Below are 113,365 nucleotides of genomic sequence, written 5' to 3'. Positions count from 1 at the left end.
AAAACTAAAAAACTAAATAAAAAAAATAAAAACAAACCAAAAAGGTAAAAAACGAAAATATAACTAAATCAAAAACAATAGAATAAAGAATTAGAATTACAGAAAACTAAAAACATAAAACAAAAATTTTTGTTCTATAAGGTATACATATCATAACTATTACTGTTATTTCTAACATATAAGGCAATAACTTGTTCTCCTTCTATAATCCTAGGTATATTATTCAGAAGACTAGGAAAATAAAATTCATAATAATTATTATTAGTTTCTAAAATATATGCAGGATTATTGGTCATATCATAAAATAATTCGATCTGTATAAAGTATATATTATTATTTATTATACTAAAATAGTATCTAATTTCCCTTTGAGTATCTATATTTACAAAATATCCTGATTACAGGTACGTGGCTTGTTATCCCAAAGTGCAGAGGATACTAATGCCCAATAGGGATCGTCTATCCAATTTACGTCATGGGTTGCTTGCCGATATACCTTACAATCAGTTTATTTTGGTTTATTTGTTTTACTTTACTAGATTCCTATATTTCAAGTTCTTCGCTATCCGAATTTTCAACGTAATTTATATATGATGGTCCAATTTCTCGACTTTCATGTTCTATATATGCTAAAGCTATGTCAATTCCTTGCTCTATTGTTAACATAATTATATTATGTTTTAAATTATCTGTTTCGATATGGTTTATAATTTTTCTTTTTATTTCTTTTGGTAAATTAAGAGTATATACTGCTTGTAGATCTTCTGTTCTAACTAGCTCTTCTTTACTTAAAAGATATGAACTTTGTTTAAAAGATCCTAAGTTAAAGTCTATTATCATCATATAATCATTATATGTTATTCTAGTGGTATTGTTTATCATATATTCTTTAGAATTCCCAAGTAAAATATCGTTATTCATGTTTTAAATTAGCTCTTCCTCCATAAATCTCCTCATCTTCAATCATCAACAAACTTCCACCAAAAGATAAGGTTTGAGAATTATTACTTGAGTTGTTCTTATTTCTTTGCCTTTCGATCCTCTTCCAGTGACCTGCAGCCTGGTTGTCCTTATTCCCTCAACGGCCTCCTTGCCTTAACGGGATCAGCGGACTCGAGCGGCCTTACTGTATGGATTTTGATCGTTGTGCTTGGAAACTTTGAACAAATTTAGGTTTCTCTTTCCTCTCTTAGGTGTTGTTTTGTTTATGATTTCTGATGGTTTGATTCTGGATTCTGAGCTGAAGAGTTGTTTAGTTATTCATTTCTTTGAAAGAGTTTTTTGGAAGAGATGTCGTGAATGAATTAAGCTCTGAGAGCCTTTCTTCTTTTTTTTCCTTTTATTTATATCGAAAAAGATTACATTCTTGCCCTCTTATGTGTGGGCCTTTTACATTATTGCCTTCGTTCTATTACATTATTGCCCTTCTATGATTGGGCTTCTTACATCACTGCTGACGTTACATATCACTTACTTTAGCATTTGAAATTTTCCTTATTTTGTCGGGCATCTTCTTTATGCTGTCTGCCACTTCTTGTCGGGCATCTTCTTTATGTTGTCTGCCACTTCTTGTCGGGCATCTTCTTTATGCTGTCTGCCACTTCTTGTCGGGCATCTTCTTTATGCTGTCTGCCACTTCCATGAGTTGAAAAGCTTGCTCCATAGTTCTACTGCTACTGGGGAAACGCATAGTGCTTATTTCATTGATGAAGTCTAATAACAGATTTGATGGTGTATGGCTGTCTTCAGATGTTATGAGAATGTAGTTCTGGAATTTGATGATGGTTCTGAAATTTCTTTTGTATAGATCCTTGGCTATGCTCCATATGGCCTTTATTCCTCTGGCTCTTCGTGTTCTGATCCAAGGTTCATTTATATGTGGAACATTTGTATAATCTGTCCCAACTTCGACCTTGAAATTCTTAGTGAGATGACCTATAGAGATCATATAAAAGGCTTGATATTCTACGTTCTAATAGTATTCTGGGCTTATGGTGTAGAATTTTAGGTATATGGGTCTTTTTTGGGCGAACTTTGATACTTCTTTTATTAACAAGTCATCAAGGCTAGATATTTCCTGAAGATTTATATCTGAATAGACTAGATCTAAGTACCCGTATTTTGCTATCTTTCCAACAAGGAGTGGGTCTGCTCCTTTTGTAGCAATCATTCTTGGATACATATTTTTTCCTGGTGCTTTGAAAATTGTATTCTTGTGGGAACAAGTGGAGTACACCCATGTGGAGAATTGTTTATATTCTTCTTCTTTTGGATTCAGGGGTTTCTCCTCTTCTTCTGTATAAGGATTGTTTATTTCTATGAACTTTTTTGGAAGTTCTGTTTTTGGAGACTCGACTTCTATAGATATGACTTTATTAGGAACTGAGTCAGAGATTGGTTTATCTTCTCTGAAGGGTCCACTACTGCTTCCGATATTTATTGGGTTAATGTTTATTGGGCTCGTGTTTATGGAGAGAGCTTTTGTTAGGTCGTCTATGTATGATTCTAACAAATTTACTCCTTTTTCATGAGCCTCAGAAGCTTTTTTCAAATAGTTTATTGCATCAATTATATCAGATGCTTCTGTTTTGAGCCTTTGTACCTCAGCTTCTATTTTCCCGATGATTCTATTAACTTCGGGATTCATTCTCCAAATTCTATGTTCCTGCTTAGGAAATCTGCAAGAAAATTGTTAATTCCTTTTATATGGACAATTTTGAAATTATAATATGACAGATAAACTTGCCATCTATGCAATCTTCTATACTGGGGTTCATTTGGTAAAATTCTATTAATAAGGGAGTTTACCTGAGAATTATCAGTTTCTACAGTAAATTGTTTTTGGAGCAAAAATAATGAGAATTTTTTAATCCCTTTGTATATTGCAAGGAGTTCTTTTTCATGTACAGGATAATTAACCTGAGCTTGGTTAAACGTTCCACTAGTGTATCGACAAATTTCATTTATATCTGTTTTAAGTATTGCTCCCCAATATAAGTCAGATGCATCTGTTTGTATTACTAATCTATCTTTTTCATCTGGTAGTCTTAAAGTCGGAAGGTTTTTACATTCTTCTTTTAAATTTTTTACAGTTTCTGTATGTTCCTCATTCCATCCCCTAGTATTATTTTTTCTTAATAATTTTTGGAGTATATTTCTCTTTTTTGATAGGTCTTTTATAAATCCTTCTGTATAATTCAAACATCCCAAGAATTTTTGTATTTGTTGTTTATTTTCTAATTTATCTGGAAACTCAATTATTTTTCTTCCTATATGGCTCTGGAGTTTGATTCCTTGTTTATCAAGTATCATTCCTAAAAATTCTATTTTCTTATGCTCTATTACTGCTTTTTTACTAGACAGTATTATCCCTTCTCTAATACATGTATTAGCAAATTCTTTCAAATGGTGTCTATGTTCTTCTATTATCTCTGAAGCTATCAATATATCATCAACATAGACTATAATGTAATTGTAGTCTTTAAATATTTTATCCATCCTACTTTGGAAAATTTGTGGAGCATTTTTTAAACCAAAGGGCATTACTAACCATTCATAATGACCTTGTGGAGTACTAAAAGCTGTGTAAGGGATACTATCATTTTCCATTTTTATTTGCCAAAATCCTGACTTACAGTCAAATTTTGAATAATATGTTTTATTTTTTACAAGATTTATCAGTACTTCCTTATTTGGGAGAAAATATCCATCAAATTTTGTATATTTATTTAGTTCTTTGTAATTTATTACCATTCTTGCTTTTCCCCTAACCTGTTCTGCTCTTTTCCTAACCATAAAAGCTGGGCTATTATGCGGGCTATTACTGTTTCTAATAAGTTTTAAATTTAATAATTCTTTTATTTGAATTTTAAATTCTTCTCTATCTTCTTCTGTATACATTATAGGTTTAAGTCTTATAATCCTATTTTCAATTAATTCTATTTTTGCTCTAGGATGATCTGGTTTCCATAATGCTAAAGGGTTTTCTTTATAAACTTGCTCAAGCTGTGATTTTATTGTTTCTAGTTGTATATTATAACTTTGTCCTTTTTGTATTAAATAATATTTTTCATAAATATACTTAAATATACTTATCACCACGCTGAGCTGGCTGAACTCTGTAGGGTTTAAATTCGCGAGGGATGCGGAGAATATGATTACAAGGGGTTTTTAGAGTTATCATATAAGGTGTTTGTTGATAATATTGGAACTGTTGGATGAAATCATTTCCTAAAAGGATATCACAATCCATATTATTGTATTGGAATATTTGGTTAATACGTACTACTTTACTTCCTAGTAAGATTTCAAAATTTAAAATAGATTGATTGACATGTTGTTTATCTCCTGTAATACCAATAATTTTTAATTTTCCATTAGATTCCCATTTATTAGATAAAAAGGATTTCATAATAGTTATCTCACTACCAGTGTCTAACAAAGCACAAGTATCTATATCTTTTTCGGTTATGTTTATTTGTATATATACAGACATAGGGTATTTTACATAAGCTTGTTTTAACATGTGTAACAAATTATTGTCTGGCCTTGGATTAAGAAAGTTATCTTATTAGGTTCAATTTTGTAATATTCTAAATCATTTAAAAAACTATTACCTAGTACTATATGTTTTTCAGGGTCTGTAGTCATGAATGAATCTATATAGCAGGCTACTATTATTCTAAGTCCTTCTATTATTATAGGGACTTTAACTTCTTGTTTACAAATGTGTTTATTCCCATTGAAGTCAGTATATTCATACGGAACTTCTTTTTCTTTTACTAAGAGTCCTTTATTTTTTGTGTGATTCATATAATTATGACTTGTTCCAGTGTCTAATAGTATAGGTACTTTTGTTGTATAATCTATTCCATTAAAGTATTGTCCAAGTATTTTTACCACATTATTTGTTGGTACTGATTTAATTATTTGCTTATCAGTGTTTAATCTTCTAGAAGAACTTCCTCTTATTAAGGTTCTTCCAGCAAAGCTTATAGGGATAATGGAGTTTTCATTACTATTATCTAAAAATTGTTTTCTATCATCTATATTTAATTCATAATTTATAGGGATTTTGTAATCTTGGATTACTGGTTCTATAAATGTTACGATATCTTCACAATCTTTATTTATCTCGATGTAAGGTTTATTACCATATATTTCTCCGTAATTTGAATTACAGAAACTATATAAGGCTGAGTAATGTATTGTCATAATTCTGTTACCTTCTTTCATTAAATTTTTCTTTAATAACTTAAAATGTAAGCTTAATGTTTCATCTATGTTCTTATCTTTAATGTGTACACAATATCTAGGGTGACAAGTAAATAATAATTTAGTATAACATAAATTTCCTTCTATTGTTCCAAGATGTCCTATCTTAGGATCTGTAAATCTTTGATCATGCAATGATAAAACTATTGGGCTATCTATTCCTTCTTTAAAAAGAGATTTTATTAAGATTTGTATCTCAGCGAGATATACATATTGGATTTTTTCTTTGGTTGACTCATTTTTTATTTTTCTCAGTGCTAGTTCTATGGATCTTTTATTTATTAAACTAAATCTAATATTTCCTTTAGCTTGTGTAATTGTCACAGCTTTTTCTTGTTCATAATATTCATGTAATATTATTCGTTTTCTTTTAAACATATCTCTAAATCTATGGATTATTCCATATTCTGGCTTTTCCATATTTAATTTTAAAAGTTTATTATATTTTTCTTTGTTAAAGGTAGCAACAAGGCTGTATCCACTTTTGTTTTCTTCTTTTTCTATTTCTTCTATCTCTTCTATTTTTTCATTATCTAATAACTCTTCTTTATTCTGATTCATTTTCAGATTCTTCAGCCATATAGACTTCCTCTCCTATATAGTCAGATAAGTTATTTATTTCTTCTAAGTCACTTTCTATATCTTCAAAATCTTCTTTTAAGAGTTTAACTTTTTTCTTTCTTGTACAATCTGTACTTATATGCCCTATTTCTCCACAATTCCAACATTTACATTTGGACTTATTTAATATTTTTCTCTGGTTTTTATATTTTCTTTTATAATATTTTCTTCCTGATTTTTTATATTTTTTCTTAAAATTATTATATTTTTTATATCTCTTTTCTTTATTATAATTTTTCCTGCGTCTTTTATGGGGTACATAACATCCCCATTGGGTAGGCATTTCTGTCTTTTCACAACATATTTTTGTTATATTTTTACTCTTTTTTATTAAACTTCTTTGGATACAAATTTCACTTAATCTTGTATTTAAAAATCTGATCTTAGATCCTAATGTATCTGGGATTCTACTATCACTTTTATTATTATATTTCTCATATTCATTTATGAAATATCCATTCCATGGATAAGGTAATTTAGAATAATACAAATTTTTATAAATGTTCTGGTCTTCATGACTCATGAATTGTGTATAATAATATTTACTAAATTCACATGTATATTCTTTTACAAAACACATATTACAGATTGTCAGGTTTATTAATTTCATTCTAGCGTTTAATTTATCATATTTTGCTTCATTTTCTGTATTTTGTAACCAATCTTCTCCTAAGAATTCACTAGCAATATATTCGATTATTCTTTCTATTCCTAATCCTTTATCTTTCCCTAATGCTATTTTGGTTGAGTCTTTTATTAATTTTTGTGTATCGTCACTTAATCCTTTCCACCAATTAAATACATTTCCTGTAAAACTTGCAATTAGAATATCTGTTAATATATTTATTTTTTCTTCTTCAGTATCTACATTCCAATCATCTTTGGATCCATTGAATATAAAAAATAATTTCATTTGCATTCCCCATTCTACTAAAGCTTTTCGGGGGTCTATTTTACAATCTAAGTCTAAAAATGTACCTGCATTGCTTATTGGCATCAAATGATCATTATTAGGTTGGTAATCTTTTTTCCAAGGGGTATTTTTAACGGGCGGATAGTATTCATAAAAAGGTCTATTTTTCTTTTTATTTGTTTCATATCTATGGCTAGGTTCTCCAATATCAGGTTTTAATTCTGGACCTCCAGCGACATTCATTCTTAATTGATATTCTTTTTCAAATTCTTCTAAATCACTTAGGTTAATATCACTAAATTTTTCTGTTAATTCTTCTAATGTATTTTCCATTATTCTGTGTCACTAGGTGTATTTTCTTTTATCTCTAATTTTTCCTTTCCCTTTTCTTCCCTTTTTAATTCTGCTTTTAATTTTTCTGATTCCTCTAATATTTTTGGATACTGGGTTTTTATAAACTAGTCATCATAACTTCCTGGTTGAGGTTTTGTCATATGTTTTTCAATGCTTGTCCCTATTATTCCTGATTTTATTATTTCAAGTTTCTCAACTTTTTTATTTTTCTTTTGGCTTATCTGAATTGTTGATAATTCTATTTTTATCTTTCCTATTTCCTGTTTAATTTCTCTCATTTCCTCTTTAAAATTTAAAAGTATTTCTTTTAATTCGATTAATGTAATTTCTATTAAATGTAGGGGTATTAACAGATATTTTTATTTTTGAGTGTATGTTACGTACAACGTAACATAGGGTTAGCCTTTACAAAATATGTTTTCGAAAAAAGCGGCAACCGTTTTTCTTTTTTTGCCAAAAGAAAGAAATTTTAGCGCTTTCCACGCAAACTGCGAGAAACAGCCTCGTAAAATTATTCTGATTCTCGTGCTTTTGCTTTTATTGTTTCAGATCGGGTATATTGCGAGAATGTCGAAGGCTGGAGCTTTGGATTTGGCTTCTGGGGTGGGCGGAAAGATTGATAAAACCGAAGTGCTCTCCGCCGTCGAAAAGTATCATTACTTTCTCTTTAAGCTCACCGTTTCTTTTTCTTTTTTAAATTGTTTTTAATAAATTATACTTTCAAATTTGAAATTTCTCAGATATTTATCATTTCCTACATCCACGTTCTATCGTTAAATCCAGTGCTGAGTGTGATTTGGTTAGTTTGAGGTTTTGTTTTAATAAGTAAATAATATCAGTGATTTTCTTATTGTTTATTGTTTATTATTTATTTATTTTTTATTATTATCATTATTATTATTTTGCTCAAAGAATTATTGCAATTGGGGATCTGAGTAATGGATGGATCTATGAAGAATGACGCTTGTGAATTAATTGAATTTAGACTGTGGTCCCAGCATGTTCACTGATTGAGTACTATGTCAATTCTTCTGCCTACCGTCTATTACTTGAATGCCATATTGTCTCGAATAAAAACATTTAATGTAACAAACACAAAACGGTGTGTTTGGAGCGTTTGAGAATTCTGATGAATGGTACCTGTAAATTTGTGATATTTTCTGGCTTAACTTTTATGTTTTAATGAGTGAACTGTCAGTTCATTTGTGTTGGCCACAGTATTAAACCCTCTGCTTGTTTTGAAGCTGGTTTTGAACATGATATGAAAATGTGGGAATTTTGAAAGCACTAATTTCCTGATGGAGGTTTGAAGCTTGTTTTCAAGCTTGGTTTTGCTTGCCCATTTCAATATAAATTAACTCTTATTTTTTCCAGTTATTTTATACCTCAAGTGGTATAAATTATTTTGGACTAAACGAGAGAGAGCCAATTTTGATGGAATGTTTTGTTCCTTGTGGAAACGAAAATTCCTAAGAGAAAAATAAAAGGAAGTGGTTAAGGATCTATTTATTTCCATTTTTAGGCATTGAAGCAATATACTGTGATGCCACAAAAAACACATAATTATGCTTATGACCAATCAGCAAGATGCATGACTGGTGTTTCTGTACTTCCTGGGCATTCCTGAATGTCTAAAGCTCTTTTTAGTTTCAGCCATTGAAAGTCTGAGCTCAATTTTGCAGGTATGAGAAGTATCATGTCTGTTATGGAGGTGAAGAGGAAGAGAGAAAAGCTAACTACGCTGACATGGTAAGAAAAGTTCAATATATCTCCCTAAATTACATTTAATATAACTTACAGCCAAGCAAAATTCGTCCACTTGCCCACCTGGCCTCACCACTCTGTTTCTTGTTTTTGCACTAACAAAGCCTGGTTGTAAGTTACAATAATTATAACTTAGGAAAATCCTTAAAATTATCCAACTTAAAAGAATAAGATACCTGCCATTCAGCTTAATGTTTCTGTGCTCTTCCACAGTATCTTTATTTCTTTATATGGTGTGTCTCTGATTTTGTCTAAATATTTTTCAATTGGCATCACGTGGTTTGAGATTTTGGTTTAAAACATTTTACTTTATCAACATGTTCAGGGTTTATCTAGCTGTAAATGTGTTCCTAGAATTTACTTTCCTTTGAAATGCCTGTCCATGCAGCAACATCTAATTGTCTGATTTTGGATTTCAGGTTAATAAATATTATGATCTTGTTACCAGCTTTTATGAGTTTGGCTGGGGGGAGTCATTCCATTTTGCACCAAGGTAACCATTTATTCTTGTCTGGGGTTCATCCTCAAGTGACATATGACTTTGGTCATGCTGTTGATATCATGAGTGTAAATACTTTGATTGCTTCAGATGGAAAGGAGAGTCTCTTCGGGAGAGTATCAAGCGACATGAGCACTTCCTTGCTTTGCAACTTGGCCTTAAATCTGGGCAGAAGGTTATTGCACTTCTGAAGAGCACAGAAATATTGTATATCAAAATTCAAAATTTTTGCATTCACTTTGATTGTGACGTCGGCTTACTGGTGTTGAAATAGGTTTTGGATGTTGGATGTGGAATTGGTGGACCCTTGAGAGAAATTGCTCAATTCAGGTAGGGACATCCATGCTTGACCTTTCTTTTGTCGTGAAACATTATGGGGTAAACTGGCGTGCAACGAACGTACGCTGATTATGTTGTCATTTGCTGCAGCTCAACATCAGTTACTGGGTTGAACAACAATGAGTATCAGATAACAAGAGGAAAGGTACATATGTTCTCCGTGTGATTATCATACGTTTGTTTTTTAGCATCTATTTGTATCATGTAACAAATCCCTATTGCTTATAGCCTTTTTTTCTCTCTTTCATAATTTTTTAAACTGTTGAAATATCTTGTGATGTAAGAAGATGATGTTGCACTACAGGAATTAAACCGCTTTGCACGAGTGGACAAGACCTGCAACTTTGTAAAGGTTCGTAGTATTCTTCGGCGACCCTCCTACTTTTATTGTTACTATTTTAGTGCATCTGCCTTTTTGTTTCTTTATTCTATTACACCAAAATTTCAATACTTGTACAAAAAGTATTTCATATGATAGAATGGTTTATCCTTCACCATGGTGGACTTCATGATTGTTTCTTTTTCTTAACAAGGCAGGCTGACTTCATGAAAATGCCATTTCCTGACAATAGTTTTGATGCTGTGTATGCAATTGAAGCAACCTGTCATGCTCCAGATGCAGTATGTCAATTTAAAATCCTCTATCCAACTTTATTTCCTTTTGCATAGGTGGAAAACATGAGATTCATCAGTATGTGCGCGCGCACGCATTTCCCTCTGATTGGTCTTATCTTTGTTTATGTTCTGGACAGTATGGATGCTACAAAGAGATTTACAGAGTATTAAAGCCTGGCCAATATTTTGCTGCATATGAATGGTGCATGACTGATGCGTTTGATCCAAACAATCAAGAACATCAAAAAATTAAGGTTATTTATCTCAGAAGGATAAAGAAAAATGTGCTGGTTACTCTGTACGTGTGGCTTGATTAATATGATTGTAATGTATAAAATTCCATTGGCGCAGGCGGAAATCGAGATTGGTGATGGGCTTCCAGACATCAGGTCGACTAGAAAATGCTTGGAAGCTCTGAAACAAGCTGGTTTTGAGGCAAGTTGCAAATTATTCCCTTAAAAGAAAAAATGATTCATTTTTAACATCTTTCTGTTAAAAGAATGTCTGGTTGATGCTCGGGGGAATGCAAATGTGGGCTGCATAATGAAAATTTATTTATTTATTTATTTATTTTGTGAAGGTGATATGGGAGAAAGATCTTGCTGTAGACTCACCTCTCCCATGGTACTTGCCTTTGGATACATCTCACTTTTCACTGAGTAGCTTCCGCCTAACATCAGTTGGACGTTTTGTGACTAGAAATATGGTAATGATTGTTAAACTATTAACTTATTCTTGTGTTGTTATTTCTTAAGAAACCAATTTCTCCAAAAAAATCGGTTGAAATTAAGAAACATTTTCATTGTTTATTCTGCTAGTTGCAAACGATTGTTCACATTTCACTAAATGATTTTTCCTCCTGTAGGTGAAAGCCCTAGAATTTGTGGGACTAGCCCCAAAGGGAAGTCAAAGGGTTCAAGATTTTCTGGAGAAGGCAGCAGAAGGATTGGCTGCAGGCGGGAGGTCAGTTTCCATTTTGATATATACCATTAATCCATTATTCTTCTTACATCTCATAGTAACCTCTCATCAGATGAAAGTCATGTGCTGGTTATCCCAAAAGGATAGCCTAGTTGGTTGACCTCTTGTTCAAGTACAAGGGGTTCATTTAAATTGATGGTGGGGAGGGGTGGGGTAGGGTGAAACCAGAATAATGTTCTCTCCTTACATTAGCAGCTCAGGGCCACATGTAAATGAGACAAAGGTACCATTAGGTGGGATATGTCAACCTTAAATTCATCTAGTCTAAGCCATAATTGTAACAGCCGGTGATAGACTACCTGTCTGCAGGCATAGATTACTATGATTAGGATACATGGATCGTCTTGTAGGAACTGAATCATGGCCTTAATTATTCATTTCATGGCCCGAAACTGAACATGTGTTGGATGCTGACACTATGATATAACTTTCTGCTTTCAGGAAAGAGATTTTCACGCCAATGTACTTCTTTTTGGCCAGCAAGCCACAACATGGCTGATCTGTAAAATGAGTAGCTTCAGTTGCGAATCTTGGGCGGAGGACTTAGTTTCGAGCAATTTCTATTATCTATTTTCTTAATTTAATATGTTTATGTTTTATCACCCCTGGAGTCATTTTGTGCCATTTGATTTGTTTTTTGTTATTTCCTTTTTGTTTAGTTCTAGGTCTTGACCAGTTCTGTCTTTTTCCTTCTATACCTTCTCAAACATGGAGACATTTGTACTTTTAACAAAATATGTTGCGAACTTCTTCCGACAAACGTAATATTTCTATTCCCCTTTTCTAGCAAACATTCAACGATAATAACGTTAGGAAGTCGATGAATAGGTGATTGTGAACGGTTTGGGTGACTGTTAAAACTTTACATTTCCGAATGTTGATTTCATGATTTTCGTGGGACTTACGCAATGCGCCAACGACTAGATAGGTTCGCCTCATTGAATTTTTTGCCTAAGAGCACCGGCTTTCAGAGAAATTACATAAGATGCCATAAAAAAACAGTAATATCCGATCTGGTCTAAGCATTTTAATTTTTAACACATTAATGATCTTTTAATACGGTATGATTTTTTTTTCCCCTACTCTATTGATTGTCTTTAGGGAAAATTGAAATCACAAAAACTCAGAAATTTATTTAAACTAAATAATGAAAATATAATTATGTTAATGATCTGCGCCTCTAACTCATAATTCATGTAGAAATTTGGTGAACCTTTTAAGCAGCCAAGATCCAGCTTTGATTGGTTATTCCAACTAATTAATTCTGTCTTTTCTCCCATTTACTCTGATTAAGACATTTCTTAATCTTATTTCCTCCGAAAAAAATGACCCAGAAAAAAAAAAAAAAAAAAAAGAACCGTGAAGAAATATAGGAGAATTCATTAACTTTTTTAATTCATAAGAATCACTAGTGCGAAGACAGAACAATGACAACATGAATAAAAGCAAAAGAACCGACAACGCCCTTCGGAGAAAAAAAATGAAAAACTTTCTGCTCAATATTAATTTCAATTTCGTATATCAAACAGAAAAAAGAATAAAATCTTTAGTATCGATCCCCATTTTCATATTGGATTCCGAACCACCAAACACCACCACCCGGCTGCTCACATCCCCGGTAGCGAAGCCGGCGACGTCTTGGTGGTCGTAGTGTTGGTCGTCATGATTCGCCGGAGGATGGTAGTACAGGCGAGCCGTGTGTGGACAGTGAGAGTGAAATCTTGCAGCAATTCTGACACCCGCATCCAGTATCTCAGCGTACTTCCCCATCATAAGTCTCTAAGCTCGCTCAGCAACCCTCTTTGAACTTTCTTGAGACAGAAAGTGAAAGAAAATAGCTGAGGAAAAAGTGGGGAAATAATGAAGAAGGAAAATCAGAGCAAAACAACACGTCCCAAACGTCAGCGCCCATTAAATGTGAAAATAAAAAGTCTGATTTTGGGAGTATTTATATCGTGTTTTCTTCCCGCGTTTGTTAGGTCTTTTTTCTTTCACATTTTTCATATTATCACTTGCTAGCCTTAGTGCCTCACTTTTCGCATATTTCTACATAAGACTTCTTTCATTTTATACCCACCATTTGATATTTCTTATTACTTGGAAAATTTGCCTAACTTGTTTAAGTAACATACATTTAATTATTCCCCAACTTCAGTTCTATTCATATAAATTACAGAATTATACTATGCAATAATGCACGTTATATAGCGGGAGAAGTTGTTCATTGAATTGTTATGTTTAGTTTATTTATGTTTTTTTATTATTATATACTTTATAGATATATTTTATAAACTTTCAAAAAAAGACAATTTTAACATTTTAAGATTATAAGTTTTTTTTTCAATTTATGAAAATTTAACAAACTAATTCTTCGTATCTAGTCATAAATGCACTTACCAAACACCCGAGTTCGATTAATAATAATAGGTGATATTTCTCAACTCATCCAAATCCCAATCCCTTAAATAAATGAATGAATAAAACTAACCTGGGAACTTTCCAAACATAAAACCCAACTTCGGCAAATTTGAAAATTCAAGGACTCTTTTATAAATATACAAGGTATAGGGACTTCGTTGCAAGGTACTTTTATTGTTCTCGTAATAATATTAGGTAGACAACCGCGTGTCAAGTCCAAACATGCGTGTGAGGCCCGCCGCGTAGTTACCGGCAAACTGCCGGTCATTATGATCTGTTTTTGTTGATTATTCGGCGCACTCTACCAATAGTGCCTTGATTTTGTGGCAAATTATACCCTTTTCTTCAAGACTGGTTCCACTTCTGCCTTTCTGAAAAATCAAAATTGACCAACCCACATAATCACTGTCCAGATGTAAGCGGCCAACAACCCTACAGGTTGGCGACTTGTTTATGAAATGGAGCATTTAATAGCGTTCTAATTAAATCTACAGCATTAACATTGTCCAATATCCCCGTAGGATTATCATATTGATCACACAACTATTAATCATAACTCCAATTTACACTACTATGATCCTATGCAAAAATAAGAGTAAAATATTTAAAATGAATAATTTCAAGCTTATTGTCAAAATATATTTCAAATGGATGCACAATTGCATGCGTGACGATTTATTATTAGTGGAGTTTTGTTATGAAACCCATAGGGCCGTCAATGAACACCCACCACATGTACAATCATGCACTAGATTTGGGAGTCTTACCAATACATCATTGATCTATTTTAAATTTAGGCACTTAATAATCTAAAATTGGAGGAATTGTAGAATACGATTAATTAATATATGTGATTTGATATAACCACCACTTATATGTAGTTTTTTTTTAAATAAATACACATGTCATCACATAATTTATTTATTGTACGACTAATGTAGTATCTGATGTCCTAAAATTGATATGTGCATGTGGTGGTCATTAACGGCCCTGTGGGCTCCATAACACAACTCCACTAATAATAAATCGTCCGGCATGCAATCGTGCATCCATTTGTAATATATGTTGACAATAAGGTTGAAATTATTCATTTTAAATACTTTACTCTTATTTTTGCTTAGGATCATAGTAGTGTAAATTGGAGTCGTGTGATCAATATGATAATCCTACGGGGATATTGGACAATGTTAATGCTGTAGATTTAATTAGAACGGCATTATATCAATCATAATGTAAGTAACGTAGCCTATTAAATCATTACTCTTTTAACTTACATCTGTGAATGAGTTCAATTTTAATGTCACAATTGGTTTTGTTATGGGGCATGTCTTGTTTAGTTTTATACGATTGATACTTAGCCGCTTACTTTGGTCCTCATTCAATTATCAAGCTCTTTTGGAAATAAGAACCTATTTCCCCATTATAGATTTTAAGACTTGTTCGTCAGAAGCAATGGTTTCAAGCAAGATGCCAAACATATACGAAACTGCTAGTAATGAAAGTGTGATTCATTCATTAGAGAGCTCCTGCAAGTTGTATGTTGTCTGATGGTGATGGGCTGAACCGACGACTGTTGATGGTTTATCATAGAGCTCTTGCAAGTTGCAAGTGTCTTGTGGCCAAAGTGGCCTTCTTGATGAGGCGTTATCAACCTTTGATGAGTTGAAATCACTCTCTGGACTGCAATAATACTATTCTTGTCAGATGTATTTGATCAAAAGAATTCTTGCTGAGATATCATTTCTGGGAATTGAATATAGCGTCCTGTTACACATAGGCAATACAATTAATATCGATGGGTGCGGCAAAGCTAAAATGTTCAAAGAGATGGAGAGCTCATATTTTCTGCTACTGTCCGTTGAACCTGATAGCTGCTTTCCTCCTGTCTTCACATTAAAAATTTGTGTTCTATGCTCTCAGCTTATGGGAATAGTTGTCAACTTTGGTACGACAAAAGCTTATTGCTCTGAATTCTGACCCGGACGAGTGATTATGAATTACATTACGAAAGGGTGTGCCAACTTTGATCTGGGTCAGAAAATCAACCAGACCCATCCTTATGGGCCAAACATTACTCTGATTTTCCCGCGCTGGGCTTGGGTTGAGTGACCTCGTGGCCGACGGTCATTGCTGTTAGGTGTTTGCAAAATTTTAGCTGAACGAAATGCGAATATGTGATGAACGAGGAAGTATATAGCAACAAACATTTTTGTGCAAACAACATATATTTATATGTGTGTGTGTGTGTGTGTGTGTGTGTTTCAAGGGTTTTCAAGAAAATAATAAATCTGACACACTAAACATAAATCATTACTCGTTAATTTTTTTTTTAAACTTAGATAACAATGGGTTCAAAGTGAATTCACGACCAACTGAGCTATACTCTAAAATTTTTGTTGTACAAATTTAAGTGAAATATTATAATTAATTGAATTTAAAAATATGATATGGTCTACAAAATTATTTGCACGAGTGTTTATGGATCTACAATTATTATTAAGTAATATCGTATACACTTAATATACTAATTGAACTATAGAAGGTATAGTTTAGTGATGAAAGTGTGATTCATTGATTCAATTAATGGTTAAGGGATTCTTAAGTTCAATTCATATTTCAATGTGGGTAAAAAAAAAAAAAAAAAACTTTATTTCTTAAAAGGAACCTTAATGGATCCTTTCCCTCTTAATGAAAGCTTCAAGGAAAAAATATTTGTCCTCTTGAATCTGTATCCAAGGACAGTTCGAAACTAAAATTATGACCATTGAATCTCATAATATCGCGTGCAATTGTTATTGAATTTAAAATCATCTCAAGTGTGTTAACGCTGTATATCTGTCACAATATGTGATATTATGTGATTAGATGGCTGTCCAATGAGATGATGGGGACGGTCTCGTTTAAGATTTTCTTAATATGAACAAAGGAGAGTTGCAGGAGCACAACACAGTAATCAAACCGGCGAAAATTCAAAGCCAAATCTTGAGTTGATAGGAGTAGATGATATTTTTGTCAAGTTTCAAAATTCTTTTTAAGAGATGTATAGAAGAAACAAATGGAGTTGACCGCCGCTGCTAAAGCAAGAAGCTTCTAATGGAGCAGCCATCAACAAACTGACCTTAACTCCGACTAAAAACTAGTTGACAAGGAAATCAAAGAGATCCCATTGAAGGATATCATTACTCATATGAAAAATTGACCGATATTCTTGAAATTTAAGTGACTTTTCCAATGCCCAATAATTTAGGACAAGTTAGAAGCCAAAAGAAGTGGAGGGTCAGGTACGCGCATGAAAAATTGACCGCTTTGGTAAGTCTTAGCGGCTATAATCAAATCAACTCGTATTTTAAGAGTTATTCAGCACTCTTTGCCTTTCTTTTCTTCTTTGGGGTGTATGCATACTTCTTAAATTTATAATTAACATTTTATCGGCGTGATTGTTAATGAAGCTGAAGATTTTAGACACAAAAATCCATGATTTTGAAAAGAGAAAAATGTATCAGTTGGCATAGAATCTCACAGCAAATTGAGTACTAGTATTCTTCTCTTTCCCGCTATGGCCAGGTATATCACTGCAATTGTATTAACACTTTGAACAATTTGATTTTTTTTTTCTATCCATTATGAATTATCTATGCCTATCTATATATCTCTAAATATTCCACTTTCTGGTCAACTTGGAGAATTGTTCTCTCTCCATATTTTTCTCTTTTCATTTTCGAGGCACCTCAATAATGCCTCGTTGAACCAAGCATGTGGATTTTACAAAAGAAGAAAAGAGAATTCGTTTGAGAAATAGTTTAAACCCAATATGCTTTTACTAGGAACAAAAGCCAACATTCTGTGATGGGACGGTTAGTAGAGCAATTTGACATGTTATGAGTTGAGGCGATACTACTTTTTAGTTTCTTGCCTTCAATTCTAAGGTTACTCAATGTCGTATCCAAACAAATTTCACAAAAAAAAAAAAACCTTTGTGTTTTAATCACTCTAAACATGAACAAAATTCGCACAGGTGAATTGGGCTGTCTATATTAAATCATATGACAAATTTAATTAAATGAGCCTTACACATAGATTAACCCCAACATAGAGGAATAAGAAAACAAAAAAATTATTTTTTTTAAATTTTTTGATGTAGGACAATCCTAGTTATAGTAAGAGTATAAATTTAATTTTCTTTTTCTAGTTTAATTAGGATTTATTTTATATTTTTCTTGTTTGAATCATATTCCTTTACTTATAAGTAATCATAATTTTATTAGGGATATGATAATCCTAATTAGTATAAATAGGCTTGTTAACTAAAGTTACTGAACAATGCCGCATTCCTTTTTCCATCGGAAGATACAAAGATGAAGTAACCTGCGATATTATCGACATAAATGCTTGTCATATGCTATTCGAGAGACCTTAGCAGTTTGGCCTTACTACAATACATCGTGGGAAAGATAATGCATACAAGTTTTATAAAGATAACATGAAGATTATCCTTGCTCCAATGAAGTAAAAAGTTAAGGGAACCTATCTTTTGGTACCAAAAGAGGTGGTCGGTGCCCAAACAAGTCCAACCGCTACTTCTAAAAATTTCAAGATAACGTGCCTAAAGAACTTCCTAACAAGTTACCTCCTATGAGGAATATTCAACTTAAAAATTGATCTTATCCCTTGAGCTAGCCTACCCAACTTACATGTGACTCAAATTAAAACAAAAGTAATGGTTTGTTCCTACAAATCTACAAATTTTAGAAGAGCAACATTCAAAAGCAAGAAGAAATTGAAGTTTTGGTATTTTTAGGTTTCAAGAAAAGTTGATGCAAAGTGCTACATATTTGCTTTGCAAGATCAATTACTCCTTCGTTACAAGTTTTATCCTCCAAATTGTCTTTTATTTTCAGCAAAATTGAGGACGAGTTTTTTTTTAAGGGGAGGAGACTGGATGTTGGACAACCCTAGTCATAGTAGGAGTATAAGTTTAATTTTCTTTTTCTAGTTTAATTAGGATTTATTTTATATTTTCCTTGTTTAAGTCATATTCATTTACTTACAGGGAATCATAATTTTTTTAGGAATAAGATAATACTAACTAGTATAAATAAACTTGTTATACTTATTTCTTTACACAAGCTTCTCATCAATCATATTCAGTATTTCTCAATTGAGATATTTTCTCCTTTGTGAGAGTTCCCTTTTTAAATTTTCAAGAACGTACACTAAAATGAAATCTAATATTGCTTCTGCCCTGCATCATTTTTCCATTGAACATACTGCAATAGACCAACCGTGCAGAATCTTTCGGTGTGGTTGGAAACTACTTTTTTTGCAATTATGTGGATAAATTTGGAGATTGGAATAGGTTCATGATTTAGTCAATTTTCAATCATCATCACTTGGAGAAGAAGGGACCTTTTTCTTAATTCTTGTAATAATTTTAAGATATTTAAAAAGCATAATCATGGAGATGGACTGATTCTTAAATTCCACTACAAGTGTGAACATTGGAACAATTTGAGAGAGCACAGCATCTTGTAGGTGTGACAAATGGGGCATGCACCACACCAATAGGAAAAACTAGAGTTTTTAAGGATAAAAATTTGGAGTACATCATTGTGTTGTTTTTAAAAAATGCTTTTATTGATTAGAAAAACACCGATAATTATTGAATAAAAAGATCCCATCGATAAATTTTTCATTTGGAAGATTTTTTTTTTAATAAATAAACATATATAACTTTCATTAATACTGTTGTAGTACATTAAATTCAACACAATATGCACAAAACATATCAAAATACATTTTGTTAAGTTACATTTCTTGTAACTTACGGGGGATTCACTTAAATTTTACAAGGGCCTTTCAAAATTCATCGTCGTATACACATGGACGGTACGTATAATTACAAAGCTAAAAAGCGGGAAAAAAAAATGATTTTTTTAATATATTTGGGCGGACAACAACCACTGTTAAACTGACACGTAATGCCGTACCTTAGAATTGACAACTTGGGTCAATTTTCCTTTTTTTTATTTTACAAACATCATTCATTGCACTTAAAGTCGCAACTTAATAACTCTCGGGGGGTAAAAGGAAAAACCAAAAAAAGAAAAACTTTTTTAACTCCACGTCACGTCGGCCGAGCTCATATCATACATGATGCGGTTGACACGTAGGTGCACGTTTTTCCTATAAATCACGTTTTAGGCGGCTAAAACTAAAAGCAAAGTGACATGAACGTTGTAATAGGAGCCGAGAGAGTTAGTAAAATACAAATATTTGAAATATCGTTTCATCCATCTGCATGTTTCATCCATTGATAGGCGTGAAACTGTGCTAAGTAATCTTCATAAAATAAAAGATTATAAAAATTTAAATCTCTGTTGTAAAAATAAAATAATCAAGGTCACTTTGAATTTAAAAATTACAATTCAATGGGAACATAAATTTTCCTTTAAATTGTCACAAGATGTTGACGTTAATTCAATTAAGACTCAAGTCTTAACAATAGCTAGAGTTTTCAACTATAGTACATGAATGGAAAGAGCAAAAGTGCAAAAACTTAAAAAAAACAAAAACAAAAAAGGAAAAAAGGAAAAAAGAAAAAAGAAAAAAGAAAAAAGAAAAAGAGAAACTATGAGTATTAATTTATTTGTAAAAATATTCAAATTACTTTTTACATTGCAATAACTCAACTCCACCACTCAAGGATGTATGGAATTCTTCTGTTAATTGAAAAAAAAAATTGTTATAAGCTGGATGATTTTTTGAGGGTTTGAAGGCATGTAACAGATGATGAACTCATATTCAACTGTAATTTGAATTATAATTAAAGTTCAAAGCCCAACATATAAAGCTTAATAGAAGTTCAAAATAGAGAAATATAAAATGGTAAACTCCTCCAACCGTTTTAAGATTAAGGAGAAATAATGCAGGCCAACTCAACCACTAGATTGTTAATTCATCGTGTCTTTGATTTCATTTCACATTAATAAAGTCTTGATATTCGTATCATCATTTAACGGCTATGCATGTCTTATTAGAATTATCAACACTAATAATGAAGAAAAACGATGATAATAAAAGTAAGAGAATTGATATTTTTGGATAAAGCACATTTCAAATCATACTATCAATTGTGATTTAATTTCTTCTTGTCAGAAAGACACATCAAATAAAACTTACTATATGTACACTTATCCTCACAAAACAGATCCGATCCCATGTTACTGACCACAACTAAAATGAGAAACTTGTGACGTCGACATGCATGTTCTCAATGGTGTTATCGAAGTAGCGATGATTTGATATAAAGAAATGAAAAACTTGGGTGCTGTTCAGCCATCGTCAAATGGTGCATTTAAAATTGAGGTTGGACAGTTGTAATTTAAAAATTATAGCATTAAAGTATTTGATAAGCATTAGCTGCTGTAACTTGAAAGTTATGTTGATGTGATTTTTTACTTGTATCATAAAAAATTTATTATATCTTTAATAATTTTATTAAAATTATTATTTTAAATTCATATTTATTATATATTACTAACTTTTATTTCATAGTTACAAATTTTTTTTTCCACAGCAACTATATCTTTTAAAGCACAACACTTCAATTTCAAACGCACCCAAAATTTCATTTTAATTCTATTAAAATGAAATTTCAATACGAGCGAGATGGTAATCCATGTCATACATAAATTTAATTAATTTCCAAATCAATAATGTATCAATACAACTTGATACAGTACTGCAACACGTTGCCATTCTTATTTTTATTTTTCCAAGAGCTGTTGCCTCTCTGGAATCTTAGCCGTACATCAAAATTTCTTGGCAACTTCAGTTCATATTCCATCTTTGACCGTTGACGCAAAAAAAAAAAAAAAACAAAAAAAAGACTCCCCCACACAATCAAGGTTGACCGTGTATTGACCACCTCGATTTAGCTGTTACGGCTGTAGAGGCACAACTCACACGTGTGCAATCAAAAGTGTCACGTGTGGCCATCGGTCTTATATCCCGTAGCCCTTCAAATGTTCAGTACTTATCCAAATTGCCAAATTGCCATTTCCCGTTTGCAAATTTGGACTTCGGCCCCTGCATGCTTGAAATTACTAAGAAGATCTCGCTAAATGACTAATTTGCCCTTTCGGCTTTCAACCCAAGATCTTAAATTAATTACTTCGAGCTAAAGCTATAAGATTTATTGTACATGCTTGTGTGAGTGTCGATGAACGTAAATACAATGCAACTTGAAGAATCTCTTTATAAACTAAATACATATATTTAATAAAATAATCACTAATTTTTATTAATTATTCATATAATATTAGATTTTGAAGGTCTCAATACAAGAGTAGCTTAACTATAAAACAATGTTTAAGTTATTTCATTTTACTTGAAATTAATTTAGAGACATACCTGAGAGAAAACTAAAACCCCTTTTTTTTTTTTAATGTAAAAATTAATATCATTAAAATGTAAGGAAATTAATGATTTTTTTAGTGGCTAAGCCGGGCTGTCAAAAAGTCAATGTGATGTAATCACAAACCCGCAAAACATTTGCATCCTTTTAAGTTTGGATAAAAATCTAATGGCTCTCACGTTTTGATAAGAAGACTGATATATATATATATATATATATATATATGGATTAGATTTATAAAGAAGTGATAAAGATGATTAATATCAACATTGCCGACATCCGTCAAGAATTTCAATTGCATTCCTCACGTTGCTACGTACATACTATGGCAGTTGTTAAGTAGCCTCATAATTCCTTAATTGTTTAACAACCAACAATTAAATGATTAAAAAATTAATTTTTAGTTAATGTGAGTTACACATGACTAACTTATGTAAAAAAAAAACACACATATTTTAATATGTTAGAGATTGTATTTTTTCTTATCTATTAATACATAAAAATATGTGTTTTTTTCTCTATTATTATTATCCTCACTTTATCATAATAATAATAATAATACATGTTTTCATTACGTACATGCACATATATAATCCAAAAGAACATAGATTTCAATATATTGAAAATTGCTTCTTCTTTTTTCTGTTAGTGTGAGTATTGCAATTTAGTGATATAACATATCCATACAATATAGGGAAAGGTTAATAATTGACCATGTGACTCTGATAGCTCGTAATACAATAGAAAAACATTGAACCGTAGGCGTAAGAAAAATAATTAGAATCAAATATATTTTATTAGTCTATTTGTTGATTTATAGTTAAAATAAACAGTGAAAGTTCAGTTTTAAGTTACTAAATTTTACAAACGTGATTATCTCTGCCTCAAATTTTAAGGTGGGGCCATTTAAACCTATTAATTTTCTTTCAACGCCCACTTTCTTTTAATTAAAATAATCGTCATATGATAACATATTATTTTTATTCATTAATTCTCAAAAATCATAAAATTACCCTTGATTAACTACTATCTCTCTATGCTATAATAATGGTTAAAAACTAAACTAGTTTCTCTCTCTTTCAATTTTTTTTAAGTATTTATTGCCCAATCAACACGTTGTCATTCTCTTAGTTTTCATTATAACATCTTAGGTTTATCTATTATTATTATTATTATTTAGAGTTTGTGCATCTGAGATTTGAAAAAAAAAATTATAATAAATTTAAAGTGGTACAAGAACTTCTTTTTTATAAATAATTTTACATGATGGGCATTGATCTTTTCACTTTGTTTAGATTGCAATAGGCTTGAATTTTGTTAATTTTTGAACAATTTCGTTTGTTAAATATAATATTTACTTCGTGTATCATAATAAATTTTGATATAAAAGAAGGAGATGAGGGAGGAAAAGTGAAGTCAAATAAGTAATTGATCAAATTATATTTTTACAATAAAATTTTTAATTCAAAAAAGGCATAATGAGAAATTTATTGGCCCCACTCAAATCTTAATAGCAATTCCAAAAGTACCCTCTTTAAATGACTAATATGCCCTTATCGACCTAAACTCCTAATCACGCGTCAGTTAATAATATATGTATATATATATATATATGAAAACCGACTACTCCCGCTATTTAAATCACTCACGACAATAGAAATAGCAAAACGCAAATTAAGCAAGCCTATACATCTCGCAATCGCATGGACTCAACTTCTCGCTCATCCGTCATCATCATCGGCGCCGGTGTCTCCGGTATACATTCGCAAACAAACATTTTTCCACACTTTATTATTTTTTTATTTTTGCCGTGGTTTTTACGGTGCCGTTTTTTTGGTGGTGGTTGTTTGAAATTAATACTAGGAATTTCGGCTGGGAAGATTTTGGCGGAGAATGGAATAGAAGACATACTGATATTGGAAGCGTCGGATAGAATAGGCGGGAGAGTCCGTAACGAGAAATTCGGAGGCGTGTCGGTGGAGCTCGGTGCCGGTTGGATCGCCGGCGTTGGTGGCAAAGAGTCCAATCCGGTCTGGGAACTCGCCTCCAAATCCGGCCTCCGAACCTGCTTCTCCGACTATACCAATGCTCGTTATAATATCTATGATCGCAGGTTCTTTTTTCTTTATTTATTTTAATTTCAATTTTAACTTCTTCAGTTAGTTAATTACCGCCATGTGCAGAGAGTCAGTTGAAGATTTTTGCAACTGAACGACGCCGTTTTCTTTGTTTCGGTTTCCGTACAGTGACATTTGCCAGTCTTTTCTGTTCCAAAATTTAGCAACATTTTGTCACATCAATTTTATATGTTTCTTCACAATAATTAAAAAAAATGTTTACGATTATACTTTAGTGGGAAGATTATTCCGAGCGGAGTAGCGGCGGATTCGTACAAGAAGGCGGTGGAATCGGCGATTGCCAATCTTAAGAATTTAGAAGCTACTAACAGTAATATCGGTGAAGTTATTAAAGCTGCCACGGAACTGCCATCGTGAGTTTCTTTTGTTTAACTTTTTATGTCACCATTAATCACAGAGTTCAGACCAACAACGTACTCTATGCGATATGAATATGCTATTTTTTTTTTCAATAACTCCAATGATTTGATACACAAATCAAAAAGAAAAAGAAAAAGAAGATTAATTATATTTTTTGGTTGTTTAGTTCGCCAAAGACACCCTTAGAGCTCGCTATTGACTTCATACTTCATGATTTTGAGATGGCAGGTTAGTCTGTACAATTTTTTTTTTCAATTTTTTTTAAATTTCTCTGTTTGGTTGCTCAGAAAATGTTGTTGTTATTTTTATGAGTGATCATTAATGGTGTTTTCTCGAGTACAGAAGTTGAGCCAATATCGACGTATGTAGATTTTGGGGAGAGGGAGTTTTTGGTAGCCGATGAGAGAGGGTATGCTCATTTACTTTACAAAATGGCTGAAGAGTTTCTTTCTACTTCTGATGGCAAAATCTTGGATAATCGTCTCAAGCTCAACAAGGTAAATCTTTATTCTTTGTTTGTTGTTATTTTATTTGTTTTCTCTTCTAGTTTGTCTGTTTTGTTAAATTATTAGCCAATCATGGGACTAAGATGAACACACATGAACAGAAACCAAGTTAATTAAAGAAAGTTTGAGAAAAAAGAGGATGGAAAAAAAAAAAAATACTAATCGCAAACTTCTTGTTTGGATCGATTGACCTACTTTTGGGAGTTTGCAGATAATGACATTTTTCAAAAATCACTTTTTACCTTTATTGTGTTTTCTCAGAAGATTTATCGGGTCAAATCCTGTTCGATGAGGAGTTTTAGTTCCATTTCATTATCTGTCAAGATTGTAATGATTTTTGAATGTTTGGAACCAAGAAATGAAAGTTGTATTGATGAGTGAGGAACGATGACCCCAGTAGGGAGGGTGACAATTTGACTCTACAAACATATTTGATTTTTCAATCATGAATCTCCTTAACAGAAAAGCACTTTTGACTAGTAGTTTTTTTTTTTAAAAAAAAAAACACATGGCCCCATGTTCTTTGTTTTGCTTACTGCCCATGGTGACCAAAGAACAGAACAAAACTCACGAGGTGAGACGTCATATCATCATATTTCATACACTTACATATGTATATATGATGAACATGCAAATCCACTGTCTTGTCATTTTCTCCCATTTATTATTATATGGTTGCTTGTAATTAAGGTTGTTTACCTCATTTGCCCAAAATTTCAAAACTCAATTGAATCAGTTGAGATATTTACTTTGCTTAAATTATTAGTAGAAGCCTACCAATACCATTTAATGTGGCCATGGGCTCTATATGCTATGCACCTCTGGCTCTGCACAGATTCTCCTTCAATTAATATTTTCCCATTTCTGCGTCTGATTTCTGAATTATGCACACTTTCCCTTGCTTTGACCGCTCAGATACTTAAGAAATGCTATCAAAATGAAAAATTGAAAGTCTCATCTGAAACTGTTTTATAATTGCAATAAATTTAAATTCTTTGATAAAAATGGTTTTATGTGATATGACGATGATTTTATGCATGGATTTGTGGCAGGTTGTGAGGGAATTACAGCACTCGAGAAACGGCGTAACAGTGAAAACAGAGGATGGTTGCGTTTACGAAGCTAATTACGTGATTTTGTCAGCTAGCATTGGCGTTCTTCAAAGTGACCTCATTTCCTTCAAGCCCCCCTTGCCCGTACGTCTCCTCTCCACCTAGTTTCCCCTTTCTCTCAATTTATGAATGCATTAAATTAATCGAAGAATCTTGACCCTCTCCTCCAGGCTTTAGGATTCATTTACTTGTTGTGCACAGTCACAGTGTGACCCACAAATATTAAATACCATCAAATTAAATGAAGTCAGATTTACTTTATCTTTATAAGGCAGTTAAGGACTTATTAGAGGCCCTACTACTTGCCAGTCCACCAATTGCCAATTGCTGACTCAAAGCAATATATATATTATAAATTGTCGAGGCTGTCTATTTATGATTCGTTCGATCCCACAGGATTTTGTAATCCAGTCCACTGATTGACGGATTGGATGTGATTTCTTTTATTTTGGTACCGTATAGAGTTGGCGTTTTGCATTTATAAGTACTATGACAGCTGTTTATTTTATAGTAGACTTTCTTGGAAATTAATGACTGAAGTTATCTGTACACTTCAAATTAACCCTTGCCTGTGGTTTTACGTTTATACATAGGTTGATATTTTTTTTTTTTTTTATTACATGAGACTATTATTCAGATTATAACTCATATTACATGAGAATATAACTGATATATATAAATCAGACAATAACTGAGATCAACATACATCAAAGCTAATGGAGCGCTGCCCAGATTTTAACCCTCTCAAATATTCGAGGGATGTCTACTCCTCGCACTGGGACAAGAAAGCAGACTGCCTTCACTCAATTTTATTTGAGGAAGGAAACACCCCACATGCATTGTGGGGGTTCGAACTTGGAGAGCAGCAGCTCTCACCACTCGGCCAAAGGCCGAGTGGCTCATAGGTTGATACTTGATAGATAGAATATGACCAAAATAATAATAATAATAATAATAATAATAATAAAAAAGAAAGAAAGAGAGAAGAAGGAAAAAATAAAAAAACAAACAAGCAAACGCACTTTACTTTTTGATGAAAATTCAATAAATTATTTGACATGGATTTTTGTTTTTTTTTTTTTTTAAAGCAGAAATGGAAAACGGAAGCCATAGAGAAGTGTGATGTTATGGTGTACACAAAGATTTTTCTCAAGTTCCCGTGTAAGTTCTGGCCTTGTAGCCCTGAAAAAGAATTTTTCATCTATGCCCACGAGCGAAGAGGCTACTACACGTTTTGGCAGGTTAGTTTTATTTCTAAACTTGTAATTATTGCCCATAAATGTCAATCACACTCGTCAATTATTATAGTATCTTCAGGAAATAGGTTTTTGATAATTGCCAATGTGTCTATTTGCCCTGAGTCTCAGGCGTAATATGATTTTAACCTTTTCGATAAATTAGTTTTTGTTGCTTATACAATGTGATGTCACATGCGTCGTATCCATGTGTTACAGAAGCGCTGGCAAAATTGTTTATTGGACAAATAGTTTTGGTACACCGAATTGGGATATTATTTGAATTCATGATCTGATAATCTGATCTCTATTCTCAGACTTGTCAAAATCATTCTTAACAAAATTATTCGTACTTAGTGTTCAATCATTAAACGGTTAATTGATGAAAATTATTTGATCTTTTGTTTCATACGGCGAAGTTTCCCAAAGATTTTGTTTCTTTGATTGATCATAACTGACTCTTTTTATTTTTTATTTTTTCTGTGGGTATGATTTTGATGAAAATACTAGTAATATATTAGTTGCTTTACTTCTTATGGAGAATATTCTCAAAAGCTGGCAATATTTGTTGCACTAACTAAGCTACAAAATGATATTCTCACAACCCATTATTCTTATTTAAAATCTACATTTGGAATCAATTTTCAAACCTGTCAAATATTAAACAATTTCTCTACTTATTTGTGGTAGATGATAATGTATAGATGAATATTATGTTATCAACGCAGATTCTTTCCTTACATTACGTCAAATAAAATATATTGGACTGGTGACTATGACATTTTAATCGAACTCTATGTTATCAATGTCATCAGCACATGGAGAATGCGTACCCCGGTTCAAATATCCTAGTTGTGACGTTGACTAACGGCGAATCAAAACGTGTCGAGGCACAACCTGATGAAGAGACATTAAAAGAAGCTATGGAGGTTCTTCAGGACATGTTTGGGCCCGATATACCTAATGCCACTGATATTCTTGTGCCCCGTTGGTGGAACAATAGGTTCCAACGCGGCAGCTACAGCAATTACCCCATCATCTCTGATAATCAACTTGTTAATAGTATTAGGGTAATCATTTCTTACTCATCTCATTGAATTTATACTGTTTTAACAATTTTTTTTTTTTTGGTTCAGTTTTAACATTGTTATACTGTTTCAGGCTCCCGTGGGAGGAATTTTCTTTACTGGTGAACATACAAGTGAAAGATTCAATGGTTACGTTCACGGTGGATATCTTGCAGGTATGTGTAGACTGTTTTTGTGACTCGAAACTTTTCTTGTTTACATTAGACTTGGAACCTATATCAATGGGATCCTATGTATACTGAGTGCACGTTTGTTTATCGATTTTACAGGTATAGACACGGGAAAAGCTGTAGTTGAAAAAATAAGGAAGGACAATGAAAGAAATAATAGCGAGACTCAGAACTTTTTGTTGGAGCCATTGTTAGCATTGACTTTGACACAGACAGAAGCGATGTCAAGTCTTCATAAATGTGATATTCCTAAACAGTTATATCTTAGTGGCAAGCTTGGAATTCCAGAAGCAATATTATGACTATATGGACCAAAATTGGTTGTTGATAATGATGACGATGAAATTATGACCAACAAGACACAGGGCCAGATGGGTTTGACTCCAGAGATTGAGCTTTCGAAGCCATCTGTAAAGCAGAATGCTGGGGACGGGGATGGGGCAGGGGCAACGGTGTCAAGAATGTGAGTGATCAGAAAGAACATGCGGAAAAGCTGCATGTATCTCTCTTCGAAAGTGCAGCTGCTACAGCATTGGATAAGGGGAAACATGATTTCTTTTAAGGCACACGTAAAAATGGTTTGGTTGTCGGCATAAGAATGAGATACGGGAAATCGAGTTACTTCATATTTGTATTGTAGATTTCTAGTACTTAGGATACATGAAATAACTATTTGCAACTTATCTGGTTTCTGAAATCTGCAATACTCCAGATGTTGATGTTTTCGCAAGTACTTGTTGGATACTCTTACATGACTAGATTAGTTATTTAATTATTTCTATATCAGATTAATAATTGAGAATGATTTTATTACAAACAACTCTATAACGAATTGTTCAGTCATTCTCTACCCATTGTGGTGAGCTCACTTGATTAATTGCTGACCAAAATATTTATCATACAATACTTTAGCAATAGCAATAGAATCTCCTTTGGCTCTTATTGGGTAATTTTTCGTACCTGTTTTCCAATTTGATTGCCAACTGATTGAAATAAAGACCCATTGTTGCCTCCATCTGTCCACCTGGAATTCAGACTTCTCTCTCAAGCTTTTAGACATATAATCGAAATACGTAGAAGCTCGGGGAAGATAGTAGTCTACTAATAATCCACTCCAGAATTTGTTTGCTGAAAAGGGTGAAGATATATTTCATGTTATAAAAACAATGAAGCACTGGGGTAACCATAACACAAACATTATCTCAGCAGTAAAGTTACCGTAATCATGAAGCTTGCTCTGTGTAGTAATGTTGGTGTCATACCACATTGTCACTTGTGTCCTTGCGTTGTACTCGTACTGAAGGAATTTTTTTTTTAAATAAAAAAAAAAAATCAACAAGGATGATACAAAAGTTAGATGAAAATAACGTGCTTACTAAAAGATAAATCAGATGGTTAAAGGGGAAAAATGTGCTGCAGACCACAATATTCGGAATTAAGGATTCATTCATTTGAGTAATATAGCAGAAAAATAGAAGCTGTTCTGACCTGAATCATTTCACTAGGATTTGTCGCCAATTTTTTTGCACTTTCAAGCCATGTTCCAAGAAGAAAATTGTCATTGGAAGCAAGTAGCTCATCAATATCCTTTATGAGCTGAAGAAACTTTTGGCTATGAATATTAAAAGCACTGGCATCCTTATGCTGAAAAGCAATCACTGCATCCATGTATACTTGGTTTGCTAGCTTTGACAGTGCCTGCCTTGTTATGTCAACCAAGTCATATCTGTCATGAAACATTAATCTTGTGTCATTAAGACTGCTCGCCAAATTGTTGAGAATTTCATTTCATTAAAATGTATCTCATCTTCAGGGTAAATTTGCAATAGAATTGTAATTGCAGGTTGAAGCAGTACCCATTGTATTATAACTTTCTTACTTGACTCGTTAGGTTTTGAATCTAACATATTAAGAAACATACTAGAAAACAAAAATTTTAATTGCACAACAGTAGGAGAAGAACTAATTTCAGAAACATTGTGTCACACTCATTGGTATCATTTGTTTACTGCAGGAACTCAGATGCCGTTTAATGCATCAAATTAGAATAGAAGAAAATGGCATAATTATGCAGATTAAGTCTGACATTTTACCTATATGTGGCGCTTCCAGCTAGAGCATTACCAGCATTCAAGAATAGTTTTAAACCCTTGATTAACTCCTGATTAGAATACCATAAATGTGCCTGAGGCATGTCAGAGTTTTCTTCAGATAAGAATCTTCTGGGTCCTGGTAAGACGTGGAGTGCATGCATCTGGTCTCGTTTTGATATGGCAGATCCAGAATGTAGTGATGGATCCCAATCTGGAAATTTAACAATGAAATCTGTGTTGTGGTCCTGCAAAATAAAAAAATTCATTATACTTGGAATTCAGATGGAAGGCCATATCCATCAACACTAGGTTCTATTTTCAAAACATCTTTTTAGCGTAAATAAAATGATAGGAGAGAAGCCCCAGCAAATCAATTAATAAATAACATACAGCAATTCCATCCGTGCAATTGTAAACCGTGTGATAAAGAATTTCCCAAGTAGCCTCAACTTCAGGAACTGCTTTACCATAGCGCCTATGGGCATATGTCTTTAGCCATTCCTACAACAGCAATGAAGTTTAAGTCAATTATACAGCCAGTTAACGTACTTCAAGTATTCAATATTGGAAATCTATTATTACCAAGACTTGAACTTTTTCATTGCGGAATGCCATTTCAGACATTAACTCATAAACAACTGGATTCTGCTCTATTCCCTCCATGCACATGCCAACACCAACCTGCATGAAGCCATTATTATAAGTTAAAAGAAGAAATCTGCCCCCAGAGAAAGGGTGTGAATGTACCAGAAAGGACAACCATACTTCTAGCCAAACAACCCCAGTGAGGGGTGGGGAGGGGGGTGGAATTGGGTTTTTAAAAAATTTCTCCAATAATATCACAATCCTACAACTCTAGCCACCAAAATCCAAAAATAATAACTACAACAATCCATATAAAGAGATGAGAGTATAAAAAACGAACACAGCGAGTTTTATGTGGTTCGGTAAACCCGTCTATGTCTACACTTCCAAGCAATTCAAGCTTGAGGATTTCACTAACCAAGCCTTATATCCTAAGGCTTCAAAATGAGTAAAACTGACTTCAAAGGTGCCCATAAACTTTAAAATCTTGAGATGATCCCACACCTCTTTACCCGAATATTTCCCACACAATCTCTAAATTTTAAAGACAGAAATGATCCTCACAAGAATATAAAAGCAAGTTATAGCACAATAATGAATTAATGAAAGTAGGTAAGCAAACAAATGCTCAAGTATGCTTAGAATGATCAAGTTTTAGTTTAAAAGGTTGTGAAATCGAGTTAGAATTTGCTTTTTATAGATAGATCAAGAAACTAGCTGTTAATCTTTTAAAATAAGGCATTCTGTGTGCAAACGTATCACTAGTAATTATGAAGCAGATAACGCTTGCTGACATTGCATGTTACCATTGAAGACTAGCGGATGATCTCCAATGTTTGATGCGGACGAGTGGACAACCGCTTGGCTGATTTCTCAATTTTTAAAATTTTATATTTTGGCCCCAAATCTGTCTAAAATCACATCTCAAACTACATATTGGCCCAAAACTTTTCAAATAGGTCCTTTTCCAGAATTTCAACAATACTTGTATGATTTCAAAATATTTAAAATTTTTCAAATTAGTCCATATGCTTGAAAACAATCTTTTTGATAAAAACACTTAATTTCTATTTTTCTTTTAAGTTTAGAAACTTTAAAATATAAAAACAAAGATAATTTAAATGCCACGATCAAGATAATAACTTGAGCTTTTAAATGCTTAATCATCCACACATTTAATCATTCTAGTTTTACAAGAAATGCAGTAAGAAAGATCACTTAAGCTAGTATCATTGATGCTTGTCCCTAACTTGATGAACTTTGTCTATGAATACTTTGAACTTGATCTCACACGAATGATTTTGTCCTTCAAGAACTAGTGAAGTTGACACAACAATATTTTTTTCCCTATTTTACCCTTGACATGTAGTTTTTTATATTCAAAATCAAGGTTTGTATAACTCTTAGCGCAACAACAACTTTAATACATTACAAGCAAAGATTTTCTTGAGTAGTATAGAGTGCAGAATATATACATTTATATATAAATAACAACAAAAAGATTGCTTCTGATTTTTGGTTGTTCCTTTTATGGCATAAATGCTTTTAATGTTAAATGTTATGCTGCTTTTGAAACAAAAATACTGAATTTTCACACACAAGACTCAACATACCATTGTTGAATTTTCACTGACACGAGCATCAACAGGACCTGAAGCAATAGAATCTAATATGCCATAAATTTCAATATTTCCCCCAAAATTATGCAACATACACCTGATACATATTCAAATTTGATCAGTGATGGACAAATTTAATTACGAAATCAAACGCCAAATATTTGAAGGATGATATCAAATGAGTTATAAGAGAGCATTGAAGATTAAAAATCTCATTGATGATGAAAGAATTTGGAAGTCTAGAGGGAAAAAAAATGGTTACCATACATAGGGGGCACCATAAAACTGAGAGGAAGTTCTCCAAATTGGTTTGACTTCGGCAAATAGATCAAGAACTATCATTTTCCCAAGTGGAACAGAATGCAAGAGTGCCTAAAATATCACCAGTTTTCAGGTAAAGAAATTGAAATACGCAAATAACCGGCAGTTCTACCGAAGTGACCTAATCATAAATAATTTAAGACTTGATGAGATTAATTTGTTTACACCCTTAAAAATTATTTTATTATTTGATATACAAATTCATACTTTCATTTGTGGTGGCTTCCAAAAAGCAGAGTCTGAGTAAAAGAGCCAGCCCTGCACATCAATGAACTTGTGAGAAGCCCTTATTTATGCAGGTGAGAAGAATGACAAAGTTTTATGGAGAATACAAAAATGACGCATATGGAAGAAATGAGGTCCATACTTGCATTAACCACACAGCATCTTTATCACCCTCGGACATGGCTTTATACACTGCAGCTCCAAGTGATGAAATATAATTTGTATCATTCGTAGGTGGAGTATTTTCATTGAATGTATCACTGCATTAAAGATGAAACTAACTCATGTTAGCTATTCTGGGCTGCAATTTGCACTTCATGTCAACCTGTGAAATACCAGTGAATTGGTGCCTCCAACCAGCATTGTTCATAAGAGGATTAATGATTTAATTGTCTACTCCATAATGGCAAGATATATATTGTTTATATGAAAATGAGGAAAAATACCAGTTGTAGATGTCAGTCACGTCCCCATATTCTGAAATATATGAAAACAAAGCCGAAAAAGGGTAAATTAAAATGTGTTAAGAAAAAGATACTGCATATGCTAGTAATAAGACATACATATCCAGCATAGTGGGGTGTGTTGTGGAAAAGAAGAACAAAGAAGAGAAAGAGGATCTTTGTTGGTCTCTTGACATCATACTTCAAGGTTAACCAAGGTTATCCTGAGAGAACAACTAAGGTAGAAAGCACACCTGCAATTTGTTGCTTTATAAAAGCCTCTCCAATTTCAACAAACAATGGATCAGTAGGATCAAGAAGGTAAGTACAGCACCATCGAGGATTACGATCGACAGTGTTCCTATAGGAACAAGAAAATTGAAAAATGAAGCTACATACTTAACAATAACATATATGGAAAGGGGAAAAACGCCAACAAGGGGATGAAGAACAAACCCGCACATGATTTAGTCTGATGCATCATAAATGATGTAAATAAATCAACTTAACAGAAGTTAATGTCCATCTGAAGTAATACAACAGTATGATGAATCATACTTATAAACCAAGAGAGATGAAATACCAGTCTCCAAGTCTGGTAATATTTGCTGAAGGAAAAATCTTCTTTAATGCTGCTGGAACATTTCCAGCGAATGATGGCAGCACTAGAACATAGAAGACATTATTTTTTATCAGCTACATCATCGAATTGAGAAAGATAACTTTAATTGTTTTCTCAATCCAATGCTTATGGAGGAAATACATATCAATAGTATCAGAGGATGTCGTGGTCATAAATCACGTTGCATGCACATAACAAAAAAATGTTATTCCATTAGGAGACTCAAGCATACCTGGAGTCATCCCCAGCTCTAGCATCCGAGATACTATCTTCTTTTGCAAAACTAGTTGTTGATTTAACCAATTTTGTGCTAAAGGCCCACCCCATCTGCAAAATGATAGTAGGTTACAAGAAGGAAACCTAATAAGTTGAGTCCATTGAAATGAATTTGCTATACCTCTACAACAGGGCAGTGAAGAAAAGTCTGATTCAACATGAAGGGGAAATATGCAATATAGTCGAAATGAAGGTTTTAAATTAAAGAATAACATCATCATGCTACCATTTCCTTCACTGTTTATATAATCAGGAAAACATGTGGAACAGTAAGAGTTATGTACCCATGTAAGTTTCCCATGCGGGCCCAAGCTAGGAACGCAGGTCCACTGAAGAAATCATTCAAATCTTCCATAGTAACATTAAAGTTCTGAAACCAACAAAAATACCAATAAGACATATTCAAGGATTTATCAAGATCTATAAGTATGGCATAATTGCTCACCATAAAAACTTTTTGCCAAATGGCTTCTTGCCCATTGAATGCCAAAGGCAGGTTAATCCCTTGAAGAGCCATCCAGTCTATCTCTTTTTCCCATCTCTCCCACTCCCACCAAACGTATGAGTCTGCACAGAATAATGTTGTGATAACATACTTGCATTCTCCATCAAATCAGCTAATGTAAAAATCTGTATTTCACTTTTTATCATATTTTTTCAGGTTCATCACTGATTAAAACTTAACTTTTATTAAAGATGAGGGTACTGGAAACTCTAGATATGAAGAGAAGGCATTCTACAAGTGTATAGAGGCTAAAGTAGTCAGTATTTTTGTTGTATCAATAGGCTATCTTGTACCAAGTTTACAAAATTAGTACTTATAATAATGGTTAGCGTACCCATACATACTAAATTCATACTATGAAAGAACCACATAAGAAATACTTGTTATCTTAAGATCAACTTGATCAGTATATATCTAGACTCTGACATTTTTCACAACATATCAGATTGGACCAATAATTAGTTAGCAGAGATCACTGAAAGACATCTTACAACTGGATGTAACAACATTTTGGTAATAGTTCCATGGTACTGGCCGTTGAATCTTCACACCACCATCTGTTACATGAGGAAGTGATCCTGGCTTGGGAACAGATGCAATCTGAAAGCCACCAGTCTTCTCCCATGAAACATGAGCGCCACACCAATACTTGATATACCAATGGAGGCCAGATGTAATTTCAACTGCTGTGGTTCCTTTAATCCTAAGAGATAAAGATAACAAACAACAAGTTCACAAATACTCAACACACATCATTATTTTTCGTAACAAAAGATATTGTCATCCCTTCTCACATATAGGATGCAAGCAAAGGAAAACATGTCCATTACAGATCTAAAGATGATATAATGGTGTAGATACACTCTATTTAAGTAAACATGTCAACTGGTTCGGAGTTGAGAACTGAAAAATACCATCTGCTCTACATTTTTCAATGAGAGTGAATATCACATACGTTATTTCAGGCTCATTCTGGCTAGTTCGTTTGTAATTATCTATTAAAAAGCAGCTGGATCCTCCACAAACATCCTGATATTTGGAAGAGCAGATAGTTATCATCATTATATATAAATGATGGGAAAACACACACACAACATGGATATAAGGAACAGTGAAGCTATACTACTTCCTGTCTAACAATGAACTATTGCTAGCAATTATGGCCTAAAAATCCATTTCTGAAATTTTCAATGCTCGCTTATTTATCAGAGTAATCAAACAGATCAATCTGAGCAGGAGGGAACAAAAACAAAAGTTATAGATGCACTGTTACTGAAAGGAAATGATACAGAGATGATAATATGCAATAAATCAAAACAGATAAAGCCAAGTTTAAATTTGAAAAGACACAAAACACAAAATGAGCCTCGGAACACACACTGTCCTGTCCCACTGATCATGCTCTGTTTGGCCATAGAAAGAAAGGAGTTGTCTGAGTCTACCCTCTATCCAGAAAAGTTAACTGTTAACTACAATTAAGGTGAAGCAAGTATATAACAACAATCATTCAATCAACCCAGGTCAAATTTGAATGATCAAAACAAACGTAAACACAACATAACATATAATCAAGTGGGCACCAAGCAGAAATTATCCCATTTCTTAAAATCGAATCTCAGCCAGATGAAAAAAAAGTCGTGCATAAGCTGAAAACTGAAAAAATAACAAATTAATTTTTAAAAGAAGAAACACCGAACCATTTAAGGTAAAGGAAATACCTTTGAGACAATTTTGAAGTGAAAGCTGTTTACATGGGTAGGTAGCAATCTCTGCAATACAGCTTTAGCTGCTGACTCTTGAACTGATGAATTTACCCGTTTAGAATCCAAACGGTCAAGTAAAACATCTATTCCTTCTAGTTTTGATACAAATGGATGCGGCAATGCAGTGAAAATTAAAACGAAGAAAAGAAGATTCAAACTGGACATGGTTTATGTCTGTCCTTTGACTATTCCGGTGAAGATGACACAGTGACCAAGCGCGCATATATATATATTTGTAATGTAATTGAATTTGATAAACAAACTATAAAAGAACCAAACAAAAAGCAAGACAACTCACGTGCCGGTTTAGTGAAAAACATGAAGCAATTAACGATTTTTCTTTTGAGTTTATCTTGTTTCTTGAAAAAAATGACAAACTAACTGACAATCAAGTTACTTGTTTCTTGAAAAAAATGACAAACTAACTGACAATCAAGTCAAGTGTTTTTTCACCAATTCACCTTTCGTCCAATGAAAGAAGCTTTACACTTATAATATTGAGTGTAAGAGTTCGAGCCTCTATAAAAATATTATGAAGGTTAATTTTTATTTTTTTTTAATTATTAATTAATTGAGTGAAAATAGTCACTTCCTTAAAAAATATGAGTGGAGCAGACACCCCTCAAATATTAGAGGAGATTTAAACCTAAAATATTAGAAAATGTTTAAAATATTTAGGTATATACTTCAGTGTGTCAATGTATAATGATAGTCCTAATTATATAATATGATTATAAATATTAATTATAATATTTAATATAATATCAGTAATATCTGTGTATAACAGACTTAAAAAAAAGTTAAATGTTTTTTCATTGACTAAGAAACTGAAACTCTTGATTTATAAAATAAAATTGGTGATGACTGTGCACTGCAAGACTTTCTTGTACGACAACAAATCAACTTTTTATATTTGGACTTTACAACTTAGATGTGTTGCTATGTGCGTTTCTGGACTAAAGTTGGGACTTTACAACTTAGTAGTGGCAGTTAGGGATGGCAATGGGGAGGGGAGGAGACCAATCTCTCCGTATTCATCTTTAATATTTTATATATGTCCCCGTTTCCTCTCCATTCCCGTTAAAATTATTTAAGAGAATTTTCATCCTCTCCCCGAATAATAACGGGAGATCCTCGAGGGTCCCCGATCCCCGAATAATTAATATATTTTTTTATTTTTAATTTTGAGTTAATCATATTAAAATAAAAAAATTCAAATAAAAGTAAAGTTCGAATATATCTTATATTAATATCCATTACAAAAGTCACATACATTAAATTAGTAAGTAACGCAACATACAAGGGATACAAATTATCATGAACAAATAAATAATCTAATACAAAATTATTACAAATAAAATCAAATTTAGATTCAAAATTAACTTTTCAATGGTGGCGTGGGCACTTTATAAATGTGGACTATTCCCTTTACAGCACAATAGTTAAGTCGAAGCAAATCAAGAGCAAATATTAGATTAGATTAGATATTAAAAGTGTGATTTGTTGTGGGCAATTATAACATCGAAAAATAAATAAAAAATAGATTTAAGTTTAAAATATTTAATGAATATTAAAATTAAAACAAAAGTTTTGGGCTAATAGAATCTGTCTGGTCTTTTTAATGTCATAAATAAAAATTTAGGACTTTAATTAGTTAATTAGGCCTAAAAGTTTAATAATATAAATATTTTGATATTTTTTATTTTTACCAATACTTATAATTTTATAATTTAAATTTTATTATTTATTTACTAGTAATTTTAAAAAATAAAAATTAAATTAAAAATTAAAATGGGAAAATGGGTAGGGGATGGGGATTCCACCTCATCCCCGTCCCCTCCCCGAATAAAAAATTGGGTAAAAAAATTTTCCCGTTCCTTCCCCGAATAAGAAATTGGGTATGAAATTATCCACATATCCTCCCCGAATAGGAAAAATCCCCGAAGATACCCGTCCCCGTTGGGATTTTTGCCATCCCTAGTGGCAATGTTACTTGTGTCGGTTTTTGGAAGAATTGCATACTAAATATGAAGAAGAGATTGTGGAATCTTACACGTAAGACTTGGCTTTTATCTTTTAATGATTCTTTTCTTGTTTTGTTCCCTGAAGTTTTCCATCCAATTACTCTTGTTCAAGCGATAAAGCATTGTAAAATGGAGAAGATGGTTAAATGTTATTTTTTCAATCTCTATGGAAAGGGTATAGTTTAGTCATCCTTGTGTTTTACCAGGCCTTATCCTTTATTTAAAAATAAATTTGACTCATTTTAATCTTGGTTTTGCTTGTTATGATAACTTGACTCTCTCAACTAATATAATATTCATCTACTAGATGATAGAATTATAATTTTACAAATTATTATGTTTATTGTCTAAAACACATAATTTTGAGAGTCAAATTGAGATTCAAATATCAGGACTCCTAACATTTTCAATCTTGTTTGATTAAGTTTATTATTATTATTCTTAACAAACATTCAAGATATAATTATAAATAAAAAATTATTATATTAAATAAAACTTTATTATTATACTAGCCCGGTCAAAATAATTATGTATTGTAACTAAAATCCATCTTAGTGCACAAATAGTTAACAAGCCTCTCAGTAATATAAACACGAATAAAGGGTGTATGTAAATTAGCTATAAGCCAATACACACATGCAGCTGAAAATATATGAGGTGTTCAGAATAGGTGGTGCATGAATACATTTATTTCCAGTGGCAATTGGCAAATGCTTTGCATCATTCAGCAGCAAATTCAGGAAAGGAAGCCCTTCTCCATTAAGCTTTCAATACAGCCCCTAACTCCAACCTCCCAAGGCGTAAAATTGATGCCTAAACTTTTTGCTCTCTCTTGAGAAACCTTAATTGTTGGCTGGTACTTCTCTTCCAATCTGCCATTAGTAAACAGATATACGTTTTGTCTTATGTTTATGTTACTGGGAAAAAGGCATACTTGTAAGTTATAATAGTTATGAATATAATGCTACTGAACATACTTCCCAGAACGCAGCAGTGTAGGATAATGTTCACGCAGAAACTTGAGAATATCAGAATGCTGTGCTACACTTCCAGCTAACAAATATCTGCCACTAGCCTTGGGAACCTCAAGAGCTCGAATATGTGCATACACAACATCTCTAATTTCAACAAATATGTAAGGGAAAGCGAAGGATTGATCACCTGATCATTCAAAATTAAAACCTCAGCCTTTGTAATTGACTTGTTAAAAACCAAATGGTGTGGGAAGAGAAAATATCAACCATTATTCATAAATCATAATCCTGTCCTGTATGGCAGCTGAATATATATTACCATTTATGAGGTTCAGAATCACCTCTGCACCAAAATTAAGGATTGGCTGAAAGAAAGGACCAATCACTGTTCCTGGATGTATTGCAACCAAATCAATGCCATTCTCTTTTGCAAACTTCCAAGCAGCCTCTTCAGCTAAGGTCTTTGCAAGAGAATACCACTCCTGAAAGAAAGCTAATGGGTAAAGAGAGAAGAAAAGAAAATTTAAAGAAATCTAACAGCATGACGTAAATACTAAGAAATCGTAAAATTCAATTTACACACTTTATTCTCCTTGCAAAGAACTGGATTTGAAAACCAGGTTTCATCAATTACGACATCAGGGGTCATAGGAGTTTCATTTAGTAACATTGCACCAATAGAAGAGGTTAAGACTACTCTCTTGATTGAATGGACTTTTGCACATGATCTAAGAACATTAAGTGTTCCCATGACTGCTGGATCAACAATATCTGCCTGAAAATATTGCAAGAGAATTTGAAAGCAGCTATCATACGGACAGAGACAATTGCATTGAACTGTACCATCAATTATATTGCAGGAAAGCTAAAACAAATGTTTTAACTTAATGAGAAAAACCTGAGGGTTATCGCTCGAGAAAATCACAGGGGATGCTGTATGGAAAACACCATCACATCCATCAACTGCTGAATCAAAAGATCCTTCTTCCAACAAGTTTGCCTTGAATAAATGGAGCCTTTCCGTTGCTCCATCAAGTTCCCGCAAGTGTTCTGTCTTGGGGCTATCTATGGGGTACATATAATATCAGAACTCGTACGTCCAATGAGGTTTACCAGTATATTGAATCTATTTCTGAAAGTGGAAAATATTTTGAGTGCCAGGAGAATTAATTACAGTCATTTATAATTCAAAATTATCAACGGCCTTAATTCTGAGGGAGAACATAAATAAATATACAAACACAAGGAAAAAACGAACTAATAGAAATGATATTCTCTTCACTGTTGTCAATTATAAGTGGTTGGGTGGTCGGTAAATATTAGCCATCAAGTGGGTGTCTACCAATTATTTAGTTGCTCTGCTTCAAATTTATAAGAAGCCTAACAGTCCACTGCTAAAAATAAAATTTAGGAAGGACAAATGCTACATTTTTTAAGTAGCATCTTAATCTTTAAATGTGGTAATATTCATTAATTAGATGATAGAATATCCTGAAGAGTAATTTGAAAACTCTTCCATTCTTAAAAATGATGCCTTAAAGGCTTAAAGAGAAAAATAACAGCAAATAAATCTTCACCATCAAATATTAAGAACGCCAAATTTTATTAGATCCTCAAAAATCATGAACAGAAGAAAAAATCTTGTTGGGTCAGATGCACCACGTGACAAATCTCCGACTCCATGGATAGATAAAGAGAGTTAAAAAACAGAAAAAAGAAAAAAGGAAAAAAGAAAAGAAAACTGCTGTGAGAAAGAGATACTGACTTGGGTCACGAACAGTGGCTTTGACAGTGTAACCCCGTTGAAGTAAAAGCTTGACAAGCCATGAAGCTACGAAACCTGAAGCTCCAGTTACACAAACCACCTTCTCTTCTCCTTCTCCACTCATCATCTCTTTCTCTTACTGTGAATTTGTGCCGAAAGAAAAGTCAAGGTAAAGTTTGAGCATTTTATGGCTTATGTTCTGTTAGGAAATTGAGTATCCTCCTAAGATTTCTCCAGGAAATTTATTAAGTAATAAATTAATAAAAAAAAATTAAATAATACAAAATTTACGTTAAAAAATTTAAATTTAAAAAAAAATTACGGTCGTTGTCACAAGATAATTAAAAAAAAATATTTATTATGTAAAAAATTATTACAATCACTCTTTCAAAAATAATTTTTTCTTACCTAATTCTCAAATACACCCCCAAACAAACAATCTCTGAATGAAGAAGAGAAACCAAAGATTGGATGCAAAAACTAAAGATGGGAGCTTCCTTTATATAGCCAAAATCGGCTATTATTTTAATATTTTCTTTATTCTTCTCGTGACTTCTTCAAAACCTTTTTCTTCCTTTCATTTTGGCGTTCCAACCATTATTTGTCAAGATCAACTTTTGCAACATGTTCTTCATTCTTCCTTCTTTTTCTTCCTTGGCGCCTAACCCTTCAACATTTGCTACATCAACACACTTCTAAATGTAGCTTCTAGAAGCTGCAGCCAAATACTTTGACATGTTCATGGTCATTTCATTGTCTATTTAATTTTTTAAGCATCCCGACTAGCATCCCCTTAGTTTTCCTTCTTTTTTTTTTTTTAAATTGTCAGAGCGGCCCTGATGATTTTTTTAATGAGTAATTTCCCAATTGCTTTTTGCTCGTAAATTAACGAAGGTTTAACATTGTTTCTGTCTTATTTAGTTGCAATTTGCTCATTGCAATCTCATTCCTGCCGGCAAAACAAACATAACAAACTTCACCCAATTGCATTTCGCTTTCTCCTTAGAGACTGGCTTATTGGCTTATATTTGCATCTTAAAATCTGCCATGGCCCATGAACAAACACATGGTTTTCTTTTACTTAAAGAACAAGTTATCAAATAAATAAGCCAAGTTAAAATGAACACTGCTACTGAAACATACTATTCCTGAGGTTCAAAGAAGGGCAATATTCACGCAAAATCTTCAGAACTTAATAACGCTAAAATGCATCTGCAATTAGCTGCAGGAATCTCAGGAGCTGAGCTTGAATGTGCGCATATATGAAATCTCTAACATTAGCAATTCTATAGGGCAGGGGAATGTTTGAACTCATGCATTTTGAAAAACTCAGACACTGGGGCAAAACTAATGTAATTCAGGTACGGGATATACAGACACAGAAGCCGAAGCAAGATGTCGCAGGCCATTCAGGTGATGAGGTATTTTTTTTTAAAACCTGAATTAGGGTCTTTTAACAAAAATTTCATTAATTGCACTGTCATGCTTGTAAAATATCCATGATTTCGTTTTCGGAAGGTCTTCAAAACCACTTAAATTCTCACCTTTTAAGACAATGCTTTAGATTTGCTCTAGATGTGCTAAGGAGGAAGATTATTTATCTCGACACATTTACAAATTAGAATCTTCTTAACTATACTAGGCTCTCATAGCTTGACATTATGCAGCAGTTTATCATCATAAAACTGGCAGATATTACTATGAAAGCAAATTGTTTGCTTTCAAATGTGCCACACTATTGTATAATAATAATATTTCCTATAAATAGTCCAGGATCTTGTGGACAGCTTGATGAACACCTGGTCACGTCTTGCATGATATGATTTTGCAATGATTGCTGTATCGGGTGGATTATCAATCATTTGAACACAGCTGAAAAAGTAATAGAAGTTCAAATTTTTTAGAGGTGGCGAAAGAAACCAAATACGCAACTACTCTCAATACTTTGCATCATTCAACTACTAAGGAAACCCTTCTCCTTCAAGCTTTCAACAGTATCCCTAACACCAACCTCCCAAGGCGTAAAATTGATGCCTAAACTTTTTGCTCTTTCTTGAGAAACTTTGCATGTGGGCTCATACTTCGCATCAAATCTGCCATCAGTAAACAGATATTATTTTATGTACTTAGAAAAAGCAAACTCTTCAAAAGAAAAAACTTATATGAAAAGCCAACCAAAAAACACAGTGCTGCTGATACATACTTTCCAGCAACCAGCAGAGTAGGATAATGTTCATGCAGAAACTTTAGAATATCATAAAGCTGGACCACGCTTCCAACTAACAAATATCTTCCGTTAGCTGTAGGAACCTCAAGAGCTTGAATTTGTGCATATGCTACATCTCTAATATCAACGAATCTGTAGGGGCTCGGGAAGGATTGAGCACCTGCATTGAGAAAACCTCAACCTCTTTGTAATAAACTTATAAAATTGTGTGAAAGAGCATGATCAATGATATTCATACTTCTCTATTGTAGCTGAATATTACCATTTATGAGGTTCAGAATCACGTCTGCACCAAAGTTAAGGATTGGATGAAAGAAAGGACCAATCACTATTCCTGGATTTATTGCAACCAAATCAATGCCATTCTCTCTTGCAAATTTCCAAGCAGCCTCTTCAGCTAAGGTCTTTGCAAGAGGATACCACTTCTGAAAGAAAATTAAAGTAGATTAACAGGTAAATATCTTGCTGCGATCCTACAGGTGAGTTAAAACATTTACACACCTTATTCTCTTTGCAAAAAACTGAACTTGAAAACCAAGTTTCATCAATTACTACATCAGGGGTCGTAGGATTTCCATTTTGTGTCATTGCAGCCGTGGAAGAGGTTAAGACTACTCTCTTGATTGAATGCACTTTTGCACAAGATCTAAGAACATTAAGTGTTCCCTTTACAGCAGTTTCAACTATATCTGCCTGAATTATGGAAAGAAAGTTCCAAGCAGTTATCATACAGAGTTCTTTTGAACTGTAATATCAAAATTTAATCATATTTAATGAAAGTTAAATTAATGGAAAGTAATTGAGATTATAAACCTGTGGGTTATTGCTCGAAAGAACAACAGGGGATGCTACATGGAAAACACCAACACATCCATCAACAGCAGAATCGAAAGTTCCTTCTTCCAACAAGTTTGCCTTGAATAAATGAAGCCTTTCCTTAGTCCCTTCAAGTTCTCCAAAGTGTTTTGTTCTAGGACTATCTGCGGGTTGTGGGTTTTACACATAAACTAGTAATTTTTTTCTCTCTTTTTTTTTGGGTTGGGGGGGGGGGGGGCGGGGGGGGTTCAGCATCTACCAATATAGTGTAATCTAAGGTCTACTGGTATTGTTGATACATATAGCTCAGAAATTTACTCCTAGATGTTGGAGACATATAGGGACATAGTTAGGATTTCGATCGATTTAAGGCACATTTAAAATCAAATATGATCAGGTGTGAGACTACACATGTGCCAAGCTCCTATTTGGGAAGCTGTGTTGTGGACCCGAAAACCCCCAAGTGGGAGCTTGGCAGCTTGCCATGCACATATTTGTGCTTCATAAGGGGTGTGTAGTAGCACATACACCTGATTAGCACTTTATTTAAAATATAATGCAATTTTGAAACATCACAATTATAAGATTCATTGATAAGAAATTTATTTTATCACAATTGTCCTCATTGACGACTCCTTGATCGGATTTCATGTGTTGAAAACAAGGTAATACAATAAAAAATATCTTTTTCAATGTACACAAAAAGGTTATCACTTAATTTGTTCTTAAAATCTTTTGATAATAGCAAAAATATTCATATAATGCAACACAAAGAGCAAACATGAATACACGATAAAATTAGAGATATTCACACTAGATAAAAGATCATTAGAATAATTGAAAATTAAAATTAGCCAGACTTATAATGTTGAAAGACTAAATAGTTGAAGGAAAGTGCTTTTGATTTACGAGAATTGGGATGAAATCCGTGCGGCTCCTCTCAATTATTTGATAATTAAAGGATGACTGAAACAAACCCTCATAATACTTTTATAAACGCTCAAACCTTTACTCTCACTATTGCAATTTGCAAGTGCAAGAACTCTCCCACTGGTCAAAGTCTCATTGGTAACTGATAAGTCGTTTGAGTGTTGATTAAGGAGTTAAAGCTAAAGGACGAGTGTGAAACAGAAGACAGCCAAGTCCCAACTCGTAACTCACGAGTGAGTGTTTAACCAAATACTTACTTTTAAAGTGAAAGAGCAGAAGCAACAGTTACAAATTACAAATATAGCAAAACTCAAAACATTACATACCAATCAGATAACAACAAAGACCAGAAAAAAATTTAGGAAAGTTCCAAACTTTAACATAAAAAAAAAAAGGATAATTAAATAAAAACATAATAAGTTATTGAGAAACAGAGAGAGAAAGGGACCGACTTGGGTCACGAACGGTGGCGTTGACGGTGTAACCACGTTGAAGTAAAAGCTTGACAAGCCATGAAGCTATGAAACCTGAAGCTCCTGTTACGCACACCACCTTCCCTTCTCCTTCTCCACTCATCATCATCTCTCTTTCTCTGAACGTAAAACTCAGCACAGAGTTTAAGCTTTCATGGCGATAATTCATAGGCCACCCATTTTATTGATCATTTTGTTTCTTCGATGTCTTTATTATCCAATTGCGTCGAGTGCGGTGGTAGTGGGCTCCATGCATTTTTTTTTTTTGGTTGCATTTTCTTAAATAATAATAACCAATTATAAATTCATCTAGAGGTTTCTAATAACTCTGTTTATTTGAATTTTATGAATTAAAATGAATTTTTGTTTTTGGCATAAGAGATAGAAACAAATAAAGCAAAGTTTTTCTAATCGGTTAAAATCTAAAAAAAGTAACAAAATAACTAATTTATGGTTTAAACTTTTAATCATAATAATACATTTTAAGATGAGTAAGTTGTTTTAGTGTTTGTACATCTTCAATCAAATTCAAATAAGGATAGTTAAATTCTAATGAGTTTTTAACAAGATTTTCTTTCTAACGTTGATGATTGAAGCTTTGTGATTTAAATAGGTGAGATGGATTAAGATTCTATTATGATCTAATCTTTTCCAAAGAAAAATTCATTAAGTAATTGGTGGTTAACAAATTAAGAATAAAGATAGTTAAATTGTAATCATATATTAACACTAACGGATAAGTGGCATAAGATCTTTAAAACCTTAGGATAATTGGGATGAAGAAAGAGATAAACATTGAATCTTCATTCTTTATATTCAATAAAAATTAAAAAAAAATTATGGCTAGTGGAAAAAATTGATCATTAAATCAATTAATTGTGTCCAAAATTGGCCAAATTAGCTTACTATTTTTGAGACACCGCCACTTAACCAGTGTAGCAAAATCAACTTAAAAATAGAAGACTAACCACAGCCAACAAAAGATCAAATCTAATTGATTGATTTACTATAAACTCCTTTCATTATTATTATTATTATTATTATTATTTTGATAAAACCCTCTTATTGTCTTTGAAAATTCAAAAATATAAATTATCTTTGAAATTCTATTAAAAAAAAAGAGCGAGAGAGAAGAAGAAATATTATTAAAAAGAGAAATGTAGAGGAGAAAAAAGAAAAAAGATTAAAATTAAACCATGGACAACAAGAGAGAAAATAATAAATAATTTTTAAATTAGTGCTTATATGTTAAAATTTTTGGCCACTCTAATGATTTTATCGGTTCGAATCTAAATTAGTCTGAATCCAATATAATTTTCGGATATTAAATAATTTAATAAAAAAAATTCAACGTGATATCAGTGTCGCCGGAAAATGATTGTTGCATGATGGCCCCACTTGTTTCGTCTAACACAATTCTTCTCTTTGACCCTTTTTCATATGTATTTGCAGAGAAGTTGACAATTGCATGATATAAAATCGAAGATAAAGTCTCATTTTGATTCACGTCTATTACGTGGATTTTGTTTTTGTCATTATTTTATACAAGCCGACAATTTTGACAAACGGAGAGCAGAGATAATAATGCTTTGAGAGGATGAGCATATGACATAAGTCTGTTTCCCTCCTCCTGTTCTCTAAGTAGCATCTTAATTTTTAAATTATTTATACAAATTCGATTAATGGATGGTACATGCAGTATCCCAACTGTTGAAATACAAATTAAAAGTGATAATTTCAACTAAATATACATAAAACTACTAAGTTGAAAACAACAAAATGTGTGTGAGTGGTGGTTTTTCATTTTCCGTTTTTTGTTTCTAATTTCCAAAAATAAAAAACAGCAAAAAAACTGTGTGCGGTTACGTGTTAGAAAACCGAAAAATAAAAAAGCTTTTAAAATTATAATTAAAAGGTCAAGCCATGGAGTGAAGGTATGAAACCTGCAGCTGCAGTTGCACGCACCATCTTCTCTTCAGAATTCGTACCAAATGAAAAGTAAGCTTTTATGGCCTATTTCATTTTATTAGGAAACAAGTGTGGCCGTATTAATTTGTTTTCGTTGTATTTCAATTGAGGGAATAGCAAGTAGGCGATTGCTCAATTAAAATACATGAATAGAACTGCAGTAAATTGAACGAAGATTTGAGCCTCTGAGGCCAAAGTTTAATCAAAATAGTTCATTTGTTGATGCAACATAACTTTTAACGACTACCGACACACCAAACAAACTTGTACAAAAATATCTGATTGCTTCCCCTTTGCTGCTGTTGCTAGAAATGGAGGAAGCCCTTCTCCTTCAAGCTTTCAATAGTGTCCTTAACACTCAGCTCCCAAGGCATGAAGTTAATGCCCAAACTTTTTGCTCTCTCCTGAGAAACATGGTATGTTGGCTCATACTTGTAATCTTCAGATCTAAGGAAAGAAAACCATTCAGAAATTTCCTTATGTAATTGGAAACAGCACTTCAGAATCAATATTACTGTAACATACTTTTCAGGAAGGTGCATAGCAGGGTAATTTTGGCACAAAAAATTGACAACCTCGTTGTCATGTGTTACTCTTCCGACCATCATATATCTGCCATTAGCCATGGGTACCTCAAGAGCTTGAATATGCGCATGTGCGACATCTCTAACATCAACCAGCCGGTAAGGACTGGGGTAAATTGGAGAACCTGCATTCGGGAAACTTCAACAACTTAATAATATCGTATAAAACGTACGATTTGTGTAGAGATGCATCACAAGTTACATACTGATTTTTTGTAATTCTTAATGGTTCCTGAATAATACCTTGTATGAGTTTGAGAATCACCTCCACCGATAAATTAAGATTTGGCTGTAAGAGAGGGCCAAGTACTAGTCCTGGATGTATTGTAACCAAGTCAATCCCATTCTCTTCTGCAAATTTCCAAGCAGCCTGTTCAGCTAAAGTCTTCGAAATTGCATACCAGTGCTGGAAGAAAATCAGAACTAATTACCCAATAATGATGAATAAAAAGATAACGCGTAAACCATCTTCTACGATAATGTTGTTGATAATACAGATGCAACAAGCCAAGCCAAGGTCCAAGGAGGTGCAAAACATGTTGCAGGAAGACAACACGTCTTGCAAGAGACATAAAAATGTTTAGTAATCAGAACACTAGTTGACACACCTTCAACTCCTTGCACACATCTAAATCTGAAAACCACATCTCATCGACTATCACATCTGGGGTGAGAGGAGTTCCAGTGAATAAAGTTGAAACAATTGAAGAAGTCACAACAACTCTCTTGATAGAATCAACTCTTGCACATGATCTAAGAACATTAAGCGTTCCCTTCACTGCAGGGTCAATTATCTCTGCCTGAAATTGATTCATTCATACTTGAAACTTTGTGTTGACTGAAATCAATAAAAAGACATACTGATGAAGATAAAACAAATGAGCAACTATCCAGTTAATTAGTCACAAGATTGGTTGATTTTGGAACTGTTTATTTTGATACATCACACGAAATTGTGTGTGTGTGTGTGTTGGGGGGGGGGGCGGGATCGTGGGGGGAATAACAGAAATGAAGGTCATGGGAAAAACACCTGTGGATCATTGGCAGAAACAACTACAGGGGATGCGGTATGGAAAACGCCTTCACATCCATCAACAGCAGAGTCAAAAGATCCGTCTTCCAGCAAATTTGCCTTGAACAAATGAAGCCTTTCCTCAGCTCCATCGAGTGTAAGTAAGTGTTCTGCATTATGATTATCTGCAGAACATATGAGTAGAACTAGTAAACTTAAGTGTTGTGTCTTAGTAGCCCCCTTGGGGCTAGCTCGGCTGGCTGTGGAAGATCTTTGCACCTGCAGATACGGGAAAGGATTGGTGTTCACTGGTGAGATTTCTCATCACCATCCAAACCTTTATTTTCATTTTTCCTTTTTTTTTTAATGAAGGTGTTCGATCTTGTATTTTTCTAAAAAGGATGCTACTGTTTCTTGAAACAAGTAAAAATTTGATAAATACTACTGTTGATAGCTTTGGCGAAAAGCTTGATATTGGAATTTTTTTACTGCAAATCAAACTCATAGACCTCTCTTGATTGAGCTTGTTGTGGGGGCCGAGGCTTATAAAGTGAACCAAGAACAAGACCAACCAAATTAATTAATCATAGCAAACAAAAGAACTACTAATTAAACCCAGAACAAGAACATGAAAAGATACAACATCATCAAAATTTGGAAAAACTGAAGCTATCGAGAGAGAGAAACTGACTTGGGTCACGCACAGTAGCTTTCACAGTGTAACTTCGTTGAAGTAGAAGCTTCACCAGCCATGAAGCTATGAAACCTGAAGCTCCTGTTACACACACTACCTTTCCTTCTCCACTCATCGGCTCTCTTTTGTGAAATTGTTCTCCTATTACATTTGAAGGAGGATAAAATGACACGTATGCAACGTTCTTTAAAGGGAAATTTTTTTTGTGATGCTGTCCTGCACTCCCACTAGCTCAGCGTGATGGTGATTTGTCATGTGATTGAATGGTAAGTGTTCTTGTCGGACTCAATGATATTTTTAATATTAAATTTAATAAATCTCATATTATTAGTTTCAAGAACCAATAAAATCTCCACATGCAAAGCATTATTAAAATGTCTTACTATTTAAGCATATTGAGGTCACGAGACAATTTCACACAAGTCTCTCTTTTAAAATAGTGGCTAGAGCCAGTGAAGTGGTTTGAACACCCGCAGATGTATTGTAGGGGTTTAATTTTTTTTTTTTTTTGGAATCTCAGAGTTTGAGTGAAGTCAGTTTTTCTTCCAGGATGAGAGTTAAGCATCCTTCGAATATTTAAAAGGATTAAAAATTTGAGCAGTGCCATATCAAAATTGATGTAAACTGATAGAAGTAATTTATATGGTGTAAATATCATGAGCAATAATTCTCTTAAAAAAAATAGTGGCATCCTAAACAGTATTAGGTGGCCATATGATTAAAAAAAAGAAATAAATAAAGGTTTAAGTTGCATGCCCAATATAGAAAGGCTCTAGAAGATTTTAGAATTTTATTTCTTAAATTTGATTTGATGCTTTTCATCTTAGTTAGAGTCAATACTTGTAATGTGGTTTAATATTTTATTTTCATTTTAATTGTGATATATTTTTCCTCTTTTAAGTTAATTTAGAAAGTAAGTTTATTAATTTGAGAAATACATTTATCTTATTATAAATAGAGGAACTTGTCTTATTAAATTAATAAAAAAAAATTATCATTTGGGTTCTTTAAACCTCATGTTTGGACACAACATCATCTATTTTTATTTGTCTTTTGTCAGTTTTAAAAAGATATTTAATTTTAGTACCTTTTTGACAAGGTGTTCTTTTTTCCCAATCTATCCACTTCGAAAAAATCTATCCACTTCCGCTCCGCTTATGTACTAGATCTGTTGAGGAGGTAGATTTGGCAGATTATTAAACTTCAAACTTATTTGCAAGACATCTTTTATTTTTATTTGTTCATTGAGCTATATGCAAGCCTTTCATAGCACGAATGAATTATGAGTTTGAGTTAATGAATCAGCATTGAGCTTATCTTACAATGAGCTGTTCGGTCCATAATTCCATGATGTTGAACATAGAGATCATATTAATCATTCAATGGTTCCTGAATAGAATCAACGATAACAATTAGAGATACAATTTCATTTTTAATGCTTTGCATTTCTTGTCTGCATCATTCAAAGGTTATGGAATCCCTTCTCCTTGAAGCTTTCAACAGTCTCTTTAACACCCACCTCCCAAGGCATGAAGTTGATTCCCAAACTTCTTGCTCTCTTCTTTTAAACCTGGTATGTTGGCTCAAACTTGTCATCTTCAAATCTGAGATGAGTAAACATAGTTATAGTTTTCTGAAATCAAACTCTTAATAAATTTCTTATTTTCTCCTATACTAAAAACTGTGCATCCTCAGTTTTAACTGAAACTTACTTTCCTGGAAGGTGCAAAGAAGGTTAATCTTCGTGCAAAATCTTCAGAACCTCGTAATCATGTGCTACTCTACCAACAACAGCAAATCTGCCAGTAGCTGTGGGAACTTCTGCAGTCGGAAAACTATAAACAACAACTTAGCAAAATCTTTCAACACGGTCACAGTGTGAGTAGGGAGGTGTCAGAAGTTACAAATTTATTCTAATAATCCTCAATGGTGGTTGCATGATATTACCATTTATGAGTTTCATAATCATCTCCACCGAAAATTTAAGATTTTGCTATAAGAAAGGAACGAACCTATGGGTCATTTGTCGAAATAAATGAAGGACAAGCTGTATGGAAAACACCTTCACATCCATCAACAGCAGAATCAAAAGATCCTTCTTCCAACAAGTTTGCCTTTAACAAAAGAAGCCTTTCCTTAGCTCCATCAAGTTCACGTAAATGATCTGTCTTAGGATCTTCTGTCACATACATGAACAGAACCAGTAAACAGAGTTCATCTCAGGTAGCTTATGTGATTGGATGCTACTTCTTGGATTTCAACATGAAGATTGGACCCTTTTGTAAAAGTGAAAAGTCCTGAGTGTTGATTAATTTATAGAACTGACTCTAAAAATTATATTGTCAATTTATAGCAGCAGCCGTATTAATTAATGACCGTATTCAGTCCAAAAGAATTTAATTGAGGTGTTTTATGAACTGAATAGCAAACGCAAGAACGATCTCATGATATTCTCAGAGGGATGCTCCTTTCTATCAAAATCAAGTAAGAATTTAAAATTTTATCGACTGCCTTGGCCATTGATCTTAATCAAACTCACTTAGATAGCGAGGTAAACAATGGAAGCAGCTCGCTCGTACCCAAGAAATGCCGCAAACAAAGTGCGAAACAACAAGGATGAACAAAGGAAGGAGCGCCGCTTGCACCCAATTAGTGGTCATAGGCCAGCCAAGGTCGGGTGAGCAAGACCGATTGTATAAGCGCTAAGCTTTGCTTATCCGTTTACCGGCTAACTACATTCGTTTGCCAGCCTTTTTTTTATTTCATAATCAAACCCGCAGCCTTCACTTTTTTTCCTTTTTAACAATTATAAACCACAACGGAAAGGCAAGAGCAGCCAAAACTAAAGAATTACCAAAACCCAGAATTAGCACTTGCAAAATTGACAAAATAACAGAAGTGGGAAGGAGGGAAAGAGACCGACTTGGGTCACCAACAGCTGCATTGACTCTGTAACCACGTGGAAGTAAAGGCTTCACGGCAGATGAAGCTAGCTATAACCTGCAGCTCCTGTTACACACAGCACCTCCCCTTCTTCACTCATTCTCGTGTCAAAGGATAAGTTTGGGCTTTGAACACTTCGGAGCTCCACATTCCACTTCATTATTTGACCTTTAATTTAAAATAATAATATTAATAGGATCAATAAAACACTCGCATGTATAATGAGCGTGGCGTTAGACCTCTCTAGTTTCTTTAATATTTTTTGGAATTTCAAGAAAGGCAAAACGTGACAGTAATGCAATGTGTTTTCTTAATTATAATAAATTTCACCCAAGATTCGTTGCGCAATTTTATGCGGCCATTTTATGACAGCTATTTTTTTGTTATTCAATTGTCCCCTCACTTGAATTATTGATAAGGATCAGAAACAATTTCTACCTGTTGCAATAGGATTGGTCAGAAATGGAGGAAGCCCCGTTTCTTTCAAGCTTTCAATGGTGTCTTTAAGACTCAGCTCCCAAGCCACAAAGGTAATCCCCAAAGTTATTGCCAGACAAATCAAAAAAAAAAAAAAAAGAACTTCTAAACGGAGACTACATGCTGGCTTGGTTCTCGAACAGTAGCTTTAACAATGTAAGCACGTTGGAGTAAGAGATTGACAAGCCATGAAGCTATGAAACCTGAAGCGCCTGTTATACATACCACCTTATTCCTTTTCTCCTCCTCTACGCAAGGAAATATTATATGGCATTTTAGGTTGTTTTCATAGTTTAATTTTTGTTACACAGAATATATCATTAAGCCTTAATTAAATTTGTATCGAAAATAACATGTAAAATATTTTAGTTTCGTGCTATTTGCTATTAAGACCAAATTGACGGCCGGCGCCTGGGCCGGGCATGTAATTTTAAACCAAATTGTTCGCTTGACTTTTTAGAAACCTTTTTTTTTTCTTAGTTTATAAATCTCTTTTGTTTGTACACTGATCAAGATGTGGAATATTTCGATTAAATAAGATTAATTACCAACAATTTTCAACGGTCAACTGGACATCAACTTCTCCATTTATGTAATATATATGCACAACCTTATCAAGTCTAATCTAAAAAACATGAGCACTTCTTTTGACTTGGTTTGTTTGTAAATTATTTCTTCCTTCTTTTTCAAAAAAAAAAAAAAATCATTCCCTTTGTGTTAATTTCGCATTATCCCCTATAAAATAAAATTTTTAAAATATTCTCAAATTATTGTAAACCTCAACTTACCACAATTTTTCTTAATCAAACAACAAAATTTTTATTAACCCTTCCATCTCCATTTTTCCCTCATTTTTTGAACAAAAATAAAGATGAAATTGAAGATTTTCAATAATTTAGGAAGTATTTTGAAGATTTTCATTTTAGGAGGGCGCAATCCGAAACTTACCATTTCCTTTATAAATAAAGCAACCTTTGACTTGTATAGTTGTATGTAACATAATCAAAATTTCTTGGAAATTCAAGGATATGAAGACATAATTTACATATATAAAGATATTGAGCTGGTCCTTGGTTTGAGAAAATTGAACCTTGAGAGTGCCTAACATGGGGAGATTGTCAGTTCTTGGATTGATGTTAACAATGTTATGTGCCATAACAAGTGACTATGCTAGTTATGGTGCATCCCGCTTCTCAAATTGTTCTGAGAATGATTTAGATGCTCTCATTGACTTCAAAAACGGCCTTGAAGATCCTGAAAGCCGGCTAGCGTCATGGAAAGGAAGCAACTGCTGTCAATGGCATGGAATTGGCTGTGATGGTGATACCGGAGCTATTGTTGCCATCAACCTTGGCAACCCGTATCATGTAGTTAACTCTGATTCTTCCGGCAGGTATGGATTCTGGAACTTAAGTGGGGAGCTTAGACCTTCATTGATAAAACTCAAGTCTTTTTGGAATATTTAGACTTGAGTTTCAACACATTTAATGATATACCAATTCCTGAATTCTTGGGATCATTGGAAAATTTGCAGTATCTAAAACTGTCAGAAGCTGGTTTTACAGGTGTTGTTCCTTCAAGTTTGGGAAATTTACATAGACTGCAATATTTTGATGTTTCTGCTGAACTTTTTGCTTTAAGTGCTGACAGTCTAGACTGGTTAACTGGTCTTGTTTCTCTAAAGCATCTTGCAATGAATCGCGTTGACCTTTCATTGGTAGGATCTGAATGGCTTGGGATTCTGAAAAACCTTCCTAATTTAACCGAGTTGCATCTTTCGGTTTGTGGCCTTACCGGGTCCATCACATCTATTACTCCTGTTAATTTGACTTCCCCTGCCGTTCTAGACCTCAGTCTCAATCACTTCAATTCTTTGTTCCCCAACTGGCTTGTCAATATTAGTACACTTGTTTACGTTGACTTGAGTGATTGTGATCTATATGGAAGAATTCCAATAGGCTTCGGTGAGCTACCTAATCTGCAGTACTTGAGTCTTGCTGGGAACAATAATCTTTCGGGAAGTTGCTCTCAATTGTTCCGTGGAAGCTGGAAAAAGATACAAATCCTCAACTTCGCTTCAAACAAATTACACGGCAAACTCCCTTCTTCCGTAGCGAACATGACCTCTCTCACAAATTTTGATCTGTTTGATAAGAAAGTTGAGGGTGGCATTCCAAGCTCCATTGCTAGACTCTGCTACTTAAAAGAATTTGATTTGTCTGGCAATAACTTGACTGGTAGCTTGCCTGAAATCCTACAAGGGACCGACCTCTGTGTTTCTTCTAATAGTCCTCTGCCTAGTTTGATATCCATGAGATTAGGCAACAACCATTTGAAGGGAAAATTGCCTGAGTGGTTGAGTCGACTTGAAAATCTTGTTGAACTCACTCTGAGTTATAATTTACTTCAAGGTCCCATCCCTGCTTCTCTGGGAAATCTGAAGAACCTTACTAACTCGAATCTTCCAGGGAATCAACTAAACGGAACTCTCCCCGAAACTCTGGGAAGTCTTCCTGAGTTGTCTGTCTTGGATGTTTCTTCAAATTCTTTAACTGGTATAATCTCAGAAATCCATTTTTCAAGGTTAAGTAAACTGAAAATCTTGGGATTGTCTTCAAATTCCTTCATTTTGAATATCAGTTCCAGTTGGATCCCTCCATTCCAGGTCCAAAGTCTTAATTTGCGTTCGTGCCAATTAGGTCCCTCGTTTCCTTCTTGGATTAAAACTCAACAGGAGGTCTCTTTTCTTGATTTTTCAAATGCTAGCATCTCAGGTCCCATACCCAACTGGTTTTGGGATATTTCTAGCAATTTGTCATTGCTAAATGTTTCTTTGAATCAACTACAAGGTCAGCTACCCAATCGTTTAAATATAGCTCCATTTGCAGATGTTGATTTCAGATCCAACCTTCTTGAAGGACCCATTCCTCTTCCTATTGTCGAGATTGAGTTACTAGACCTTTCCAACAATCACTTCTCAGGTCCAATCCCACAAAACATAAGTGGATCCATGCCAAACTTGATCTTTCTCTCTGTGTCAGGTAACCGGTTGACAGGAGAAATTCCAGGCTCTATTGGAGAAATGCAATTGCATCAAGTCATTGATCTTTCCAGGAACAGTATTTCTGGAAGCATTCCTTCTAGCATAGGGAATTGTACTTTCCTGAAAGTTCTGGACCTCAGTTATAGCAGTTTGTCAGGGGTGATACCAGCATCACTGGGTCAATTAACTCAGCTTCAATCTTTGCACCTAAACAACAACAAACTCACAGGAAACCTCCCATCATCTTTTCAGAACTTAACAAGTATGGAAACCTTAGATCTTGGAAACAACAGCTTTTCGGGTAACATTCCATCATTGCTTGGAGATGGCTTTGTAGGCCTCAGGATTCTTAGCTTAAGGTCAAATGCATTTTCTGGAGAAATTCCCTCCAAGCTTTCAAATTTAAGTTCACTGCAAGTGCTAGACCTGGCAGAAAACAATTTGACAGGCAGCATTCCTGGAAGCTTGGGTGATCTTAAGGCCATGGCTCACGTTCAAAATATAGTCAAATACCTTCTCTTTGGAAGATACAGAGGGATTTACTATGAAGAAAACTTGGTTATCAACACAAAAGGGCAGCAGCAAAGATACACCAAGACTCTTTCACTTGTCACCAGCATAGACCTCTCCGGAAACAATTTACATGGAGACTTTCCCACACAGTTAACAAAACTTGTAGGCTTGGTGGTCCTGAACTTATCAAGAAACCACATCGGTGGCCAAATTCCTGAAAATATTTCAGGTTTGCATCAACTGGCATCTCTTGACCTCTCAAGCAATAATCTCTCAGGTGGAATTCCTTCAAGCCTGTCTTCACTATCATTTCTGGGTTATATAAACTTATCGAGGAATCAGCTCTCGGGCAAGATCCCTTTCGAGGGTCACATGACTACTTTTGATGCATCATCTTTTGCTGGGAATCCTGGTCTCTGTGGAGATCCACTTCCTGTGAAGTGTCAAGATGATGAATCAGATAAAGGAGGGAATGTCGTTGAAGATGATAATGAAGATGAATTCATAAACAAATGGTTTTACTTCAGTCTTGGCTTGGGATTTGCAGCTGGAATTATTGTTCCCATGTTCATTTTTTCAATCAAAAAACCTTGTAGTGATGCTTACTTTAAATTTGTGGACAAAATTGTTGATAGATTGTCATAATGTCCAGGCAATCCATCTATTCGCATGGATCGTTTTTTATAAGTCGTTTAATTTTCTTTGAAGTTTATACCATAAGAATCAATTCTTAATTACTCCATTTGTGTGTAAATCTTTGAATTTGTGAAATGATTCTGAATTTATTGTACAAACAATTTACGCATCTCATCAGAAAATCACATTTTTAATTGAAAATTAATGTTTATTTTGATTATTTAATCCAATGACCATCGGTAACACAATTTGTCATTTTCTTTTTAAACACACAGAATTCATAATTCAATTTTTGATGTCGGAAGAGTTGTTCTCCACGCGAGCCACCTTACTCGCGCGAGCGTGAACTCAACTCCCTTGGCAGATTACCGTTATTAACCGCTACCGCCAATAAACAACTACCACATCTCAACTCAATGGGGAATTAATAAAATAATATATCAATAATATCTCTTTCTCTTCCATGGCTCTCTTCGCTTCAATATTGTCAACTCCCGTCTCTGCATCGGTACCAATCGGTCGCCGTTTAATCAACGGCCGAAGTCATTCGCGTCTATTTGCTTCACTTAGCCCGTCTGAATCATCACCATCAACTCCAGCTACAGCGTCTTCGAATAATGAAACCGCTGTAAGCTCTAGAACTCCGCCATCGAAACCCTTTGCCGAGTCCTCTCGACAGCACGATCCAAGCTTCAAATATGCGCGGGCGAACCCAGCTGGCGACTCACCTCTTGGGTTCTTCAGGTCCATTGAGTCGAACATTGAAAGGGTAAACCATATTTTTTTAGTTTGCTTTGCTTGATTTACTGCTTTGTTTATGTGATATAGGTGGGTTTTCCTTGTTTTTTTCCCTTTTTTTTTCCTGTGTTTCATTTTTTATTAGTGAATTATGAGCTTTAAGTAGTTGATCGCTTCTCAACATGTAAGAATTTCGAATATATTTATATATTATGTATGTTTCGTAATTGACCCAGATAGAGTTTACCGGTGGGATTGAGAAAATTCGGGGAAATTTTGGTAATTTTGGATAGGTTGTTTGAAATTAAGAAGTACTGGGATGATCAATCTAGAAAATTTGGCATATCATACCTCTTCAGGGCGTTAATAACTTTTGCATCTGATATTTGACAGATTGCAGAGTGGTGAATAATTTCCTTTGATTCATGAAAAAATATATGCATTAGAGCTATGTTTTGCATGAGTATTCGGTCATAGAGATTAGGAGGTCATTGGGCAGACAATCTATCCATGTCTTATTCTTGAGCATGCTTGAGATTTTTTTTTTTTTTTAAGCCATTCACATTAGGCAGGAGGTGGACGTGATCATGTTTTTTGAGTCAAGTCGACTAATTGCGTGCTTCGGTTATATCTATAAGATACTTCTTTCAACTTTAATCTACTGTCATAAAATAATATTTTTGCTTTTCCATCATTGTGCAGCTAATTTTTGACTTCCGCTTCTTGGCTCTTCTGGCTGTTGGAGGTTCATTGGCTGGTTCATTGCTGTGCTTTCTAAATGTGAGTTCTTGTCTTCAATATTGAGCTTCTCATGTTCAACCAAAGGGGAGAAAAAAAAGCTATAATGCTTATCATTTGAAGAACTGAAAATAATTTATTAGAGTTTTGCAATGAAATATAGTTGCTTAGTTAAGATGACCTGATATAACTGCAAATAGAGCAAGAATTTTATATCATTCTGTCGGTCATAGACACATAGGCTGACCACTACTGATCAATGCAGGGTTGTATTTATATTGTCGATGCATACAAAGTTTACTGGACAAGCTGTGTCAAAGGGGTTCACACGGGCAAGATGGTTCTTCGATTGGTTGAAGCTATTGGTGAGAATCTCGAGTCCATTTGAAAACCCCTTTTTATCTTGTCAAAATATCTGTGAGGGTACTTCTCACGTGTTAATCATATCAAAATTCATTAGTGACAACAATTTGAAAAAAGTTGTACTACTTTACAAGTGTAGTATCTCCAAATGAATGTTTTTATTAACTGATTGAAAAATTTTATTCTCCATGCAGATGTTTATCTTGCTGGGACTGTCATGCTGATATTTGGGATGGGTTTATATGGATTATTTATCAGTAATGTCCCTCCCAATGTGGCTCCTAATGTTGATCGAGCGCTCAAAGGATCTTCCTTGTTCGGAATGTTCTCTTTGAAGGTATTTTTTATTCCCTTCGATTAAAAATCAATTAAAAATCAACTTTTAGCATCTTGTGAAAAGTTATATATCAGTTTCTGTATCTTAAATGCTTACCTGTCAATGCCGATACAGTTCTCCATAATGTACTGATCACAACTCACAAATCATTTATTTGGCCTTGAAACATATGCTTCTTGACAAACTGTTCATTCTGACACATATCACTATTTTCCAGCTGTCCCAATTACACTGCTCAAACTTACCGAATTAACGATTCTTATTGATTCACAGGAGAGGCCAAAATGGATGAAAATCAGCTCACTTGATGAACTGAAGACGAAAGTGGGGCATGTCATTGTCATGATTCTTTTAGTGAAGATGTTTGAAAGGAGCAAGATGGTGACCATAGCCACTGGCATGGATCTGCTAAGTTATTCCGTATGTATATTCTTGTCTTCTGCTTCTTTGTACATCCTTCATCAACTACACAAGCCAGAAGCAGAATAGAGATGTCAACTATTTGCATAATGTAATAAAGTTATAGCATGTGAAATTGCGAACGAACAAACAAACAAAAATAGAGCCAGAAATAGAATATTCTGAAATACAAAATTGCGTTTGCCGGGAGTCGAACCCGGGTCTATTGCTTGGAAGGCAATTATCCTAACCGTTGGACTACAAACGCTGATTGTTAATATGGCTATCTATATATATATATATATATATTAAGTTCAATGACGAAAGTGCGCGGGCCCCAAATGATCTCTCTCTCTATCTGCGTGAGTAATCCTCCATGTTTGTGTGGTCTTCCTTTCTTGCTGGTCTATATTTGCGACAAAAAGAAATGAATCTATAGAAGCTGGAATGGGAAAATATCTGATGACCAAAGCTAAGCTATCAATGGTGTTGAAACTCATGCATGGCTAGTAGCTAAGGTATATAATTTTCATTGACAGCCTTGAGGCCCCATTTAGCCCCAGTGTTGGTAAATAGTAACCAAGAGAATACTATGTATATAATTTTCAAAGGGAAACATTCTCATCTCTTGGTACAAAATATCTATATATATATATATATATTAAGTTCAATGACGAAAGTGCGCGGGCCCCAAATGATCTCTCTCTCTATCTGCGTGAGTAATCCTCCATGTTTGTGTGGTCTTCCTTTCTTGCTGGTCTATATTTGCGACAAAAAGAAATGAATCTATAGAAGCTGGAATGGGAAAATATCTGATGACCAAAGCTAAGCTATCAATGGTGTTGAAACTCATGCATGGCTAGTAGCTAAGGTATATAATTTTCATTGACAGCCTTGAGGCCCCATTTAGCCCCAGTGTTGGTAAATAGTAACCAAGAGAATACTATGTATATAATTTTCAAAGGGAAACATTCTCATCTCTTGGTACAAACTAGCTGTACAATCTGTTATTCCTAACTTCAATGTGTTCATGAATGAAAGAGGATCTATACCATGTACACTTTCAGATTGTTTCGAATATTTGTCTGTTGTAATTTTGTTAATGCAATGCCTCTAATCTGTCTAACTCTTTCCCTTGAAAGAGTTAAAAGTCTTCCTATCTCCTTGCAGGACACTGGGGTCTGTCCATCTAGGCCGAAGTGTAATCTTAATATATCTGCTTCTCTTTCACTTAGTGTCTGGAGAAGCTCCTTCAACTCTTGCTTCATTAGCTGCTTCTGCACCATCTTTTCTGGCATTGTTTCATCTGGACCTGGTATGATATCCTGCGATGGGTTGATAAGTTACTCAATGATGACCAAGTGACAAAGTTATATATCATGAACTAACAGAGCATTTACATTTCATTACTCAGATATAAGATTCAAGAGAGGCACCTGCAGTGTCATGCAACCTGTATCAGTTATAGCTCCATCCAGTGAAATTGGGTGTCTGGTTCTCTCAATAGCAAGCCTCACATTTGAAACATGGATGTTCAGCATTTCAGCAATCTCACTGTCAGTAGGCATTCGCCTTAACCTTCTGCTCAAGACATTGTTAGCTTCAGCAATTTTGGCCACCATCCCAGACATGCTCCCCTACACACAACAAGCTAACCATGCATTCACTAATTACCAGCTTACCTCCCATTACTCTAACAAGGCTACTAGATAATTAATTAAATCTTCTCAATGCGAACAAATTAAGAACAAAATGTTTTATGAAGGCACAGGGTCTCACCGGTAATCTAATAGTTCTAGATTTGTTTGCTATGGTTCTAATAATAGCTTGTTTAATCCACCAGTAAACATAAGTTGACAACTTATATCCTCTCTCTGGATTGAATCTTTTTGCCCCTCGAAGAAGCCCTATGCTCCCTTCCTGCCAATGCCAAAAGATAAATTATTTTAGCTAAGTATTGGAAAGAACACTAAAGTGAAAAATGCGTTGTAACCTGAATGAGATCTTTGAGGCTTAATCCTTTGCCTTGATAACCAGTGGCTATAGAGACAACAAGGCTGCGATAGCTTCGAATGATCCTCTCTTGCGATTCTCTTTCTTTACACAGAATCTTATCCACTTTGCTTTGTTTCATCCCTGTGGCCTTAGCCAACTGCTTTGAGATTGATTCATGTTCTTCAGCTTGTGCAACTGTTTTTCTAGCTTCTTCCAGCTTTGCTCCCTCCTGTCCGATTGCAAAGACTTTGAAATTAGACATCAAATTCAGCAGAATTTCCATCAAAATGAAGCATCAATTCAATCCTCATTTAAAAATAACATTCATTCAATATTCACATTATCTCTTTCCCTGTTGATTAAACCCATTGAATAAAAGTTCAAGCTTCCTAACAATAAAAATTAAAAAAAAAAAAGATTTATAACCAAATTTGGCAACTAAACTATAACCCAATGAATTATAGATGAATGTGAAGTTGAAAATTAAACTACATCAATTGTGAGAAAGATGAAAGATACCTTGAGAGAGTAACAAATTTCAGCCTCCTCACTAGGGGTCAAATACAAATTAGACGTCTTACACTTCACCAAATTATAATCAAGTTCCCCATTTTCTTTATCCAAAAAATCACTCTCTTTCGTCCTTTTCTTTCTCCTGCTTCTCCTCCTCATCATTTTCAACACACTCTCACATTCTCCATCATCAAAGCAAACCTCTTCAGCCCCATTAGCAAATGACACAGCATCTTTGGCAGTACGCACTGCCGCGCTTGCCAATGCCGCGGCATCAGTTGCTGATTCAATGACAGGGTGTAGTGCAAGTGCTTCATTGGTGACTAAGTTAATATTTATATTGTATTTGTTAGAGCAAGAAGATGGAGAAGAGGAGAGTGATGGAGGGGGGAGAGGGTGAAGGGTTTTGAGAGAAGGGAGTGTTGAGTGAGTTGGAGATGAAGACCATATGCTAGTTACGGCCATGCATTAAGATTAAAGAAGATTGCTCTGCCTCTGCCTCTGTGTGCATTTTAATTTGCTGGAGCGGATAAGAGGATGGCAAAGGCTTAATGAAGCTGTGGTCAAAATGCATTGGAGATATTTTTCTTGAAGATGGAGAAGATATTTTGTATTTTTTTTTTTTATTACATGATATTATTGCTCAGATTACAACTCATATTATATGAGAATATAATTGATATGTACAAATCAGACTATAATCGGGATCAATATATATCAATACTAATGGAGCGCTGCCCAAATTTTAACCCTCTTAAATATTCGAGGGATGTCTACTCCTCGCACTGGGGCAAGAAAGCAGACTGCCTTCACTCAATTTTATTTGAGAAAGAAAATACCCCACATGTATTGTGGGGGTTCGAACTGCTGCTCTCCAAGTTGGAGAAGGCCGAGTGGCTTAGATATTTTGTATTTTTGTTGCTGGATAGGTCATCAAAAACTGAAAATAAGATACATAAATACTTAATTCCGAAGGAAATGTTTTAGTTGAAATATCATATAGTAATATTATAAAGTGGCTTTTCAGTGAGCATTCCTGACTTTATTAAATTTAGAGATAAATTAAAAATTAAAAATTTAAATTATAATACTCTATAAAATAACATACAATATATTATAGTCCGTGTTCATTTATTTTTTAATTTGTCTCTAACTTAAATAATTAGAGATCTTTGATTAGATAATTTCTATAGTAATATGTATGATTTTTTTTATTACTTTGAATCACATATAAATATATGATTATGTATATATTACATATGCCTCGATATAGGGCCAATTTAGTAATATTATAATTTTTAAAATAATTGTTATTAACTATACTATAAAAATAATCAATTGTTATAAGAATCAATTAAATATTTGGTAAAAATTATTTTTAAAACTGTCATAATTTTAAAAGCATTAATATGTATTTGGTAAATCTTAATATTAAACTACTATAAAAATGTAAATGATTTAAACATAATATTGAATAAAACTTTTTTACATATTTATAGATACGTATATAAAATATATTTTTATTGTGTGTATACAATAAATATTTAATATTATTAAATTAATTTTGTTTCTTAATATAATAGGTAATAATAATAATAATCTCCTTAAAAGTTAATGATAATGATTTTATTTTCTAATTAATAAGGATAATTTTATATTTTTATAATACATATGAGGATATCTATGGAATTGTAATACGTATAAAAATTTATTATCAAAATTAGATTTTGAAAAGTATACTTTGCTTGCTTTTTAACATTTGTTGTAGCATGTAGGATCGGGAGATTTTATTCAAAATGATTTTTTTTAAAAAATTATTAAATATCAAAATTAATTTTTATCTTTTTAAAATCACTTTTGAATATTCTAAAAGTAATTTTAGAAGGGCCCCTTAGTGATTTATTAAATTTGAAGAGGAAGAAATCATTATAATTATTGTCAAAGATATTCTCATGTTATTAAAGTGAGAATGTCATTAAAATATAAAAAAAATATAAATTTTAATACAATAAAAATAAATATTTTTTGTGTTAATATATTAAAATTTATATTTTATATTTATTAATAGTATCGACACTTTAACAAAATGAAAATATCTTCCTTAAAATAAAAAAAAATACACACACAAAAAAAAATTTCAATTCAAATTGTATTAAAAAAAAAAAAAACTATGTCATTGTAATACGAAGGATATTACATCCACATGCACTTCTCTCTAGAAGTGGCTTCAAAAAAAAAAAAAAAACGGGTACGAAGGATATTGACTCGTGGTGACTGCTAAGTTATATTATTATTTTCCGTTCAATCACATCACATATTTATTAAATTTTTTAGTATGTAATAATCATAGCTTTTCTAAACATGGCAGAAACTAATAAATGCCCTCTTAATTTCCCACTTTCTAAATCTATTTTCGCGCCCTTTTCCCCGACTTCGGGCGCACACGCTCACAAACTCCCCGGGGAAACCTAGCTTCGATTCTCATTTATCACGATCTCAGCCCATTGCAAACTCGCAAATTTTTTATCCGCAATCGAGCTTCAATAATCAGTTTACAAAACATTTTTTGTTCTTAATTGTTTAAAATAAAATAAATCATTAGTTGTTCTCTTCGAACTCGATGGACCTGCCTCGGGTAAAACGACTAAAACTATCCAGGTCCGTACACATCTTCCACTCGCAATCGCTCTTTCGTTCATTTTGTAATTGCTTGATTACGGTCAAAATTTCATCTTTTGCTGCTTGTTTGCTTGCTTTAGTGTTTATAATTTCATTAGTGTCTGGTAAAATAGGGTTTCATTTTTTTGTTTTGTTTTTCATGTTTCCGTGTTTGCGTGTGCTCTGTGTGAGATAATGAGGGAGAAGAAAACGAATTTGGAAGAGATAAGCGTCTCATCTTTTCTGTTTGGCTTTCTTATATCACTTATTCAGTTATTCTTGTTTTTACTTTTATTAGGAGCTAGCGTTAGGGTTTTGGGTTCAATTTTTTTTCTTTAAATAATAAAATAGGCGTCATGTTTTTCACGGCTGTGTGAAGAAAACATGGAAGAAAGTAACAAATTTGGTTGAAATTGGAGATAAACGTAATGAGCTTAGTACCGCTATTGAGCTCGTTTTGCTAAAGAGTATTGGAAGCTAAACTGAAGTGTTACATATGGTTCAATTTTCTGTTTCTTATAATTTCGCTTCACGTTTGTTAAGCAATGCTGAGGGTTATTGGTGTTTAAATGACTTCTTTCAGAGGAGAGGATGATTACATGCCGGGAAATATTATTGAGATTGAGCTCCATAACTTTATGACCTTTGATCACTTGATTTGTAAGCCAGGATCACGCCTAAACCTAGTAATTGGACCAAATGGTTCTGGTAAGAGCTCTCTTGTATGTGCCATTGCCCTTGCTCTTGGTGGTGATACACAGGTGGGTTGATGTCCTGCAATTTGTTTGATTGCGATAATTTATGTCTTCATGGATTACATAAAGTTGGGACCTATTTTGAAGCTTCTTGGCAGGGCCACAAGTATTGGAGCATATGTGAAGCGCGGAGAGGAGTCTGGGTACATTAAAATCTCCTTGAGAGGAGACACTAAGGAGGAGCATCTTACTATCATGCGTAAAATCGATACACGAAATAAGTCAGAGTGGTTTTTCAATGGTTAGATTTCTATGTTCTGACATGGCATTGCATTTTGCCAAATGCATTATCCCTAATGATTACTCACTGGCTGTTATATTCATCAAGGTTAAATTAGATGGGATTTGTGGGTCACATCAATAGTTACAATTGTCTACCCTCAAAATGATAAGATGTTTCTAGCTGCAAAAGGACAAACTGTTTTGGCTTATAAAGTGAATTGCATTTGTGAATTGACCTTACGTTTTTCATAAAAATGAAGGATCTTGCATGCAAAGTCAAATCTTTCTGTGCTATTGGATATTGTCATTAATATATTGCAGCAGCTGATGACTCAAATGGTTTTTCTTTTATGTGTTTATTTCTTCATTTATTATGTATGATCTGGGAATCTTTCTACCTATTTCCATGATTGTCTAACGTGCTTTTATTATTATTATTGGAAAAACACTTTGCATTCATCTGGCACGATCTCTTGTATCTACATTCTTGTCAAAATTATATGCTCAATGCAAGAGTGGTGTAAGCTTTTTCCAATCTCTCATAAGCCTATTTCTTGTCCATGGTACTGGGAAATTTAGAACTTTTTCTAGTTATTTAACCAACTAATGGAGCATTTCAGCAATTGCCAGTTTGATTTATTTATTATTTACTGGTTTAAGGGAAAGTAGTGCCTAAAGGAGAAGTATTGGAAATCACTAAGAGATTCAACATCCAGGTCAACAATTTGACTCAAGTAAGTTTTAAGACTTACAATTGGGACACGGCATGCTTGTTATTTGTGCACTTCATCTTGTTTATGTATGTTATATTTATTCATTTATTTTATTTTATTTTGCGATGGGTTGTGTGTGTACTCGTTGTGGGCTTGGGTATTTAGTTCTTACCACAAGACAGGGTCTGTGAGTTTGCAAAGTTATCTCCAGTGAAACTTCTGGAAGAAACTGAAAAGGCTGTTGGTGATCCTCAACTTCCAGTCCAACACTGTGCTCTTGTTGAAAAAAGCAGTAAACTGAAGACAATTGAATGTGTAATGTTCTTAATTTACTGTTCTGAAACAATTGGATGATTTTGTGCAGCTTTATACTTTTGCTTAAGGACTTTTCTTTGATTTGTTTTAGACTGTTAAAAGAAATGGGGACACTTTGAATCAACTCAAGGCCCTTAATGTTGAACAAGAAAAAGATGTTGAGCGTGTTCGTCAGAGAGCAGAACTGCTGGAGAAGGTTTTTGAAATGCTTTAGGTTTTCGTCATCACTATTTTTGTGCTTAATAGTATTCTGGTTGATTATGCTGTCATATTTAGGTTGAGTCCATGAAAAAGAAATTACCATGGCTGAAGTATGATATGAAGAAGGCTGAATATATAGCAGCAAAAGAGCAGGAGAAAGATGCCAAGAAGAAGCTGGATGAAGCTGCAAATACATTACATGAATTTAGCAAGCCTATTGAGTATGTTGACTAGTTTAGCTGATAATAGTAATGCTTAAAATATATATTTATATATTCTCTTTTCTCAAAAATTTTGACTGCTTGAGCAATGCAGCTGACATTATTCTTGTTTAATAGCGATGTTGCACGTCAAGTTTGTTTCCCTCCCTTCTAGATCTGTTTTAAAGTTTTAACCTAAAACTATTGGATTTCATAGCTAGTATTAGTGACAATGTGTAAGCTTATTTCAGCATTCCACCTTTTGAGTTCGTCTGCATACAATGTCTCTTTGCTGTTCCAAGAACCATGTCAATCTGCATTCTAGGCGACTTTGTTACCTTGTCTCTGTGCCAGGCGAAAGATGGTCAACCATTGGCCTATTTTATGTACCATTGTGACTATTAAGATGTCCAGAATGATATGCAACTATTTTAAAAAATATCAATTGCTTTTCAGTATATTTGGGTGTTTTTCCCCTTGAAATTCAACATTGCATATGTGGACTAATGAAATTTTAGGCTATATGTTGGTCGTGATAAGCGGTAGTACCAAGCACCTTTCCATTTGCAAACTGAAATGCCATTGTAATCTTTTCTTTGCTACTCATATGATTGTGATGCTTTTGTTGAAACTTATTTAAGATGATGATATTCTTTTTAACAAATTGATTGACTGCAGGGGGAAAAAGCAGGAGAAAGCAATACTGGATGGTGACTGCAAAAAACTTAGCAGTCTCATCAACGAGAATAGCAAGAAACATATGGATTTTGTAGAGAAAGTAGACCAAGTGGTACTTTTAATGCATCTTAAATTGCAAGAAAAAATAGCATCCTGCTTGAACATTTGATTTTTTCCTTCATGTTAGGGACGTTGGAGGCTGTTTTATGCTAATGCCAGAAGCTGAATTTCTATATGAACTACTGTACAAGACATCCTTTTTCTGAATCTGATGTTTTCCATGTTCATACATTCTCATAGGGAGTGCAAGTACAAGGTAAATACAAGGAAATGCAAGAGTTAAGGAGACAAGAGCAGTCCCGTCAACAAAGAATCTTGAAAGCTAGAGAAGAACTTGCTGCTGCAGAGCTAGATCTTCAAACTGTGCCTGCATATGAACCTCCCCATGACAAAATTGTATGTGTTGTTTCTAACTTTGATTTGTTACTCTCTTCTGGCAGTGCCCGATTGGATGTGGTGTAAGTTGACATCTTGGTACTGGCTCAAAGCAGTTAAAAGTATAGCTTATAATTAACTCAAACAGTTGACATGACCAACTATTTTTTTAGTACGTTTTCTGTTTTTGTTGATTGTCAGATATTGTATTGTAAATCCTACTAACATTGATTTTTCGGGGGATTTTCTCATTAATGATATATCCAACTCTTATTTGTTAGGGTAACTATTCACTCAATAATTCATTGACTCAAGAGTACATATTATAAAATGATGATCAAGTTAGACTCAAAAGAATGAACCCCGATGATATTTCAGCACTATGAAAAGCATTATTTGGTATCTTTTGTTGCTAAATTTTGGTTGGATCTGTCCTATCTTTACTCCTGTTATTAAAATATATTCTTTTGACCAGGAAAAGTTAGGTTCACAAATATTGGAGCTCGGAGTTCAAGCAAATCAAAAGAGGCTTCAGAAATCAGAAAAGGAAAAAATATTAAATCAAAATAAATTAACCCTGAGGCAGTGCTCGGACAGGTAAGGTTCAGAGTGACGTGAAATTGCTGTCCATGTGCCTTAGGAAAGTTCAAGTTTCCTAATCCTATCTCTTTCATATACCCTTTTTAGGTTAAAGGATATGGAGGATAAAAATAACAAACTTTTGCATGCATTACAAAATTCTGGAGCTGAAAACATATTTGAGGCCTATTGTTGGCTACAACAACATCGTCATGAGTTAAATAAGGAGGCGTATGGTCCTGTGCTGCTCGAGGTACGTATGTTAAAATTTAGATTTTTTAAATTAATGACATTATATCTGCTTATTCTCATGTTTCTTGCTAGTACAAATTCAGGTTAATGTCTCAAATCGAGCCCATGCTAACTACTTGGAAGATCACGTAGGGCATTACATCTGGAAGGTATGCTGAATTGTTGTTGTTCAAATTTTTTTTTTTAATTATATTCTGCTGATAATTAAGAATAAGTGTCCTTGTCTTTCTTGCTTTTTTTATTGGTTTACCATATGCTTATTTTCTTTTGAGCCCCACTGCAACGTTTGTAGCAAAAGTGAGAAATCATATGCTAGCTGCTTGAAAAAGGTTGGAGTAGGAATTCAAAGGATGAATTTTTTTTTTCTTATAAAATGCTAATAGATGCATAAAAATGTCAAATTTCTAAAGATTCATCAATCCGACTTGATAGAAAGTCTTTGTCAATTGATATTTTCACTCAAGAATGGAGGCATGAACATTATGTTCTTTTGTTTTTCCTTAATGCTTCTCCTCATGGGCAAGTTGTTTGTATTTCTATTAGTAGAGAGCCATCGAATGGTTTATTGTTACCAGAATTTGGGTGATTAGGACATTTCAGGAAAAGAAAAAGGGAAAGAAAAGAATGCTATGGAGACCTTGTGTGAGATTTTGAACTCTATGATTTGTGCTGAAGTTCTTCAAAGGATAATTCACAGGATTCAAGATGTGGAAAAGGTGTAATGGTCCAAAAACACGAACACACTCTTGCATGACATAGGTAAATTAGGTGCAATTATACCCAGCATAAGTACTGGTTAGCAATGCAGCCCTTGAAATATTGATGTTGGGGTTATACTTAGTGTGTGCGTGCTTCTTTGTGCGTATTTGTGCACGCGCAGAAGCTGTTATGGCCCTTTTTGTGTAAATAAATAGATTGCTAATTTTTAATGTTGTTATTTCTTGGTTTATGATGATCTTATAGTTTCTCTTTCTGTCAAATGCTTATTGATTTTCCAAAGAAAAAGTCAACATTTCTTTCGAGGACACTATATATTATGGCAGTGACATAATTTTTCTTGATTTGCAGTCTTTCATCACTCAGGATGCTGGTGATAGGGACTTTCTGGCCAAAAACCTGAAACCGTTTGATGTTCCTATCTTGAATTATGTGAGCAATGAGAGTTCTCGCAAGGAGCCGTTTCAAATTTCAGAGGAGGTACCCATAACTGAAGCCCTTATCTAGTATTGCATTTGAATGAAAATGAGTAATCTGTGGTATTCTCTCTTTATCATATTTTGCAGATGCGTGCACTTGGCATCTCTGCCCGACTTGATCAAGTGTTTGATGCTCCGCATGCGGTGAAGGAGGTTTTGATAAGCCAGTTTGGTCTTGATTCTTCAGTATGCTTCTTAAACTTCCCTTGCAGATACACAGTTCACCTAAACATTCTGGAAGCCCGTATCGTTAAGCACAAGAAGTTAAATAATTAACTGTTTCGAAAATATTTGGTTTTTACATTTTATTTTCTTTTATAGCTAGTAACTACTTTATTTTGCCCCCAGTATATTGGATCAAAGGAAACTGATCAGAAGGCTGATAATGTTGCAAAGTTGGGAATTTTGGATTTTTGGACGCCAGAAAACCACTATAGGTGGTCTATTTCTAGATATGGGGGACATGTCTCAGCTAGTGTAGAACCTGTGAATCAGTCACGTCTTCTGTTGTGCAGTATGTTTCTATAAACCTTAAGCTGAAGTCTAGATCAGGAACTCTTGTGCTTTTTCCAAGCTGTCATTTTGTTTTTGGCTTAGGTGCGGATGGTAATGAAATTGAAAGACTGAGATCCAAGAAGAAGAAACTGGAAGAATCTGTTGATGAGCTAGAGGAAAGCTTGAAATCTATGCAGACTGAGCAAAGACTTATAGAGGATGAAGCAGCTAAACTTCAAAAAGAGCGGGTATGATGAGACAGTAAAATTTTCTCTTTTTCATTTATATGCTAATACCAATATACTATCTGCTTGTTGTAAACTTGTAAATGTTTATTTTTCTGTGCTACTGAATATAAAATAGTTGGGATGGTTATTGGAATTTGTTTTTGCGCCTACTTTATAGGAGGAAATTATTAATATTGTTCAAATAGAGAAGAGAAAGCGGCGTGAAATGGAAAATCACATCAGTAAGTACATAGGATTTATTTTTATTGATACGCAGAGAAGTTTTTTAATTTATCCATATTTTGAATTTATTTAGAAAATTCTTTTTTACCATCGTGATTACAGATCTGAGGAAAAGGAAATTAGAATCAATTGAGAAGGAGGATGACATAAATACTGCTCTGGCCAAGCTCGTTGACCAAGCTGCTGATCTTAATATTCAGCAGTTCAAATATGCCATTGAAATTAAGGTGAAGTTGCATTTGGAGCCATGTTTGGCTGCTCTAATTGGTCAGATAGTTATGACGTGCTAATTACAAATCTTTTGGAGATTTTGGCTCAGATCTACATGGCTATTTACCTTCGGGATAATTTAGTTGGTAAAATTATCTTATGTTTATTGTTTTCCTTTTATTTTCAATTGGACAGAATTTACTTGTCGAGATTGTTTCTTGCAAATGGAGCTATGCAGAAAAACATATGGCCTCCATTGAATTTGATGCCAAGGTACTTTCTTTATTAAATTGTTATTTCATTGTCCAAAGTATGATTATGATATTTATGGCTTATCATTTGAATATTCTTCCAGTAACGATCTAAAACCGCCTCTTGTGCTATTGATTTTTCTCCAATGTCTGCTTGTTCTTGTCAGAGAGCCTTTTCTTTTTTCTTTTTACTCTTTTCGTACTATTTCTAAACAAAAGTCAGTGCTATTTACACACTAAGTTGAAGTCATATTGTAGGATAGGAATGCAATAGAAAATTGAAACATTTATCAAAATTTTTCGGAGTTGACTTTTCTTTTAGCTATTCACACATTATAGTGAGGGTAAACTTTCAATTTATCTGCTATTTAGGATGATAATCTTCAATTTATCCCCCAAAATGTGAAAACATCAATTTACCCCCATTCTATTTAGAAGATTAAAAAAAAGAAAAAGGAAAAAAGTCACAACTCCACACCACCTCCCCCCCCCCCCCAACACCACATTTGCCATCGTTTTAAGGAAAATGGGGGATAAATTGAAGTTTTCATATTTTTTGGGAGTAAATTCAAGATTGTCAGTCTACCTGGAAGATGAATTGAAGTTTACCCTTGTAATGAAGTATGCATGAGTTTTTAAATGAATTTGAAGTGCTATGCCCATTTTTCTGTTCATAGTATTTATGCGTGCTATCTTCTTTTATTTGTTAATTAATTTGGAATAACTAGGCAATTGGTATATGGTACAGAGCTCTACATATGTTGGTAATTTCTGATTACTGACTTTTGTTTTGCTGAATACAAAATGTATTAGATAAGAGAATTGGAATTCAATCTCAAGCAGCATGAGAAGCTTGCTCTGCAGGCATCATTGCATTATGAAGATTGTAAGTGGTGGTTATTTTTATTTCAGTTGCAGTTTCAGTTTTTTCTATTGCTAGAAATTTGTCGAAATTCATCTTGTATTTTTACATTGTTTTTAATAATCTGCATTCTTTTTGTTCAATATTCTATAGAAGTACTTATATCATATTGTTAAAAATATGAATACCTTGTAAGAAACCTATCTCATACAAAGAAAGCAATACATTATGACATTCTTTTGCTTGTATGATATAAAAGGTACTATAATTTGTCAAAGGATATTTAATACTATAATGTGAATCCCTTTTAATAGCTAATCTCTTTGCTGAAGTTTGATTGTGTGACTTAATTTTTGTTCTGCACTTTTTTTGGAATAAAAGAAATATGCCGAATCAGTAGTTATTTATTTATTTTTGTAAAAACTTTTCTTGTGTGCTCTTTAGGTAAAAAAGAGGTGGAGCATTGTCGAAAACATCTCTCAGATGCCAAGAGGCAAGCAGAATCAATTGCTTTTATCACACCTGAACTTGAAAAGGAATTTCTTGAGGTTTGGTTATATGGATTGCATGTTCAAGATACTATAATGGGCTTCAATTTTGTTTTATATTCCTTCTGGTTTCCTTCAGCTTTGTAATTTCTTTGTTCATGGACTGAAATTTTTCCTCTATTATTGCCTACAGATGCCTACAACAATTGAGGAGTTGGAGGCTGCTATACAAGATAATATTTCTCAAGCCAATTCCATTTTCTTCCTAAACCAGAACATACTGCAGGAATATGAACACCGTCAGCGGCAGGTACTATTCTTCCATCTTTTATATATTTACTTTTGGTAACTTGGAATGATACTTCATTCAGAGTGCAATCACATTGGCAGATAGAAGACTTATCCACGAAACAGGAAGCAGATAAGAAGGAACTGAAGAGGTTCTTAGCTGAAATAGATGCCTTAAAGGTCTGGAATTTCATTGGTTCTCTTCTTTAACAACATGAACTATTTGTTGCCCTCCGCTATTGTATTCCTATCTACTGCTGTGAAATCTTGAAATTAGGAAGTTGAAATGAGATTGCTTGCATTCTTAGATGTTGCTAATCGTTGATTCTGTCAATGTGAGGCTTATTAAAGCAATATGTATAATTCTCCATGTCCTGCTAAGGGAGCTTGTCTACGGCTCAGACAAGCTCCCTCCTTCATTCTTACCTCCCATTTCCTTCTCACTTACCCAAATTTTGGGTTCCTTTGCAGCAATATTTTATCCAAATGCTTCCAGATTACTTTCCTCTAATGAATTCAGTTTTCAACTGTCTCTTGCCCTAAACCTCACAATTAGTTATTAAATAAATCTCTTTGTGTATCTTTATTCACCAGATTACATCAGTGTGGTTCTTTTGTGGTTGATACATGCCTTGATTTGGATTTACGTTTTAACGTGCAGGAAAAATGGCTTCCAACATTGAGGAACCTTGTTGCCCAGATAAATGAGACTTTTAGTCGTAACTTTCAAGAGATGGCTGTTGCGGGAGAAGTTTCATTGGGTATATATATATATATATATATATATATATATATATATATATTTTAATTTCTTCATAAACTCTCGGTTTGTTGACTAAATCTTCCTCTGATTCAATACTTTTCCCCTTCCAGATGAGCACGAGTCAGACTTTGACAAATTTGGAATACTTATAAAAGTTAAATTCAGGTGAATATAGCTTAGATCCTGCTAGTAATATTGGCCCTTTGATCTAATATGCCATGGTCTTGTAGTTATATGAGCAGTTTTATACGTGATGCAATTGTTTTTATACGTGATGCAATTGTTGGCAGGTATTAGTTTGTTTCACTGATAAAATCCCATCTGATTCTGCTTCTGGTTCCAATAGCCTGATCACATCTGGTTTGAAGAGGACCAGGGTCTAGCACATGTTAATCTGTTGACATTGTGCAGTTGGTTCGTAATGGAGTGGTTTTTGCCTCTGCTTATGTGGCTACATGAGGATTTCTGCCCCATTTACTGATTTTAGATCTATTATTGATGATAGAATATTTTGATTTGTGATGCCTAATTTGTATGATTTGTACTGCATTGGTTTACACTCTGACTCAGTTCCACATTGTTATCAGGCAATCAGGACAACTTGAAGTTCTCAGTGCCCACCATCAATCTGGAGGGGTATCATAGCAAATTTATTTTCCTTGTTAATAACTAAAACCAGAATGGTTTTTTTCTACGAAATCTTGAAAATTTACCATTGTTTTTGGCTTTCTTAAAGGAGCGTTCAGTTTCAACTATCCTTTACCTAGTTTCTCTTCAAGATCTTACGAACTGCCCATTTCGAGTGGTTGATGAGATTAACCAAGGTTAGTTGTATTGTTTTTGTGGTGCTACTGGCCGCATAAAACACACAGCATATAAGAAAAATCATAATGGTTGCTGACGTCTTTCTACAGGAATGGACCCCATAAATGAGAGGAAGATGTTTCAGCAATTAGTGAGAGCTGCCAGCCAACCAAATACACCGCAGTAAGTACCCACCAATTTTATTTTATTTTAATAACATCATAACTGTAGCAAGTCATTTCTCTTGTGTTTATTGAGAAATGTAAATATTGACATTAAAAGTATTTGTTTCTGTCAAATGTTTCTGCAGGTGTTTCTTACTAACACCAAAGCTTCTACCAGATTTGGAGTATAGTGAAGCTTGTAGCATTCTAAATATAATGAACGGGCCCTGGATCGAGCAACCCTCGAAAGGTTGAATGCTCTTAACCAAGAAATGGTCTGTTTATTTTGTGAATATATTTCTTTTTTCTTATTGGCAATGTTCTTTTGTGCTGGTTTAGTGTGGAGTAGCGGAGAATGTTGGGGCACAGTCACTGGCTTAGTGGGGGAAAGTCGATGCTGAACTCTTTTATAATCAGACATGTTAGCAAGCAACCCAGGACGGCCTCTATATTTCTTCGCAACGAATCCATATTTTGTCCCATAGCTTCAGTTTTGTAAAGCGATTTGTACTTGGGTTTTCTTGGCTGTATATCTTTTGCCCTTTATACAGATGAATTCATTTCTGAATATAGTATTATAAATTATGCTCAGAAGTATTTCTTTCCTTTTAAGTGTTGCCATTTTTATGCAGGGAACGATATTTTTCACTCGATATCTTTGGCTACTTGGGGAAAATTTCAATTCTCTCGTGGATTAGACCTTGCCCCTGGAATAAATCATTAGTCATCAAATCGATGATCCAACTAAATAGGAGCGAACCAATGGATTCCTATTCGTTATCAAATGTGATCAGATGCAAACCAGAACCAGAACTGGGAATCTGTGTCTGCGGGTGGGATAATAACTTCATTTCAAAAAATAAAAAATGGAGCTCAAGGGAATACAAGAATGGAAAAATATTCAGTAGGATACCAAATAATTTTACAGAACAAAAAATTGCGGTAATGAAGCTGAGAGTGGGCGTTAATAATAATATCTTTTTCAGTACGGAAAAAAGCCATGCTGTATGCATTTTTCCTTTTTTTTTATTTGCTACAATCTCATCCACATTGATAATCAAGATCTCCTCACCTCACCATAATTCGCTCTCCTACAACTTTTGCCAAGCAGTGGCAAGCCCTGGCATGGGTATCAAAGAGGCTGACTGAACAGTTAAAGATATCATTTACAAAATTTAGTTATGTCGTTTAGAAATTTGATGGAAGCTTGTAATCGAGCATTTCTTTTATGTTTAATCGAATGGAAGGTCCCATTGATGAGCAAATGTAAGCACTTTTCCAGTACACTCCTTTGGCCCCTTTTGGCTTGTTTGCTTCAATTGATTTCTGCACGATCAATACAATCCAATTTCCAAGATGAGTACAACGCAGTTTAAGCACCATTTAGCTCAACGAAGACAAGGGTTGGGGGTGGGGGTGGGGGGAGGGAGAGAGAGAGGACATACAACAGCAGCAAGGAAGTTTATGAGGAGGTCATCTTCAGAAAAATCAGCTTTCCCAAAAGGTATGTGGACAATCCCAGTTTTATCTGCTCTATATTCAACTTTTCCCTTCTTGAATTCTTCTATGGCCTGAAAGATTACACAAGGAACCCATTTCATTAAGCTACTGAAATTTTATCAGTTAGATAACAAAGTGCATTTATCATCATTTGATGTTTCTCATGTCATTGGTTTCCACAGCTGAACATCATCATTATACTAGTTGTTTCTACCTTTTCTTTAATCACTGAAGACTTGTAGCTCCAGCACCAAGAAACATACACAGTAATAATAATTTTCAAAAAGAAAAATTACGAACAGAATTATTTAAACCTTACCTGAGGTATGTTAGTTGTAACAGTACCAGCTTTAGGATTTGGCATGAGTCCCCGTGGTCCAAGAATTTTTCCTAGGCTGGCAACCTGATGCAAGTAGAAAGGGTTTTAACTGAAAATTCATAACATATATGAACACATACCCATTAGTATCAATTGACAAAAAGAATTGATCTACATTCAGTTGAAGAGTGACTGGATGCCCTTGACAATAAATCCAAACAAGAAGCTTGTGGCGGTTACATTCAAGCAATTACATTCTGTGGATTGCTGAACTATAAAAGACCCAAATGGAGAAACCAATTATTAGGCTAACTACAATTTTTATTTAACCGACAGAGCCACATCCCTCTTACACAGTTATAGTTTCTATCCTGAGGATTTCCTAGAATTTGACAAATATAGAGCTGGGAGAGGATCAAGATCAGCACCTTAACCATCATATCTGGTGAAGCAATTAGCTTGTCGAACTCCATGAATCCTCCTTTTATTTGTTCAATCAAGTCATCACCACCAACCAAATCTGCTCCTGCATTTTTTGCTTCATCGAACTTTTCACCTGAAATGATATTAAGGTATAAAATAATGGAAACCAAGGGAACAAGTGACAGTAGTTATTTTATGAACAGAGAACCATATAGAATCTAACGCTATGTCAATTTCAAATGGAAAAAACTGACTCTGCCAATGTACAACAGTCAGATAGAAAATTCATTAGGATTCCTTAATATGTATAAGAGGTTCAAGGGGAATGAAGGTACAACACCATCATATTAGAGCTAAACGAATCATGCATCAGTAAATTCCTAAAACTACCTTGAGCAAGAACAGCCACCTTAACAGATTTTCCAGTTCCCTTGGGTAAACTCACCTGCAACAAAGGGGTAGGAATCAAATGGGGGTAGTTTTAAGTATAAAATCAAACATTAGTAAGACCACACACATAAATAATCCTTTAATGTTGTTAAAAAGATTGCACAACTTACTGTTGCTCTAAGCTGTTGATCATTGTATTTGGGATCAATGTTGAGGCGAAAATGGGCTTCAGCTGTTTCCGTGAACTTTGTACTTGACATCTGCTTCAACAAAGATATTGCCGTCTTCAAATCATACTCTTTCTTGCCTTCCCTCAAATTTTGAATTTCCAGGAATCTTTTAGACCTAGTCTGACATTTTGAAGAGCAAGAAAACATTAAACAAAAAGGCAAAAAGAAAAAGAAAAAAGGTAACCCAACAAAAATACAGAAACAAAAGCAAATACCCTGTCTCTCTTGAGAGGCAACGCAGCCTTGCCTTTCTTAGGCTTAGTTGAAATAGTAGCAGTAGCAGTAGCAGTAGCAGTTGCTCCTTCAGCACCTCCCTGAGTATCGTCCTCCACATCGTCAGTGGCCAAGTCAGTATCAGCTTCGACAGCAGAAGCAGCCGCCAGCATGTGTCCAGGAAGCCCATTTTTGTTCTGTCTCAGCGGATACAAATCAAGCCACTTGCTCGCCCTCCTCTCCCCTCCTCTAACGCTGAGGTTGGTGCACAGTGAGAAAGCCGCAGTCTTCGAGGGTTTGAAAGAAAGAAGAGACAGCGAGGGTGTCAAGTCTTGCGGGTGTACTGGCGTGGCGGCGTATGTTAGCATCAGAGACGACGGAGTAGTGCCACATGTCGCCATTTTGCGGATACAGTATTGGAACCTTTTTGAGTTTTGTAATTTGTATATATGCACTGCTATTGCAAATTGCTATACCTACCCAGAAAAAAAGTCCGAGAAGAAGAAGATAAGAGCGTCTTTCTTTTTAGTATAGTAATTCCTGCCAATGTAGACCGTTCAATTTATATTGCTCTACCAAATTAATTGTACGGGTACGGGTTTTATTCTTGGCAGGCTCGGGTCGGGTCGGATTGCCCGCCTGTTTTAATTAAATATTGGGCCTAGGTCTTTAAAAGCCACTGGTTTTCATATCAACTTTTCTATCGGGTCCGAGTAATCATCAGTCAGATTCAGGTCTGACTGTCATCTACCTGCGTGCGTGTCACTCACCCCACGCGCTCTCCTTCGAACGCATCAACTACAACTTTTGATAATTTGCGCAACTGTTGTGTAGATAAATATAAAATCCGCATTAATTTTACGAATCTGCCCTAAACTTTCAATCTTACTTTGTAAAGTGGCAAAAATAAAGTTTTGTTATATATAAATAGCCAGATTTACGTAATTATTAAGTCGTTCTATAAAAAATTATCTAAATAAAATATCAACAAAATTTCTGATTAAATTAATTGTAAATTATAGCGTCATATCTTATAAATGTAAAATTTAAGTATCAGCAAAAAAATATTTAGTGTATAAACCGATTTTCTTCCCATTAAATAATAATAGTAATAATAAGAAACCAATGGAATTTTTAACTTCCGTAATTACGTCGAGACTAGAGGGTGAGGGTACGTGCGCGTGAAATGAAATCTGTCAACTCAACTGGGCTCGACTCAACTGAGTAATAGAATTAGTTCCTCAAGTCAAGACTTGTTCCGTGATAACTCTGGTGATCTGTCCAAAAATGGCAACCGCTTCTTTCTCTAACCTCCCGACACGCGCCTTTTCACCAAGCTACCATAACCGCCACCAGAGTTTTGTTATCAATAACATCACCCGCCAAATCCCCAATCCCCACCTCATTAATTTCTCTCTCACATGCACTTCCAGTACGCCTAATAAAAACAAAACCTGCCGCCCAACGGTCATTTTTGCCTCGGGCGGCGGAAAAGGCGGAGGTGGTAGCTGGGGGAGCGGAGGCGGCGGGGGTGGCGGTGATGATGATGCTGGTTTCCACAACTGCACTGAAGCCATCTTCGCTCTGGCAAAGGTATCATCTTTTCTTGTGCGTAATGTATATGTATTTCATCGTAAGTTCAATGAGTATGTATTGATTCTATGTTTATACTTGATACGTGTTTGTTGTATAGGCGGGAAGGACGTTGGGGGACTTACCGAAGGATTTGGCGGGAGCAATCGAGGCAGGGCGGGTACCCGCAGCCATTGTTAAGAGGTATCTTGAGCTGGAGAAGTCACCTGTATTTCGGTGGCTGCTTAATTTTGGTGGTTTCAGGGAACGCTTGCTCGCTGATGATTTGTTCTTGGCTAAAGTTGCCATGGAGTGTGGAGTTGGGGTCTTCACTAAGGTTTCTGAATTTTCTAACCTCTGCCTCCACCTTTTTTAATTGATATTCCATTTTATTAATTAATTATATCTGCTTTGCTGTTATGATTTTATCTGAAAATTTGATCTCGGCTTGACTTGACTTGTTGATGATTTCTGTGATGCTCTTCCTTGACTAATCCTGGAATTTCCCTCTTATTACGTGTGTTTCGGTATTAAGAATTTAATGATGAAAAGTGCTGGCCATGTGTGAACCAACTTCATTTGGGCTCCTGGTTGGTTGGTATTTCTGGGCAAATAGTCCGGATTAGCTTGTGATCTTTTTGGGGACTTTCATATCAAGTTTTGCTAAATTAATCACATTATCCTGTACTTGCTTTATAAGTAAGACGTTGTATGTTTGGGCTTGTTTTAGAAGCTTTTCTAGGGTAGAAGTCTGTCCTCTCATTTTTCTTTGACTATTGGAGGCTTATTTCTGATGTACAAAATGAAGTATTCGTATCTTGCTTCCTTTTCAGACTGCTGCAGAATTGGAGAGACGCAGAGAAAATTTTTCCAAGGAGTTAGATTTTGTTTTCGCTGATGTGGTATGTACGTCATCTTTTGTGCTGTAGCTTTACTTTCTGCATTAAACTGAATGTGCTAGTAATCTGATACCCCAACTTACGGCCAGTTGCCCTTATTGTGGGAGAAAAATTCTCCTAAAATATAGATGTAGGGCAGCTATGCTGCGGTTAAAATTGGGACTGGGAGCATGGAATTAAAAATTAGAAGCAACCTGCCCAAACTTACCTAAGATACATTTTTTCGTGGTTACTAAATAAGTCTTGTTTCAGTGGATTCAGAACCCATAAGTGCTTCAAATTGTCTCCCATATTTGCAATATGTAAAGTTTTCTTTTCATGCAGTGTGTTTACTACATAGCAAACATTTCACTCTTTTTCTCATGTTTTCTTCTTATTGTATTTATTTTGGCATTGTCATTTAACTTGACTTTTTGTAATATCATCTATTTCTCTAATCAATAGCTAATGCATCCTAGGTAATGGCCATAATAGCAGATTTTATGCTTGTCTGGCTTCCTGCTCCCACTATTTCTCTTCGACCTCCTCTTGCAATGAGTACAGGACCAATTGCTAAGTTCTTCTTCAACTGTCCTGATAATGCGTTCCAGGTTCTCACCAATTATTTGAAAAATTTTGTTTCCATAAACAGTCATGACGGCATATAGCCTGATATTGACTTCTAAGATCTTCTGTGCAGGTGGCATTTACTGGAACATCGTATTCCCTTATACAGAGAATAGGTGCAATAGTGGTATGTATCAGCTTGCCAAAGAAATTCAGGCAGTCATTTTCATGGAAAGTGGGAACTATTAGTAGTTTAATAATAGGAACTGATAATAGCTCAATCTGTTGTGCAGCGTAATGGGGCGAAATTATTTGCAGTCGGGACCAGTGCCTCTCTGGTGGGTCAACAACTGAATATTGAATGAAATACATTTATTTTGGCCTTTTGTAGTTATACTATATCTAATTGGATAATTAAACCACCTTCCTTGAACCCGGTACATTTCGACCGTCCATCAAGAATGAATGTTTCATTATAAAATATGTATGGAGATAATGTGACCCTTGTATTGCTTTTGTCATTAAAGTTATCCCTCTGAGTTAAATAATAGTTTGTGATTGCTTAATTATCATGCAGTTTTGAACTCTTGATTTGTTCCTTTCTCTGTCAACATATTCTGGAATTCTGGATGTAGCAGCGTTTGACTTATAACATCTTCTTTCAGGTTGGTGTAGGCATAACGAATGCTTTGATTAATGCAAGAAAGGCCCTCGATACATCTTTTGCTGGTGAAGCAGAGGATGTGCCTATAATTTCAACTAGTGTTGCATATGGTGTTTACATGGCAGTTTCTAGCAACCTAAGGTAAAACTATCAGCATATTGTTTAACTTTCACCATGAAGGTACTCAAAGTTTGTGTATATTATGTATAAATTTTTTAGCTAATGTCTGGATAACTATTCTGGATTATGTTTGAAAATATTATAATATAATGTTTCTAAGTACGCTGTAACGGATCATGGGCATTTATTGTTTACCAGGTACCAAGTACTTGCAGGAGTTATTGAACAACGGATTCTAGAGCCATTGCTACACGAAAACAAGATTATACTTGCTGCAATCTGCTTTGCCTTTCGAACTGGCAACACATTCTTGGGGTCATTGATGTATGATATTTCAAGCTTTCCTGTAGTCTAGCATCATATTATAACTACTTGTTGCATATTTCTTCATTTCAATGATCGAAATTTCCATTTGATCAGGTGGGTGGATTATGCACGGTGGGTTGGAATCCAGAAGATGCGAGAATAGTGCATATAGGGTGGAGACGCTTGTTTACTCTGTTGTCTGTTAACCTATTTTTAATAGGTGTTGATTTTTAAATGCAATCAGAGAATACAAAAGAACGGACAACTTTTGAGCGATGTTTTTGTTTGTTTCATTCTATAAAGCCAAGGCCACGGTTATAAACTCCCAATCATGAAGCTTACAGAGCATGATAATGAGCCCCCTCAGCTTTCTATTGACGTCATTTCCTGAAACTTTCAAGTGCAGGATTCTATTTCCAGAATCTGCAGCCTAGTTACTACAGTAGATTGGTCTGCTTACATCCACAACTTCAATATCGAGCTGGCCCAGCTTTCTACTGATTTCATTTTCATTTTCATTTCCTTAAACCTCAAATGTAGCACGCAGCTTTACCCATTAGATTAGATTGTCCTGCTTTACATCCTCAACTTCAATAAGATTTCCAATCTCCAAATGCTGAAGTGTTACAGGCTTACGGTTGATGCGATAAAGGACACATGTTCGTTAACTTAGAGCAATTGCAAATAGCAAATGAGTAATGATAAGAGTCAACTTTTAACCTCTTCTCAATTCCACATATGAAGAAATAAAAATTAAAATATTTTAATGAATGCTCTTAAAAGTTTAAATTAATAATAAAATTACTCAAAATTAGGCCTCATTAGAGTTGAGGAATCGAGGTGGGCTCCGGGGTGCATATGTCATTTTCCTTAGCAAAATACACTGGCTCTGTTAAATATCTTAACTTTCACGTCTGTAGTTCTAGTTCAGTAGGTATGTTTTTTTCCTTAGACGTTGAATGATTGTTTATTTATAATATTTAACCTAAGTGAAATAAACCTAAGTGAAATAAACCTAAACAAAAGGGTCCTGAATGAAAGTTATCGCCGCGGCAGACTGAACCTCCAAATAAATTAAGAAATCAAAATTAAAACCCTAACTTTTTTTTTTCAATGGAATTAAAACCCTAACTTAAAGCAACGGAAAAAAAAAAATTACCCGAGCAAAACTAAACAGAGCAAGATGACGCAGAAAGGGAACCTATTCAAAGGCCAACAGAAGAAGAAAACGGTACCTCCCAATCGCCATGGCAAAATCATTCAAGCTCGCAAAGGTAAGTGAATTTTTATATAATATTTCTAGTTCATGGGAGTGTTACTGTTAGTGAATTTGATGCTTGATTATGAAGGGAAGCGATATGTGAAGCCCTCAAAAATTACAAAGGACATGGACGTTGATCGTGTACGTTCCACTTCTCTTACCCTTTATTGTAGCTTTACATAATAAATCCTTAATTTTCGATAAGAAAGCTTCAATTTTTTGTTTGGATTAATTAGACTTTGGATCCTTTACGAGGTGGGAATACTTGATAACTGCACATGAATGATTTTATCTTGTAAATTTTGTTAACAATGGTTGAATTCTCAATTCTTAGTGTGACTTTTTTGTGTGAACGAAGCTGCTGCATTTGTGCGTTGTTTACTTTGCCTATTTATACTTCTCTTCATATAGTTGCAAGGAATTTCTTCTCCAAATTCATTAGCTTTATGGCCACCTGATTTTTGAAACTCAAGTGTTCTATTGGTTTCGGTTTAGGCTGTTCGTTGGGTTAGTGAGTTGAGTTTTGACTGGGTGTAGGAATGATACCCTTCTCTTTTATGAAGCTTCACTTGCTCACTCTGTATTTTGAGATTCTCTGAAGTGGCCTTTTATTTAAGAATTAATTTGAGAATGTGAGTTGATTAGGGAACGTATTAACATAAAAGAGTTAACTTCTGATTTTAGATTGTAGGTGGCTTCTCTTCCTTCTAATTGTAGCACTTGTTATCACGTTGATAACAAGATTGTTCAAGTATTAAGCTTAGCATATCCCTTCAAGATTGTTGTTTGTTTAATTTGTGGAGACCAAGATTTGGGGGATTTAGGTAGTCGTATATTATTACAGCACGTATGTAGTTAAAAAACTTTTGTTACTGCTGGGTTAAACTTGAAGGTTTTTCTTCTTATCCTGAAATTTAGTTACAAAAGAAGCATCTAAAGTTACCATGTATTGTTGTTTGTCAGTATATTCATCCAGTATAGATTTTGGATGACACACCATATAAAGACCGATGGATTACTGTTACGAGCTATGAATTTTCGGTTTCTTACTCATTGTTTGCTTGTGTGTTTCTACTGAAACATGCAATTCCCCAAATTGTTTTGTATCATCAGATTCAAGTGTAATGGCTGTTAAGGTATTAGGCCTACAGTATGTTATCATACTTTTCTGAGGGTACGACATATTTTCATAGCTGAAGGCCTTTTTTCTCTCTCATATGACGAAATCAGGAATTGACGAAATTCATAAACCACTGCAACGAGGTGAAGGCAGCCACTCTTGCTAACAAGGAAGGTGGCCAGCTAAGCATTGTCAAACCAACAGCTGAGTCTTCTGCTACCGCTGGTAACAAAAAAGATAGCCAACCAGAGACTGCAGAAGCATAGATAGAGATATTCAGCCTTCCTGGAAATACAAACTTAACTACCTTTAATGCTGAAGATCGATTGTGTTGCGATGTGTCCTTGTTCTAAATTTCCGTTACCAGATTTGGGAGCTCCACCGCATGTTGCTTCTGCTTTGCTGTGGAGTCTCAGCAGTTTTGTGATGATGCCATGCTATTACTACCAGAATGTATTTTAATTTTATATTAAAGAGGGATTCAACGGTATGGAGTTTGGAAGTAAAAGTGAGTGTGATAAATGAAGAAAGTTCATTGCACTATTTCAGTTTGGGCCTCAGAGATTCAGAAGCCCATTTTTGGTGAAGGTTGAGTTATTATTATTATTATTATTTTTTTCACACAAGGGTTTCCTCTTCGTGCCATTTCCCAGCCACTAATGAGCTAAGTAGGTTCTACTAAAAGCTCCAGACAAGCTGAAGTGGATCCATGTCATCCACTTTTGACTAAACAATAATCACGTTTCTTTGACGTCACTAAAGTCCGAAATTTGGTTTAGCACTTATTAGCTTTCCAGTCACGTGACCAATTTTTATGTCTCAGATTCCAACGGTAATAGGAATGGGGACACCTTTTCAATCTTCGACACGTCACACCAAGGCTACTTGGCTTGGCTTCGCTTGGCTTCTCTTGCCAAGTGCTGTATTTATTTTTTGGGAGCCACTATGGTACATTTTATATAACAAACACACTTCACAACAACCACACAAATTATGACCCTACGTAATTTATGTGGTTGTTATGAAATATGTATGTTACATGAAATATAACATAGTATTTGCCTTATTTTTTGGGCACGAAATGAATGTTGCACGCAACAACAACAACAAAAACAAAAATTTAATGCTTCCACCTTCGTGTGATATCATATGGGGAATCATTTAAATGACTTTAATATTCTTCTTGGAATTTCTCAGCTGTGGTCCATTCTTCAGAGTCTCGAATTCTGCAATTACTCCAGCACCACATATAAAAAAAAAAAATCAATACTGTATACTTTTCTTAAATAGGAATGGGAACTACTTGTATACTTTCTCAAATATTTACTGTCTTTAAAGATTACACAAAATATAACAGTTCAAATGATATTAAAACTTTTTTTAAAAAAAATTCTGATTTAATTGCATCAAATAATGGCAGGTTGCTGTGTCTTACACGGCTTGCAAAGTTATGTGAAAACAAACGATGCCCAGATGATAAGATCGGGTGCTTTCTCGTCCCTTTCCCCTCCTTTTTTTATTTTGTATTTTGTATTTTTTATTTTTTATTTTTTTGGGGTGGAAAGAAGGCCCCTTTTCATCATCATCCACTAAACCCAAATCTTCACCTTAATTGATAAATCCAATAAATAAAAAAAGTATGGTATAAATCTAACAATAAATTCATAAATTTCAATTTATGAATTCAACTCATATATATATATATATATCATCTCAGCAGGGGAAGACTAATTTATGGTGAGACTAATAAGTCATATTGTTTTAATAATTCATAATGTCAACTCCATTTACAAATCTGAGCTATTCTGCAATAAAATTGATTCAGCTGCATATTTTAAATTATGAATGTAAGACATTTTACAGACTTCGGTGGTATAAATATATCAATGTTTAAAAACATTTGGTCTTTTATACATGCTGTGATGTGATTTGGTTAAGAGAAAAAAAAAAAAAAAATCAGCAAAAGGAAAGAAAGTAACCATGAGTCTTAGGTCTTATTTGGCATGTTTAATATACTGTGACCTGATTTGATTAAAAGAAAAGAAAAAAACAAGAAAAGAAAAAAAGTAACCATGAGTCTAAAGTCCTATTTAACATTAAGTTGCTTAACTTTAAAGTTACACTTATAGTGATATATAAAATGAAAATTAATAATATATTATATAAATATTATTTTTAAATAATAATTTTAATAAAAATAATAAAAATATTATAAAATTTTTATTATATAAATAATAAATCGAATTAACTTTACTTTTACTTTTAAACTAGATCAGCTACTATATACCTAAGTAAGACTTGAATAGCGTAAATTTTAATTAGAAATTTATCATCAATCTTCGAGATATATCTCCCAAGGCAATTTCATTGGAGCTGAGCTGCACCTCAGGCATACAGAGTAAAAATGTCCTTTGGCTACGCGCAACACGTGCCAAATGACACATGCTGTAAAATCCTACTCTCATTGGTTCGTATGCTCCACTCGCCGTTTGAAGATCTACAAACTCTTGAGGCGTGGGTCCCCGCCTTTATGGCGTCGTAACAAAATTGTTATCTTTTTGAAATATTTTAATTTATGACAGTCAAAAAGCACCACGAAACTGAAAAACACAAGCCCAAGAAAAGCCAATAACATCTCCAAATAACACGACACACACGTACAAAAAATCCAACGAGAAGGAGGACAACAGTAACATTTCAGAATTCAGACATCATCGCCGCCGCCGCCACCGTTAGCCGTTAGCAAACTGACGTCATCCCTGCCGCCATGGGCGCCTCTGACCCTGTAAGCTACTACATGTTGTTTATCATACCGTTCATAATCTTAAATTATATATATAATATCATTAATTTGTTGCTTCCGTTACGCTAATTAAGTTTAAAAATTATGTGTTAGGTGGTAGAGAGAGAGACTCAAAAGAAAGAAGAAGAAGGAGGAGGAGGAGGAGGAGGAGGAGGAGAAGAAGAAGAAGAGGAGGAAGTGAGGGATGTGGAGAAAGGAGAAGTGGTTGTTGAGGAAAAAGTGGTGGATAGCAATTCCAATGTTAATATTAATGATGAGCAAAGAGGGTTTAATGCGTCAATGATGCAAACACTGAACCCAACAAATCCTTTGAGGATTGTTATTAATGGTGGCAGAAGAGTTACAGCTCCAAGAATTGCTACTCCTCCACCTTCTCAGCCTTCTCGCCAAGCTCCAAGAATTGCTACTCCTCCACCTTCTCAGCCTTCTCGCCCCCGTTCTATTTCTACATCTCCTCCAGCACCAACTCCAACACCTCAAGTAAGTTCCTTTTTTTTTTTTCCGCTTTTCTTTCTTTCTTTCTTTCTTTACAAAATTAATCAACTTTTGGTTCTTAATATATTGAAATTTTCAAGAATTATTTTTTCCGCTTTTGTGTCCACAGCAGGCATCACGAACAGCGCTGAATTCAAAAAAATACACCAACAAAATATCTCTGTTTCTCTTTGTTCTGCACATGATTCTGGCTATTGGGTTAGTGGGTTTTCTTGTGTTCAAGGGAATTCAAGGGCTAATTTTAGCATCTGAATCTATTAAAAGAAAAGAGAAAAGGGTATTGAAGTATTTGTTGCCACAAGTTGAAGCTGCATCTCTTCTAAGCATTTCTCTTTCATTTTCATGGCAAAAGGCAGTCAGGGTTTGGCCTAAATTTATGGTTCATTTCATATTATGGAGCTCTTTCTTCTTGTCGCTTTCCGCTGGAATTCTCCTAATTTGCTTCCAAAAGCCTGCTACCGATGGGGTTGGTGTTTGCTTCATTGCCTTTGCAATTGGCAATGGTTTGTATGCTTGTTGGGTTAGTCAGCGAATTGGGTTCTGTTGCAAGGTTCTGATCATATCGTTACAGCCCGTTTCAAAATTTTCTGACTTGAATCAACCCACTTATTGGATGCTTGGAACCGGTTTCTTGTGGATGTCCTTCTGGATCTTAGCTGTGATTGGAGCCTTGAATTTTTACTTTCCTCCTTTAATCATCATCGCATTGGTATTGAGCTTGGCTTGGACTACTGAAGTTATGAGGAATGTTGTTAATCTTACAGTCTGTAGAGTGATTTCCTTGTATTATATACTAGGAATGCAGTCTAGTACTCAATTTTGCTTCCAACGAGCCTTGACTCAGAATCTTGGAAGCGCTTGTCTTGGATCTTTGTTTGTGCCGACAATTGAAGCTCTGAGAATTGTCGCCCGGGGTTTAAATTTACTTGAGGGAGAAGATGAGTTCATGTTTTCATGTGCACACTGCTGTCTTAGAATCATGGAATCCATCTTCAGATGTGGCAATGGCTGGGCCTATGTGCAGGTAACTCACTTCTCATTTTCCTTCAGAATTTCCACCGCGTGAACCTCAAGAGTATTTAACTTGATTTCAGATTCAGTAAATGAAACGCTAAGTGTCTTTCCCCAATACATTCTATAATCTTTAAGAACCCTAGGATTAACTGTTCATGAGAATTTTGAATTGTTGGAAAAGTTTTTTGTTCAGTTGTATTATAATATACAGTCCTGTCAACTCCGTTTTCTATTGCAATTATCTAACAAAAATTTGAAAGAAATACTGTTATAATCATTGTGGTCCATCCTCAATCGTATCTGCAACTGTATTCAGGGTCAATGGCTTAAGTTTATAATTTATCTTTAGATATAATAATGCTAACTCATCTTCTAACCGCTGCCTGCAGATAGCTGCATATGGCAAAGGTTTTGTACAGGCATCACAAGACACATGGGCGCTCTTTGAGAGGCAAGAAATGGAACCCATTGTCGATTCCGACATTACCAGCTCAATCTGCTTTCTCACTGGAGTCTGCAGTGGTTGTATTTGTGTCATAGTCACGGCTGCTTGGACTGCCAAAGTTCACCAACCCTTCACTGCCACCATTTCACTCCTCACTTTCATTATCGGATATCTCATGGTTAGTTTCCCCTTTCCGATTAGTCTCATTGCATTATCGTTTCAACATGGGTATTCCTTAATCTCAATGATTGATTTGTTTATAAATGCAACGCCTCAGACCAGGATAGCAATGGCATTGCCACAGGCCTGTGTGAGTTGCTACTATGTTTGCTATGCACAAAATCCTGATAACAGATTATTTGACTCAACAATCAAGGATCGTCTCTCCTTGATGAAGGCCGGCCGTGACGTTGTCGTACCGACACCTCGAGTACCGCATCGATTTAGAGAAACTTAGCTCATAAATTAAACCATGATTTTTCCCTTTTTAAGTGTAACCAAAAATGGTTAATTGAGCATGCTTTAAGAGATCCCTCTAAATGGGGATATGATGGCTCCCTGTAACCAATGAGGCTCCAGGTAAATTTATCAAGAATAGTTGAAGTGGGGATGATACTTAATAATGGTGACAACAAATTTTGATAGCGAAATTTCAACTTTCATGGGATGTCTTTTGATTATGGGAGAAATATGGAATGCCCACTCAAACATTCCAATCAACAAGGATCCGATGACAAAAGTGTCTTTTCCTCTGTATCATATCTCTTTTGCATATACTTTTGGGATATTCGACGACAACAAGCCCCATCATTTACTTTCCATCAACTGTTTCTTCTGTAAATTTCTACTCCAATTCTATTTATTTATTAATTTATTAAATGTAATCTTGGAAGAATCTGCATCAGTTGCTGCATTTCAAAGTTGAAGCTCTCTCGTCCTTTAGAGTTAATGGCTTAATAAACAAGTTTGTATCAGTCAGAATAATACAAAGAACAAGCTGCGTGTTGGGTTTGGTTTTTAATAAAATAATATAAAACATAAAAAAGATGCAGGGGGTTAGGTTTTGTTGCAGAGACGGACAAGGCAAAGAGGAAGTGACAGCGAATTGCAACAAAGTTGATCTGGGTTTGCTAATTTTAAAATCCAGATGCTGGTATGGCTTTTTCAGATATATTATTAGTTCCTATCAGCAGGGGGAAAATATTGAATTTTAACAACCCCCCCCAAAAAAAAAAAAAACCGGTTTATGTATTAAGTAAGGCAAAATGATCTCCAACAGTTCAAGTCTTCAAGAATGTGAAAAGAGAGAATAATAGAGCACGGTTGAATATTACAGCCACCAACTTGGACACTGCAAACACAACTTTTTCCAGTAACTGATTATCCGAGCCCCGACTATAATATGCACAATAATCAATTATTATACTACGAGACTCACTTGTCTACTTGGCCATATAAATCAAGACTTTGACTTTTGTAGATAGTTGATGTGTTGACGCTTGATGCACAAACAGCAATACAGCATAATCTTCTAGTGCCATCTACCCTTCAAAAAATCAAAGGTCATTTCAGGTAGGTGGCTTTGAAGTAAAGATTAACAGAGTAGACACTCTTGCCATAAGAAAGAAATAATTTTGACTGTTTGTCATATTGCAATTTATTCATTTATCAATGTATTTTCCCCTAGACAACATATATTAGAAAATATAAAAAATAAAAACCAAAAATCAATCCATTCTTACCATCCCTAGATATAAAAGCACGAAAACTTCATTTTTCATCATTCCAAAAACCACACATAATTCTCGCTACTATTGAAAATTACCGATTAATCAGTTAAAAACTGATGTCCAACGAAGCATATTGCAATAGCACAACTCTTGCTGGAAAAAAGAGAAAGGGGGGGTGGGGGAAGAAGAAGAGAAGTGGGGGAATGGTGTTGTGGCACTGCTAAATAAAAATTTTGGCAAAAAGAAGAAACACACAGCAAACCACACAAGAAGTTCATCGTAATAATTTTAGTGTCAATTAGGGAACAAAAATAGCCATATGACTCTCATTCCGGTGCATTATTATGCAACACAACACAAATATTTAATAATCCCAATAATGCTCCAACAAATACAACAAATAACCAGCCTCCACCTCTCTGAATACTCATTTTACCTTAGTCAGCTCGCTTTCGAATCTGATTTCGTGCTGGCTTTCGAATCTGATTTTGCATCTCCTCTTGCCTCAGCACCCCTTGTCTCTGCACTTTTCACCTCACCAGAGCAGCATCCACCACCATGATGATGATGATGATGGTGGTGGTGGTGGTGGTGGTGCCCATGCTGATGACTCTGCTTTCCTTTTAGCTGCTTCCGCATATCATATGCATCCTCTCCATCAGCATAATACTTTGCCTCCACATCATGAATTTTATAACCTAAAGTTTCTGTGTACAAATTAAATGCTGCCCGGTTACTCTTCCTAACATGCAGTGAGACATACTCTGCTCCAAAAACCTGTATCAAATCACTCTGGTGAGTACTACAAAAACTTGACGCACCTACAACTTCTTGAATGTTTTAGGACTTCACTAAATCTGCCAACCAAGATTTCAACCAAAAATAAAATAAAATAAAATCTTTAAAAGCTTTAAATCTTTGCATCAGTCAAGCTTCAAATTTAGCTTTCAAAATTTCTTTTACGTTAAAAATTAGGCATATCAAAAGCAATTTTTTCTAATCCAAAATTTACTTTCACAGGCTAGAAATCCACTTAGAAACATCAACTACACAGCTCTTAAAACTCACAATCCAATTTTAACCTATCCAATAACGTGTTTCAGCTCTATGGACTGATTTGATCACCTTGAACTTCTCATAACCCTAATTTAAATATTACATAATGAATACAAAACCTCTTTACCAACCCAAAACAAATCGTTCATATATTTTCAAAACTATAAACATAAAACTACAATACCCATACGATGATAAAGTTCTAACTTCGTCCTACAGTAAGGACAAATAAAAATAATAATAATAATTTAAACTTTCCAGTTCAATTACATACAAACAACAACAAAAATAACAAAAGGCACTACATCTATTAAACGTTGACCTGTTCCATAGCTGACTGTGCAGCATTCATAAGCTTAGTGGCCAATCCTAACTTGCGATGCGTGCGAAGTACGGCGAGAGAGGTGATGTGGCCGTGACACTCGTTGCTTTCTTCTTCCATCTTAGCCAATACGTAGCCGACAATACGGCCGTTGTAATCTTCGGCCACGTAGAGCAGCTGCGGCCACGATAAAATGTGGTAAAAATAATACTTCATCTGGTAATTTTCCGGAAGACAGAACAAATTGCAGGCTTGCATCGCAAGCAAATCGTCTACTGTCGCCTTGCGTATGCACACCATGGCTTCTGTTGATTTTGATCGACTCTTTTTCCTTCTTTTTTTTTTTGGTTTAGGGGTTTAGGGTTAGGGTTTCGTCGGTTTGGTTTCCGTGGTGAGCGAGAAGAGTTAGCAAGTCAAGGCCGATGAATATTGACGATATCGTGCCCTCAATTGGGCCGCCAATTGGGCTGTTCACTCTTTTAACCGATGAATATTGATGATATCGTACCCTCAATTGGGCTGCCACTGGGCTTTTCTATCTTTTAAGTATGTGTGTAACTTGCCAGAAAGAAAACAAACCGAGAGGTCGTCCGTCATATGGTCCAGACATGATTGCTGTCTATTCATTAATTGGAAAAGCCGGATTAGTGAAGAGTATTCTGTTAATATTTTCATTTGTCTTCCTTTCAAGAACTAATTTGAACATTCTTGATAGAAAGTTCAATATCAAACCACCAATGTGGATGTGGTCATTCAGTCATAAATCTTGACCTTGTGAGCGTGAATTTCTTTTGTTTTTGAGATAAACGAGCAATATCTAAAATATTTAGGCAACGGTTGAAGAGTGTTTGCAATTGCTGTAATTCTACTCAACTTTACAAACACTGTAATTACACACCTCAATTCAATCATAGCCTTGGGCACTAAGCTATAGACTATAAAAACAGGAAAGTTCGTATTAGTGTACAAGGAAGAAATTGATGGAACAGGGCCACGGACCAAGTACATTTTAAGTTGAATTCAGGCAAAAGTCAAAGGTATTTGTCGGAGTAGTTAAATTTCCATAATCTGATGTACTTGCTATTGTGTGTAGTGACAACTTTTTTCATCCCAACAGCTAAACATGTAATGGGAGGTCGTTTGGTTTTGGGAATTCGATCAATACAGCAACCTGCCGATAGCCTTCTTCCTTCATTTCTTTCAATTACTCCAGAGACTTTGTTGGAGGAACTTGATGCTGAGCCAATGTCCATTACACATCTTGATAGAACTTCTCCAGTGTTCTGATCCAAAACACGTAGTACACCATCTATTCCACCAACCACCAACGTTGAAGTATCGTTTTGCAAGTGTTGCAAAGAATATACAACATTTGGACTTATTCGAGTCTCCCATAAAGATTTCATTGTCCTGCACGATAAACAGGAAAAAAATCACTTCATGATATTAATTTATTATTTTTTTAATAAATTAAGTGATAATCAATGATCATCTCCACCAAATTCCATGTTCCAAATCACCCATATGCCATTTGTCTATTATAAAAAGTTTGATTCATTTGCATACCTAAGATCCCAACAAGATGCATATCCTGCTGTAGTTCCAGCAAATACCAGACGAGAACATGGGTTGTAACACAATGTCTTTATGCCTGTCAGCTTAGATGAAATAAAGTTTTTAAGTAACCACTTGCAGATTTTCATCAATGATAACTGTATTGCTCAAGACAAAAGCCAATTAGGGTTAAAGAAAAAGGGAAGAAAACAAAGAAAAAATAGCATATGGAGGAATTGAGGGTACATCAGGCAAATGATATGACCTGTACAATCAGTTGATCTAAGGGTAGCTACCCGCTGATCAGAGGAGAGACCAGATATTGCGATACTGCCCAGGGAGGATCCACTAATAATTAACTGATCCTCACTCAAAGATAAAGATGTTACTGGTGCACAATGCATCCTGCAATTTTGAGGAGATTATACCATAAGAAATCCATAATCCTCAGAGTTAGTAGGTGAAAGACTGTAGATGTTCGGACAAACCAGTTCATCTAATAAATAAAAGACAAAATTTAACTATTAAGATATCATGTAAGACAGGAAAGGAAAGAACAAACGATAGATAAAAAAAAAAAAGGAGCAAATTTGTGACAGCAAATACCTAATGATTTGAGAGCATTTTCTACTATACATGTCAAACACACGGGCAGTCCCATCCTCACATCCAACTACAGCCTCTGGATCAAAGTATCTGTAAGAAAGAAAGAAGCAAATCACTTTCAGACATTGTAAAAGCATATCTTTCAACATAACAAGACATTGCAGAGTACCAGTTTATAACCTATAATAAGTACTTAGAATGACATGGAAGGGGAAAACCAAAGGACAAGAGGAACTCATAGTTCTATGAGCACTTTGAAGACAAGGCGAAACAAATACATTCCCTGAACTCCAAAGTCATACAGTTAAGGATTTCTACATTACTACATTACCAAGTTATGATGCTTAGAATGAGACAGTCCACTCAATATAAGGGAAAAACAGAATCCTGCTTGTGTCTTTCCAGTTTAATACTTCAATTCTCTACCTTATAGATACTGACAACATAAAAATATTTGACTAGCTTATTTATTACTTCGCAATACTAAACTAATTCAATACATACCATTAACATTTTCAATAATTGTAATTAGAGCATCCATCTACATACCGCATACATAAACCCTTCATGAATGTGCCTTCACGTGAGGGAAATACACTCCTTAAACCGTTGCGCCTCCATATGCATATACGTGTGCCAATCAAACCAACAATCTAGAAATGATACGTGACAAAAAATAAGAGATTCTCTCCGAAGCTTAAAAAGTTAATCCAAACAGTAGTTCTTAATATAAACATATAAGATGCCATGTAGATTTATGATTAAAACCTTTGTCTATTCAAAGAACAGTACTGTATTCTTGCATGTGAAGCAATGGAAAGGAGAAATGAAGCTACAGGGTCACATCTTACATAAACAAAAACAAAACATAAGGATTTGTTTTGAGTTACCTTGCTCTCATCAAAATCAAAATCAACCAGTGAAGCTGCATTTGGAAGTGAATACTCTTCCACACATTTGTATCCTTCTAGTGACCAGAGCCGCATAACCTGGGATGATTTCCAACCAAATCATTAGTAGAATGACGATGCAGAGCAAATTTCAGCACGAGGAATGCATAAAAGGTATTGGAATCTAACAGAAGTTTCTAGAGGAATACAGCTGCTGCGAAATGGTAGAACATGACTTTTTAATTCACATGGAACCTAACACGTGAAACCCTGGGAATGCTTGAAAATTTTCTGTTAAAAGAAACAGTTACTGTCTATGTAGAAAAGATTCATATATGATGGACTCATATCCACATTTGACATCCAGCTTATCGGTATTGGAAACCCACTTGATACATATCGGATATACCGAGCCAAAGCAACATCGAGGTTATCCCGATCCTCTTTATCATCAATTTTATTTTAATTATTTTCTGATAGGAAACTGATTTTTTTTTTTTTCTTTTACCATCATTGATCATCTAAAGAGTTGATCATAGATTCTAAGGAAGCAAAACTAAGAACTCTATTGAATAGTCTTTCGCATAAAAGTTACATAAGTCATGGATAAACAAAAAAATTGACTCTTAATGAAATACAACAATCATGATGGTTAGGTACTTAGTTTACAGCTATCATACCTTATCACCTACACCAGTTAGAATCAAACCCCTCTTCATTTGGCACTGATCAACCCTAAAAAACAGCAAGATTAGAAAATAATACAATACAAAAGCTCCAACACATAACTAAAACTAAGGATTAAAAACTCAAAAATTAGTTCAAAGCCCTAGTATGTATTTTGTAAATGCTGAATTAAAATTTGAGACACAACAAAACAAGCCACAGCAGTTATTACCCAACTGAATGAGCTTTCCATTGATCAATATCAATTCGACCTTCTTCTAAAGCAAATCGATGGTGCTTCATAGCTAGCTCCTCCAAATGCAACCTCATCGAAGAACCCGACGTATTCGAGAAGCCATGTAGCTTGCAATAGAGTAGTTGTAGTAACTTACATCTGTTTATAATGGCGTTCCTTTACGCAAGCAGTAACAAGAAGTATTAATTTATTTTCCTATTATTCGCGTAATTTAATTTAATTTTTAGTTAATAAGCAATTAAGAAAGAGTAAGGGATTAGTCCAGTACCAGGACTTGCAAACGGCAGAACATCTAACGAGATCGAAGAACCCGAGGGATGAGAAGATCATACAGATTATGTCGCCGTTGAGGGATTCAATTGTCGCCCGAGGTTTCGAGCTTCTCTTCTTCGGCGGCGGTGACCGCCTACTGGACCTTGTGCGCTCCATCGTCTCTCTGCCGTTGGCGGTTGTCCAACTTAGTGTGGCACGAGAGACGAAGGTGGTCGGAAGGTGCTTGTAATTTGTTTCGATAATTTATTTATTTTCAAAACCATCCTTTTTATTTTTTGAATTTATCATCTTAGGTGGATATATTTTTTTTTATCAATTTAGTATTATTTTACTTTTTAAAAAAATATAAAATTAAAAAAATTAAAAAAAAAATTAAAGATTATTCGAAAAAAAAACTATTATTTTTTAAGAATTTTAAAATGTTGTTCGAAACAAACATCATCGAATTAATCGGATAAAAAAAGGAGTAAGAAAGAAAGGGATTATAATTTATGAAGTAACTTAAAACCAATTAATTTTAAAATCCATGTACGAAAGGGCCCGCGATCCTTCAGTACATGGGGATAACCCAGACCCATCAACTGCTTTACGAGCGCGAGGACAATTGGAAAAGCAAATAAGGTCCCTAAGACAAATGCTTTTGTAATAAATTTGATTAAAGATGGTAAATTAAACAAAATTTTTGATTCAATGATTTTAGCGTCAAAAGATTGTGGTGAGATGATTTTATTAAAAAAAAAAAAGAGAGAAACCTTGGTTGGATTGAATTTGAGGGATTGAGATCTTCTTCTTCTGATCTAAATATTTTTTAATTTTTTACATATTTTATGTTATCTGTATTTTAATATTAATAAATAATTAAAATTTAATTATTATTATTTTATTTATTAATTACTAATTATATTAATAACATTTACTCAGATAAAGATAGATTAGGAGAGATCCTAATCCGAACTTGAGTTGAGAGTTGCGCGTAGTTTGACTAGTTGTTTATTCTCCTCGTTGACGCTTATTATCATTTGTTGCAATGTGTCGACTCTGACTGGCTTGTTTCATATTTTCTGTAAGTTTGAAAGTTTTGTTGGTCTCGTAATTTAATGGAAACAATTGATGCACCGAGCGAAACAGAAACGGATGATCTCAATTCCACAGAAATCTCTGACGAGGATGATTGTGGTATTTCTCAATTCAATCTTGATTGTTTTAATCATATTCATCCAATGGTGGTATTTCTCAAGTTTGAAAGTTTTGTTGGTCTCGTAATTTAATGGAAACAATTGATGCAGAGGGCGAAATAGAAACGGATGATCTCATTTTCACAGAAATCTCTGACAAGGATGATGGTGCTATTTCTCAATTCATTCTTGATTGTTTTAATCATATTCATTCATGTTCTAATCTTAAATATCATCATATGCTAATGTTGTGCTATGTACGTGCTTGTCCTTCTTCAGACTATAATTTGTTGCTCTGGCAAGCTTTTGCTGGCCCTCCACCCTCACTGCCAAAGAAAGGAGACCTGGTTGTGTATTTCCCGCAAGGTCATTTGGAATACTCTGCCCCTGCCTCTGTCTCAAAAGCCCCACCCACATTTGATCTCAAACCTGAAATTATATGCAGGGTTGCAGATGTTCGGTATCTGGTAAGTTCTCCTTTTCTCCTTTTTTCACCTTTTAGTTCTTCCGCAATTCCCATTTCCTCCCTTCTTGTTTGTTCATTTTGTTGAATTCAATCACCCGAAACAGGTTTCTAAGAAGACTGACAAGGTCTATACCAAGATGACTTTACTTCCTTTACCTGAGGTAATCAGTTGCTTTAACTCATAGTAATGTACTGCTAATTGGTTTTGAAAAGTTACAGCTTTTAATTATTACTTCTCCCTGGAGCTGGGGGTCAAATTTAATCTCCATAATTATATACGATGATGATCGTAATGTTTTCATTTTGCATAGATGGTAGGTGAAAATTTTAAGGGCAAAGAGCTTCAAGACTTGGTTGTGGACAACAAGAGGGATGGTGAGGGATCAACAGCTAATTCCACCCCTCCCTTGTTTTACAAAAAGCTCAGAGCTTCCGATCAATCCAAAAAAAAAATCGTGATTCGTGCCAAAGATGCTGAGAATGTTTTCCCTTTTCTGGCTCATCTGGTGTGATTTTAAGCGCCTTTTTTCATTTTTTGCTAGTTGCATTCTGATGGATCAGTTACTTAAATCTTGTTCTAAATTTCACATTTGCAGCACTATAAACAGATATCCCATTCCCACACCCAAGAGGCTACTGCAAAGAAATTCTATGGACTATACACTGGAATTATTGACTGTATTCAGTTTTCCTGTTTCAGGATTATAAGAAGCAAATCAACTATTCAGTTATTGCCAAGGATGTCCATGGAGTAGCGTGGAAATTTAATTTTGTTGATGGTACTTATGGTAGAATTCTGATTTAAGATTTAATAATTAAATGAATTATTAATAGGATTCAGTGTTTAATATCCTTTTAGGGAAGTCAAGACGGCATTACCTTACTGTGGGGTGGAAGTATTTTGTGAGACAGAAGAATCTGGTTCCAGGGGATACAGTGATATTTATTAGGTATGCATATTGAGTCAGAATTATACTCTTGATTGGAAATCAGATGATAACTATTTTGTTTGGATCCAATTTAGTTGAGGGACAGCTCTTTTTTTAGACCTAACAAGCCAATCTGCAAAAACACAATTAAAATCAATACAAGGACATAAGGTAATCCATCAAAATGATGTAAGTAGAAAAACTTCACAGGTCCTAAAACCCATTAAAATGTTATAAGTGGTTACAATTTAACTGCTGTTGCTGTGCTGCCTGGGAAAAAAAATGCAATAAAATTGGAGATATTTCACCTTCATCTTTTGTCCTTATTGCTTTGATCCACCATTGAATAATCGGAAGTTCCTGAATCTTCTAAAAATTGTGTTTGTAGGGACGAAAATAATAAGCTGAGGTTGGGAATTAAGAGATCTATTCAAGCTGTAAATGATGTTCCTGGTTCCATTATTCAAAAGCACAATACATATCTTGATGTCCTCTCTCCAGTGGCTGATGCAATATCCAACAAGAGCACGTTTGATGTCTTTTACAGTCCAAGGTACCATGAATACCCATATTCGATTGCTTTGTAAAATAAAAAAATAAACAATAGCTGTTTCTTCTCCTATTACCATTATTTCTATTAACTTCGTGTCTATATTTAGGCTTGGTACTTGAGTGGTTATGGTAAATCCTACCATTGCAAAATGTAATTTTTTTTTTGTTTTTTTTTTATAAGTGGGTTTGTCTAAAACTTAGATGAGATCAGTCTTAGCACAACCATGTTTTTATTTAGCAGTACCAAACTCCATATAATTTGGATGATAAATATTGAAGCCTGCCTATGCCATCTAGTAGTTACCCAAAATTCTGAAAGAAAACCTTTGGAGTACTTCGATGTCCTGGTGGATGAATGTGCGCCTCACATGTGAATAGATAAGATTTTTGAAAAAGAAAAATGAAACTTTTGGATAACCAATCATAAAACTACTTTGCTGAACTGATGCTGTTCTGTGGAAATGAACTACTCACTTCTGTAGGTGATTGCTATAGTGTTATATATATATATATATATATATATATATATATATATATATATATATTTATATATGTTCCTAGATGTTTGGATAAACATGAATACTTTCAGTCTAAAAGACAAGAAATTATTTGAACTCAATAGTCTTTGTAGATGTTGAAAGACTATTTATACATTACAACAGAAATGTTACATTTAGAATTATCACATTTCGCTTTTCTTGACCACAAACAATTAATGTTAAGGTGTTTATTGGATTTTATCTAACATATCAATTCATAACATGCTTTTTTAAGGGAGTGCAGAAAGTTTACATAAAACTTAGTTGTGATGTGAGTCACAATTGTTATAGCCTTATAGCAATCAATATCAGATGGGAAAAATAATTTTGTATCACTGATGTTTCAAATTTGATTGAAGCTAGTTCTTCAAAGTACATGATCACAATATAAATTTCAGTTGTTCAAAAATGTTGAATGCAGGGCCAGGCATTCAGAGTTTGTCATATGTTACCAAAAGTACATGAAAAGCATCAGAAAGCCAGTTTGCATTGGGGAAAAAATCCAAATGCAGTATGAAATGGATGATTCTTCAGGAAAAAGGTCTTGGAGATTCGATTACATATCATGTTCAAACTCCTATTTTTATCTAATAATTGAGATTTTCATATCATTTATGCTTTCTTGCAGGTGTAGTGGTGTGGTGATTGGAGCATGTGACTTGGATCCCAATAGATGGCCTAACTCAAAATGGAGATGCTTGCTGGTGAGATTCATTTTTTGCGCTAAATATCGGTATGAAATGTTCTTGGAAGTGCACTGCATACCTCTATTTGTGTAATTATGCATTCAATTTCTGATCATTTACACATGCTGTTTATTTTTCCTCAACAATGAGTAGATGACATTTCATTCCTTTGGTATGACGGTCAATTATTACCAACTCTTTAATGGATAAATGATACCACTTATACTGCTACACATACGTGATCTGTGCGAGCTAAAGGAGGAACAGGTGGAGATCTCCAAATTTTTGTACATTATCATATCCTATTATGATCCAACTTTCACAAACATTCATTTTTCTTCCTATATTTAATGATGTCAAGGCATTCGTGGCATTTTAGTATGTTTGTTTTGCAAATCAAAATGGTATCATTGCTGGTATAAGATGTCAGAATATACCATCATGATAGACATTTTCAGCTTTGTCATTCAGATTACAATGCAAGCACATTGTCTCCTTTTCCATTAGATAATATTTTGGAGAGTTGAAATCTTTTTGTTGCATTATGACCCTAATCAATTATCATAATATTTAACAGGTGAGATGGGAGGAATATATAGGCAGTAACTGTGAAGAAATGGTTTCCCCATGGGAAATTGATTGCTCTCTTTCCCTCCCATCAATGCTTCATTCTTCACCCAGGTTGAAGAGACCACGAACAAGCCTGCAGGATAACTTACCTGCTTATTCTACCACAGGTTAAGAACTTCTCATTGGGGTTAAATAAAGTACGGCATTCACTATCACTTCCATCATCATCATCATCATCATCATCATCATCATTTTTATCATCATTATTATTATTATTATTATTTTTTTTTTTTTTTTTTTGTTTTTTTATCAGCAGGACTGGAGTTTCCAGAATCCTCCATAACTTCAGAAGGTGAAGGAACAGCAAGTCTAATAAATGCAATTGATTTAAATAGGCCTTTTGATCTTGAACCGCAAGCCCCAGTGCCTAAAAATTTTCTTGCACTTGCACTCTTTCCTGATGAGGACAAGATTTTAGGAATTAGAACTGGGGAAACTCTTGAATCCTTAGAAATTGATAACTTGTCTTCTTTGGCTTCCTTTCTGAGAAGCGAGTTAGCAGCCACTACTGTTAAACAGCTGAAGATCAACAAATGTCCAGATCTGGAGGTACTGCTTCATCGGATGGCATACACTTCTCTTGAATATTTGGAATTCAGTAGTTGTTTGTTTTTCTCTAACTCGAAGCAAGATTATTTTCCTACCACTCTTAAAAGATTGAAGATCTGTGATTGCACAAACGCAGAATTGATACTTAAAGTATTGATGGACCAAAAAGGCTTGGCCCTGGAGTCCTTGGAAGTTGATGGCTGTTCTTCACTCTTCTCCCTTCCAATAAACCAGCTACCTGCCACCCTGAGACATCTTAGGATAGTAAACTGTATGAATTTGAAGTCACTTGGTGAATCTTCAAAGATCAGAAATTGTGATTCTGTAGTTGGTCCAGAAGGCGAATCAAGCTTAGAAAACATGACATCAAGTCACACTCTAGAGCTTAGAGAGCTTGAGATTTGGGATTGTTTGGAGCTTGAGTTCTTGCCTGAGGACATGCACAACTTCACTGATCTTAATCTTTTGTCAATAAGTAACTGCCCCAGCCTTGAGTCTTTTCCAGAAGGAGGGTTGCCAAATACCAGCCTTACATCACTTTTAATTTCTGAATGTGAAAATCTCATGTCCCTACCCCATCAAATACATAAGGCCACGTCTCTTCAGGATTTAAGCGTTTCTGGTTGCCCTTCTCTCATGTCCTTTCCCCATGGGGGTTTGCCTCCTAATCTGATATCACTAGGCATTATTGATTGTGAGAACCTTATTCCCCTGTCTCAGTGGGAGCTACATAAACTCAAGCATCTCAACAAATACACCATTCTTGGCGGACTCCCAGTGCTCGAAGAGTAAATAAGATCCAGCATTGCTATTGGAAACTCATGTACGTCTATCAGTGGAATTCTTCCTCGTCAAACTGTGCTGCAGGGAGATGCAAAGTAAAAGCAGAGCTCAGCTCGTCCTTTTGTTAAACATGTTACTCAAGATGCACATTCATTAATTGCTCGAAGTATATGGTTTGGTGATGAAGTGTATCTTTTTGTGCATTGGGAAAATGATGTTTGCCCCGGATCAAATCCCGAAGCGATTGAAACGGCGTCGTTCAGCGCTTATTTCTTTCATTCTGATTTGCTACGAAACGATGTCATTTTGGCTTGTATAAAGTGAAAAAACAGAACCAGTTGCTTTTACTTTCCTCTTCGTTCTCTTAAGTCTTAACCCACTGCTTTTCCCTCTTCATTGCTGCAGAACCCTTAATAACCCAAGCATCATTTTCCTTTGCCAGCGTATAAAGTGAAAAAAACAGATCCAGCTGCTTCTTCCTTCCTCTTCGTTTTCTTAACGCAAACATCATTTTCCTTTGTCTTGAGTTAGCTCTAGATGGAATAGTTAGATCTGAATTAAAACTATGTTTTTTTTTTTTCCCGTGGCCGGCTAAAGAAGTCAAAAGCTCATATCAAAATGCCAGTTGTGAGAAATTTTAAGGTAGCGCAGTACCAAGATTTAGTAAGATATGATTGGATGCGGGTAGAAATAACATAGCACAAATGTCACACGTAAGACTGCAAAATCCAAGTCTTTCAAAAGCAAATTTGGTTGTGGACGTTTGTGATTTGATTCTTCAGTGGCTTACAATTATCATTCAAGCTCTTTATACTTCTCATTCCATTCTTTTTATGCCAATAATTTAAAAAATGCATGCAAAGATTTATTTTCACTATTGTACAGTAGCCACTAGCCACACATAATAAAGAACAATTGAAAAAAGAATATGGAATTTTCTTTCTACTTTAATTTGGCCGCTTTTTATGCTTGAGCTACTTCGCTTTAATTTGTTTTGTTTGCTTTTAATCTGAAATGAGGAGAACGAAGATGAAGAAGCAACTTGGTTCTGTAACTTCTGTTGATGCTTTTGCGATTTATCCAAAGCCAAACGTCGTCGTTTCATAGCAAATAAAAAAAAAATTAATGACAAAACGGTGTCGTTTTAGCCAGCTTCGGGGTTTAATCTGGGATTTGACCCAAGACAAACATCAACGCTGTGTACATTGTGGGTGACTGGTTGATTGACTGATTCTAATTTTTTGTGTTCGTACAAAAAGAAAAATTCCCAAAAAATAAGTCAACAAAAACTTTTCCTTTAAATTAACTTTTCTGCAGTTCTGATTCAAACTTTTCTATCATAAAATGTAATGACTCTGTTTGTTAGGAGCAAGAGGTTCAGACTCCAGAGAGTAGAGAGGTCGAAAGAAATAACCTTTTTTTCAATTATTTTTTTGAACAGTAGAATTCTTGTTTCTATTTAACTCACCTATGATGATAAATAAGTTTAAAATGAGAAGTACACATCGTGCTCATAACAAATTTCTCTCATGAAAGATGATTAAGGTTGGCCTTTCAGTAAGGGAATTTGATGGTTTCAGGCAGCGTGGGTAGGATTAATTTAGTAAATTATGTAAAACAATTGGTTTTATTAAATAAAATATATAAAAATGGGAATTTAGCTGATAAAATATCATTAAATCCCTCTATAACCCAAAAAGAGGCTCTCGAAAAACCCAGCTAGAATATGGCAGCAAAACCATGACTGGTGAGAAACCCATTTGCTGTAATCAACTGAACAGTTCCTGAAGTAATTTTCATCCAATTTGCTCCAAGTTTTGTGATTTCCCATCACATGCATAATACATTAAGCTCCTGGCTCACAGGTAACAGCCCCGTTGAACCTTGTACTTCTTTATTCGAAAAAAAAAAAAAAAACAAGAATCTGATTTGAGGCAGCATCGTGTATCTTGGTTTCACTCCAAGCATTTCATTGACTTTCATCTGCATGTGGAACATGAACTACTGTTAGCAATAGAATAAAACTAATTAACAGATAAGTCTTCAGAAGTCGGGAAATATCGAACCTGAAATTTAGTTAGTAATAGATTCTGCTTCTCTTCTGGCTCGGGCTTGTAAGTTGAATGGTTATGGTTGGTGATGACTTGAAGAAGCATTAGAGATCAAGAAATTTTCAATTGACCTTAGTTTGTGCAGATCCCACTTGGATGGGGCTTCGAGGTTAATGCATTCTATGATACAAAGAGATTTCAGGTTGGGGGGCAAACCTCCTTCTGGAAAGGACTCAAGATGAATACAGTTGCTTATGGTCAAGTCTTGAAGTGATGTCATGCTTTGCATTTGGTTGGGCAGGGTTACGAGATTCTCACAGTCGGATATTGAAAGTGACTTCAGGTTGGGTGGCAGTCCTCCCGCAGGGAAGGACACAAGTTTTGGACAATTGCTTATCAACAGTTTATCAAGGCAGATGAAGTTGTAGAGGTCATCAGGTAAGGAGATAAGGTCCATGCAATTACAAATTTCAAGCATTTTAAGCCGTGAAGAGGATTTTGGACTGGAGGCTGAGAGGGATGATAAATTGCTTGAACAAATTACTGGGAATGAATTAAGTGAACATCCAGAGATCTGCAAACATTCCAGACAAGTGTTTTTATGCAATAATCCTGCTGGTAGGAAATTCAGATTTGGACAGTTTGAGATCTTGAGATGCTGAAGAGTTAGAGGTAGCTCACCATCAGGGAAGGAAATGAGAGAAGAACAGCCATCAAGCTCAAAGAATTCAAGAGACAGGTTCTTATTGCATGTTAAACCTGCAGGTAAGGACCGCAAAGCCTCACATTGTTGGATTTGAAGATACCTGAGACTGGATGAGGCATCAATCTCAGGAAGGGCAGCAAGACTTGGACAATTGATTATTTTCAATGTGTTGAGAGATTTGAGGCTGTGCAGTCCATCTGGAAGCTTATGAAGGTTATCACAGTGACCTATTTCTAAACATTCAAGTAGGTCCGGCAAAGCATGCCCTTCTTCGGGCCATAAAAGACTGATGGAGCACTTCCAAATTGCCAATCGTCGAAGAGAACTGTTGCGTAATAATCCAAATTGGTTGGACAAAACTAAAAGCTCATCACAGTTAACAAGCTGCAAATCATGAAGTACAGTTAATCTGTGGAAAAACTCACTGGCCAGACACCTGAGGCTTAGAATTTTGTAAAGACGGAGTTTCACTAGTGAGGTGAGGTCAACTATGCTTTCCAGAATCACTTGACCACATTCTTCTAAGATCAAGTTTTGGATCTGAGGAAGGCACGGAATCCAAGACAGTTCCCTGCAGTTAAGTATTTCAAGGGTTTTCAAGGAGACAAGAGATCTGGGTATCTCCTTTGAAAATTTTGGACAATTCTCTATACAAAGCTCATGAAGGTGAGGGAATTCTCCAACATCAGGTGAAATCCATTCCTCCCAGACAGGCAAATCCTTGAACTTGAGAGCTTCCAAGGACTGAAAAGATTTAATCGAAAGCCAGCTATCAGCATAAAACTCAGGTCCTACTCTGCTTATAGCATCCATCCCTTCGATAATGAGGTTTTTGAGAGAAGGCAGTTGTCCAAGTGGTGGCAAGTATGTGCAGTTTCTACAATTGATAAGACTGAGAAAGACTAAATTTGAATATGATGGATCTCCTGTCCACCTTGGAAATTTTGCACCACTGTATTGCTTAATGGAGAGCTCTTTAAGGTTCCAATGAGGTTGTAGCGCTTCAAGCACATCTTCATCTATCATACCATCATGACCACTACTCCATTGCAATTCCAATTTATTGAGGTACTTTTTATCCTTCAAATTTGCATCCTCGGCATCTGTGTCCTTGTCCACATTTTCCAGCCCAATGATGGACAGATCCCCTTTTAGCTTTGACAGATCCTTCAACTCCCTGATCCCACATCCACCATCTTTGCTAACAAGGAAAGAAGGCAATGTCCGCAGATTCTTCAACCCACCCATATGTGGTGGCAATTGCTGTAAGTTACATCCTCTGATATCAAGGAATCGTAGGTTAAACAGGTCCCCCATATGCTTAGGTAGTTGAATAAGGTAACGACAACTGTATAAAATCAATGTTTGCAGGTTGTACAAGGCAGCAATTGATTCAGGCAAGCTTTTGATCGAGGTGTTAGACAGATCAAGATAACGAAGGTGCTTCAAGTCACCAATCAGGTCTGGTAGCTCAACTATCTCATAGTGACTCAAAGATAGAACACGTAATCGACTAAAATTTTTGAGTAGATCATGTGTCACCTTCTTTGTTATGCGACAAATTCCAAACCCACCATCCAGTGGTAAGAAAGTCCGTAAATATTTATGGGATCTGAAGGCCTCAAATCTCATGAAGGCATCACGTCTCTGGCGAATGTACGACAAATGACGAGCCTTTGCATGATTTTTGTGTTGACTGTTGTCCTCCAACCTAAGACATCTTTCCCCAGCAGCAAACTGAGCCAAATCATTAATGAGGTCGTGCATTATGAATCGAGAAATATTCCTACTAGAACGTTGGAAGAGTGACCTTGAAAGTAAATCATGGAAATAATGGCTACCAACATCTTCGTTCTGCATGTTTCTTCTTGGTTCGTACATGAGACCTTCTGCCATCCATAAACGGACTAGATCATTCGCCTCAAATTCATAGCCCTTGGGGAAAATTGCACAATAGGCAAAGCAGGGCTTCAAATGAGAAGGGAGATGATGATAGCTCAAAGCTAGTCCTGGAAGAATCCCAGTTTTCTCATCTGGTAATTCCCATACTTCACTGTTCAGAATATGTTGCCACTCATCAACGTTGGATTTAGAGCGTAATAAACCCCCCAGTGCCTTTGCTGCCAAGGGTAAACCTTTACATTTCTTTGCTATTTCCTTGCCTATACTCTCCAAGCTTGGACGCGCTTCAGGATTCAGTTTAGAAAATGCATGTTGCGCAAACAACGACCAGCAGTCGTTGTCTGACAATTCTTGCAGATGAAAAACAGGAACAGTGCCCACAATTTGAGCAACATTTTCGCTACGGGTTGTGACGATGATCTTGCTTCCATGCGCTCCTCCTCTAAATGGAAGCTGCAGCACTTCCCATTCATTGTAATTCTCACCCCATAAATCGTCCAGAACAAGTAGATACCTTTTTAGGGTCAGCTTCCTCTTCAGAGCACTTTGAAGTGGTTCAAGCTGTGTGATATGGCCACAAGACTCACCCAACGACTCAAGGATCGCCTTTGTTACCTTAACCAAATCAAATTCATCTGAGACAAACGCCCATGCCTTGAGTTCAAAGTGGTCATTCACCTTTTCATCCTTATACACAACCTGAGCCAAGGTTGTCTTGCCGACACCGCCCATGCCGACTAAGGGTATCACACACATTCCGTCATCAGTGGCTTCAACATCCTTTAGCAAGAAATCAATCAATTTGTCGGCATCTTCTTCCCTACCATAAATGCGATCATCCACCAGAGAAGTTGTGGGTATCCTTCGGAAAAGGCCTATAGGCCTCTCGAGGGTATCATCTCTCAAACCAAGCTCTGCCTTTTGTTTCACAATATCTCCCAATCTTTCAGTTACACTCTTTATCTTACAGGCCAACTGCAAGTTAAAGAAAACATTCAAGTGGCTGAACATACCGTTCAACGGGTTTCTGTTCTCTTGCCTTTCCGCTTCCAATCTGCACCGCAGTATTTCAGTGGAAAATTCATCCAGCACGTCTTCAGCATCATCAGCCACATCCCGTAGCTCGTCCAGCCACATTCTGACTGCCATGTCTTTGACCTGCTTCTCCTCTGCATCTCTAAGCACTACATTTATTTTTGAAGCCAGTAATGTTAAGTTTTTCAGTTCTGCATCAATTTTCCATCGGGTAGCAACGTTCAGCAGCTCAGGAGAAGCCAACCTGTCAAATAATACTTGAAGGAAAGCAGAAAGAAAAACCTCAGCCACTGGCATGGTTCCTGTCCTGTCTAACAGTAATATAAAGGTGCTGTCTTTTGTCTTTTGGGTGTTTTAAAGATGAAGAGAAGCAGGATTTGTTGCTAAATTTTGCTCGCTTCCTGCCTGTCTTGATTTTCAGTGACTTTTTTAGTTTACTCTCAATGAAGAAGGGACGTGGCTGAATAATCAAGTATTCCTGGGAAACTCACCAACTCAGCGCGGTGATGGCTTTGAACTTTGAAGTAAACGCATAAGTGGCAAATTAAGCCCTACGGCTTTCACTTACGGAAATTTATATATTAAGGCCAAAATTTATAGAAGTAGATCAAACTAGACATGACATGTAAATTATTTTGGCTCTTACTGACTATTATTTGCTTGTCTAATTGTTTAAAGCATTTTTTTTTTTTTTTTGTGGATTGTCTATCTAGTTTCGGAATATTTATATATCCAAAATATTTATTTTGGCTACTAAACTAAGAAAAACAGTATTATGGTTATTAATACTTATTACTGTTATTATGTATGGCAAATCAATTGAAATGAAATCAATTTAAAAGAGGGCTATAATATAAAAAGGAAAATGTGAGAGGGCCAAGTAATAAAATTATAAAGTCAACTTCATCAAATCAATGTGAGAGGGCCAAGTAGTTATGATTGTTATGACCAATGGGCCTTTGGTCCAATGGGAGAAGCCTTGCACTTACAATGTTGAGTGCAAGGGTTTAAGAGCATTATGCAGGTTAGTTTCAATTCTTCCTTAATTATCAATTAATTGAGTGGAGACAGTCTCTCCCTTACGAAATGTGAGTGGAGCATGCACCCCTCGAATATTAGAGAGGGTTTAAAATATCTGGGCATATACTTCAGTGTGTCAATGTATGATGGTGGTCCCAGTTATATAGTATGATTGTAAATATTAATTGTAATGTCTGATGTAATGTCAGTAATATCTGTGTATAACAGACTTAAAAAAAAAAAAAAAGTTATGATTGTTATGTTAATGGGTAATTTCCACTTTCCTTCCTGAATGATGAATTTCCCATAATATCCTTCCTGAATTATATAATTTTAAAAGACCAGAATTGGCTATGCCACTTGCACTTGTATAATAAAATCAAACAATTTGGCAAGGCCTAAATTGTCACAAGTTAATAGCTGCTGGTCTTCTTCGTTACAAATGTGTCGCCGACTCATTTGACCCAATCACGCGTTAATCAATGCTGACCCTTTTTTTCGTAAAATTTGGGGCACAACAAGACGAGAGACGACTCTCAGGATCAGAAAATTAAACAATACGGATTAAAAGTAAATAAAGATATATAGAAGTTATTAAGTAAAAAAAAAATCAAAATTTTTCATTTTAGTTTGTATCCCAAATTTCAATTTTTTCGTCACTAATTATTTATGTCATATGTTTTTTCATCTCATGTTGGATTAATCATGGGAAGTTAGTATTATAGTAACTTTGAAAGCAGAAGAATAATCTAAAAGACAATAAATTTTCAGAATAAAAAAGAGAGCAATAAAAACACACATCGTTAAAAGGAATCCTTTTACAGCTGAGACATTACAAAAGATAAAGTTTCTTTTTCTTTTTCTTTTTTTCAATTTTGGGGGTATCTATTTTTTTTACTGAATCAAAAAAGTATGACAGACAAAGAAAGATCCTTGAAACCATGCAGTGAAAACTAGGAAACAACAGAAGCAAAAATAATGGATAAAAAGAAAAAAGGGGGAGAATAAAGAAAGAAAGAAAGAGGCAAGGGACAGGTTAAAGAGAAGACAAGAAGCCAGAGAGACCCATGTGCCTGCTCATCAGTTTAATGAAATTTTATGGTGCAGTTGCAGGCATGAATGATTCATATCATATGGGGTCCTATTTGTGCTTGTATTGAGAATGAATAAAAGTCAGAGGAAGAGAGAGAAAAATAAAAAAAGAAACGTGGCTTTCGTGGATGTGACTCTGCATGGCTGCATTTTGTCTGCTTCATCCAGTTTTCTTTGTTTTAATTTATAAGTAGCTGCTTGATCAAAAGGATCGTCTCGTCTTGTATGGTTGTTTATAGTTCATTAATTTTATACTCTCAATGTTTGACAAAAGATTCAAATTATCTTTTCCTCATTTATTAGATTTCATTTCTAAATATCATGTTTATCAACTCTTCCCTGATAACTAACTAGTGTTTCTATTTCTTTTCACCGCCGCAGATACAAGGATTTCAATATTTTGTATTGGGAGCAATATGAAGAAGAAATGTACAACGTATGTCTTTTATCTGTAATGATTTTGAAACTTCCGTTGATATGTCGTTCTCATACCACGCCTTTCAGCGACGTGTCGTTTGAAGCGCGTTGCTTCTACAGTTTCCTTTCCTATCTGCCGCAGCCTGTAGACCTTTATGGGCCTAGTTCCTCAATGTCGATGGCAAATGAAACATGAGAGTAGTAGTTTGAGGTGAAAGGACTGCCAAACTAAGTCGATCTGATGGGCCCGCCCAATTTATGGAGGGACACTTAAAAAGCCCGGAAACCCAGAAAAATGGAAAATGTAAGAGTACTTATCAGTCAAATTCATCTCATCATACATGGCTTAATACACTACTGCTCTGGGCTGGCACTAGCCTCACCGTTGGAATGAATAATGATAATTGATCCAAGACCGAACCCAGTCTCGATAAACAATGATTCACTTCTCCATATGGCGAACGCATCCATGCATCAAATAGCCAGCCCCGGCTAGGCTTCGGTAAATGGTCTGTCTGTGCTAACACAGTTTGTTTTCAGACCATTTAGTCTTGCTGATTCATTTAATATAAGCTGATTCATTTCATATAAGCAGTATTTCGTGCATCTGTTCAGTTAACCGTCTGACATACCCCTTCTATCAGGTATAGTTTTTCATGCTTAGATTCAACATCAAGTATCAACTCAGGAACTTCAATCTTACAACTAGTTGCATTACTTTTCACTTCTCAGAATGCAGCTTGA

General features: G+C 34.7%; 16 protein-coding genes, 1 non-coding gene and 1 pseudogene across 31 annotated transcripts; 9 read left to right on the top strand and 9 right to left on the bottom strand.

The window, feature by feature from the left end:
- The first annotated feature begins 7,573 nt into the window (after positions 1–7,573).
- Positions 7,574–12,133, top strand: LOC102628258 (cycloartenol-C-24-methyltransferase). Its single transcript, XM_025101345.2, has 13 exons — positions 7,574–7,812; positions 8,845–8,911; positions 9,346–9,419; positions 9,516–9,600; positions 9,700–9,755; positions 9,855–9,909; positions 10,069–10,116; positions 10,302–10,385; positions 10,517–10,633; positions 10,731–10,814; positions 10,960–11,085; positions 11,245–11,342; positions 11,802–12,133. The coding sequence occupies exons 1-13, from the start codon at positions 7,577–7,579 to the stop codon at positions 11,857–11,859; spliced, it is 1,188 nt and encodes a 395-aa protein (XP_024957113.2). The 5' UTR covers positions 7,574–7,576; the 3' UTR covers positions 11,860–12,133.
- An 11,660-nt stretch (positions 12,134–23,793) lies between these two features.
- On the top strand, positions 23,794–29,533 carry LOC102628850 (polyamine oxidase 1). 2 transcript variants are annotated; one of them, XM_006482854.3, is made up of 10 exons: positions 23,794–23,949; positions 24,058–24,307; positions 24,548–24,685; positions 24,859–24,920; positions 25,035–25,189; positions 26,251–26,394; positions 27,402–27,551; positions 28,361–28,615; positions 28,707–28,788; positions 28,903–29,533. In XM_006482854.3, exons 1-10 carry the CDS (start codon positions 23,898–23,900, stop codon positions 29,103–29,105), a joined length of 1,491 nt encoding a protein of 496 aa, XP_006482917.1. In that variant the 5' UTR covers positions 23,794–23,897; the 3' UTR covers positions 29,106–29,533. The 2 variants fall into 2 exon arrangements, with proteins under 2 accessions (XP_006482917.1, XP_024956636.1); XM_025100868.2 differs by having other exon boundaries at positions 27,399–27,551.
- Positions 29,534–29,567: 34 nt separating this feature from the next.
- LOC102628553 (alpha-N-acetylglucosaminidase) lies at positions 29,568–37,657 on the bottom strand. Of its 2 annotated transcripts, XM_006482853.4 has the most exons (19): positions 37,211–37,657; positions 36,448–36,521; positions 35,984–36,195; positions 35,433–35,554; positions 35,272–35,357; positions 34,944–35,038; positions 34,673–34,754; positions 34,344–34,450; positions 34,093–34,123; positions 33,789–33,906; positions 33,629–33,679; positions 33,363–33,472; positions 33,095–33,197; positions 31,479–31,577; positions 31,287–31,397; positions 30,897–31,141; positions 30,292–30,529; positions 30,022–30,100; positions 29,568–29,931 (listed from the first exon to the last, which is right to left on the bottom strand). In XM_006482853.4, exons 1-19 carry the CDS (start codon positions 37,418–37,420, stop codon positions 29,669–29,671), a joined length of 2,436 nt encoding a protein of 811 aa, XP_006482916.1. In that variant the 5' UTR covers positions 37,421–37,657; the 3' UTR covers positions 29,568–29,668. The 2 variants fall into 2 exon arrangements, with proteins under 2 accessions (XP_006482916.1, XP_052295430.1); XM_052439470.1 differs by lacking the exon at positions 36,448–36,521 and having other exon boundaries at positions 37,211–37,358.
- Positions 37,658–39,756: 2,099 nt separating this feature from the next.
- On the bottom strand, positions 39,757–46,719 carry LOC102629110 (phenylacetaldehyde reductase-like). 2 transcript variants are annotated; one of them, XM_006482857.4, is made up of 12 exons: positions 46,444–46,719; positions 45,059–45,225; positions 44,747–44,938; positions 44,508–44,670; positions 44,220–44,405; positions 44,030–44,115; positions 42,019–42,145; positions 41,152–41,318; positions 40,837–41,028; positions 40,573–40,735; positions 40,257–40,440; positions 39,757–40,151 (listed from the first exon to the last, which is right to left on the bottom strand). In XM_006482857.4, exons 1-12 carry the CDS (start codon positions 46,631–46,633, stop codon positions 40,016–40,018), a joined length of 1,953 nt encoding a protein of 650 aa, XP_006482920.1. In that variant the 5' UTR covers positions 46,634–46,719; the 3' UTR covers positions 39,757–40,015. The 2 variants fall into 2 exon arrangements, with proteins under 2 accessions (XP_006482920.1, XP_006482919.1); XM_006482856.4 differs by lacking the exons at positions 44,030–44,115; positions 44,220–44,405; positions 44,508–44,670; ... (1 more) ...; positions 45,059–45,225; positions 46,444–46,719 and adding an exon at positions 42,427–42,586 and having other exon boundaries at positions 42,019–42,157.
- Positions 46,720–48,574: 1,855 nt separating this feature from the next.
- On the bottom strand, positions 48,575–50,887 carry LOC102629773 (phenylacetaldehyde reductase-like). The gene is made up of 6 exons (XM_006482858.4): positions 50,720–50,887; positions 50,047–50,213; positions 49,625–49,816; positions 49,260–49,422; positions 48,958–49,141; positions 48,575–48,879 (listed from the first exon to the last, which is right to left on the bottom strand). Exons 1-6 carry the CDS (start codon positions 50,835–50,837, stop codon positions 48,738–48,740), a joined length of 966 nt encoding a protein of 321 aa, XP_006482921.1. The 5' UTR covers positions 50,838–50,887; the 3' UTR covers positions 48,575–48,737.
- Positions 50,888–55,242: 4,355 nt separating this feature from the next.
- Positions 55,243–58,587, top strand: LOC102611304 (receptor-like protein EIX2; annotated as a pseudogene).
- A 94-nt stretch (positions 58,588–58,681) lies between these two features.
- On the top strand, positions 58,682–61,159 carry LOC102630259 (uncharacterized). Its single transcript, XM_006482860.3, has 5 exons — positions 58,682–59,103; positions 59,775–59,852; positions 60,076–60,175; positions 60,368–60,510; positions 60,784–61,159. The coding sequence occupies exons 1-5, from the start codon at positions 58,798–58,800 to the stop codon at positions 60,997–60,999; spliced, it is 843 nt and encodes a 280-aa protein (XP_006482923.1). The 5' UTR covers positions 58,682–58,797; the 3' UTR covers positions 61,000–61,159.
- On the bottom strand, positions 61,106–61,177 carry TRNAG-UCC (transfer RNA glycine (anticodon UCC)). Its single transcript has one exon. It is a non-coding gene; the product is annotated as a tRNA-Gly (tRNA).
- A 592-nt stretch (positions 61,178–61,769) lies between these two features.
- Positions 61,770–63,954, bottom strand: LOC102630560 (RNA polymerase sigma factor sigD, chloroplastic). Its single transcript, XM_006482861.4, has 5 exons — positions 63,424–63,954; positions 62,903–63,133; positions 62,689–62,829; positions 62,346–62,546; positions 61,770–62,234 (listed from the first exon to the last, which is right to left on the bottom strand). Exons 1-5 carry the CDS (start codon positions 63,880–63,882, stop codon positions 61,956–61,958), a joined length of 1,311 nt encoding a protein of 436 aa, XP_006482924.1. The 5' UTR covers positions 63,883–63,954; the 3' UTR covers positions 61,770–61,955.
- A 1,787-nt stretch (positions 63,955–65,741) lies between these two features.
- LOC102630865 (structural maintenance of chromosomes protein 5) lies at positions 65,742–77,021 on the top strand. 2 transcript variants are annotated; one of them, XM_052440294.1, is made up of 30 exons: positions 65,742–66,075; positions 66,659–66,836; positions 66,929–67,071; positions 67,713–67,786; positions 67,931–68,080; positions 68,172–68,276; positions 68,357–68,502; positions 69,160–69,271; positions 69,460–69,615; positions 70,070–70,191; positions 70,282–70,426; positions 70,509–70,574; positions 71,494–71,622; positions 71,709–71,807; positions 71,970–72,135; positions 72,219–72,364; positions 72,522–72,585; positions 72,689–72,813; positions 72,992–73,069; positions 73,861–73,933; positions 74,354–74,457; positions 74,591–74,707; positions 74,788–74,865; positions 75,347–75,446; positions 75,559–75,613; positions 76,036–76,084; positions 76,185–76,272; positions 76,363–76,435; positions 76,563–76,666; positions 76,756–77,021. In XM_052440294.1, exons 2-30 carry the CDS (start codon positions 66,775–66,777, stop codon positions 76,815–76,817), a joined length of 2,991 nt encoding a protein of 996 aa, XP_052296254.1. In that variant the 5' UTR covers positions 65,742–66,075; positions 66,659–66,774; the 3' UTR covers positions 76,818–77,021. The 2 variants fall into 2 exon arrangements, with proteins under 2 accessions (XP_052296254.1, XP_052296253.1); XM_052440293.1 differs by having other exon boundaries at positions 65,743–66,075; positions 66,918–67,071.
- Positions 77,022–77,298: 277 nt separating this feature from the next.
- LOC102631176 (50S ribosomal protein L1, chloroplastic) lies at positions 77,299–80,028 on the bottom strand. Its single transcript, XM_006482863.4, has 7 exons — positions 79,494–80,028; positions 79,219–79,398; positions 79,049–79,103; positions 78,664–78,791; positions 78,236–78,319; positions 77,862–77,987; positions 77,299–77,742 (listed from the first exon to the last, which is right to left on the bottom strand). The coding sequence occupies exons 1-7, from the start codon at positions 79,890–79,892 to the stop codon at positions 77,605–77,607; spliced, it is 1,110 nt and encodes a 369-aa protein (XP_006482926.1). The 5' UTR covers positions 79,893–80,028; the 3' UTR covers positions 77,299–77,604.
- Positions 80,029–80,711: 683 nt separating this feature from the next.
- Positions 80,712–83,976, top strand: LOC102631484 (protein RETICULATA-RELATED 4, chloroplastic-like). The gene is made up of 9 exons (XM_006482864.4): positions 80,712–81,084; positions 81,185–81,400; positions 81,897–81,965; positions 82,421–82,552; positions 82,642–82,695; positions 82,802–82,846; positions 83,174–83,313; positions 83,491–83,616; positions 83,713–83,976. The coding sequence occupies exons 1-9, from the start codon at positions 80,779–80,781 to the stop codon at positions 83,759–83,761; spliced, it is 1,137 nt and encodes a 378-aa protein (XP_006482927.1). The 5' UTR covers positions 80,712–80,778; the 3' UTR covers positions 83,762–83,976.
- A 710-nt stretch (positions 83,977–84,686) lies between these two features.
- Positions 84,687–86,527, top strand: LOC102606889 (uncharacterized). Its single transcript, XM_006482865.4, has 3 exons — positions 84,687–84,872; positions 84,948–85,000; positions 86,090–86,527. Exons 1-3 carry the CDS (start codon positions 84,782–84,784, stop codon positions 86,243–86,245), a joined length of 300 nt encoding a protein of 99 aa, XP_006482928.1. The 5' UTR covers positions 84,687–84,781; the 3' UTR covers positions 86,246–86,527.
- Positions 86,528–88,555: 2,028 nt separating this feature from the next.
- On the top strand, positions 88,556–91,631 carry LOC102607170 (protein PNS1). 3 transcript variants are annotated; one of them, XM_052439960.1, is made up of 6 exons: positions 88,557–88,764; positions 88,876–88,912; positions 88,946–89,262; positions 89,387–90,301; positions 90,681–90,914; positions 91,014–91,631. In XM_052439960.1, the coding sequence occupies exons 1-6, from the start codon at positions 88,747–88,749 to the stop codon at positions 91,191–91,193; spliced, it is 1,701 nt and encodes a 566-aa protein (XP_052295920.1). In that variant the 5' UTR covers positions 88,557–88,746; the 3' UTR covers positions 91,194–91,631. The 3 variants fall into 3 exon arrangements, with proteins under 3 accessions (XP_006482930.2, XP_052295920.1, XP_006482929.2); XM_006482867.4 differs by having other exon boundaries at positions 88,556–88,764; positions 88,876–89,262; positions 89,390–90,301; XM_006482866.4 differs by having other exon boundaries at positions 88,876–89,262.
- Positions 91,632–92,023: 392 nt separating this feature from the next.
- LOC102607662 (N-terminal acetyltransferase A complex catalytic subunit NAA10) lies at positions 92,024–94,256 on the bottom strand. 5 transcript variants are annotated; one of them, XR_008054176.1, is made up of 4 exons: positions 93,845–94,256; positions 92,903–93,243; positions 92,175–92,282; positions 92,024–92,087 (listed from the first exon to the last, which is right to left on the bottom strand). XR_008054176.1 is itself a non-coding variant. In XM_006482868.4 (3 exons), the coding sequence occupies exons 1-2, from the start codon at positions 94,142–94,144 to the stop codon at positions 92,908–92,910; spliced, it is 636 nt and encodes a 211-aa protein (XP_006482931.1). In that variant the 5' UTR covers positions 94,145–94,256; the 3' UTR covers positions 92,024–92,282; positions 92,903–92,907. The 5 variants fall into 5 exon arrangements, 3 of the variants coding, with proteins under 3 accessions (XP_006482931.1, XP_015387289.1, XP_024956871.1); XR_008054177.1 differs by having other exon boundaries at positions 92,175–92,277; XM_006482868.4 differs by having other exon boundaries at positions 92,024–92,282.
- Positions 94,257–94,669: 413 nt separating this feature from the next.
- LOC102607962 (F-box/WD-40 repeat-containing protein At3g52030) lies at positions 94,670–98,360 on the bottom strand. The gene is made up of 9 exons (XM_006482869.4): positions 98,085–98,360; positions 97,793–97,972; positions 97,575–97,629; positions 96,895–96,993; positions 96,554–96,657; positions 96,005–96,094; positions 95,664–95,803; positions 95,411–95,495; positions 94,670–95,254 (listed from the first exon to the last, which is right to left on the bottom strand). The coding sequence occupies exons 1-9, from the start codon at positions 98,243–98,245 to the stop codon at positions 94,876–94,878; spliced, it is 1,293 nt and encodes a 430-aa protein (XP_006482932.1). The 5' UTR covers positions 98,246–98,360; the 3' UTR covers positions 94,670–94,875.
- A 650-nt stretch (positions 98,361–99,010) lies between these two features.
- On the top strand, positions 99,011–104,745 carry LOC102608439 (auxin response factor 4-like). Of its 4 annotated transcripts, XM_052439959.1 has the most exons (13): positions 99,011–99,265; positions 99,376–99,432; positions 99,544–99,731; positions 99,835–99,891; positions 100,042–100,236; positions 100,431–100,509; positions 100,590–100,680; positions 101,048–101,212; positions 102,172–102,291; positions 102,379–102,454; positions 103,014–103,173; positions 103,320–103,615; positions 103,752–103,783. In XM_052439959.1, exons 1-13 carry the CDS (start codon positions 99,187–99,189, stop codon positions 103,755–103,757), a joined length of 1,569 nt encoding a protein of 522 aa, XP_052295919.1. In that variant the 5' UTR covers positions 99,011–99,186; the 3' UTR covers positions 103,758–103,783. The 4 variants fall into 4 exon arrangements, with proteins under 4 accessions (XP_052295919.1, XP_024956870.1, XP_006482934.1 ...); XM_025101102.2 differs by lacking the exon at positions 103,752–103,783 and having other exon boundaries at positions 99,013–99,265; positions 103,014–103,203; positions 103,320–103,467; XM_006482871.4 differs by having other exon boundaries at positions 99,016–99,265; positions 103,320–104,745.
- A 1,438-nt stretch (positions 104,746–106,183) lies between these two features.
- On the bottom strand, positions 106,184–110,389 carry LOC102608928 (putative disease resistance RPP13-like protein 1). Of its 2 annotated transcripts, none has more exons than XR_371125.4 (2): positions 106,465–110,389; positions 106,184–106,381 (listed from the first exon to the last, which is right to left on the bottom strand). XR_371125.4 is itself a non-coding variant. In XM_006482873.4 (2 exons), the coding sequence occupies exons 1-2, from the start codon at positions 110,387–110,389 to the stop codon at positions 107,004–107,006; spliced, it is 3,279 nt and encodes a 1,092-aa protein (XP_006482936.1). In that variant the 3' UTR covers positions 106,867–107,003. The 2 variants fall into 2 exon arrangements, 1 of the variants encoding a protein (XP_006482936.1); XM_006482873.4 differs by lacking the exon at positions 106,184–106,381 and having other exon boundaries at positions 106,867–107,023; positions 107,131–110,389.
- Between the last annotated feature and the right edge of the window lie 2,976 nt (positions 110,390–113,365).

Source organism: Citrus sinensis, chromosome 4 (genome assembly GCF_022201045.2).
Source record: "Citrus sinensis cultivar Valencia sweet orange chromosome 4, DVS_A1.0, whole genome shotgun sequence".
Lineage (NCBI taxonomy): Eukaryota > Viridiplantae > Streptophyta > Magnoliopsida > Sapindales > Rutaceae > Citrus > Citrus sinensis.
Note: the sequence above shows the minus strand (reverse complement) of the source record. Positions and strands in the feature narration are given on the sequence as shown.

What these genes read in the sequence shown, in the direction of transcription:
- LOC102628258 (XM_025101345.2), top strand. Translation starts at nt 7,577, where the DNA reads ATGTTTTCGAAAAAAGCGGCAACCGTTTTTCTTTTTTTGCCAAAAGAA. An exon ending in TCATTCCATTTTGCACCAAG is followed by an intron (nt 9,420 to 9,515) that starts GTAACCATTTAT and finishes TGATTGCTTCAG; the next exon opens with ATGGAAAGGAGAGTCTCTTC. An exon ending in AAGAACATCAAAAAATTAAG is followed by an intron (nt 10,634 to 10,730) that starts GTTATTTATCTC and finishes CCATTGGCGCAG; the next exon opens with GCGGAAATCGAGATTGGTGA.
- LOC102628850 (XM_025100868.2), top strand. Translation starts at nt 23,898, where the DNA reads ATGGACTCAACTTCTCGCTCATCCGTCATCATCATCGGCGCCGGTGTC. An exon ending in ATCGTCTCAAGCTCAACAAG is followed by an intron (nt 25,190 to 26,250) that starts GTAAATCTTTAT and finishes GATTTGTGGCAG; the next exon opens with GTTGTGAGGGAATTACAGCA. An exon ending in GCTACTACACGTTTTGGCAG is followed by an intron (nt 27,552 to 28,360) that starts GTTAGTTTTATT and finishes CAATGTCATCAG; the next exon opens with CACATGGAGAATGCGTACCC.
- LOC102628553 (XM_006482853.4), bottom strand. Translation starts at nt 37,420, where the DNA reads ATGTCCAGTTTGAATCTTCTTTTCTTCGTTTTAATTTTCACTGCATTG. An exon ending in ATGAAAAAGTTCAAGTCTTG is followed by an intron (nt 31,398 to 31,478) that starts GTAATAATAGAT and finishes TTGCTGTTGTAG; the next exon opens with GAATGGCTAAAGACATATGC. An exon ending in ATCCTAGTGAAATGATTCAG is followed by an intron (nt 30,101 to 30,291) that starts GTCAGAACAGCT and finishes AAATTCCTTCAG; the next exon opens with TACGAGTACAACGCAAGGAC.
- LOC102629110 (XM_006482857.4), bottom strand. Translation starts at nt 46,633, where the DNA reads ATGAATTATCGCCATGAAAGCTTAAACTCTGTGCTGAGTTTTACGTTC. An exon ending in TTTTTTGCAAAGAGAATAAG is followed by an intron (nt 44,671 to 44,746) that starts GTGTGTAAATGT and finishes ATTTTCTTTCAG; the next exon opens with AAGTGGTATCCTCTTGCAAA. An exon ending in ACACTGCTGCGTTCTGGGAA is followed by an intron (nt 40,152 to 40,256) that starts GTATGTTCAGTA and finishes TACTAATGGCAG; the next exon opens with ATTGGAAGAGAAGTACCAGC.
- LOC102629773 (XM_006482858.4), bottom strand. Translation starts at nt 50,837, where the DNA reads ATGAGTGGAGAAGGAAAGGTAGTGTGTGTAACAGGAGCTTCAGGTTTC. An exon ending in TTTCTGCCAATGATCCACAG is followed by an intron (nt 49,817 to 50,046) that starts GTGTTTTTCCCA and finishes AATCAATTTCAG; the next exon opens with GCAGAGATAATTGACCCTGC. An exon ending in GATTCTCAAACTCATACAAG is followed by an intron (nt 49,142 to 49,259) that starts GTATTATTCAGG and finishes TCCCGAATGCAG; the next exon opens with GTTCTCCAATTTACCCCAGT.
- LOC102630259 (XM_006482860.3), top strand. Translation starts at nt 58,798, where the DNA reads ATGGCTCTCTTCGCTTCAATATTGTCAACTCCCGTCTCTGCATCGGTA. An exon ending in TCGATTGGTTGAAGCTATTG is followed by an intron (nt 60,176 to 60,367) that starts GTGAGAATCTCG and finishes TTCTCCATGCAG; the next exon opens with ATGTTTATCTTGCTGGGACT. An exon ending in TCGGAATGTTCTCTTTGAAG is followed by an intron (nt 60,511 to 60,783) that starts GTATTTTTTATT and finishes ATTGATTCACAG; the next exon opens with GAGAGGCCAAAATGGATGAA.
- LOC102630560 (XM_006482861.4), bottom strand. Translation starts at nt 63,882, where the DNA reads ATGGCCGTAACTAGCATATGGTCTTCATCTCCAACTCACTCAACACTC. An exon ending in CTAGAACTATTAGATTACCG is followed by an intron (nt 62,547 to 62,688) that starts GTGAGACCCTGT and finishes TGTTGTGTGTAG; the next exon opens with GGGAGCATGTCTGGGATGGT. An exon ending in CAGGTTGCATGACACTGCAG is followed by an intron (nt 62,235 to 62,345) that starts GTGCCTCTCTTG and finishes AACCCATCGCAG; the next exon opens with GATATCATACCAGGTCCAGA.
- LOC102630865 (XM_052440293.1), top strand. Translation starts at nt 66,038, where the DNA reads ATGGACCTGCCTCGGGTAAAACGACTAAAACTATCCAG. An exon ending in TGCGGGAGAAGTTTCATTGG is followed by an intron (nt 75,447 to 75,558) that starts GTATATATATAT and finishes TTCCCCTTCCAG; the next exon opens with ATGAGCACGAGTCAGACTTT. An exon ending in GGTTGATGAGATTAACCAAG is followed by an intron (nt 76,273 to 76,362) that starts GTTAGTTGTATT and finishes GTCTTTCTACAG; the next exon opens with GAATGGACCCCATAAATGAG.
- LOC102631176 (XM_006482863.4), bottom strand. Translation starts at nt 79,892, where the DNA reads ATGGCGACATGTGGCACTACTCCGTCGTCTCTGATGCTAACATACGCC. An exon ending in TGCCTCTCAAGAGAGACAGG is followed by an intron (nt 79,399 to 79,493) that starts GTATTTGCTTTT and finishes TCAAAATGTCAG; the next exon opens with ACTAGGTCTAAAAGATTCCT. An exon ending in TAAACTTCCTTGCTGCTGTT is followed by an intron (nt 77,743 to 77,861) that starts GTATGTCCTCTC and finishes TTGATCGTGCAG; the next exon opens with AAATCAATTGAAGCAAACAA.
- LOC102631484 (XM_006482864.4), top strand. Translation starts at nt 80,779, where the DNA reads ATGGCAACCGCTTCTTTCTCTAACCTCCCGACACGCGCCTTTTCACCA. An exon ending in AGAGAATAGGTGCAATAGTG is followed by an intron (nt 82,696 to 82,801) that starts GTATGTATCAGC and finishes TCTGTTGTGCAG; the next exon opens with CGTAATGGGGCGAAATTATT. An exon ending in ACATTCTTGGGGTCATTGAT is followed by an intron (nt 83,617 to 83,712) that starts GTATGATATTTC and finishes CCATTTGATCAG; the next exon opens with GTGGGTGGATTATGCACGGT.
- LOC102606889 (XM_006482865.4), top strand. Translation starts at nt 84,782, where the DNA reads ATGACGCAGAAAGGGAACCTATTCAAAGGCCAACAGAAGAAGAAAACG. An exon ending in AATCATTCAAGCTCGCAAAG is followed by an intron (nt 84,873 to 84,947) that starts GTAAGTGAATTT and finishes TTGATTATGAAG; the next exon opens with GGAAGCGATATGTGAAGCCC. An exon ending in AGGACATGGACGTTGATCGT is followed by an intron (nt 85,001 to 86,089) that starts GTACGTTCCACT and finishes TGACGAAATCAG; the next exon opens with GAATTGACGAAATTCATAAA.
- LOC102607170 (XM_006482866.4), top strand. An exon ending in CACCAACTCCAACACCTCAA is followed by an intron (nt 89,263 to 89,386) that starts GTAAGTTCCTTT and finishes TTGTGTCCACAG; the next exon opens with CAGGCATCACGAACAGCGCT. An exon ending in ATGGCTGGGCCTATGTGCAG is followed by an intron (nt 90,302 to 90,680) that starts GTAACTCACTTC and finishes CGCTGCCTGCAG; the next exon opens with ATAGCTGCATATGGCAAAGG.
- LOC102607662 (XM_006482868.4), bottom strand. Translation starts at nt 94,144, where the DNA reads ATGGTGTGCATACGCAAGGCGACAGTAGACGATTTGCTTGCGATGCAA. An exon ending in CACAGTCAGCTATGGAACAG is followed by an intron (nt 93,244 to 93,844) that starts GTCAACGTTTAA and finishes GATTTGATACAG; the next exon opens with GTTTTTGGAGCAGAGTATGT.
- LOC102607962 (XM_006482869.4), bottom strand. Translation starts at nt 98,245, where the DNA reads ATGGAGCGCACAAGGTCCAGTAGGCGGTCACCGCCGCCGAAGAAGAGA. An exon ending in TCTGCCGTTTGCAAGTCCTG is followed by an intron (nt 97,973 to 98,084) that starts GTACTGGACTAA and finishes GCTTGCGTAAAG; the next exon opens with GAACGCCATTATAAACAGAT. An exon ending in GCATCTTGTTGGGATCTTAG is followed by an intron (nt 95,255 to 95,410) that starts GTATGCAAATGA and finishes TTTATCGTGCAG; the next exon opens with GACAATGAAATCTTTATGGG.
- LOC102608439 (XM_006482871.4), top strand. Translation starts at nt 99,187, where the DNA reads ATGGAAACAATTGATGCACCGAGCGAAACAGAAACGGATGATCTCAAT. An exon ending in CTCTGACGAGGATGATTGTG is followed by an intron (nt 99,266 to 99,375) that starts GTATTTCTCAAT and finishes CAATTGATGCAG; the next exon opens with AGGGCGAAATAGAAACGGAT. An exon ending in GAAATTTAATTTTGTTGATG is followed by an intron (nt 100,510 to 100,589) that starts GTACTTATGGTA and finishes ATATCCTTTTAG; the next exon opens with GGAAGTCAAGACGGCATTAC.
- LOC102608928 (XM_006482873.4), bottom strand. Translation starts at nt 110,389, where the DNA reads ATGCCAGTGGCTGAGGTTTTTCTTTCTGCTTTCCTTCAAGTATTATTT. An exon ending in TCTCATTTCCTTCCCTGATG is followed by an intron (nt 107,024 to 107,130) that starts GTGAGCTACCTC and finishes GAATGTTTGCAG; the next exon opens with ATCTCTGGATGTTCACTTAA.